The sequence below is a fragment of the Manacus candei genome, unplaced genomic scaffold (assembly GCF_025592945.1).
Source record: "Manacus candei isolate 608988 ecotype Guabito, Panama unplaced genomic scaffold, ASM2559294v1 h1tg000028l, whole genome shotgun sequence".
NCBI lineage: Eukaryota > Metazoa > Chordata > Aves > Passeriformes > Pipridae > Manacus > Manacus candei.
The window spans coordinates 33,785,958-33,928,158 of record NW_026138076.1 but is presented as its reverse complement, the minus strand read 5'-3'; the positions used below and the strand labels follow the sequence as shown (position 1 = coordinate 33,928,158).

Genomic DNA, 142,201 nt, shown 5'->3' with positions numbered 1-142,201 from the left:
ACACATGGAGGAGCACCATATTACCAGATTTTTTTCTGGTGACCTTTTGTGATGTTATCTGCTGGGTCCAGCTAGACTCAAGCCCAGAGCTCTGGTTTTATATGTAGAAAGTGAGGAACCCAGTTCTTGGGTCTGCAAGGCACTCAGCACTCCGGGCCGAGTTCAGCAAAGCATTGCATTGGTGGGAGAAGGGAAAAAAAAGGTTTGCGCTTCCACTGAAGTCCCCAGCAATCTGCTCAGATATTTCAAGTTAGAGATGCACATGAAGGCTTTGCTGGACTGGGTCTGCAAAGCGAAGCACCTTCCAAAACTGACCCCTTGATGCAAACACAAAGTCGCTTTAGTAACAGACAAAATTAAGTAAACACGGTTTGACATTATGACTGACACATTCAATCGAATCTCCCCTGAGAAAAAAAATAGCTGTTGGTATTCCCTCATTTCATTGCTTTCGTCTCTACGGGTAGTAAAAGAAAAATGCTGCAAAATTTTCCTCCAACAAATACATGTTGAAATCCTGGGCACTTGTTTTCTACGCATTTATTTTTTTCCCCTTTCAAGTACACCGGGTGAAACTGTAAACCTGAGTTTGTGTGTGCAAACCTATATCTTGTAAACCGCAATGTGAAACTTCACTCCGAGCACCGATATAGGAAAAGATAGGACAGAAACACTTTTAAACACGGATGCTAGTATTATAGTGTGCGTACTGTACACGTGTGTGTCACAGTCGACGACCTACGCTGGTACCTGCACTGTCCTGCAGTCCCAAGTACTGTTTCATTTAACACTGATAACCTAGTCACAACAGACTTATCAGTCATGAAAACGGGGAGGAGGCATTCATTTCCTTTAAGAGGCACTCAGCTTGCATCCCAATAGGAAGTTAAAGCTTGTAACTGCAGACTGTACAACTGAGGAGCACAGGGATTAAGCCTACACGTTATATGCTCTAGCTGGGCACACCAAGCTCTTTAAAAAGGGTTAGAATAGTATTTTTCATTGGATTTCCACAATTATGAAGATACATATGAGAAGACATATGAGAAATCACTCACTATCTGTATACTTGCAGTGCATTTCATCCTGAGGGCAATTTCAATTTGTGCCCGTAAATCAGTAAATCGCATTGAAATACAATCTTACACATGTGGTCAAAGACAGATCTAGCTGAGTTTTCTGTATCTTGAGAGTTACTCAAGAAAATGAAAATTTGGGGCTTATTTTAAAAATGGAAAACACTGAAGCATCCTTAGCTTCAAGAAACCTCAAAAACAGGCGTGGGAAAATTCTGCCTTCTGCCTTCTGCAAATGCTTAAGTATAGACTTTTGGGGTTTGCATTTAGACTTTAAAATTACAATCTGTTACCTCAGGGAAGCTTTATGCTAAATAATTTAGGCTTGCTCATACATTTATTTGCTTCCCAAAGTGCTTCACTGAACTGACATTTTGGACAGGGAGCAGACTGCTGTAGTTTAGTTTTAATGTCATGATAACAATTGTCTTTTGCTGAGATAGATCAGTTGCCAGTAACAAAACAATCTCTTTAAGTAGAGTTCAACATAAATGTCACTGCATTTTGAGTAATCTTATTTTATATTTTCTAGTTCAAAAGATAAATATTTTCTTAGCAAGTACAGATAGTGTAATTGTAGGCCTCAGATAAACCTGTCAAACAACAGCTAAAGAAACAACTGTGCCGTATTGGGGCTGTAACATTAAAAAATTCCTTTCCCAGGGAAATGACTAGGATTATGTTTTTAGCAATGTTGCAAATTAAGGAAGAATGGGCTGCAGTCTTAAAGAAAAATAAATGCTGTCCTCTCCTTTAGAACCAGGATTTTAAAATATTACATTCAATTTCTGGTTTCCCAGCATTTAAACACTGTCATAATTAAGGCAACTTGTGATGTTCAACACAGTACAGAGGAGCAAACAAAAAACAAAACCAATCAAATGTCTTTTCTGACATTTACACAATTTGTTTTGAACCATGCCAAAAAATAAACACTAAAGATATTTTTACCACTACAGCTCTCTCGGTTTGCAATTCCAAGTAAGAAGTACAGAGTACAAAACCCCATTTGATCACAAATTGTCACCAAAACCTATAGGGAAGACCCTCATTACTGCAATGGGAGAGAGCTGAGGGCTTTGTTTTTTTTCTTTTAAAGAGCTGCAGGGCTGCACTGGATCATCACAACACAATTGAGGGACCTGAATGAATCTGTGTGTCGATCCACACTGAAACACTGCTACTTTACACCCTGCATTTCATAAACCAGTAGCTACCAGCACAGAGGCAATGCTTAAAGCCTGCAGATTGGCTTCAATACAAAACCAACTTTGCACAAAATAATGCAGTAATTTAGCATTGCTCACATAATTAAATGCAGGCATACTCCAAAACTGAGGGGCACTTAGGAGAAAACAAGAAACTTACACACTTGGTTCATATGATGAAGCAAAAAAATTGAGAAAACTGTAGAAGCAGTTTTTAGGATGAATGTTTAAGAGTTACCAACTGTATTTCAAATTAAAGAAGCGTAATTCTTCTTCCTTATCCCTGTGAAAAAACCCAAAGAAAAACAGAAAAGCATCATTAATATAAAGTAGATTGTTAGAGAGATGCCACAACCATCTGAACAATCTTTACTATTCTAAAGAAGTGAATAATACCTTCTTTGTTTTCAATAATATTCTTGCTACTCATTCCTCATTCTTGGCTACTGCCAAGAATCAGACAATAGCACCCAACTTTTTAAACTGAGCCAGTGGTCAGGCACTCTTATTTTTCGAGCAGAACCCATCCTTGCTGCCCAAGGTGTGCAAACATGCGGTGCCTCACAAACCCCGGTTCCCCATGGACCGGTACTGAGGAACCCCACATAGAGCATAGGTAGAAAAAGGGCAATGTGATCTATCCAGGATTTAAATGATCCATCCACTCAGTTAAAGACATGGGCACTTTACTTACCAGCACAGCACCCAGCATGGCATACATAAGCAAAAGGGCAACAACCCACAACCATGTGCTCCAAGATTTGTGGAGTTAAGACTTAAATGCTGGCTCAGGAAATCAGACTGTTCGAGAAGAGTCATTAAGCTCACCATTAACTTTTACTGGTGTCAAGGTTAAGCACTATTTAAACCATTCCTAAGGAGCTATGGTTTTGAACACAAGCTCATGCTTATTTCCATTCATAGAGTGATTTACTAAATCAAATGTTGGAGCCTTTTTGGTTCTTGGAATATTCCTGTACTTCCCACTAAAATTAGGTAAATGCTTTACTGAATGCTCAGCAAAGGCCTCAGCATAAGTAAATCCTATGTACTGCATATTTCACTGTAAGTTGACATCTTGATAATGTAGAACATACATTCTGCTGAATGGGGAACAACTAAAACAAAGTTTAAAATATCAATTTATGAGCCTTTAAAAATCATTCACATATGCTATCCAAACAAAATTAATTTTTAAAGGCAGGCATAGATTTTCTGATGGTAGTTAGGAAGAAAACACAACTAATAAGTATAATTGCATACATATTCCTGTAACTGTAAGGTGGTTATGCATGTTTGAACGGAACAGTGGAAAATATCCTTCTAATATTGGCACTACAATTTACTACAGTTGCTTTCTACTTTGTTACCTGTTATTTTCTCATTTATTTACCTAACACAAGGCAGTAACTCTACAGAGTATAATGTGAGGATAGATACTAAAATTCAAACTACATTTTCAGTTATTCAGGCTGGGAATGAGTAAGGCAGTCTGCACACTGCAGGATGGTGCTGTCTAAGTTTGGATGCGAGCAGATTGGCAAGTTTACTTGAACTGAAAATTAGCAAAATTTTTCCCCCAGATGAAGAAAGAAGCAAGTACTGTGTTGCTACAGCAAGCAAGTACTATGTTGCTAAAGGTCCCCACCTACTGTGAGTGAAGAAGAGGGGGAAGAAAAATGGTCTTACAATATCTCTAAGAAACGCTCACATATTCTCTAATATTTGCCATATAAAAACTATTTAAGAATAGTTCAGAAATGGCACCTTGGATTTTGCCAGAATACAAATTGATGGGATCCATTTTATCCCATTGATTATGCAGAAAAGAGCACCATATAAAGAAAGTCTTGGAAGTGAAGCAGGTGTGCAGATGACTCGGTGACAATATGGCCACAGGCCACAGGCATCACACTACCACCAAAGCCACAAGTCACACTGGTCTTCAAAAGGTGACAGAGATCAAGATGGAGCAGTCCTTGACCCAGTGGTACAGTTTGTGAATGAAGATGTGAAAAAAATAGGGCAAAGACGGGAAGAAGATATTATGTGCAGTGCAGAAAGGAACACAAGAGTGAAAAGAAAGCATTCATTCTGCTTATTTTGGCTAGTAAAGAAAAGGGACCTGAAAGGACAGTACTTTATTCAACCTCCACACTCACTGATGAAATCTGGCTGGTCTAAAATCTATTTTAGGATCTGCACAGCATTGTTGCAATCAAAAAAACCTGTTCTGATGTGAAAGCATCTAGAATGAAAAAATTATCAACAGTTCACCCTCTGATTCATACAAAATTACACTGTTCTTCTCGTTAGGGGAAAAATATTACCCCAAGCAAACAAATGGTTTTAATTAGGAAGGGAACAACAAAAGAGAGAGAGGAAAATAATGGAAAACAAAAGAAAGAGTAGATAATAAAGGAGAGAAGAGGAAAAATTATCCACAGGGACACAAAAGTTATGTAGGTGAATGAAAATAATGGGAAGAAGGTATAGATGCAATTCCCCTCTGGCATATACCCTATTTTCCGCTGAGAGTTATATGAATAACCAAAGTCTAATGCCAAGCTAGATGTGTCTTGCAGCACACAGGTAAAATTATTTCTTTTACTGACTTTCAGAACAGGTCAAGAAATAAAACCTGTACACCTTATCCGTCACACACTAGCAGGACACCTACCTCAGGAGGTCTGAGACAGCCTGGAGGGGGCATCCCTCTCTGTATTAGACAACATGCACCTTGGCATGTTAAAAGATTAAAAAAATGGTAAAATCAACTTAAAGTCTTCATACTGCTGAATGACTTTCTGTAATGAGTATGAAAAGATTTTGCATCACCAGTCTTTTGGGGCAGCTTTCACACTTGTGTTGCAATGGTAGAGCTCTGAGGTAACACAATTAAGCAGAGTATCGATGCAGTTATTAACTTCACCACTGAGAAACAGCAATTTGCCAAGAGCATCACCCACCTCACCAGGTACGGTAGGCAAGCTTGCTACATGACATGGCAGGATAACCCCTGGGAATCGAGGGGTGGGTCACACTGGGAAATATATTGGGTTTCACTTTCAAAGAGTGATATAAGAAAAGCTAGAGGTTTTTGTTTAAATGGGTGCTGTTAGAAATATGGGTGCTATATACCACACCTTTTCAAAAACGTCAAGCCTCTAAACTGAAATCTAACAAATTCCTTCTGCTAGCAGTCTCAATTCAGCCAGTAGATCAAATGGAAAAAAAAATCAATTACTTTTTGCCATTTTTTCTAGATATGCTATGGAGACTTTACTGACAAGATGAAGCTGAGTAGAACAGTAGAGTTCAAGTTAAATTGGCACTTTGACTATCCCGAGTGACTCATAAGGGCAATGAAAACAACTTAACTTATAGCCAGGATAAATGAATGGAACTTTCAAGATAAAATATTTAGAAGCAGAGAAAAAATAAGTGTATAAATCACATCAGTAAGGTTTCATTCAACAAATAATCTACAATGCAGTAGTAGATGATGCAAACTAAAAGAACTGTTAAAACAAAAAAGATAACCCAGGTGCTGGAAGAAACCCTCAAGCATCCAACTGGACAAAGCTCAACATAAACTGGTGACAAATCCAAACCTCTGACTGTCTGTTGCTGCTCTTTTTCTTTACCTTTTCATATACAACAAAAACCAGCTCTGTGAGTTTTTTGATAAACCACAGAAGATTTTGGTAGCTCTGCCCAATACTGCATTTGATAAAGATGAGCCATACATTCTAATGCAAGAGACAAAAGGTCCTGAAGGCAGTTATGTAATTTTTTCAGATCTTTTAAAATGAAATGTCACTGTTCCTTGGGTATGTTGTACAAGACATCCTGCACCATCCTGAGCCCTGGTTTCAATGCATGCTGTATGCCCAGTCCAATGCTCCTTGCTCCAGGACAGGTATTCAATGCCCTTGCACATGCATCCCTGAATTTGGAGGCTGGCCCTGGGTTACAGCCTAGGTAACTGGACACTGTTAGCACTGTGGTAGGCCAAGCTCCAAGTAGCTATGCAAAACTGTGCTTAGCAACGGTGCCTGTGGGCTCTTCTGGAGCTCTCCTGCACCACAGGCCCCTGCCAGCAGCTCCATGGCACTGGGAGAGCACACCAGGGTCCACCCCATGCATCCTGCTCCCTCATCCCACTAATGAGAAGGACATGAAATAAGGGTTTGCTTCCATGAGACCCCTCTCCCGCTCTTCTTGAGGCTAGGGAGAAACAGGGGCTCAAGGGCAAAGCGAGAGGTGCTCAACTCCTTGGGAGGAAGAGGCAAGAGGTGAGAAAAGGGGAGGATGTGTTGCCAAGGCGAAGGGACTCTTTCGTGGCTTGGAAGATGATTCCAGAGGAGATGCCCAAACACACTTCCATCCCCAGGAGCAAAGGGAGGTGCCTCAGCCCCAAGGCTGCAAAAATGCAGGCTGTGTGACAAGCAGCTCCGGTGTGCTTCTCCTGAAACTGCCTCCGGTCTGAAGAAAGACAACATTTACTGCTGCAAGGGATACTGAACTGCACCAGTGGGTGTGTGTAACCTTTGTGTTTCTATCTTATGCCTACATTTTAAGCCCTGGTAAGAGCCCGTCTGCGGACCCTCTCCTCCTTGAGAAGCTGTGGCACAGCTGTCACTTGGAATTAACCAGGTCTGCCCTTAACCATCACTGGTGACTGTCGTGCCTGACAGCCAGCACTCTCACCTGCGCCCTTCACCGGTGCTCTACCACAAAGCGCATGGTGGTGCCGTCGAAGGAGGGCGGCGCGACGATCCTCGGGCCGGTGGCTGGCGCTGTTATGCTGATGACCGGCTTCGCCTCGGCTGCCCCGTGCCGTGGCGGCGGCGGGCCTTTGCTGGTAGCCACGTAGTAGGGACTCTCGGCAAAAGCTGCCTCTGCTGCTGCTGGGCTGCCAGGCTCTGCCGGAGCACTGGCATCGCTTCCCGAGTGAGACAGCGGGCGCTGCAGAGCGCCGGCGGGCAGCACGGTGGCGGTGGGCAAGAGCCCGGGGTAAAGCATGTACGTGGCGCCGTAGGCACCGGCATTGAGGGCCAGGGGCGAGAGGGGCAGCGGGACGGGGGCGACGGCCGGCTGCTGGGGCACCGGCACCTCCACGTACTGCCCGGTCTCGGGGTCGAAGAGGCGCCGCTTGAGGGGCTGCTGCACCGGCGTGTCCACCAGGTAGTACTGCCCGGTGCTCACGTCCAGCAGCACCTTGCGCTGCGTCTGTGGGAAGGGCTCGGTCGCTGCGGCCGCGGCGGGCACGGAGGGCGAGAAGCAGAGCAGCGGCGGGGCGGCGCCGGGCAGCGCGGCGAAGGGCAGCGGCGGGCGGTACAGGGTGGCGGGAGTGCCCTCGGCGGGCGGTGGGGCGGCGGTGGGGGGCTCCTCGGCGGCCGGGGGTCCGGGCGGGGGTCTGGGGCTGCCGGGGGGCTTGGCGGTGCCGAAGGGCTGCAGGCTGCACAGCGTCGCCGCCGCCGCCGCCGATGACACCGGGCTGGGGCGGACGCCGCCGCCCGCCCCTGACACCGGCACCGGGGAGGGCGGGGAGCCGGGCTCGGCGGGCGCCTTCAGCGGCAGGGCCAGGTAGTTCCCGCAGTCCGGGCCGCGCTCCGCATCGCCGGCGCCCCCGCTCCCGGGCAGGCGGGGCGAGCGCGGCGGTGCCTGGCTTGCCGCGGAGGAGGGCTTGCCCGGCCCGGGGGCTCCCGCTCCTCCGGCTCCGCGGAGGGTGAGGAGGGCGCGGGGAGGGGCAGGGGGCTCTGCGCGGGGGGGCGGCGGGCCGCGCTGCCGCTGCCGGGCTAGACTCTCGAAGGCGGCCGCCTTGGCCGAGACCTTATCGGCCGTGTTGTTGGAGGGCCGGCGGGGCAGCCGCTCGCTGCCTGGCCCCTTGCTCGACGGCTCCTCCGCCTTATCCGCCGGCGGCGGCGGGGGGGGAGCGGCAGCGGCGGCGGCGGGCCGGGACCCGGCGCCCCGCTCCTGGCTGGCGATAAGGGAGAGGACGTGGCTGTCGGTGATGGGCAGAGGGTCGCTTTTGCGCTTCCACTCGCGCTTGTTGAAGCTGTACAGCTCCTCCATGCTCCTCACCGCCGCCGTCAGCTTCTCCAGCGCGTTTTGCACGGGCGCCGCCTTGCTCTCCTCCCGAGGGTCCTCCTCCGACCCCCGGCCCCTCTCGGCGGGCGGCGGCGGGGGCTGGTGCCGCCAGGGCGCGGAGGATTTAGAGACGATCTTCAGCACGGCCGGCTGGCGAGCATCGCTCTTGTTGGGGGCGATGGTGGCCACCGGCAGCCTGCCCGAGGTGCGGTGCACCAGGACGGTGCCTTCCGGGGGACAGGCCGGCGCCTTGCTCGTCGCCTTGGCCCCCGCCTCAGTGGGCTTGGTTCCAGCGTGGCCGACTGCCTGACAGGTGATAACCACGGGGGAGAGGGACCGGGGGACACCGGCGATGACCAGTTGCTGCCGGGACTTCTGCTCAGGGCCGCCTTGCTCGGAGGCGCCGCTGCCCTTGTCGCTGCTGTTATCCCCCGAGTCAGCGCTGTAGGAGCTTTTGATGAGCTTCCGCACGTCCCGCACCTGGTGGAGGATCCCCTGGGCTCTGTACTTGCTGTCCCTCACGTCGCGCACCAGGAACTGCGGCACCTTGTCGTGGCCGTCGCCGGCCTTGAGCGGCTTGATGTGCTGCCCCCTGCCCTCCTCCAGCGGCCGGCCTGCAATCTGCGGCGTCAGCAGCTGGGCGATGCTGAAGGCGGCGTCCCGGGGCTGCTGCACGCTGCCCAGGCTGATCTTGATCTCGGGTGCTTTGGGCTTGGCGGCGGGGGACGAGGTGGTGGTGGCGGTGGGCGAAGTGGTGGCGGCGGCGGGCGAAGAGGTGGCGGCGGCGGCGGAGCACTTGGTTGCCCGCTTGCCGGGCTCCTTCTCCCGGGGGGTGTGCTGAATTGCGGGGACGAACAGACGGGACATCTTGGTGGACTTGCCGGCGGAGATCTCGCCCAAGTCGGCTCGCCAGTCCTGCTTGTGCGGGAGTTTCAGCTTGCCGACGGGCGCCCTCTCCTCCTTCCTTTCTGCCTCCCGCTCCTTCCAGGACCTGAATGCGCTGTTCTGGCTGCGGAGGAAGGTGGCCTTGATGGCCTCCGAGGCGCTGCGCTTCACCTCGCACAGCTCATCCGACAGTGCCCTATCCAGGCTGCGGTTCCCCTCGCGGGGCGTTGATGCCTTGGAGGCCGGCGATCGACCACCGCCGCCCTCGCCCGCATCCTCCGCCGCCGCCGCGGTGCAGTCCGAGCCGCCCTCAGAGTGCCGGGAGCTCTGTCGCTGCACGCCAACCTCCCGCTGCCGCTCCCGGCCGGCGCCACCGGCGGGGTCCGGCTCCCGGCCGGCGCCCGGCCCGGTGTAGGAGGTGTCGGTGATTTCACCCCGCTCCATCTTGAACTCGTGCTCCAGCTGCATCTTCTTGGAGATGACGTTTTTGAGGAGGCTGGAGGCGAACTTGGACTTCTTGCTGGATCCCTTCCCGCCGCTCTCTGCCGCTGGCGGCTCCCCGGCCTCGGCGGCATCGCCGAGGTCCAGTAGGGTCACCACCCGGGAGCCCGCCCGCAGCCGCCGCGGCGACTCGACGTGGGCGATCTCCCCGTCGAGCTTGCTGACCACGAACTCGAGGGCTTTGGTCTGCGAGCGGCCGGAGCGCAGCAAGCTGGGTTCGGCTCTCGGTCCCAGACTGCCACACTTGAGGTCCAGGTAGGTGGACCAGCGGTTGATGCCCAGGGCATTGTCGGGCAGGGAGGCAGAGGAGGCGCGGGAGCCGGGGCGCAGGGTGTCGAAATAGGGGTACGCCAGGCTGCGGAAAGCCCTGGCTGTAAGGTTTCGCACCTCTTTGTCGGCATCGTCCAGCTCGCTGACGGCGCTGGAGGCGCCGCTCGAGTGCTCCCCTGCCCTGGCGGCCCCGCACCGGGTCTGCAGCCGCGCGGGGACCGCGATGAACTTTTTCGTGTGGTCGCGGACCGCGTCCTGTTTTAAACTCGCATTGCGGTCGGGAGCCGCGGCGACACGGAGGCTCATGTCGCCTTCATGCTTGGCAGCGTAAACAGTGTTTTGCTTTCCACGCACGTTGCTAGACTCATTTATAGCCCGGGAAGCGGCTTTGATTGATAGGAGAAGCTGGGCGGCCGGGCTCCCGCCGGGGCGGCCGGACTGCTTGGACCGGCTTTCCCCCGAGCTGGCGCGCTTGTCCCCACCGGGGGTGTCGTGTTCGGAGGTAAGGCTGACGATCTCGGTGCTGCTGGTGTTGTCGATGCTGTCCGTCTGGTTGTTGGGGTCGCTGGTGGTCGTGCTTAGGTAGCAGCTATTCTCCTCCTCCTCCGTCAGCGTGTCCCCCGGGGTCTCGTCGCTCCCGAAGGAGGCGTAGTCCACGAAGGAGTAAATCACGTTGTTATCCTCGAAGTCCCAGCGGGCGGCCAGCCCCGCGTCGAAGTCCATGTCGTGGTCCACCTCGCTCAGCTGGATCTCCTGTGTGCTGATATAGTGCGCCTCGTCGCGGCCGCCGCCGGGGGGGGTGCCCGGGGGAGGTCCGGGGGGGGTCGCCTTGCGCCCCGCGACCTCGTCCTCCTCCTCGCTTTCGTATCCGAAGGAGGACGAGGAGGTTTTGCCCTCCGTTGACACTGGGTCGCCCATTGCGGGAAAGCCGTCCGCCTTAGTCACCGGCGAAGGGCAGGAGGAGGAGGAGGACTCCGGGCAGCCCCCCAGCTCCGGCGGCCCGCCGCTGCCTGACGCTCCCCCGGAGCCGGGGCCGGGGCCGGTGTCAGCTCCGCATCCCGCCGCCGCCGCCACCTCCGCCGGGGAAGGCGGTCGATCCCTCCCGCTGTCCGAGGATGCTGGCCCCGTCGCCTCCCCCGGGGATCCACCTTTCGCCGAGCCGCCATCCTCAGTGCCGCCGTCTCCGCTGTCCCGTGCGGGACCGGCCGCTCGCTCCACGCCGCCGGCCGGGGCCAGCTCGGGGTTCTGGTGGCTCTCCTCTGGCCCCCGCGGCGAGCCGCGGATCTCCACATACGCCGTCTCCTCCTCCTCCTCGATGGCCGACTCCGGCCTGGGCTTCGGGCTCGGGCTCGGCTTTGGGCTTGGGCTTGGGCTCGGGTTCGGAGCCCGTCCCGCCGCCGCGACCTCAGGGCCCGCTCGGGGGCTGGCGGGCTGCTGGCCGGGCGCGTCCATGCCGGGGCCGTCGGGGCGCGGCAGTGGCCCGAGGGGGCGGGCAGGCACGTGCCGGCGGGGACGGGGGGGCAGCGGGCCGCCCACCCCCTGCCCTCCCCTCCCCTTTCCTCCCCTCCTCCGCCCGGCGCGTCGGCTCCCGGGCCGGGCGGACATCGCCGCCGGGGGGCGGAGGGGTCGGGCCGGGCCGGCCGGGCTCGGCTCCCCCCGCAGCTCCGAGGGACAGGGGTGGGCCTCTTGGTCACCGCAGGAGGGTGGCCCTGCGGATCCCGGGACGGGCCCAGGTCGCTCCCGGTTTTTCGAGATGGACTTCTCTTGCTCGGCCCCAGGCACCGAATATACATAGAGCCAGCGTCGTTAGGATGGATGAACAAAATCTTATTTTAAACGTCTGTGTTTGCCGGAATCAAGGAGCCCGGACACCCTTTGGAAGGGAAGAGCTGCCCGTGCCTCCAAAGATGCTGCCGCTGCCCGGCTCCCCCGGGAGCCGGCGGTACCGGCTGGAAGAGACAGCTCCCAGGACACCGGCTTGCAGTAGGCTCGTCTACAGCAAGTGCACCCTCGTCCCACACGCAGCAGTGACTAAACAGCTTTTATCTTCCTTTAACTACCCCCTTGCACCCTGTGTCCCCACTCGCAGGAGGTGTGTTTCAGAGGGACACCCCACGGATGCTGGTCTGGCCTTTCACCTTCACAATAGTCGAGAGAGCCATCGGTCAGGGGACCCAAGCTACCTTTTTCCAAGAAATTCAGGTTTAGACATAACCAGCACTAAAGACCTATTAATAGTCATTTCTATGGCATGCCTGACCTTTCGTGGCTGAGAGCTTTACTGAGCAGTCCCCAAGATGACACACCAAAAATCACTCCAGCTCCACGGAAGGAAAAGGCAAGCTGTTAAACACCGAGGAGAAATGAAGGAAAGCAAGCAACTGAGGAGCAGCCCTCAGGTATACAACGAAGATAATGTCCTAAATTTACAGCTTAAAAAACGAATAAGCACCTGAATGCTTGGGTGAGCAAGTTGTCATTTTGCTAGTAACACTGAACTGAGTTAGGGGAGGGTTGTGGAAATCCCTAAAGCAAGTACCAGGATCTATGACCCTATTGCTGCATGCACTGGCGTGGTGTGCAGCTCTGCCAGGGATGCCACAGGGATACAGGGACCAAGAGGCAAAGCAGATGCCATCCCAGACCTTTTCCTGGAACTGTCTATGTTGGAACAAGGTTTTCCCAGTGCTTCCAGCTCCTCATTCTACCCCATAGCCAGGGTGCTCTGCTGCCATCCTCCCCATGGGGCGCCGGGGTTCTCCAAATTCAGAAAGTTTGGAGCAAGTCAGGTGACGTGCAGTGAGGCTCTTCACATGCAGCAGGAATAACTGATTGCCATCCTTGCTGACGCTGTCCTGCCTCCAGTGTTCTGTTAATGAGAAGCTGGGCACCAGCTGTCAGGAGCACTAGGCTTACCCAGCCTTAGTCTTAGCCCAGATTTATGTAGCTTCAACTCCCCTTGTACACACAACTGCAGTTCTCCACAGAGCTGTGGTAAATGGCATCATCATCCCTAAACACAACTTCACTGGGTTTCGTGTCCCATCCACACACATTTTAGACTTGCTGCTCTGTCCCAAGCACCCATAATAAAAACATGGCATAACTAGAGAAAGACAGTATTTTAGCACATTATTAGAGAGACATCTTGGTTTTAATTGATGATGGGACAAAAGTAGATCCTTGAATTCAGTCCTTTCCACATGCTTGGGGTGCAGAGGAACATTGTGTTTTAAACCCTAGTCATTCACTGTACTTGGGTGAGCCCTGGCAGCTGTAGCAGCCCAGCCTTCTGCTCTGCCTCTGCCTTCTACCAGATGCCTCCTCTCAAGCAAGGTCTCTACCCCGTGTTCTCAGTGCCCCCACCCTCTGATCCCCCAAACCAAGGTCTCAGGTGTCAGTCTCTCACACCTTACTCTCCTCTCCTGCGTTAAGAATACATAGTGAATCAGATCTGTGCTCCCACAACCTGCACAATTAAAAGTGGTGGTGTTTTTTTGAGTTGTAACAGTTGTTCATATTCTCCTGCCAAGATCTCCAGACAAAATCCCCACCAAAATGAGCATTGAAACTTGACTCTTTATTTATCTATTTTTACAGTCTACTTTCCAACTATGATTCAGAGATGGGGTTTTTTTTGCTATTTCCTTTGGTAATATCTTGAACTTAACCTACCCAATCTTACAAAACCAGGCAATGACTCTCCCAACTGAGGCTGAGACCGTGACGGAGCACTCATACGTGTATGTTTATAACATATTTGTGTCTCCAGCACAGGGAATTCATGCCACTAATGACAAAAATACATACATAAAATCCACACCTGTTCTTCTCCACTTTCAGTTATGGCTAGCCCTGGAGGCCTGCATGCCTTAGGCAGTCAGATCAGGGTATTTCCCGTGGCACTAAGACAGTGCTACAGTGTACAGAGCCACACAAATCCAAATGCCCTTTGTAAAAAGTGAATCGGTAACATCCAGCTTAAGTGCTCTGATCACTGTATGGTGTTAGGGGAGGGAGAGAAAATGAGAAGGATTTCCTCCTCACTTTTTTGTATCAGAAATTACTGCACTGACATGGCGCCAGCTCCTGAGAGATACTTTGCGTTGAGTCTGGCCCCGAGCAAAGTGTAACATTCCATGGGAGTTTAGGCTTAATTCCTTCTCCTCAGCCTTTCCTCTTAGCTACCTTAGTGTCGGCTTTTGTAAAGCCTGTTTTGGAGGTGTCTAATGGCCTCCACGCATCGTTTCCAAAGCTTGGGTGCACAGCTTGAACCCGGGGCCTGACTGCACGACTGATCCCCTGTAGCGGTGCCATACAAAGGGTTTGCAAAGGTGTGAATGGTTTTGTTTTCAGTTTTTTTCTATACCTATTACTGTTGCCAGAAAAATCCTACAGCAAGGAAAGTAAAGCAATAGACATGTTTGGTCCCAGTGGAAAGTACACAGGAAAACTCTGGCTCCATCACACCTTCTCGCAAATAGCAATTTCTCGCTCTGTGCTGGCAAGGTTTCTCCACTGATTAGTAATCAGATCAATGTGATTTGATTAATAATATTCTATATCAGTAACTAACGTCATCCTTATGATCCTAACAGCACTCAGTTGAGGCATTCATTAGCACCAATTACTCTCTTGTGGTTTCCACCTGTAAATCTCATTCACTAGAGCTACCAATGTCTAAGATTTCCATGTCTAAATCTGTCATGATTTTACTGGAGCTGTCCTCACAATCACAGAAAATCTGTATGTTTAATCCTTTCATAATGTGGTAGGTACTCTACTTTTAAGCTCTTTCTGGTAAAAATAACAGAACACCCTGTTTAGCCACATTCTTCACTTTGGGGATGTAGGTTAGGTCAGGTACAGGTGATGGGAAAAATGCAAATAGGCTGAATTATCTGTGCACCTTAAAATACATCACTTGTGAAAGTAACATGGAAGTGGGATTTAAAAGGGATTTGAGAAGAGGCACTTAAAAGCAGAATCAAGACATTAAGGATGAGGTTAGAGAGCCTGTAAATATACCCTGCATGGGAGACCATGCAGAAGGCAGCATAGGGGTTTTTTCCCTCTGTGACAGACAGAAAGGTGAACAACTGAAGAAGAAGGATTTAGTTGAGCTTTCTCTGACTAGGGAAAGGTAAAATATTATCCTCTTAATTTAACCTTAGGAAATGTTGATACGATGTTACGTATTTTAGTTCTTACAGTGTTGAGCCACAGATTTTAAAAACTGAAGTAGGAATAAAAATCACAAAGGAGTTATTAAGATCGGGCTCATACAGAAGGAAAATCAAAATATTATTTTCATGAAGAAGACAAACACATCCAGCAACTAGGATGGTCTGCAGGAGAGGTTAAGCTTCTCACATGGAAAGAAATGATGGCTTTCACAGAAAATAAGGAAACCACACAAGGATTCTGATGTATTCTGTGCACACAGCAAAACGTGTTTGCTGTAGGTTCAGAGGGAGGGGAAGAATGATAGCCATAGGAAGAAGCTTTAATTTTGGCTGATTATTCTCTTCAGTGGTATTTGAATACTGCTGGATTCAATTTTTCTCTCAGTAGTTTTCTGACAATGTTGCACATTGTCAAAATGAGCTCTGTGGTAGATATCATCTTTGAAATCAAAGCAAATAAATACTTGACCGGAGCTTAGATGTGTGTGTGTGTTAAGGAGAAGGGAAAATTGAGAGCAGCACCTTGATATTCTCTCAGAAGTACCTGGGAAGGAGGGAGAAGAAAGAAGTGTACTTGTAGTTTAGCAATAAACAGTGAAGCCCAGCACACATTATAAATCTCCAAGTGCTACCAGATATACTGAAGGGAAATACAATACTGACACACACATGTGTAATTATGGAAGATTTCTAGCAAATCCCAGTGGAAATAAAATGAGATTTTTTTAGCTTGCACTAAAATGGTGTCTCTTCTGGGATTTAGGAAGGGACTGCTGAAAAAGTACTGAGTCCTGAGAGAAAACTAACACCTGGACAGCTCAATTATCTCACAGAGACCAGTCAAAGGGATCTTTCCTTTTCCATCCTGAGCCTTCTGGAGAGACTGGGGAGCTCTTCTAAACACTCAACCAGCAAATGTAAACCATATGTGGGCTCCTTCCTGGCAGACCTCTCCTTTTCAGTGAAAGTCAGACCTTTCAAAAGAAATAGACTCCAGAGCTGGGCGGATTTCTAGACCCCAACCTGAATGTTTGAGCTTGCCGGATTTGAAGACCTTGGCATGGCCCTGCAAACGGGGGGCCACTTTTCCTTCCAGCATGAGATGGGATTGGGTTCTGGCTGTGGCCTTACACTCCACAGTGCATTCCCATGTAACTGAGCCCCTGTGAGAACCAGTGGCTGCAGTGCTTGCTGAACGACAACCCCACCGCCCTCCCTGCAGCCCTCACTGGCCCTTGCTATAAGCAGCTCCTGATGGACGCCTTACAAGGTCTGAAAAAGATACATATGTTTTTCAAACAGATCCTCCCCCTTGCTACCCATCCTTCTTTTCCAGACCCCAAAATCTCATGCCAAAATAAACAGGCAGGAACATAATCGCAGAACGAGCTTATATTTCTTCTGTACTTCTCTGTCATGCTGCAAATACAGTCTAAATATGAGTTCGTGTATTTATATGGGGAGTTGGCTACTCAGACGAAATAAATTAAATACTTGCTGGATTTTGCACATGTCAGGTTAAACCGTGTCTACAATGTCATTGATACAAGAGAATATTCTGGTGGCTGTTACACGTAGACAGCAATAGCACATGCAAACTGCAGGAACATATTGAATAAGACTAATTATAAACACTTTATTGCCTTCCTGAATATCCTGGCATGTGCCTGTCCAGCCTGTCCTGAGAAATTTCTGCTTGCAGAGACTTCATGGCTTCCCCAGGCCATCTCCCCTAGTGCCTAATTATCCATATACAATCAGAAAGACAGTTCTTATGTGTATCTGGCTTCTTGATGTAAAGCCATTATTTCTGCCACTCTACGTTGCAGCTTTTTTCATAAGCTGGGGTGACCGGTGTGTTTCCTTCAATCTTCATCTTTCACTAGGCTTAACAGCCCTAATTCAGCTACCCTTTACTTATGGGTCACACCAGCTAGATCTCCCATCGCTGCTCTTTGGATGTTCTTTAGCCAGTCTCTGCATGCAGTGTGAAGAAGTGCCCACAGGATGCCAGGTGGAGCCTTCCCCCTGGTGAGAAGAGGGAAGGGATAACTTTGTGTCCCTCTCCTCATACACCTCAGAGTAACATCCATTGTTTTCACATTGGCACTACTGTGTCCTTCAGCTCAGGCCCTACTGTAAGCACATTTTCCATTCTTCCTCCACTTACAAATGAAAATACTGAACATGCAATTGTGTTGAGCCCCATAAGTTCACTACTAACACAAATAGTGCAGTATTTGTCACTGACCTTCAAAAGCATGATCCAGACAGTCATTTCTCATCTCTTAATTTCACCTGCACAGTGCTTCCCTAGCTGGCTAATAGAAGAGTGTCATGTCATATGAAAGGTAAATGCCATTTCTGCTGTCTCTGCAAAGCCCATTGCTGTGTTTTAGGACATTAGAGGGACTCATAAAAAGCAAATCCTATCAAACTCGCACTAGCTGTTATTTATCTTTTCTCTGTCTTTTAAGGGCCTACAGATTGCAAGTTTATGCCAATATTTCTCCAGGAACTGAAGTTAAACTGACTGATTTAAACTTTACTGCTCCTTTCCCCAGGTGTCTCAAAGTCCCTCTTCTGCAGGACCACCTCTTCCAGGTGGCTGGGTCTGCTCAAGTCTCCCACCATGGACTTGCCTTTGGAAATGAACTTTCTGCAGTGAATGTGTTATTTGTACAGTATTATTGGGTAACCTGAGAACTGCAGATGTATCTGATTATTGGAACTGTGGAGACCATTGCCACAAAATCCCAAACTGTGACCTTTCCTTGAGCTGTTATCAGCCAAGCTGGTGGGGGGAAAGAGAGCTGATTTATGACCATTCATTAAAACGACACAAAACTTGTTGTAAGAGTAGACTTCAGCTGAAAAGTTCAGGCTTAAAACCTGTCTTCTTCATAATTCAGGGTGTTTGGACATGGGAAAACAACGAATGATCTCTTGAAGCAATGTGAGTGTATCTGGATTATATTTTATTATATTTTTATTATATTTTGTATTATATTTTAAAATATATCTCTTTATAGTCAAGATTTTTATTAATTTTTCTCACAGCTTTTTCATTTATTATTTTATTAATACATTTTGTTAAATCTAGTTTTATTATTTTAATTTCTTTAATGAATTTTTAACTGGCCAGGGGCCATCACATGAAAACATAAAGCGGTACCATTTTTTTCCCCCCACTTACTTTAGAATTCAAAATGCAAGCAGTCAGTCTGGGTTTTATATAGAATAGCACCATCCCTTTATGCAATCAACTGCTTTGCAGAAGGGTTTTGAATTCTGGCAACAAGTCGTTCGCATAGAAGAGCTCCTAGAGATGAATGTGCACTCCAGCAGTACCTCGTGAATCTGGTATGAGAGTGTAACATGAAATTGCCATGCTTTGGAGAGTAGCCAGCGTTGGATTTGGATTAATTTGCTCACAGCGTTCAATAAATAATGTTGGGAGGGCCACGTGAAAAGCGATCCCTGTTGGCTATGCACACCTCCCTGCCACAGGGCCTATCTTTGGTCACCCAGCCGAGATTCGTGCAGCCAATGTCTTGGAGGTATTTCTCACTGGGCTTACAGTAAAAGCCAGATAAAGTGCCTCCCACCACCTGGCAATGGAAAAGGAGGATCAAGCAGCCCTTGGACTGAAGCCTCTCTTGGGATGGAGTTTCTATATATAGGGGAGCTCAATAAACACCATTATGAACCCCATGCGATCCGCCTGTCCGGAATTAAGGTCACATACAGACTTTTGTGTACGTTTCACCCCTGGCTCACTTAGCTTACAAATAAAAGAATTACAAGTGAGAAGCTGGCTACATAATAAGGAGTTATAAATCCAGCCAGTTTCCATGTGAAAAAAACCTTCAGTCAGTACATGAGGCAGCTGCAAGGGAAAGTAAGAATAAGATTTTTAAATCCATGTGTAAAATCCATTGTAAAGGTCAGGTTTATAAGAAGACTGTCCCAAAACGCTAATGACATGACAGTTTTATGAGGCTGGAAAGTGATAGCTTGGCAGAAGCTGAGTAATACTAGAGCAAGGGATTTATTTAAATTGGACTACCTTTTTTTTTTATTTTATTTTTTATTTTGTCCTTGATCCTTCCAGATCTCACTGAGATGAAAAATGTGTAAGTAGTTCTCCATGTTCGGCTGACAAGTGAGGTAAAGAAAAGGTTATTTATGTAAGTGAGGCATTATTCTGTAATTTTATCTTCCAAAGGTTTTACATATTTTTCTGCAGAATATATACTATTGGAAGTTATAAAATTTTTAATGCCTATATTTTGCAAAAAATACATAAAAATCAACTCTTAACAGCCAGTCTCACAAACAAAAATAGTAAGAGTTTTTACACAAACTTTAACACAGTTTTAAATTAGAGAAGCTGCATTTCTCTGTAGTAGTACAGGAGGACAATCTGTCCAAAAGAGTTTGTAGTCAAATGTATATATTTAACAGAGTTGCATGTGTATCCTAAGAATAGGCCCTTGTGTATCTAACCAGAGTAAAAGTACTTTTTCATTTGCAATCTAAAAATCTCTCTCATCTTAATACTGTTTCTTCAAAAAGCAGTGTCAACACCAAGTCTGGGTTTGGTTTTCTGGGTTTTTTTTTGACTGTGTCCTAATCCTTATGCAATGAGTTAATTCATCCTCTAGAGCGTAAAGCCTTGGACACATCCTTTGTCAACTGAGCAGTTCTTGTTATGCTGAAGCTTAATGCAATTTTCATTAAACTGCAATTTCAAGTTTGGCCTCAAAACATACAATATCTGTCTATTAAATCATAGCTATATATATGCTATAACAGATTATCTATCTATAGTTATACAAAACATACAATATCTATCTGTAGCTATGCTAGATTATTGCTTATATACTTCTATGTTTCCCACAATTCCTTTAATCAACAGTGATTTGGGAAAAATAGGAGTATTTTAAACATAAAAATTGTCTATTCTCTTTTCTCCAAGCAGGCCAAGGTTCTCTGACTCCCTTTACCACAGCATTTTGAAAACGCGGCTGATGTCTCAGCACCAGGGGGTGAGGGGTTTAGTAGGGTGCTCTGCACCCAGCATGCAGGCCTGATCCTGGGAGGTGTTGAGTGCTTCCCAGGAAGCGATGAGCTCTCTGAAATCCCTGTGATTCAGATCCCCAGGCCAGGCAGACACTGACCACATCTCCCCCGACACCCTCCTTAGAACTCTTTGCCCTGCAGCACACACCAACCTTGTCCTCAAGGGATGCCTTGTGGAAGTTCTCAGTTAATAAATTGCTCATCCTGGTAATGAGGCGGGGGGAGTTTTGGGCAAATGCTGACTACTGTGGAGATCACTCTGCCAAAATACTGAAGTATTTGTCCTCTTGGTGTCTGGAGTACCTTTGGATGTAGCTTCTCAGCAACGAGGGCTGGTGTGCAAACCCTCTGGGGTGGTCGGCTGTCTGTACATCCCAGCTGGACACTGCAGGTTGCTTCCCTTCTCTCAGCCTCAGAGCTCAAGGTCAAACAAAACCCATGAGGCAACACGCTTCCTCCAAACATGTCTCTTCTGCTCAGAGGCTCTTGCAATTGCCGGGTGGCTTCCTATCCCTCCACCCACACCGGCACACCATGGCTGGGGAATCATGCAACTGAGCATGGATCATATTCAGCTTTGGATAACTCTCAGAGTTGAGAGAAATAAGAGGAAAAGCCTTCCCCTCCTGTCTATGAGTGGTTTCCAAACCTCTGGGTGAACTGAAATTGGGAAAAGAAAACAAAATACCCCTCTCTGTTTCATAAAATTTAAACGCTAACAACCCTTTCTCCTCCTCTTATGAATTATTTGCTGAACTTAACACAAATTAACAAATAGGTCTGAAGTGTTCAGTAAATAAGTGATCAGCGGGGAATTTTATTTGACCACACTCTAGTAATTGTTTTCTATTACTATTAGTACCAGCCCAGACGACACAAAAGATTGCTACTCAGTGACACAAGTAACAACTATATTAGCTTCTGGTTGCAGGGCAGTATGTAGCCAAGAGATACTTGAAATAGCTTTCAATCAGCTAGCTGATGTGCTAGCCATTTGTTCACCTGCAAAAGCAGAGAAGTTGAGTTGGGATATCCCACCTTTTGGTATCTTCATATGAGTATTTTTTGTCTCATCTTCACATCACAGTCCCTTCTGCAACAGTAAAAACCTCAAGAGCCAATGTGAGAATGTGCTCCTTGACAGAGTTTGTTTCTTTGTTTTAGCATGTGTGATGTGAAAGAGATTTAAAAAAAAAAAAAAAAAGCCTAGATTTCTTGGGGTTTTTTCCACAAAAGCTGTTTCACACCTGCTATTCTGTGCTTTAGGAGAGTGAAAAATTGAAACTGTATCTGAGTTTTATCCCTTTACTTTACATATTTCCATTCCTGTTTCCTGAACCTGTCAGGACTAGGCCCAGAAGGAAGAAAATTCTCCTAGAGTATGACTTTTCCCCAAACCTTAAAGAACAGAAAACAAACCCAAAACCAACAGCAACCTCTCCACCACATAAATCCAAAATAATCTGATCCAAAGGAAACAGGAAACATGCTTCTAGAAATCTCCCAGCCTGAAGCTGAAAAGACTCCAGGGAGACTCTTTCACTTTAATGCCTCCTCTCAGGCCAAACATTGAGGTTCACCAATCTGTATTTCATCCCATTTTACACCAGAAACTTGGCTGGGCAGCTCAGACTGGCAGCACAGGCTCCTTATTTAGCCAGCAAAGGGGGATTTCAACCCACCTGAAGTCGCAGAGCTGGTCTGTCTTTAGCAGAAAGTAATTAGCTTCTTACTTTAGACAAGTCACTTTGGTGCATAAAGGCATGTATGTTATGCATGTGTATATGCATATATGTAAAGGTAAACTTCCCCATCTGGCCATAACATAACTGCTTTGCTTCCCTTTTATGTGGAAAAGCAAATGTTGTTTCCAGAGGCACTGCTGCCCTGAGTAATTTTTTGGGTCTCAGAGAGATATATGCTGTACTAGAAACCCACTGCTGTGCTTCAATAAAAACATCTGCCAGATGGGTAGCTCCACCTGAACTAGGATCAGTGGTCTTTTTGAGCCTGTATAGTTAAAGGGAAAGCAAATAAAAATTAGTTTGCACTTTGGGTTGTTTTCTTTAATCTTATTAAACCATTCAAGTGTGTTTGTATGGAAAAAAAAACAAGTAGTTATATATAAGCCTGATACCTTAGTGCCTGAACAGCACTGCAATGATATATTTAGCTTGAATGAACTCCTGAGCCTCGGTTCAAATGCTGTTCAAACTAGTGTATGTTCATCTCCATGCTGGAAAAAGATGAGTCCATGGAGGTCTTATTCTGTTGCACCAGCAGTCCAAGACAGTTAACTTTCCACGCAGCAAGTCACATGAATTGAATATATAAAGCAAGCAGAGAGCACAGAGTAATGATTTTCCATCCCTGGCTCATAAAAGGAATCACATGCTGATCTTTTTGGACAAATGACTGCTCTCAGCTGAAACCTCCATACCTCCTACTGTGAATGTGTTGAAGAGGATAGGCACTTAAAGTGATCAGACAAAAGTCCAGCATCACTTGATGATAAAGCCCCAGTTAACACATATCCTCTTGGGGCTGTACAGTTGTTTTAGTGACCAGAGACAGCAAAAAGAAGTTACAGGAATATGACGGCGACCTGAGAAGATCTGTGCAGTGATGGAGAGAGTATAGCCCATAGTTTGAGCCAACCAGACCAAAGCTGATCTCTACTGTACGTGGCCAGGCTCTTAAGTTACACAGTTTAGTCCGTTGCTTACCAGGAGGGATAGAACTAATCACGTATGTTTAGGGGGAAGGCACGGTTTATCAGATCCTAACCCAGAGGTTCATGTTCTCTCTCTTTACCTAGAAACGATGGTCATTCAAGGTTACAGGAGAAGTAGCTGAGAGATCAGCATACAACAGCTTTCATGGCAGCTGCCTTCATCTGTTAGGCAGCCTTTTCTACCCCAGAGCAGATGGCTTTGCACTTGGCACAAAAGCCAAATGGATAAAACAGAGATACATGTACAAAACCTTTTTTGCCCCCACATGCACTAATGCTTGCTGAAGACAAGTTACACTGGGCTTTCAAAGAGAGGTCTCTGGGTATCTGTGTAGAGGAAGGTCATTACATTCTTGTTTTTAACAAATTAGTTTGGTTCCCAAGCTTTGCTACTCAGGAAATGGTTGGGGAGCTCGAAATTCAACATTGTCACAGTATGCTGCTGGAAGACATGAAGACATGCTTGAACTTTACTGCATTCTGCACAGATTTTATTTTCAGATATCATGTTTATAAATTTAAGTACTAGAAGTAGTGAACAAATACCTAGTAAGAACACATCAAAAATACACCTCTGTTAACAAAGCATCCTCAAAAGCAAAACACTAAAAATTCAAGAAATAGCTTTTTCTTCTGTGCTTATCAGAGGATGATACAGCATATGACTGAAGCTGAATATTGTGGCTTTGTTTTGGGGGGACACCCCCCCCTTCTCCTTTAGCAATAGGGTACACTCCCCCTTCTCCTTTAGCAATAAGAGAAGTCAGCAGAGCTATTAGTATTCCTGATAATGCCCTGATTCAAGATTCACAGAATATTCTGGGTTGGAAGGGTCCCACAAGGATCATCAAGTCCAAAGTTTTCTGCAATTGTATAACCTTGCTGTTCTTCTTGTGCAGAGTGTTTCCCTGCTTATGAATATCAATAACTCCTGAGAAAATAAAGCCAGAATTTCCTGAGTGATCAGCTGACCTACTAGAATACAGGTTATCTGATCTTCTTAAAGGCAAAGTGGTTGTGAGTATTTTATGGCTATAATGGCTGACCAGTGAGGCAGAACGAAAGAACAGACTTGTTAAAAAATTAACACTTAAAATAATAGAAAATTGGCTGCATATAGAGAAGTAAAGCACGGCGAGACAAGGCAATGCCCTTTTAACAATAGGTTTGTCTGATTTCCTTATTTGCAAACTAGAGAAATAAAACTAGGTCCTGGGCTCATATCTGAGAACTTCACATTGATCAGATGCCCCTGAAGGGCAGCTGTCCTGTTGGTTTTAAAGCATATTTCCAGATTTACACCACCATGAAAGCAGAATCAAACACTCTTTCCACTTGCTGATTAATCTGCAGCGCTGCTTCAGCATTTTCACCAGGCACAAGATGGAGATTTCCACCCAGCTGGACATTATCTGACCTCCTTAGAGCAGAGGAAGATTTCAAGTTTCTAAACAAAATAGCATGGCAGTGTACCATGTTGGATTTGTATTGATCAGGCAGCATTTTAACAGCTCTCCTCAGCCTAATTTTAAATGCAGTGTACCACAGAAATAATCCCCATCATGTCTTGTGTGCTGAACAGGACCAAAATATGTCTCAGTAGAAGATAGGAAGGATAAATGAGACACAAGAAATTTTTTCCCTGAAGCACCTGGTATTGTCCACAGAAAATTATTTTCTTGGCCACATTAATGTGGTTTTGTCACATAAGTGCTAAGACGGGGATGCAATAGCTGCACTGGTTATTTATAGAGGCACTGTATAAAGATTGACAGATGTTTTCAGCACAGACATGTACTTTAATGGTTATTTGCAATACATTTCCATTAGAGAAGTCGAAGCGTTAGAAGAAACTGTAATTCAGAAACTCAAAAATAAATGCCCTAAATTACTGAGGATTTTTGGAGGATCCACCTGTTATCCGTTAGGCTAATTGCTGTTCTAGTCCGACTGTTGCAGGCTGCTTCCATCTTTGATCAATATCGATTTAAAACATGGAAGTGTGGAAAAAGGAAGCCAAAGGTTGTGATGCTGTCAATAAGTCACAGCAACACTTCAGGCAGGGTACGTGTTAAACTCTTGGCACTCGATTAGAAGTTAATCATATTGTCAATCCCAAACATTTAAAATTCAAAATTAATCAGATTTTTTAAAACAGTGTAGATAGGCAGGTTTGGAGCCTCCATTGGTCACCCTCAAATTCTATTATTAAATCACAGGTAATTTTTTAATAAATACTGACACTAAAAACCAACCTACATTCCAAAACACAATGCTGATTCTACCACTGTCATGGCAAAGTTGCAGTGCAGCTGTGGGTTTTGGCTAAAAAAAAAAAATACAGCAAGTCCAAAATATCCATTTCAAAACAAGACACCTTTTGGTGCCAGTCTGACTGCAAAATTCTCCCAAGGTAAGTTTCAACTAAGTCAGTACAAATGAATAATTATTTGTTTTATCTTTGAAGTTTGGTTTATTTACCCGGTCTTGTTTAGTGCTTACAGGTGCTAAAGACACTTGCCTAATTTTCAGGGTGAACTGTCTAAGCAGTAAGTTATTTCAGAGTGCTTTAATCTGCAGGGTAAGTATATGCTCCATGTTTGCACAAAAACATAAGTAGTGCAGGCTGAGCAGTCATCAGGCATCTCTACATGGTCAAGGCTTTTTTGTAGGGACTGGGAGCTAGGAGTGAAAATCAACATCATTATCACTGTTAGTGAAGGATGAAGAGCTCAAGCTAACCATGTGGTAGAGCCATCAGGAAGGATGTCAAAAATTGGCTAATAAAATTTAGTAAGTGTGAAGTTCATTTGACCTTTCTGTATGGAAAGCGAGCCCTCTATACAGAGCTCATGCTCAGAGCTGCCAGATGGGAGGAAATATCTGGTACAATACCTTCCCTGCGCTCAGTTTAGCACGTGGAGCAGAACAGAGTCTGTGCTCTTAATGAGAACCCGTGCTTTCATTAATCTCTCATTACATCTGATGAGCAGCATGGATAACCATCAGAGAATATTCTGACCTTCATTAGACATTCATAGAGCCCTGAGCCAGAAGTGGCTAACTTTACCAGCATCCTGACAAAATTCACCTCCTGCCCTTGAAGGCAGCCTAGAACAAGACACAGTTTCAGAATTTCAAGATTTAGTTTGAGGCACCTCCTAGGACCCAGGTCAGGAGTGGAATCTGAGAAGAGTTTTACTGTCAAACTGAATGAACACAACTGTAATCCTGGCTCCAAATAGTTCCAAGTTTTGTGATGCCTGAAATGCAGAGTTGGTATTTTGCAAAACATCAGATAGGACATTCTGTTCCTTTTTGTCCACACCTTTTTGTTCCACACCTATTGCGGGTTATTAACCTAAATGGCAGTACATCAGACTCATGTAGTACCTCTGCACATCGGATGAGCAATTGCCAAGTTAGCAGAACTCTGAAATTAAGCATCTTAGCTGTTTGAAGCAGAACAGGTGTCCTGCTGTCAATTGTCCTTGCCCATACTGTGGTCCCTGCCAAAGTGTCCATTCAGGACAGGGTCCCAGATGGTCTAGGTGCTGTAAAATCAGAGTCTAAACCTCACAGAAGAGCTCCAGCAAAAGCTCTGAGGGGCTGGAGATAGCCAGAAGAGAAAGTGAAGTGATCAGAGTAAACCTACACATGTCCTGCAGACTACAGGCATCAAACAGGCAGCTCTGACCACATTAAATTTTAAACTTGGCTTTGATCTATCTGACCCAGTTCCTCCCTTTGTAATTTTCAATTAAGCCTATAAGAAAAAAGAAACACAATTTTCTTTAAACCAGTCAAAGAAAATAAGCCTTTTCTGCTGCTTTGAGCAGCAGACCACAATAGTGTATGTTGTGTTCAGGAAAAATAGAATTTTCTCAGATTCTGAAGCTTCCTGTACATTTCCATCATGTTTCCATGATCAAGAAAAACCCATATTCATCTATAAACAGTATCAGGACCTGGTTCAGTATGAACACTATCAGACACAGAAGGAGGGGAGTTGCCTGTGCACCCTGGGCAGTGGGGCATTAGCACAATTATCCCCAGTTCTGGATTTCAGTGAACTCTGTGAGTGTGGCTGGTCTTGTTCTCTCACCTGAATGTGGCCAGGCTCTGCTTGGGTCCTTCATGTGGTCTATTTGTGCAGTGGCACATAGAAGAGGCAAAGGAAATGTTTCTAGCTAGAAGGTCCCATTGAGGCTTCAGTAGCCTTCATCAGCTGGTCGCTATCCTTCTGCTGTGCTGGTCCTAAACTACAGCCCTTGGTGCTTTAAAATTTTCCATACGCTACAAAGAGACAGAAGGCACAGTTTCCCACTGAGGGATTAGAAGTGACCTCTGCCCAAAAGCCTTGACTACTTTTGCCTAGGCTTTTGGCAAAGCTGAGCTGCCAATGAGGCAAAGCTGAGCTGCCTTTGCTTTTGAGGGGTAAGAATGGCAACTTGCTTTATTTGAACTTTTTCATACTGATTTGATAGCCCCACAGGAAGTCAGAGAGGAAATCAGGTTGTTGCAGATTTCTCCAATACCACCTTGTCTCCCACCTGTAATTTATGGCTTGCATTCAGTTTAGGTGTTTGCCTCTTACAGGCAAATTAGCACAATACTCATGATGAATGATGTAACCATGTGTTAAAAAAGCTATACGCTTGGCATTATCCAAAATGGGGCCAGTGTCTGCAGGGACCTTGCAGAGTCCCTTGTTAAATAGCAACAAGGGAGATGCACTTAGGGGCACCTAAGGGGCAGATTGGCACCTGTGGGACAGAAGAGACATCTGTTGTGCCCATATTTTAGCAGCGCTAATCCGTGTCAGGAAGAGCAGGTTTGAAGCCCTCAGGGTTTAAGTCAATCATATTGAAATGCTGCACACAAGAGGATCGGGGGCGGTAGATGGTCTAATCAAGGTCTGGATGGGTCATGTTCATTCAAGGCAGAAGACATCTGGGAATTTTAAGGAAAGCTAAACCCTTGCCAGCCGTGCCTCGCTGCCGTAGGTGGCAAAGGGAAAGAGAGATGAGGTGCAGCTGTCTTGTCTTAGTGCAGGAGCACAGGGTGCACGTACAGCTCTCAGGGAGCTATTGGAGAGGCTCCAGCTTTGGGAGCAGCGTGTATGATGAAAGGTATACAAGGACACCCAGAACTCGCCCATGCTGTGCAAGACAGTGCAGGATAGTGCCCCCCCCCATCCTTACAGATACCCCATGATCTGGATGTGCAGCAGCACAGACCCCAGAAGCAAGACTGTATTGCACTGTAACTACATGCATCTCAGCCAAGGCACCCTCCTGCACAGTGCTTTGGGGTGGTGTCTGCATTTCTTCTGATTTACCTCTTCACTCACAGGAAACTCTGAATTTATTGCCAATGCAAACAGCCACAGACAGGCACACAAACACATGGAGTTTATGCAGCTTTTCTCCCTACATCCTGAGAAACTATGTCACATCATGACTTGCCTTCCACTTCCTTTCCTAAGGAACTCATAGTACCAATATATTTCTTAACATGCCTGTCAGTGTTCAACAGGCCAGCCTAGTTGAGTAAATGCTACTATAATAACACTTAGTGTCCACTGTACAGCTTTGCTCATATCCAAGGGCATTTAAAAGTCTTGAGTTTCTGCAGTTCTGAGGTAGAGACATTTATGATTCTTATAGCTCTGTGTTGTAAATAATATTTGAATATGAGGAAATATATGCAGAAAGAATTAGATTATGACTGCAAAGTCACTGGCAGTTTAAGGAAGAATGTGACACGTACAAGTTCTCTGAAAGTAACAGACCAGCTTTCACCACATTTTTGATGAGAAAATTTTATATGTCTTTGTACAGAAATATCTTTTTCACTGCTCTTATAGTTCAGGGATGTGATCACATTTCATTAATTTCCTTTACAGACCACAGGGTGACAAAGATTGTTTAGTGCTTGGCTTCTGCACAGCAAGATGACAAGCTGGAAACCGAGGTCCTCAGCACCTGGATTGGCAGAGCAGTACGGAGCACCCACTGCCCTTGAGTGAACAGAAACTGCGACAGCAGCAACATGCGCTCCATTGTTTGGATATGCAGGTTAGAGTCCCTTCCCATGGGAGGAACACAGAAGACGAGGAACAAAAAAAAGATTCAGATCCTACAGCAGAAGATGGGCTTCCAGGTGGAGTCCATAAAAGGCCAAGTCTTTATGCGTTCCAGGTCTTCAGAGCCTAAAATGGACAGATGGCACTTCAAGGCCCCACTGATGATTCACGCTGCAAATAAACTTTAGAAGGCAGCAGGTGCCAGCACTCATCAGAGGATGAAGTGCAATTGTTTTCCAGTGAACTGAGTAATATGAAAAGTATTTGTGCCATCTTGCCAAAAACACAAACTGTGTCACGTTTATTTTTAGATGCAGATATCCATCCAGGAAGAAATCACAACCAGTTATGTCACACATAAATCAGAGCTACCTGCTGATACCGTCACAGAACTTACTACAGTGCTTTTATAAATGGTTAGCTACCCAGATCCAAAGCTACATCTTTCCTTGTCGTATGGCAAGGTATCCAAACTTTAACTTACATCTCAAACTGTCTGCTTTATCACAGAATAAAATACTCAATGGAGTGGAGGGAAGTGGAGGGCAGGGAAGACAGACAATGGGGAGCAGGGTTGTAGCTCTCTCCATCTTGACACCTTTCTATCCTGCACTTCTGTCTCCCCAAGAAATACTTTGTACTCCCTCTAGAGTTTGTTTTTTTTAAACATTTCTCCTGTTGGATGAATAGCACTGCGCAGAAGGAAAGGGAATTGATGTGTTTGCCTCAGGGCTATTGAAGCATGTAGTGTAGGGGTCATATTAGAGATTTGGGGGGATGGATGGTCAGTCTGGCTCTGGTGGATCTGGATAGTCATGTAGCAAACAAACAGGCAGCTCTCATTAGCCTCTGTAGTGGATTAGCCACTGCAGGGGGACAAAGGTCTGCACTGGGCTTATCTGAATTACCTCTTAGTTGTTGCTCAGGCTATTTTTTCTGAGGCTTTTTTTTTTTTTTTACAATCTGCTTTCAGCACCACTCTATGCTGAGCCCTCTTCTACTCCAGCTGCCAGGCTCTGGCTCCTCACTGCACTAATGTCTGCATTAAACCCTGAGACGTTATCCACCTCTGGATCCCCCACAGCCTTGTTGCTCTACACACAAAGGCAACATGCTCCTTCAGGGATCAGCATTCCAGTGAGATTAATAGGACTCATGATAGACAACAGAGTAAAAAATCATAAAAAGCCCCCAAACAATTCCTGTATCAGCAACAAAGCTTGTACTACACAGCAGACACAGGAGTCTTAGAAAAGGATGTGTGAGTATACTTGTATACAGGTGAGAAGGATTATGTCAAAAGAAAGAACTTTCTGGAAGGCTTCTTTAATATTTTCGTCTTCTTCTTGTGTCATATGCTATGGATAATACTGGTTGTCCGTTGTCTCACACTTCCTGTCTTAAAAGACAGTTTGACCCTTTCCCAAAAAAAACGTATCAGTCATGGTGCAAGTTTCTGCAATTATGTTTTCTCTTTTGTAAAAAAAAATAACATTTTTCCACACCCTCTTCACTATTTGGAAAATAAGGTCTGCAAATCCAGTGTTAATAAGAACTATTTGACTCATTAAGGCAGTATGCTTTCCGACTACATAAATAATTTTGAATATATAACATATTTTGAGTATTTAACCAGAAGACCAGATACAAGCCCACACATATCAGTGGGTAACATTAGGGATTCATAGTTCTGGTTTAACTCAAATGTTAATGCTGGGGATTAAGAGTTAAGAGCTCTGATGTCATTTTGTCTTCTGGAACCTCTGTTAAAAGTGACTGTTCCCCCCAGACAGGCCCTTCTGCAGCATGGCATGGAGAATGATGGGCACTATTTTCACATCATGTTAAGCTAATGCCATCCCTGTCCTGCTTCCCAAGAGTGCAAGAAATAAAGTTTTGTATTTTCCAATGTACAGCCCATCTTTGACATGTAAACTCCAAAAATAGCAAATTCTCATGTTTCAAATATCCACCAAGCTTATTGACTGACCAGCACCCAGGCAGCACTTTAGAGGTAGGCTGGTATGCCTGTACCTTCCTCAGAGAGCTTTCCACAACTCGTGCCTACAGGTGTAGGCACCTTCTCCTGGGTACATGCACATGAATGCACCCACTTCTTTGTTATACTTACACTTTATAAACTATAGATTGCACTGGAAGCCCAGTTTCTCTACCACAGATTACGTGATGCTCCAGAGACACTTAGTGTTAAGATTAAAGAGCTATATCATTTTAGTTAAGCCTAAGATTAAGATTTCAGCTCTCATTCTAATGGAAATACGTATTCCCTACCGCCATTCTGGAAATGATAATGCTGCTGCTTACTTCAAACCAGGAGCAAATCCTTTAGATATTCTTAACATATAGGTTGCACTAGGATCCCCCAGATTGACATGTGTTTACAAATTCCCTTTTTTTTTTTTTCCTCCTCGATGACATTATCTTTGAGGAGGACGAGCTGTTTATACCATGACCCACTGATACTGAAAGCTGCTTAAATAAATTCTGGAAAAAGTGCTTTCTAGGACTACAACTAGGCTCTGGGCTTACTCTTTTGCTATCTGCCTCTCAGCTCTCCACTCTAGGTTTTTAATTTCTTTCATCATTTTTTCTTCAGTACTTCTAGTTCTTGTCTACCCTGTAATTACACTTTTGATATCTTGTCAGGCTCCTGACCATTTACTTGCAATTTGATGGTGCATGTTCTATGCTGCAAGAAGACATCTGAGCCTTCCTTTGCCCTCATGGTCCCCACCAGTTCACAAACTGCTTCCAGCACCCAAGCCCCCCAAGTGAACTGGTGTGCTGCTTCAGGACCTGGGGTGGCTCTCATCCATCTTTGCTTTGCTGGCATTATGGAAACTCTTGTCCAGAACATCATTTCCACCCCTCACCTCAGAAAGCTTCAGTAATTTAAAGTCTCTTTCTTCATGGAGTATCTCAAAGGATTTTTTTTCCCCGGTGGTATCTCAAAGCATAAATCAAGTGCACATAATTTTCCTACTTAGCAGTTCCAGAATTAGATATATTTTATCTACTCTAAAGTAACAAAGGACAAAATACTATTCTGATGCTTAGTTTAAAAAAAGTATGCCATTGCCTGCATTTCTCTTTTGGTAGTAATTTTTTCTCCTTCACTACTGCTTCAGTGCAAGTGGTTAAAGCATTTAAAATACAGTGAAATTGTTGGGTGAGAAGTTAAAAAGGTAAGAAAAAGGAGTGTGTTTGTAGACTATTTTCTGCCCTCATAATTTCTGCCCTCCTTCACTTTCTCTCATCATATTATTCTTTTCTTACTGCCACAGAAATGCTCAAAGCCTTTGGTTTGGCTGGTTTATGCTGTGTGTTCACACAAGCCAGGGAGGACACCTTACTCTTGGTTTCAAAAGGCCTGGACTCTGCTAACAGTTCAAAATGCAGTTCTCCTTTAAAGTAGTGACACCACCTGCAAGCCAGCAAGGCTGCAAGTGTTTGCAAATTCTTGACAAAATGTGAGCCCACAGGGCAAGCCCAAGAACCAGTGAGAAGACATTGAGAAAATATTTTAATGCTAGAGGAATGTCTCAATTTTTCAGCTAGGGGAAAAGACTGATTATTTTAAAGCTAAAATTAGAAGCTATAAGAGGTAAAAATGTTACCACGTTCTTTTTTTTTTAATTAAAATATGTATTCTACTGTAAAACTGTGACTGAGCTGAAAGATCCTTTTGATTCCAGTGCCTCCTGTTCTTTCGTTTCAAACACGAGCCCCTTCAGCCAACTCAGCTCCACCAGACTAGGTGATGTGAAAAACTGGGAAATCCGTATCTGTCAGACAAAGCCCAGACAAATTGCCCAAGAAGGACAATTCCATTTTTCCACTCCTCTGGCTTCAGACATCATGTGCTAACCCCAACTGTAGGAATTTAAATCTGGTCTTTAAATTTAGGTGACAGGCCACCTGGACAGCTGCAAGGCTATCCCAAGTGAAAGGGAAGGGATTCAGAGAAATCGCTTAGTAAATGAACCTTTTGGTAGTGCCTTGAAGAGTTTCAAGACTTTCATACCCTTCACAGAAGTTACAAACTGTCATTGCTATCTCTACTCTTTGTCTGCTCCCTTTAGACTTAGTTTATTTCATATGACTATATTAAAATCATATTCAAGATCACTAGCAAAATAGCAAGGGCCTTCATTTGTGCATAACAGTATTTGCCTTTCTGATTAATGCTCCCCAAAAAGGAGCTCAGAGAGCTCCTGACCATTACCACAACCACCACCATCACACATCCAGAAGCCTATAACCACTCTCCTGGACTGACTGTCACTGTTCCCTGCTCAACCCCAGGTGTCCAATTGCAAAAACAGAGGCAGATGAAGCATGAATGCCTCAAGCCTACACTCTGCACAACCCACAGGGAGAGCAGTTCTGGACCGAGACTAAACAGCTATGTAAGCAGGCCCACAAAGCCCTGTGCTCTCCTTCAATGTAAAGATGCTATAGGAGCAGCAAGCCTTACAGTTCACACCTATCATGGCACAGCTCAAAACAATGCTGTCATTAACAAAAGAGGTTTGTCCCATGGTTTGTCCCAACTTCCCCCAATGTACATGCAGGCACTAAGTCCCAAGGTGAGAGTTCAGCAGTGGAAGAAGTCATGATGTCAGAAAGCAGCTCAAAATTCTCCCACCACAGAAACCCATTGCTAAATCATATTTGTGCCATACTGGGAGCTCTCAGTGACAGGAATGATATATAGCTGTCTAGCAGTATTTATACCACAGTGGGCGCTGCAGTATCTGGGGAGCGCGGTATAAATACAGACCGAGCAATAGCCAGGAAAGCCCAAAGAGTGGGCGAAGAGGGTGAGTGGCCAAAGCAGCTGAGAGACGTGCTGATTCAGTGCATCTCCTTCAGCTGTCCTCAGCAGCAGGTTGCCATGGATTAGAAGTTGGGAAGATTAAAGAACTGATTTTTCTTTTTTGCCCTCCCCTTTGACAGCTTGTTTCTCGCCCTTTGCTTGAGCTCATGAGGTCCTTTGACTTTCCAACTACTGCACTCTGTGTTACTACATAAAGTATAGTAAACACATAACAATTTCTTCTAAAGAGATGATCTGGCTCATGCCTGCCAGCCTGTAACACTCAGCAGATGAGCTTACAATTGTCATGCCTGCCTTACAAATGGGGAAATCCATGCAAGGGGAAATTACCTTGCTCCAGATCCCCTTGGCTGTTCCCAAAGCAGAGAGGTTCATGTTCTCACAAAAATTCAGTCACAGGGTTTTTAAGACACCAGGTTGAAACAGGTTTAAATGCAAGGGAAAAGGAAATGGTTGTTCAAGAAAAACTCCTGGATGTGCATCCCTCAGTCACATGTTTAATTTCTTCCCAACATGCATTAAAGGCAAGTATTTTCAACTATTTGAACAGCTGACTTTCAGCAGTAAAATCAGTGAGAATTTGAAATATGAGCTTTGCGTGTTGACTTCTTTCTTCTTGATAAATAAATCACAATTCTCTATTCCCAAATAAAACCTTTGAAATGAAATACATGCAAGGAAGAATCCATCACAATAAAAGGGGACTTGCAACAAGGTTTTGCAAGCACGTCAAGGGCTTAGGGGAGCTTCTTCCCATCTCTTCTGACAATGTTTGAGGATGCCTCCTCACTAGAGAAGGAAGGGCACTTTGCTCTACTTTTTCTATTCAGGATACCATATTTTTTTCTGAAGCAATATGACTGCTGCAGCAGCATACCTACTTGCTCCATTTCCCACAAACATGGTTTCTTTTTGAACTCTGCTGCTCTGCAGGGAGCTGGACTTCTCAGCAGCACCCCAGCTCACAGATTAAATACTTAGCAACTACCTTTCGTCACACCTTCAGAGCCTCTTGCACAGCTGGAAAGGATGGAGTGAACTGTTTTTGAGGGTAAGATTGGATTTGGGACAGTAAGATCGGATTTGGGAGCCCCTTTTTGCCTGCAGCAGTGGAAATAGAGGAGTGCATGGGATTGCACTTACAGAGCAAATCTTACCTAAAGTTTATGAAATTATTACCATCTGACTAATTTGAGCTATTTCTGCTCAAAAGAAATATTCTACTAATTATAGAGTAATGGTGCTGGAAAGCACTATAATTCCTACTCATCTCTTTGCATTCAGAAGGCCATATGGATATTACCTCTGGTGAACAGCATTTTTTCATCTGTCCTGGCTTGATTCACTTAACAGCCTGGCTAAGGACCCTCTCTCCCTGGTAATCTGGCAGTTCAAACTCTTTATTAGAAGATCACCAAGACAGTCAAAACCAAGTCCAGCTTTATGTGACATCCTTGCTTCTCAGTGTACAATCAGTGGGAGAGCTCTTTGGAGGAGCTCTCCGATAGATAGCTTCTTAGTCCACTTCTCTAAGATACCACAACACCAGCTTGCTTTGCCTTGGTTTGATTGCAAGGCATGCTCAATAATATTCTGCAAGTACAGGATAGCTTTCCAAAATATCTCAGTCCCAGCCATCTACTGCCTGTTTTTGCAGCAGGCATCAGAGGCAATTTTCACAGCGACTTTGCTGTGAAAGTCTGTGGATGCTACTTTTTTTGCAAGGAAAAAATCTTTGATATGAAAAATCTATTTATCAGCCTGGCAACACAAGGGCTCCCTGAAGCCATCGGGTTTGATAATGAAAGGTCTGATGCAGCCTTTATTTTCTTCACAGTGTACGCTCCTGTAGGTAACAATCCGCTCTGAATCACTCTGAAGGACCTGACAGACTCACAGTACTCATAACAGGAATGTTCCAGCTCCTCCTGGATAAGATTTACTCTTTCCTCCCCTGCTGCTGTTACTCACCAGGAGTGTACGTGTTTATGCTTGGACATCTCTGAGACAGCTCTGCTTTGATGTATTGTATTTCTATACATTTTTAATGTTTAAAAAAAAATGGAGCTTAAAAACAGGACAAAAAAATAAAGGGTTTTTTAGTGTCTGGCTGTTTAACTTGCAAGGAGGATAGTTTACATTCTCTGTCTTTAGATCCTAAAGGAATCTTTCAATACTTAACTACATGCTGGTAGCACAGAGCAGCCAGTCAAACCTTTCCGCAATGCGAAGCAGCCCAAAAATGTGAGCAGAACATACTGCTTATAAATCCCAAACCAGTTTTTACCTTGAATCCTAAACAAGCAGAAGCTTGTTTTTCAAAGTGTTAACAGAAGCTGCTGCTGCCTGGGTTATTTTGTGTAACCATGATAGCAGAGGAAGAATCAAAGTGACATTTTCCTTCTTGGCACCAACTAAACTACCCCCACCTTCACCCTCACATCTGACTCCACAGGTTTTTTTTTCTGGAGATGCTGAGTGAGATCCCTATTTGTGCACTGGTGAGACATCTCCAAGGTATGCTGGATGTGCATCTCTCCTTTGATGAACATGATTATGAGTGTGCAACTGTTATTAAAGCAGATTTTTATCACTTGCAAAATGTGCCACAGACTAACTGCTGTTCAGCTTCTTGGACCTTTGCTGCATCCAGCCGAATTGCTATAAATTCCTTGTCTGCAGCTTTTCCAGGAACACTCTGATATGACCTGCAACAAATACAAAAATCAAAATAATGTTCACTAACTCAAGCAGATAAGCATTTTGCCCTATTCTGAGATCTCTACATTGATTCTGCATTTTTTGTTCAGTGTTGTTTCGTTCAATGGACTTTTCTTTTACAGAGTTTCAGTTTATTTCTGTCACCTCAGGACTGCTATTAAACCTGCACTAACCTAACTGTGAATTTCAGCAGCATTTCCTAAACAACTGAACTTCATTTTAGCAGTTTAAAAATAGTTTTGACCTCATCAGTACTTTTCTTTGCAATACCATTTCCTTCCCTCAAATCAAAGACTGTCAAACTTTCATTAGTGATACAGAAAGGGATTTGATTGTAAAAGCACCTGGATTCTGCTCCCAGCTGTGGTAGGGGTTGCTTGGCCTTACCAAACCATGCAGATCATCTTCTGACTATGCACAGTTTCGAACTGTGCCACAAGTATAAAAACTCACAGATCTCTGTCTGGCCCTGTGAAACCATCAGTTGGCATATTTCTGGATCCAATAAGTAAAACAGCAACATGTATGTGGTGCATACATTTACTCTGCCATAAAGCCTCTTCACTTCAGTGTATGTTTATTGATTATATTAGAGTGTGACTTTCATCTTGTTCTCAAGACTGTGAGGATGATTCCCATGGGCAGAATCCTATAACACAGAAATACGGTTTTCTATATGAATGTCTTATGGTTTTTATAGTAACTTAAATGTGTGCAATATATAATTTTTACACCAGTCAGTAAAATGCTTTCTGTGGGTATAGCATGTTTACTTTGGCTGGCACCAGCTGAAGTGACAATCTACGTTTTTTTTTAGGGCTGCAAAGATCTGGGTTATTATAGACAAGAACTGTAGTTTAAATAACTAAAATTTCCTGGATATAAGTGGGGATTTTTTTGCCTTTGTGCACAATTCCATTTCTCAATAGATTTCAGACCAAAGGGGTTTTTTTTTATCCCATGTCTGGCAAACAGACTCCCAGACCATCAAATCCTTTCAAAGCACGGAAGAAGTTAATTCAATTTTAACATTCATAAAATAATTATGTAGAAGCTAGCATCTTATGAATTTCTTGTCTCAAACTTAGGATTTCCTGGGAGCTCACACATAGCTCACTCCCCCTCCAACCCATGTCATGACCTAAATGTAAAAATTGGAGAAATGCTAGGAAATGAAGGTGGCCAACAAGAGGTCCAAATTCTGGTTCCAGGTATTACAATTTACAGTCTGTCAGAACTGAGAAAGAAAGCAGACTCCTTGAGTGAATAAACATGCAAATTGAATTTCTGAGTTCAAAGAGGAGATTCTTAATTTCCTGAAACCAAATCAGGTCATAATAACAATAAACCACTCATGTTTCTAAGAATCTCCTCCATTTTCTTTTCAGCATTAAGGCTGTGTCTCAAATCTCAATTTCCTTAATTCTTCCTCTTTAACCAGGAAAAATCCTCACTGGTTCATTCTTGGGTCATACACAAATTGTCTCTTTGTTCAATTACAGCTTGTGTTTCAAGCACCTGTATGACAGGATACAACTGTCTTTTGATTAGTTTTGCCTATCTGCAATGAAATTAGATCAGTGGCAGTACTTGGAGCACATCCACAGCGTTGACAAGGTCTGAGCTATATCAGCTTTGCAGAGGTTAAACATGATTGAACCCTGCTCTGCTTTAAGGTAATACAACCAAAGAGCACTGCCTGAAAGCTGTATTTCATTCAAACCAGAGCCGGCCCACTGTGCCAAAGTCACAGTGACAAGGACACATCAAAACGAAACTCTCCAGCCCCTCACTACATTACTTGTTTGTGTCAGTCAGTTTGGAGATTTTTAACATTTGAGTTATGTTTATCTGCACTGGTTTTCAAGGTCTAATTATAACATGTGAAGTGGGGTGAGATTGCTGCTATGAAAGTCGCAGTATAAATAAGAGGACCTGACGGGCTGATATGTTGGCACAGACCAGACATGTATGTCACGTGGAAGCCCAGTGCAGCTGTTGTAGTCCGTGGTACAATAAATAGCTATAGGGAAGTGGTGCGGTCAGGCACGATTTTTTAATACCACCTACTGTGCTACTTGGACAAATGCACTCGCCCAGAAAAAAAAAAAACAAACAACAAAAAAGTCAGTTTAATCGCAGAAAAATGACTGTCCTGGTGCGTGCCAAAGGCTCTGTAGGAAAGCATGGCATGGTTGCCTGCCTGCTCTCCCCTCTCCTCTTTTCACACAATCCTTTCCACTAATCAAAACCAGCAGGGCACATGCTCTCGCCCTTCGAGCCAGGAGAGCGTGCCATGCACAATAACTTGCACAACCTCTGCCCTCCATTGCAGGAGAGATCCTCTGCAATCACCCTGTAATGCACATGCAAGGATCACGCCTGGCAGCACCAGCAGATGGATGTCTCAGGTAAGACCAGGCTTCTAGAGAGGATCTCTATTTATAACCTGGGCCCCGACAGGAGACTAGTCTTGGGTGTTAATGTGACAGAGTGCTGGTTTTTAAAGTCGCTGAAATACCTGAACATGGAATGGAAGATGAAACTGCTGCTGGCTTGCAGATGGTCATTCATGCCATGGGCTGGTAAGAGAAGAAGCCATCCACACTGGGCATTGGCAGCACACTGAACGCAATTAAACCAATTAGGGTCCACAAAATGTTAATTGTAAAGCACCTGCACCCTTTCTAAGGTTAGGTTCTTATTTATTTTAGAAAAAAAATTGACCTGACACAGGGCATATACATCTTTAAATTAGCAACTGGCAGTAAACTGTGCTTTTGAAAAGGCACTGGAAAATGCCCACCATAATTCCAGTAAGATGCCTTCTGATGTGAGCATAACATATTATGCTCACATTATGATAGCATATTAACCCATGCTTCCCCAGCAAGGAAAAAGCACTGTAATTTCAATCATTGTTGTCAAAAAGTAATTTGTATCCTCTTTTTGACCCAGATTCTCAATATCCTACTTATGCATCAGCAGTGCCATAAAATGCAAAATGATGCAACATTCAAATGTTTTCAGAGCTACTGATGCAACATAATTTTTTTTGGGTAAAATAATTTTTCTCCTTAGCTCCCTTCAACTCAGCTGTCAGTGTTACTCTTAAAGTTTCTCCCTGTATCCGCAAACAGTTGCATAAAGTGACAGGGCTATCAAGTTTGATAGTGCACGGATACATTTCATATGTCATTTGAATGCAAACTTTGAAGCTGCAAAAAGCCAAAATGAAATAAATAAAAAACTTACGAGACTCAGTAAGAAACAGTTTTACGAAACAGCAAGTAAAACTATTCCCAGCTTTTTTTCCCTAACCTCCTTTCTAGTTTAAACAGTTTCATTCTGTATTTTAAGACACTTTTACCTAAGCCTAAAAGCATGTGTTGTGCCTCCACCAGTTTTGTCATATATGGTTGGACACAGGTATTTGTGGTCAGTTATGCCTCTGGATGCACTGGCAGTCTCTAGCCAAGCTCATCAGATGGGTACTGTAATCCCACGTGCTGCAGGACAGAGTTATGGGCTGGCTTCACATGCAAGCAGGAGAGGAGCAGAAATCCCTGGAGGAACTCTGGATGTGAAGACATTCAGGTCTCCAATCCTGAAGCTGCTCCCCACCCCAGATCATTACAGCACAGATCCAGATTTGAGGGAGTCTGGAGAGGCCCTTCCTCTCTACAGCTTTGATTACTGGATAGTCACAGTGCACAGACATGCCAACCAGGTCTGATTCCTCTTGGCCACAGGCTTAACTGCCAGCAGGTCACTTGGCTCAAGGCTCTGCCTGGCCCACAAGAGGAGCTGCCTGTCTCCAACCATGCCTCTCACCCTGACCTTTGGCAACAAGACCTGCTCTCCTCCACCTCCCCATGTGTGCTGCCAGTAACAGCCTCTGAAACTCACATTTCCTAATTTAAAGATAATTTCTAGATGTTTGGGTTTATTTCTTGAGATTATCTCGGGGTTTGGCTGGACAGAAAAAGCATTTGCAACACACATAATCTACTCAGAGAGAACAACATTGCTCTAAAGGGAGGAGTTTTAAAGAGACTTTGTGTCTGAGGAGACCTGATAAACATGTTGAAGGCTTCAAGCACACATGTACGTTAAACAGAGTTCCTAGAAAGTTTTCCTCGTAGAATTGAAACTGGAAACAGATAATCTTCACATCATTATCCACATTATTGAAACTGTGAAAACCAAACCACGTGCAATAACACAGCTGTTCTAGCTAGAGGCATTTAATCTCCCACTATCTTCTCAAAATATACATGTTCCAGCTCCTGGTTATGCACACAGCAAGCAAGGACTAGGAAAAAACTTAACAAGCATTAAGAAAAACTTCCTGTACTTATTCCTGTGTCCCCATGTAAGTTCACAAATCAGGAAAAAAAATCCTCCTTTGCTTAGCTCTAGAGTGGGAGCTGAATTTTCTAGAGCAAACAAGAGGGGAAAGTGCATTTGGTTAGAAATGCTAACTATGTCACATCATTAAGAGTATGGAGGGTGCTAGCATTTTTACTAAGGACAGAGTTAAGAGATTTAAAAAGCTGAATTATTAAATAAATATCTCTGGGATCCTATATGTAATCATATTCATATGTGACATGGCTGTGCCCATCCTACTTGGCAGGAAACTCTACAAAGGCTTGGGAGGGCATGGCTGTTGCATCTCTTGCTGTGCCTAGGTGGAGACATGTTCCTAATCCACTTCTGGGGAATAAACCTTCACAGCAACACAATATGATCTTAGGTATAGAAGTGCTGGCCAGCCCAAACTATAGGAGAAAATGGGGCATGAACAGCCCTTCCTTTTGCACAATTGGTCTTCAAGCCATTTTCCCCTAGGAACCCAGGTGATTTTAAATCCCTTTTCTCACCTCTGTTCTGTGTTTCCTACCTGAATAGATTGCAGACAACATGAGGCTAGCTGGCATGTTTCAAAAATTTGTTGACCATGGAAATTAGAAACACATTAAATAAATGTGCCTAAAGTGCCTCAAACTCCACAAAGTAAACTTATCACTATGCTGATATCCAGTATATAAAATGTTCTCCAACAAAAAGATTGTTTTCAATAAACACTCCAAGACAATCTGTGACACATTCAGAAGGGAAGAATGAGATTAATTTCAGAAGATGATATTAGTGTGCATCCTGTGTGTGAACACAGTGGAAAGATTTCTGTAGTTGCTTCAGTGGATTTCACAGTATTCACAGTATGGGATCGTACCTGAGCATAATAGGGATTAGATGTCTTGGATGCTGCAACATTTCCAGATGCAATTACCTTAAAAGGAATAAATTAATTGGCATCTCAGTGTTGTATAGGAAACCTGTGCTCTGCAGGTGCCCGCTCTGCTCCATCCCAACCTGTCCCTCATCTCAATAGTGTTAATGATGGCTTTGTGATATTTCCATTCCTTTTAGTTTCACTTGGATGAAGCCATTTCCTTTAGGTTAAGGTTTGGATGGTTCACAGCTATCTATAATCTATTCAGGTTATCGGAAAGTGGAATGGTAAAAGGAAAGAACTTAAATTTTCAACTCTTTCCTGCCAAATTCCGTCAATTAACTGGAGTTGCTTATTATGCTTTGCAACGATCATGTCTATTTATTAGTCACATGGCTGTCTAAGCCTAATTCTCCTTTATCAATTTAATATATCTTAAAACTTAAGTACAAAATTACAGCCACCTGAAAAAATTTAAAACTTTCAAACACTTTTAATTAATTACTGCATAAAAAGTTGAAAATCTGCAAGAACTGTCATGATCCTGGGACCCGACCACTTGCAGGACACGTGATACAACCTAGCAAGCCTAGCAATCCCACAATTTCTGCCCAAACAGAACACATAATCTCCAAAACCACTATCATAAAAGCAAGCACCTGCTGCCCCGAGAGACCTGGTGGCTGCAATGTAAAGCATTTATTGGATTTTAAAATCTGATGGTAAATATGTCGTTCTGGAATAACCTAGTGTGGCACATAAGACAAGGAATAATGGCATATGTATCAATCATTATTGGCCTTCCCCTTTCCATTTTGATGGCCATAGTTTTCCTTCTGTTTCTTCATGATCTGAAATAAAAATGATTGGGTTTGGGGTGTGTGTGTTTGCTTGTTTTGTTTCCCATGAGATTCAATTACTCAAGCAAGACTTCAAGAGATCGTTTTTTTTAAATTAAATCGCACTGCCATGATAACTGACAGCTGTGAGGGGATGAGTAGAAAGCCCAAGTGCCCACTGATTTTCAAAAAGGCACCTTATCCTGCCATTTCTGTTGGGGGTGTTTTGTGCTCAGCAGCGCTCCGGGCTGAGCAGCAAGCACTAGAGCACTGCTGCTGCCTACAGGTCAGCTCGGCGCAGCGCTCAAATCGCATACGGAACCAAGTCTTCCGGCGGGGATGCTCCTGCTTGGGAAAGGGACCGAAACCCTGACACTAAAGTGCGTTGGCTCTGCCGAAATGCAAGCTGGTAATCTGTAGCCTCTCTTGCCCTGTGGCTAACCTGTGTTAAAGACCCCAAATAAGGCGGACTTCTTAAAGGGAAAGTTGCTCTGTGCTGCACAAGACTACAATTTCTGCTTTTTTTAAATTTTTTTTTTTTTTTCTGCAATGAAGGGGAAACGTTGCACTCTCAGGTGCAGAGTAAGAGGAAGCATCTGCTCCCAGATGGGAACCCCCTCCCTCCACAATGCACTGGTGCACAAAACATGATGGTGTACAGAAGGGTTGGAAACCACCTTTGAGCCTGCACTGGTGAACTTTTAGACCATTTATGGTGTAATTAGAATTTACTAAAATTTAGTCAGGGCTCTTAATTGCTTGGAATTTAATTAATTTTAATTTCTCTGCTTTTTCCTCTGTAACTCAGAAATTTTGATAACTGCTTTTCTGCCTCTATCAATAACACAGATAAGATAACCTTCAAGATAACCAAGTTCATCACTGCTGAAATCAAACACAGCAGCTTCCAGAACAGGAGAGCAACAAGAAATAAATTTATCCACCAAATAGGAGCAAACAGTGGAGACCTCCAAAGCATCTATTTAATCAAACGTTGTGGATTTCAGTGTCAGGTTACCAAAGACTTTTTCAAATCACAAGCTTTCAATAAACAATAGAGGAAGGAGCAAATTCAGAAAGAGGAAAAAATATTTTTCCCCATAAAAAAAATTTTTTTCCTAAGAAGGAAAAGTCTGCTTATTTGCAAACTCTTTATCTAAAAATGAATGTTTGGTTCTCAGGATGAACAATCAAATACAGGAGCACAGCACCTTGCAGCCACGATCAGAAGCTCAAACAACAGGATAGTCTGATCTGACACATGGAATCTCTCTGAAGCTTTTCCCATTTAAGAGGCAGCACGCCTGTTCCACGACTCTTGGCTCCACACTGAGTGTATGAGAGAAAATAAGTAGCTGTTTCATCCTCTTTAAATACCAGTTTTTCTGGAAAAACCATATTTTCTGTACTGGATACCTAGTGAAAACTTCAGTGTGACCGGAAAACAGTATTCTATTTTTTTTTTGGAGACTGTCCTTCTGTCAAAGAAATTCGTAAAAGAATTTGCCACACCTATAATAATTACTGCCCATGAAGTATTGGGGAATACAAATAACCTCTAGTATTGTGGGAAATCATTTTAATCATTGGAAAGGGCGGATGGCAGACAACACTCAGAAATATCCTTTTGATGCAACCTCATTCCCTCTTCAGAGGTATCTTTTCAGCAGTTGATGTTCCTATCACTGTTTCTGAGAGGCAGCATGACCTCTTCAAAGCCTGCACGGAGAGGGGTGACGATCAAAGAAATCAAGGTGCGCAGGGCAGGAAGAATCCCCCTTCCCAGGCAAGCCAGCGGCAGTACCACACCGCGGGAGCTGCTCTCGGCGGGGCAAGCTACAAACCCACCGGGATTCCGGGGGCTGGGTTGAACACCTGACACTTGCAGAATAAATACCGAGTGCACCTCCACAGGTTTCCTCGCTGATTGCTTTGTCGGACACAACAAGAGGTGAGGGGCAATCACTGATTGCAGGAAAAGGAACGTACAACGAAACACTTTGGAATATGCGTTTAGGGGTGGACAGATTAAGGCAGTTGCGAATACGAATTATCGTAGGGATAAAACAAAGCCTTAGCAGGATGGGAGGGCCATGGCGCACACCAGGCACCGCGGATGAGGCCGGGGGGGTCCGCAAAGCCTCGGGCGGGGGTCATTTCCTTGGGGACGGGGCTTCACGCGGCGGCGGGGCGGGACGGGACGGGACGAGACGGGACGGGACGGGACGGGACCGGACCCGCCCGGGGAGGTGCCACCTCGCACTTCCTCGGCGTCCCGCGGGGGCGGTCGCGGGCAGGAGTCGTTCCCCGGCGGGGCGGAGGCGGCGGAGAAGCGGCCGTGGGACGATGACCCAGCGCCGGGAGCCGCGCCCCGCCGCGCCGCTGGACCAGGAGCTGGCGGCGCTCGGGTAAGCGGCGCTCGTGGGGGGTCCCCGCACGAAGGACGCCCTAAATGACCGTCCTGGGGTGGTGTCGGGTGACCCGACGGGAGCCGAGGGAGTGGGAACTGCTGGTTCTTTGCTGCTGGGTTTTGGTGGTGCCGCGCCACCCGATGGGAGCTGACAAGGTGGGAGCTGCTGGTTCTTGCTGCTGGGTTTTGGTAATGAAGTGAGTGATAAGACAACATGGGGTCTGTCTCAACGAGCCCGCCAAAGGGCTCCGGGCGTGGTGTGCGGTCCCTCGGGGAAGCCTAGTGCCTCGTCCCTGCGGCAGGTGTGAAAGGTTGGAAGGCCACAGGTGAGTAGGAGGAACAAAAATAGTCAGGAAAGACTAGAGCGCAGGCAGGAGTTTCGAATGTAGTGGAGAGTTTGCGGCAGTTTCCCTCAGAGAATCTCTGTGATGTTGAAACCTCCTCTGCTGGGAAGAACCCAGATTTTGCCGTGCCGCTTTCCCTCATTTCAAGGGAGCGCCAAACCCAGAGCTTGGAATCAGAGCTGCTGTCCTCCCCGTGCCCTCCCTTTGGCTGCCTCTCTGTAGTTTGGTTTGGGCCCTGGAGCAGAGGGCTGCTATCCCAGCCACCATGCCGGCTGCTCCTCGCTGAGCCCTGGGAGGCAGCAGGCTTCCCAAAGGTGCTGTAATTCGCAGCCATTAGGAGGACATCACACTCATTGAAAAGCAAAAATCCCGGGAGCAAAAAGGAAGGCTGAAGGATGCCACAGACCTTCCCTGTCTGATGCGACACACCCATTTTGCAACAAAATTACTTGGAATTACTATCTAAACACTGCTGATATTTTCTCATATTTAGAAGAACCCTTAAAAGAAATGCCTGATAATGTAAGCATCTAACAGGTATGATATTAAGTCACTTTCAAGTGGTACCCGGCGTGGCCGTTATATACATTTTCTTTGCATCTGTAAGGTTATGCTCATCCTAAAATAATATCTTCAGGGAAGAAAGAAAAAAAAATAGTTGCAGCTGTTGTGGGTAGCATTATTCCCAATTACCAGACTTTTATTCATTTACACTATATGGTCTGAGCTGATATGTGCCAGTAACACCTGCCTAGTAACAGCCTCACTCGCTGGTGAGGAGTTCATCCTCATAGATGATCTTGTGGTACTGCAGCTTCATGTGGTACCTGATGTGGTGTCCATAAGAAGGAGAGAGTACAAATGAGAGTGATACAAATATGCATTTTTAAAGCTGTAGTTTCTTTATTTTATTTCCACTTCAATGGAAAACCTAAACTTTTCACCCTATCACAGAATACTAAACACCTCCTTCAGGGGAGCCTGTTGAGTTAAATGCACTAAAGGTGCACTGCCAGGCAAAGAATCCCTTCAAGTTATGAAACAAGGCCTTTTCTTTTCAGCTAGTACTAAGGTCGCTTTTTTTTTTGTCTTTTTATAAAGAGGAAAAAGAAGTCCTCACACAGCAAGCATTCTTGTAGCATAGTCTAAAAGGTCTCTTAATGCAAATACTTTTACAGCTGTGAGAAGTGGGTGTGTCACTTTCCAGACCATAAAATTAAGTTTTCAGTCATCACAAGGGTTTTCCGACCTAAACTTAGTTCCTGATACTATCACAATGCTGAGTTTCCCTGGCACCCAACATAGTATCTAGCACAACTGAGACACAGTTCTGGTGAGGAACGTGTGTCATTGCCATAGTAAAGATCAGCAGAGACAGCAGTCATTCAAATGAGGAGCAGCTTTGAAATTCAGGTGCCTTTGGGGGGGAATTTGAAGGATGTTATTTTAGAGCTTCTGCTTTATGGTGCAAAAATCAAAGAAGTTGGATAAGGTTTGAAGAAGTGTGAAATGAGAAGGACTTTTCCTTTCCTTTTACAAGAAAGGAGGCTGAGCACCGGAATATGCTCATAGTCTACCAGGTTAGCTGCTCATCAAAATGGAAAGTTGTCAGCAGTGTAGTGAAAATTCCGCTTACGTGCAGGTTCATTGTGAGGATGTGCATATAGGTGGACCTAATGGCTAATGAAAAGGGAGATCAAAATCAAAACACATTATTAAGAACTTGTTGTCTCATTCATTAACTTTGTCCCTAAATATACTAAAATGTTTAAAAGGGAACACTGAAGTTTGTCAAAAGAGACATAAACATCTTGGCTTAAAGGAAAGGGAAACTGACATTGGGATTCTTCTTTGAAGGTCTCCGGTTATTCCTGGAGTCAACCCTTTCTTCACTTGCAGTTATTGCTGTTCCAGCTGAAAGGACAGCCCATATACTGCAGTGTGAAGCTCCTGTAACTGGTCACGTCCTATGTGAGTCTGGGGAATTCCACATTGCAGTTCACGTTATTTGCGCAAGAGATGAGAATGTGGAATATCTTGTCATCCAAGTAATTCCAGGCTGATCTGGTAGTGCAGTTTCTGTCCCAGCACAGCATAGTTTGGGCGACACTGTTTGCCTGTTGGAGGTGAAAGGAACAGGGCAAGAGGAAACAAGTTTTTGTAGCCTTTTTCCTTTTGTAGTCTGAGCTTTCTTTGTCACCCCTTGCAGCACAGCTTTTATGCTTCTCCAGGTTTGACAGTCCCATGACAGATGGTATTTATAAGTCTGAACAATACACCTCATGCTTAGTTTTCAGAAGAGAAATTGGGCCTCAGGCCTAGATCAGGTGATAATAAAATTGGGGAATTGAGGAGCACGTATGACTGGAACAGGGTATATGGTCATAAGAATTTTTTTCTTCATCTATATTTCAAATTTTAACAAAGAAAAAATTAAAACAGCTAGAAAGTGGGTTGAAAGACCAGGTGAAAATCAGAATGAAGGCAGCTGAAAGAAGGGGGAGAGAAAATGGAAGTGAAAAACAGAAGCTGAACTAGTGAAAGTCTACAGTTAGAAGACAGGAGCTTTAAGGCTGGATACACTGATGTTATTTCCTTTTATTTCTATTTTAAAATTATTTTTCCCATGTAATGGCATCCTTGTATTTGAACAAAGTGCCTTACATAGGTGTGTGATTAAATGTTTTGGTGTGACACATTGAAAGGATGTCTAATAAATACCAGTTTTGGTTGCATGCCACCTATAACTTCTGTCTTAGCATCCTTGCGCCTTTGTAGGTTCTCTAGAGCTCTGTCAACTCATGTGCCATTAAAAACCTTGCCAAAATTTTACTTTTAGTGACATGAGGTACCCTTTTGCAACTTTCAGATGGCAGGCAATGCTTCTAGAGTTTGATATTAGGAAAATAAATTTAAAAAAAAACCAAAACAACTTGACAGATAAGATCTGGAAGTTGCTGAAATCCAGAATGCCAAAAATAGAGAACTAGTGAGTCAGTTTTCTAGAGTCATTTTTGGACTACAGGTATGTGAAGAGCATTGAATCCAGTCAGAGGAGATAAGTCAGTGCACTCCATCAAGCAGTACTGTGTACCACTCCTTTAACCTAAGAATGGGAATACATTTTGAACCTAGTGTATAGTTATAAAATGTAAGCAAATTCAGCTTCTTGCTGAAGAAGATATTTTTTAATACAAAAATAAGGTGCAAAACTTGTCATCATCTACCACCACAAAAAACCCCCCACCCCGAACAAACAACAAGAAACCCCAACCAACCAACTCAGGGTGAATAACTGCTATGAATAATACTGGAGTGAGGTCCTACTGCAAGCACATCTGGACCATCTTCCCACTAATGGGGATTCTTGTTACTCTTCAGAAGTGTCTGAGAGATGAATTCGATTTGCAGTGTTTCTGCTTGGGTCCTACAAGGTGCTTTCCTCAGGGATGGTCACCCACTGAGGAGCATCACCTGCAGTATGGGAGGGAGCTTCTGGGAAGGGAGCAGAGAATTCACTCAGCTGAATACCCAGAATCTCCTTCTTGCTTCAGAGAAGGAACTTTGAATTGCCTGACTTTTTACGACAGCAAGCCTAACATGCACACACTTTCTAACTCTATCCAGGCTGTAACCATCTGAGAACATAATCTGATAAGGACACAAAAACTAAGTGTGACCTCTGCCTACTGCATTTATCTGATAGCTGGGCATACCTCAGAGTTATCACTCCAGGTACTAAAACCAAATCGCAGTCAGAACTTCTGGCTGTTCTTTCTTCTGGTGCTACTGTCTTTCATTTTTATGAGGAAGAAAAGCAAGTGTTTGTACTGGGTGTTACTCAGTTTGCACATAGAAATGGCTGAGAAGAGAGTTACCCAAGTCACTCAACATTCATTCTTGCATGAATGAGTGTTTGTGCTCCTTGTGTATTATGTTACTGTTAAAAAGTTAATCCACCTAATGCCAGCTACAAGTTTATTCACTAGCCCCTATTTACACAGGCAGTAATGTTTTGCAAGATATCTGTATGGTTTCTTCAAAAACAGCATTACCAGAAACAGCAGATGCCATACCTAGAGGGCTCTCTGATCTGCGGGGACATAGGAATAAAGTTTCATTAACATTTTTCATTGAAACAACTTGGGTTGTTAAAGAACAAATGAACATTTTGAAGATGATGTTCTAACCTAAAGAGGGAGTTTCCCACCTCAAACATTGCTGTAACATATTTGTGATCATCACCTCAGTGTAGGTACCTCTAGTCTCTGCATTAACTACACAGAGATCTTAATGCAAGAGGAGATTTTAACATGAATGCATCCTATTCTGGAGCTGTGAGGACCAGCATAGCTGCAGTGATATGGCTGCCAGCATAGACATGGCTTGCACTGCAGCAGCCACCAGCTCACTCCGTAGCTCCACAGGGGAACCCCACTGCTGACTGGGTGGGCAGATCTTTGGGGCAAGGCTGTGTGCTCTGATGAGTTTGGGCTCTCTGGAGCACTGAGTGTCTCATTTCTTTCTCCTTCTCTTATCAGCCATCTTGGTAAGGTCCTTTCTATGCTGTCACCAATGCGCTTGGAACTAAAGAATAGTCTAATTTTTGAAAAAAATTTTTTCCCAAAGATTAACAAAGGTAATCTCAACTAGGTGTGCATGCCCATCCTAAGATGTGCTTTCATTGGCCTAGCAGACTCTTCTGTTTCGAAGAGCAGGAAGAATAGTATGGTCATTCAACAACATACACTGATAACACAAACATGCTTACGTGTATGGGTTTAAGAGATTTAACGTCATTTGGGACAAAGTTAAAGCAACCAGAATGGATAAATGACAGCAGTTATAAACTCTGAGACTGAGACTGCTAGTCAAATCATGGAGAAGTAACCCCAAAAAGGTGAGGATGTAGATTTTTTTAATAGGAGAAATGAAATTATTAGAAAGAAAAACCTCTATATATCGGACAGGATGGTGTGCAAGGCCAAGGGTAGCCAGCAGAAGTGGCTTTAAAGCAGGGAAGGACTTTCATCTATCTTTCTTCTTGTGTTTCTTCTGAGAAATCTGAATCAGGAACCCCACACAGTTGTTACACTACTGATGATTTTCAGTCTGAGTGTCCAAGTACAGAGCTTATTTCTGAAATTTTTTTGTAGTGAATACAGGAATTTATAAAAAAGACTTTTGGAAAGAGCTTCAGAAATAGCCCAGTATGCAGGATACGCACCATCAAAGACCGAAGCCAAGCTTTTTGAAGGTCTTTCTAGGGGCTTCAAAGAGATGGGTGTTTATAAAGTGTTTTAATTTCCTTAATGTCTCATTTTAAGAAGGCAAGAAGGTAGATTTAGTATTGTGTTTTCTATCCAACAGTTTCCTGTCCCAGGTATCACTCGGAAAACAACCAAAATTTAAGCTAAATGTGACTGCCTCTTACAGTGTTTTGCCAAATGATCCATGTCTCCCATCTTGATTTGCCTGCAAATTTCAAAGAACTGTTTAAATGATTTTTTCTGAAACAGATAAAAAGAAGGATTCCCCTCTGACAAATACTTAAATTTACCTCAAGTATACCTAGTAGTGTTTCACCACAGAACTGTTTGGATTTATTTTTAGTCTCGTTTATTTCTATTTGTTTCATCAGGCAGGCTTGATTGGGAGAGCAGACTATTTGCACAGGTGTGTATTTGTTTACCTTCCTAGTTGTCTGTGGTGCAAATTCTAAATTTTCCACAGCATTTTAAAATATTACCTATGCTTGTGCAAGTGCACAAGTGCATTACCTATGCTTGCAACAAGTTTTGTGTGACCATTTTCACAGTGGAATATCCAAGTAACCCAATTGAACCATCTGTGACAAAATATGTATAACATATTAGTGTCCCTTTGATACTAAGATCTGCAGTACTGCCTCATATCCACTTCTACTTTTTAAGATGAGCAAGAGGAACACAGTAACATTTGAGGGATTTTTGTCTGAGACAGCATATTTAGGCAAGATGACTGGTGCAACCTTGTTAGCAAAACTGCACTTTCAAACAAAATTATATTCCCATTTAAGTGGGTGGGGTTTCGTTGTTGGCTTTTGGTTAGTTTATTTATTTTTTTTTTGCATAGTGGTAAAATTTTGTTAGTCACTGACCTTTTATGTTTAAAGAGAGCATGGATTTAAACATAGCACTTTTTAAACCCTAATTAAAATCTTAGAAAAGGGCATTTCTGGAAATAAGGGAACAGCACACTTATGAGAAATGTCAAACTAAATTCACCTCCTTCATGCAAATGACCGGTTACAGATTTTGTCAACGTATGCTTCTTTTGCACAGAAGTAGGAGAAGTGGTGTTATGAAATCCCACCCAAAACACAGTGTTACCTTCCCAGCTGCAGGTCCAGCCAAATGTGCATGCTGATATAATCCTCTTCACATCAGGACAGATCTGACCTTTGACTGTTACTTACTTGGGCAGTTAATACCAAAGTGGATTTTGGCTGACAGGTGTTTCAGAAGATGACACTTTGATCTTTAAATATTCATTATATTATTCCACTGTGTAGATGCCCCACAAACCACAAACTAGAGCCAAAGCAGCAATACCCTGTCGGTATTGAGTTTCACATGGATCTTGTCTTCCGCTGGGTTAACAGTCTGGAGTCTCTTATAAAGCAATTTATCAGCCAGCTGGCTTTTCAACTGGGCAGCTGTCCAAATTCAGAGTTAGAGCTTTGTGTGAGATGACAAGTTTAGTGGCAACTTGTGAACAACAGCTAAGGAGAAAGAGTATACAATTGCACCTGGGTTCAGTTTAAAGACTGCCATGATACAAATTCTGGAAAGTGCTATGATGACACTTCTGCTTTCAGTGAAACTGTATTTCTCTGTCTGAAACAGTGATAGACTTTGAGCCCAGGGCTACAGGCGCACACAATTTAAAGGAAGGGAAAGGAGACCTGTCACCACTTCACTCACAGACATAGGAAGCTTGTTCCCTGCAGAACCGTGCTTTGGATGTAGTATCCCTCCCTCCTGCACCAGAGGCTCTAGTGGGTGTATATAGCTATTGTTAATATCTGCACACACGTCTTACAGGATTGGAACTCCAACATTTTATAGCTGCAGCGTTTTTTGTGTTCAGTCTCAGGTTCATTGCTAAGGAGATCCTTGACTGTTGAAAGAAGTTGGGTGTTTCTACCGTGGAACGTTAAGATGAAATGGAATGGAAATGATTGGAAAGAAAGCTATAAACTACATTTCCTGGACTTCTTTGTAGGACTTTTTTTTCCCTCTGAATTCCTTGCAAAATTTTTCACATAGAAAAATGAAGTTAATTTTCACTGAAGTTAAATTGAAGCAGGTGTTTAGATGTTTTCCTCCATTTCTCAGACCTTGTGTGGCCAAGTGGCAACAACGATGAGATTTCTTAATTTTCACTGAAATTTCGTCAGTTAATTTTGATCCCTGTAATTCTAAGCTTAGGCAAGCATGTTTAATTGCAGATCTTAGTACTGTAGATTTGTTGTGGGAAATACAGAGTTTGTGAGGAGTTCAAGTGCTGCCTGTTTGCCCCAGAAGAGGAAGTGTACCAAAGCATATACATATGTCAGGAAGTACAGATTCTGAAAATAGACAGAGGATTCTGTATACCCCCCAAAATTGCTTTCACCTTATCAGCACAGACCTGGGTAACTTGTTGCTCAGACAAGTAGAATTTGCAGGGTTCTTTAGGTTCAGACCTAAAGCTGTTTGTACACAACTTTGCATTGACAAAAAATGGTTTTCTGAGCATGTCAAAAGGTGGCTGCTGAAAGGGGCATGGATCTGTGCAACCTGTGAGTAGGATGGTAACTCAAAATTGTAGCAGTGTTGTTGCAGTCCTTCCTCTTTCTGTAACCCTGCTCCAAAAAGAAGCAGCAGCAGCTGTCAATTAAGAGCTGAGAGAATGATGCTTTAACCCTTTGTGTCTTCCCAGGTGGTACCATGATAATCTCACCCGACATGCAGCAGAAGCGCTGCTGCTTTCCAACGGGCGGGATGGCAGCTATCTTTTGAGGAAGAGTAATGAAAGGGAAGATTTGTACTCCCTCTCTGTAAGGTAGGGTATGGGCAGAGTGAATTAATATAATGCTGCACTTACTCACATGTTTGTTTGTATGTCTCATGCGTTGAGATGACCTACTGATTTTTTCCTAGGGTTTGGACTATTTTGAAGTATATTCCTAATGGTGTAATCCCATTGAACGACATTTTGTTAGAGGAAAAAAAAATTCATTGGATTTGACAGTTGCTCTCATTTTTCCAAATTATAAATTAATTTTATTGGTAGAAAACATCATTCTATGGATTGGCTGTAGATTTTCAGTCTGCATGATAAAAATCTGTATGGCAATTACAAGAGCTTAAGAAGCAGCTGATGGGAGTAGAGAGGTTTTATGATGAGGATAGTGGCAAACATACAATTTAATAGGTGCTAGCTTCACTAGTTTCTGAATTGCTGAATAGGAACCACCATCTCTGAAGGATGTTCCAGTGTTTGACTTGATGGTTTTACTCCTCTGTTGTGGGCTAGGGTTCAGCCTCAGCCAGTTATGCATGACTGATTTAGACAGTATTTTGCAGGTGACAGATGTCAGGCCCTTGAAGTCAACTACAGCAGTTTATGTGAGTTTAGGACACAACCAATACAGAGCACAGGTAGCCTGGCCTGGGTACTTCACTACGAATCACATTTAAAGACTCTCCCAAGAAGTAGAGAAGCCACAGTATTTTAGCAAGACAACATAAAGGACATGTGCATTAGACACAGAAGATGGTCCCTGCATGTCAGCTGAGAGAGGTAACCAACCCTAAATACATTCTTAGGCTTTGGCAATTGTATAAGCAGCCTTAGAGTGAAATTTTAAGCTACTGCATTCAAGCTCATTTCTGCCTCAGACTGAGCCTCTGAACAATTGGTGGCCCCAGCTCAGCTGAATCGCAGTAACTTTTTGAACTAAAGTCACTTTGAACATTGTAATAATGCTGATTATTTACAACTTGGACAGGAACACAGCATATGCCCTTGAGATTGTGACTTTCTGCATATGCAGTACCACGAGCTGTTACAATTTGGAAGTGCAATTTGCACATACCCTGTTCCCCGGAAAAGGCAACTATGAGCTGTTTCACCCTTTTCTGACAGAAGGTCAGGAGCAAGTGTGCCTATACATACACTGTTAAAATTATTACCACTATAGACAGCTATTTATACAAAGAGCTTTGGGGGCGCCCAACACATCTGGAGGTGATGTTACAAAACGAGTGTTCAGAGTAGCAACGACTGAATTGAGTGCAAGTGTTAGGAAAAAAAATAGTGGCATTTGTAAGTAATAGCTTTCCTTAAAAAAAGTAATTTTAAATGAATCATTGTTTCTCTTGTTAATATTTTTTGACTTTAAAATGTAACTAAGCATTATTTGAGATAGTCTACCTCAGACAATTAAAAATACACATTTCAGCTAGTTTTAAAGGGCACTCAGGAATCAACTTATTGTAATAAAAGGAAATTTAAATAGTTGCTCTTTTAATAGGAAACAAAAGTGTTAGTTGATGAAAATAAATTTGCTGCTTTAAGAAATTCTAGCCTCAGAAGACCTAGAAAAGTCTACTTCAGGCCTATTCCAATCTCTTGTTCAGCTCTTCTTGTAGTTTCAAGAATTACTTGTTGCATTACCATGTGAACTGAATAGCCTAATCTGGAGTTTGATCTTTTATTGTGTTACATCAGTTTTTGGTGGTACTGTTCCCTTAATACTGATTTTGATTTTAAAATGTTTATTTTCTATGTTTGTTTAATTTTACATTTTCCTTTCAATTTTTTGACTAATATTAAAACTTAATTTTAGAATAAGTAAGTCAGTTTTGTTCTGATACATTTTTGTGGAAAGGATAAATTTAGCAATTCTGGCTGTCATTTTCTTTCTCTCCTAAAATGTCTTCTGTAGCTTTTACTTTACTTTTTGCCTCTGCCTCACAAGGAACTTCAGTCATTATTATAGTTTTGGATTTTCTTAAAGGAAAAACTGCTTAGACATCCCTTGAGGGTTTTATTGACAGCTGTAGGAAGAGAGATCACGTATTGCCTGCTCCCCCACTGAAATTAGCCAATTTGAAAAGGAAGTAGGAAACAGAGTAGAAGTTGCTCTCATTGCAACATTATATTTCTTATGAAATTAGAGGAATAGACGGAAAATCCTGTCATTGCAGCAGAGTTACAGCAGCTCTGCGCTAGTGAGGAACATTTGCACTTGGCTTGTTGCAGGCATTGTGCCCCAGCTGACTGTAGCATAAAAATGTTGGAGGCCAATAGAGGCACGTTCTACAATATCACAAATACTGTTCAGAGATGAACATTTAAGTACCTACTGATTGAAATCATAATCTTCAGTGGAAGTGTCAGTAAACAATGGAAAAGATGCTATAAATCCCTTTCTTCACTCTATTTTCAATATATTTCCTATATAAGTTTTGGCTCAAACAAAGTTTACTCTGAACTATTTTAAGTGCCAGTAACATTTACAAAAGTAACTTTTTCACTGGATAAATACTTTCATTAAGTGCGTCACTTTCTTTTGAGTCAAAATAATTGCCCATCAAGGAAGTGAGGCCTTGCACACTTCTCTAATACCATCAGGTTTCACAAATAAATGCTGTTACTTCCCCTACAGGACCCTGGTTCATTTTTAGTAGTGCCCATCACAGAGGAACCATTCATCCAAATAGAGACAAAGCAGACAAATTGTAAAGCCTTAGGTATTTAAAAGTAGGTTATTAAACCCCTGTTTGGGTGCAAAAAGAAGGAGCTTATTTTTGAAAGAGAAATAGAAGACATTTTAAATGAGATTATGATGCTTTCTGAAAAGTAAGACACGTCCCAAGCAATATCAAGACTAAAGCCAGTAAGTGAAGGGATATCATCGTTTTTAGGCAGAAGGCTTGAAATCTCTTTTATGAGTATTTTTACTGATGCAAGAGTTAAATTAAGGGTTAAGTCACTTGGCCTTTCTAGGCTTTCATCACCTCATATCTGTAAAGCAGCAATTCAAATCCAATTCTTGGATGTGTTGAATATTAGTGGGGACAGTAATGGCAGTGGTATTACTGCTAGGACAGCGAATGTCAGCCTGTGCTCTGGGCCAGATTTCCTGTAGTGAAAGCTGCTATTTAAGGATTGTATATCCCAAAAGCCTCTGGCGTTTATGCCTTGACAAATTTTCCTTTTTTATTTTAGGGGAAAAGATTCTGTGAAACACTTCCATGTTGAATACACAGGAACTTCATTTAAATTTGGGTTTAATGAATTTTCTAGCTTGAAGGAATTGGTCATGCATTTTGCCAATCAGCCTTTAATTGGAAGTGAAACAGGTAAGGAGAGCCATATGTTTGTATGAATACATTTGTAGTGATGCTTCAAACAGATTTAAGTAAAAGGAGCTTCCAATGTGTTAGCAAGTAGATCTACTGCTGAAGTGTTCCTCTTCATAAATTAACATTCTTATTACCCTCAGGTATCTAAAAAGTTCCACTTCAAAAAAATCTTTCAAGTACTCTGAAGATAAACCACATGTAAGTTTACTGAGTTTTTGCTAACCAGGGACATGAGCTCCTTTTGATTTCTCAGAGGATGATTGTTTCAAAATGTGCCTGTAGTGGAAGGAATGGAACATTCTCAAAAAGGGCATTTAGTGAGCATATAAATATTCATCTATGAAGTTGAAATTCTCCTATAAGAATAAATGGAAAAGGGACTTGAAATTGTTTACCTTCACTACTCTTCATCTAAGGAAAGAGTCTGCAGTGTTATGTTCCTCTTTCCTGTAGGGAATGTGGTCTGAACCATCTCTCCTGTTCTGTCTACAGTGCATCAGCCTGCTGATGCCATCTGCCATCACAGTGATTTGTCTTGCTTTTAAGAGAGAAAAAGCATAGGCTTCTTTAACAGACAATGTGCTGCCTAAATTAAAGCTCAAAAGATTAAACTTGATTCCTACAAGTGAGTTGAACATGACCAGACTAGAACCCCTGGAGAAACAGACTCGTAATATCATAATAATGCCAGTTTTAGGGTTTTTTTTAAACGTAAGAGATGAAGATGTGTCAGTACAAGATAGTACCAAAAACTCCGGTATCCTCTGTAGAAAGTGTATGCAAATAACTCAGAGTAGTACTAGTTATATATGCAAGAGACCAGTTAAATGGTAGTTGGCACATGCCATTAACTGTAATATGTCACCAGTGCTCTTTTAATGCAAACATTAAATTCAAGGGTTGCTTTGCAAATTTCTTCCCCCCAAGAAAAATGCAGTTGTACACTCAATGTGGCACTAGTATCTTTCAAAGCATTGTCTTTTTAAATTGCTTTGAAGAGTGGTTTGAACACAGAGTTCCTACTTGTGTAGCTATTTTTCCTGTGCAATCAGATGTGCATCAACAGGCCTAACTCTGTAAAGATTTCAGATGACATACAGAACTTGTATTGACCCATTCTTCATTCCTTCACTGCACGTTACACACATTAGTAAGCAAGGCGTTGGTGATATGTGATCTCTGTGGATGGGATCAACACTGCTCACTTATCACTTCAAGGCTTCCTGCTCAGATTCTGCTGGCTCTGTGAAACCTCCATGTTGGATGTGCTACAGAATAAAAAAAAAACAGATAAACTTGAACATCACATTAAGAAACATTCCACTTTACCTTACCATGGATAACAGTAGAGAAGAAGAGAGTGTTAGCACTCAGGCAATGTTCCTTCAGATATGGGTGTCAGAGTTCTCCTGGATGGTAACCAATTTCTGTCAAAAATGGGGTAGGGGCTCATCGGTGTCAACTCTAAGCCATGTGTCAGTGTGGCAGAATGTCTGTCCCAACACAGGGTCACACAGCAGGTTGGCAGAAGGGCCAGGAAGAGAGTCTGATTTCGTAGGGAACACTTTCTTTCAGTGAAAAGCAGCAAGTGACCTTTAGCTCAGACATTAGTAGAAAGTAGTTGGACCAGTTTTTCTTATTCCCTGTTGTACTTGCAAACAATTTTCTATAGAAACACTTTGAGATCAGGAATGAAGGAGTAAAGAAAGACAGCATTTTTCTTCTCCTTGCTTTTGAACAGGATTTTATAAGACAGACACATGAAATAGGATGTGTGATGGTTTCTACTATCTTCCACTTAAGTTTGTCTCACAGGAGCTAGTTTTGTGTCTGAAGAGGCTCACCAGACTCTCTTTGATCAATACTTAAACACAGAGGCCTACACCCATGCAAACTGATCCATGGAGTGCTGTGGTTCTTTTGTACTGGGACAGCTGCAGGTTTGTGCTTCAAGCCCAACCAATCTTGTCTGTATTACAGCTTAATTTGCCATCATCTACTCTGAAGTGCAATGTGTAGACTTTGTTCTAAACTACAGATAACTGTAAGGAATGTGGGGCTACTGTGTTTTTTGAGATGGTTTATTGAACAGGCAAGATGGATCTTCTTTCAAAGTAACAAGGTCAACATGTTATTCTTACCTGTTTGCTTTGTTTATCAGTTTTTAACTAAATGATTTTGGAAACATGTAAAAATTAGCCAGACCAAAAAGCCAGTCATTTAAAGCTAGCATTTCTAACAATGGGACTAATTTCATTCTTCTGTAGAAACAGACACCATACACAAACACGAAAGAGGAATCTTGCTCCAGTGCAGCTTTTACTAGTTCTTGTGTATAGTCATTTGATGATTCTGTACAAGTATCTTTTGTGGAGAAAAAAAAAGCCACAGAGAACTTACTAAAAAATAAATACTGTATAAAATGTTAAATTAGACCTTCCAGTTCTGCAATGGGGCTCTTTATCCATGGTGTACTGATGATGGTACTCTGATTCTATGCAACAGCTTAAGAGTAGTTTCTGTTGAATGGTGATGGGTGTGTTCTCAATTTCATTTTAAATGATAAAGCATTATTTTTCTGCAAGACCAGAGAGACATAAACTAATTTTGACTTTTCACTTATGGCAAGTTGCATATATCACATTTGCATACACCCCCTGTGCCTCTGAATAGATTTCAGTTGGTTACTTCAAATACAAGTTTTCCACTTCACTTTTTAGCCTTTCCCATTACAAAATTACTAAATTACTCATTCACTCGTAGGTTTCAAGTCCAAGTTCTTACCAATTCTAGCATCTTTCCTCTTTAAGACCTGCAATATCAGCATAAATGCAAATGGAGTAGCACTTGGTATGCTGCAACATTATTTTTAAAGAATGAAGTGAGATCGCATAGCAGTTACTATTTTAAGCAAGTTCTTCACTATTTTGAATAGTGTATTATTGTATTAAATTCACTATTGAGAATGCAGCTTTTTTTTTTTTTCAGGGAAAGTGCAATAAATGTGACCTTATTTGGAGAACTAAGACTGGCCATAATCAAAACATTTAACTGGAAAGAGTTACAGTAAAAACAGTTAAAGGCAATGGTAACATGGGCTTCTTGGTAGGAAGTCTGTATTTGAAGCTCTGACAGATTAAGTGGTTTAACCAGCAAGTAGTGGGTTGTTTGGCAAAACCAATGACTGTTATGGCCTCCTATCCTGTTTAGCATCCTTCCTACCCAGCCAGCCAGCCTCCTTTGCAGGAAGGGAATTTAATGGGTCAAGTGATCCCTGCAAGCATTAGTAAGTTCAAAAGTTTTGAAAAGGGACCATATATTTACAGTTTTCACAGTTGCATTTATAATTTTAGGAAAAGGTAAAGTTAATCATTCCACAAACAGGTAGCTACTGACAATTATTTTTTGGAATGGTCCCGCCAGAGGAATTACTCCTGCTCTTTTTCTCTCCAGGAACCTTAATTGTATTAAAGCATCCCTACCCACGGCAAGTGGAAGAACCTTCCATTTATGAGTCCGTCCGAGTTCACACTGCAATGCAGACGGGAAGGACAGAAAGTGATCTTGTTCCAAATGCTCCCTCAGTAAGTTGTGTTCTGGTAGGAGGGGTGCTTCTGGCCTGAGTGTAGCATGATTGCTGGAGGGAGCTGTGGAGTAAGACAAGTAATTAATCCCTTTATGGGTTTGTAGATGCAGGAAGTCTTTGCCAACCAAGGCAAAACAAACACAGACTTGCTAAGTAAGGTCCCATGACAAATAAACCCTTTTATAATGTTGTCACTGAAACCTTCAATGTCACTGGGAAAACATTATCTGCAGCTGACCTAACCGAGTCTGACCATCCAAACAAAGAATATGTGAAAAATTGTCATTGTCCTGTTATCTTCCTTTTAGAATGCCATCTTAGCAGTAACATCATCATGAATTAAAAAACACAAAAAATATCATCATATCCATTTGGGCCACCCATTCTGACATCTGAGACTCACTTGGCCAGTAATTAGAGGTTCTAAATCCTCTGTAACTCATATCTAAGTGAGACAGGTGGTTTCTTGAGAACAGTTTCCTCAGAAGAGAGAGGAAGGTATTTTAATTATATACTATATTGTTTGAGAAAAAGTTGATAGAAGAACCACTTCTGATGTGTCTCACAACTAACCCTTCACGGCCAAGTTACACTTTAATCTCCAAAGAAGCTTGACTTCCACATACCACAAATAAAAAGACAATATTTTTTCAAGAACAAGTAGTGACTTGGCAAGAATTTGATTTTCAGAGGTCTGCAGTCTCGCAGGTCCCTACACAGAGTTTCAGGATCTGAGAAGCCATAAGGTCCAAGTGCTACTCATGATACCAGAGAAACAGCTCAAAAATCAATTTTTCAAAAAGCACATTGAACATAACAGGTTTTTCCTCTCAAGCATGTGGTTGTTTGAGAGAAGAGAATGCCACAGTAAAACAGTACTTTCCCCTGTTTGCATTTGAGGAGCAATTTCTGTGGATAATTTCACTGTCAGTTAAACCCTATGTGCTTTGGGTTACAACATGTACTGACTCAGAAACATCTAACTTTACTACATAAACTATAAGTGCAACTATTTTGCTGTGCTTGGTTCAGAAGATGCAGGCTAGTGTGTCACTGAGAGAGGCACGGTCTGGTTGCCTTCTGGTTGCCTCCTGGTTGCCTTCAGAGCCAGCACAGGTCCATGTTTACCCTAGTGGTGTCCAGCTGTCTGAGTGGAGCATTGAAGTGAGGACAAGGCAAGTGGCTACAGGGAGTTTCCCTAAGAACAGGCTGCTCTTCCTTCTTCTGGATGTAGGCAAAGAGGGGAATGTGGGAAATAGAAGCAGAGCTCAATCTCTAACCCTGATCCCTTTCCTTATTACTTCACAGCTTGGTACAAAAGAAGGATATTTGGTAAAACAAGGCAAAATAGTTAAGGTAAGGAAAACTCTTACTGCTGTCTTCCACTCTGATTACCAACAGAATCTACAGACAACGTGGAGCTGAAATAGCTCTACCTGCATTGCCTTGCAGAGAGGAACAATTTGTGTTTTGACCAACAACAGAGCATGACTGTAAAACAGAGCAAGTCAACAGCTTTAAAATGTTTTTCTTTCCTAAGAAACATTAGACTAAATTCACCCAAGACAGTTACCATCCATTCTTGATCTTTCAGAACTGGAAGACAAGGTGGTTTACACTTCATAGGAATGAACTTAAGTATTTCAAAGACCAGACAGTAAGTAGCAAACACCAATTTTGCTCTTTAAACCTCTACAGATGCAGCTGCAGCCTCCTTGTATCTCTTGCTTCTTGCATCTGTATCACAGCTTCCCAGGCTAAAGATTCTCATACTGTCAGAGGGGTCAAACTTTTCAAGTAAAGTCAGAGTTTTGTTGATGACTTCAACAAGAGAAAATAAGTTTTATGGCTGGAAAACATTTATTGTGTTCTGTCAGTCTTAGCTACTAGATAGGGTTGTTGTTCACAGTGGTTTTTTCCATAGAATCACAGAATGGTTTGGCTCAGAAGAGACCTCAAAGATCATCTCCTTCCAGCCCCTCACCGTAGGCAGGGACACCTTCCACTAGACTAAGTTGCTCAGAGCCCCATCCAGCCTGGCCTTGAACATATTGTTGAGTTGCTTTCTTAAGAGGATTTTAAGTTACCAGCACTACACAGCTTTTATTGGTAGCTTAGACATGCAACCTAACAGATAGCGTGCTATCCAAATAGTTCTAAAAATACTAGTAGTATATTTTGCATTTTTTTTATTTCGTCCTATTATTTCAAGTGGTCTTACGTAGAAAAAGTATACATAGAAAACCATTCATTAAAAAATTTCATCTGACAAAGATTAACCTGCAGCATCTGGGAAAAGCGTCCTGTCCTTACAGTTGCTGCTCCCTTTCTATCTTAATCTGAGTAAAGATAAGAAACACCTCTAGAGTTTCTTTGCCCTTACAGTGCCTCCAGTTCAGGTTCCTTCATTAACACAGCCAAACTGTTTACCTCTGCACCTCAGCCAAGACTTGTTTCAAGTCTCTTAACAGATTTTTATGCAAAAGCAGACACAACTGCCTTCTCTCACCAAGCATTACAATTTATAAACAGTTATGTTTTTGCTTTGCTTTCCATCAGTTTTCATTACAGTTCAAGCCAACTTGAATTAAGTTTACAGGATAACGTTTCAAGAGGCAGCACTCTATTAGTGACTTAGCAGGCAAGAAGGTGTCTTTGTCAGGAATATGGCCTCCTTCCCGGCAGCAGGTCTGGTGTCTCCTGGCACTCCTGTTGTTGCTGTGGAGTTGCAGATATCTACAGGTGAGCAGCTTGCAGCTAGTCCTAGGATAACATTTGGTAGCACACCATAGCACAAGTGGCTTCCCTCTAGTGAAGCTTATAACTACTAGCCACTGAGCCAACAAAAAATGTAAGGAAAGAAGAGAAAGGAACGGACACCTCCGTACACCTGATGAAGGACCATGGGAACAGCTAAGGGTGTTTAGGCAGAAAGCAAGATGGTTTTCTGCTTAAGCTGCCTCTTCCAAGGTCTTAACACTGTGAGGCTGAAACAAATCAAGGAAGAACTCTCACACCTAGGGAGAATGAAACTCTTAAGGGAGATGGATTGCAGTTAGACAGTCTGTGTCCCTGCATCTGTACACTCCTGGTCTTGCCCAAAGAAACTAATGTGTGTGTATATATATATATATATATATGTATATATGTGTATACACACACACCGCTCAGGCAGCCAGACTCATCACTTCTGTTGCAAACACTACTTTAGCTCTGCTTCTGCATTTTTCCTTACCCAGCTACATCCTTTTAAGGCACTTAGGAATTAATTAAATCTCCAACAGCTGGCTAGGTCTGGTAAGACCTATACCCATCCCTTTGTCTCTGTAAACCTCAGTTGGAAGTGATACCAGATTTGCTGCTGTGTCAGTTGCATTATAAGGCATCAGCCAAATCTTCAGCAGTCTGCATCTAGCTCAAGCATTCCTGAACTAGAGATCTCCTCTAGTTTTTTGTCCAGATCTGAACTGTCCTGGATTTTTTATATTTAGATCAATTCATATGATAATACTGATGTTACATTTGCTAGTTTGGATTTATGGTGTTACAACTATTGTATCTATGCCTGGAAAAATCTAGTAAAGGTCTAAATGCACTGAAGATGAACTGAGATAGCCTTATCTTCTGTTTTCATGTGTTCCCATTTTAAAAACATTTTATTTTCAAGGCCACAGAACCGATTCGGGCACTTGACTTAACTGAATGCTCAGCTGTGCAATTTGACTATTCCCAGGAAAGAGTCAATTGTTTCTGGTAAGCAGCAGTACTTTGTTCATCTTGCTGGGAAGGTCAAAATAGAAAGGGAAGTTAGAAATGTAAACACTGAGTGCTTCTGAAAGGTCCCTTGTTGGTTGTGACCCTGCTGATCCTCTACATCATGAGTCTCTTTCTGGCAGCCAACCTCAGTCCTGCATGGTTTGCCAAATTACTGCTGGCAAAAGGTGGGCCTACGTGTAGTGGGTATTTCTTTTTCTAATTCTGTAAGCCTGTATAACCATCTCCTAGACCCATGGATCTTGGGTTCAGACATTACTACAGGTCACATGGTAATCACTTTGTGCCCAGACAAGGGTCTTTTATCCCCATGGACCTGGGACAGCATCTCCCTGAGCTGTAAATGACTGTCTGCCATTCCTGGTTAACCTCCCTCCTGATGACTAAGTGGGAGCGCAGCCTTCCTGCCCGGCTCTGTCTGACCAACTGTTGGTGCAGGCCAGCTGGGCTCAGTTTTAGGAAAAACTCCCAGTTGTTCTAGCAATCTAAGAAAGTTCTGTTTACTTACAGTTTAGTGTTCCCACTAAGGACATACTACCTGTGTGCAAAAACTGGAATAGAAGCTGATGAGTGGATTAAAATACTGCGATGGAAACTGGTAAGGGATGTGCAGTTACATGGCAGGACAGCTCAGGCAGCAGCACCCTTGGTACTGCCAATCATAAACCCCCCCAGTACTGTAGCACCCAAATATTACAGTTCTCAGCACCTGCAAGAGGGGAATATTTGTTCTGGCTTCCAGGCCAGCTAGGCTGGAATACATAGTTTTCACATAATCACAAAATCAATTAGGTTGGAAAAGATCTCTGAGATCATTGAGTCCAACCTTTGACAGATGGCCACCTTGTCAGCTAGACCTTGGCAGCGAGTACCACATCCAGTCTCTTCTTAAATACCTCCAGGGATGGTGCCTCCACCACCTCCTTGGGCAGCCCATTCCAATATCTTATCAACCTTTCTGTGAATTCCTCCTAATGTCCAACCTAAACCTCCTCTGGTGCAGCTTGAGGCCATTTCTTCTTGTCCATCACTAGTTGCCTGGGAGAAGAGGCCGACCCCCACCTTTCTACAACCTCCTTTCAGGTATTTATTTAGAGAGCAGTAAGGTCTCCCCTGAGCCTCTTCTTCTCCAGGCTGAACACGCCCAGCTCCCTCAGCAGCTCCTCATAAGCCTTGTGCTCCAGACCCTTCACGAGCTCCGTTGCCCTTCTCTGATGGACTCACTCCAGCACCTCAATGATCTCCCTGAATAGAGGGGCCCAGAACAGGACACAGCACTTGAGGTGTGGCCTCACCAGTGCTGAGTACAGGGGGAAGCACCAAGTACAGGGGCACAATGTATATGCTTGCAAACCCAGGGTCACATTTTTGGGATGCAACTTTTAATATGCATGCTCATTAGGAAGAAAAAATTACTTCCATCTTTAAGGATTGTCATGATGTGGTTGGTAAACATTATGGATCATCAGCACAGACCACACATGTTGGGTCATGAGAAGAAAATGTAAAGGCTTGAAAGCACTACTTCCTAAGAAATATCAGTAATCGTGTTGGTCATACTGACCCACATCCGCACGCGTGCCGACAAACAGTAATGGATTGTCTTTCTGTTCCAGTCACAAATACGGAAGCAGCTGGAGGAACGCAACGCCACCCTCAGTTCCTAGCTGTGCCGCCAGCACTGCTCCGTTGGCAGGAATTGCCTCTCTGCCAAGGGAAGGCAGTGCTTGCTAGAAGACAGTTTCACATCTCAGTGTGCCTGCCTGTGCACCGCACACAGACCTTTACCCAGCTCTGCACACAAAGGATCCCCACAGCCGAGTGCTCCCCGGAATCACGCATGGAGACTGCTGCAAAACCAGGGTTGGTTTGATATGGTGTATGCCTGTAATGCACTTAATTCAAACACCTGTTAACTCATCACAGAAGTAGTCGCTGTTGACAACTTTTGTGGTTATTCAGAGCACTCTTGATAATTTATTGCAAGCTCCATCACAACTAACCATCAGTATCACATTCTGTAAACTTGAGCCTGTTATTTATAACGAGTCATTCCTGGAAACATTAAATATCTCTTTTTATTACCTATTTAGGCTTTAAGCCAAAAGAAAAATGACAGAGGTAATTACATTTTTGTGAATAGTATCTATGTTGTAATCCAGAGAATATTTCACGGCCCTTTTCAAAGTGATGGATGACTTAGTTCTGGTCAGATATGTTTTTATATGGTTTAGATTTATACCACAGTGATGGCTACAAGTGAATGCTTTTTTCAAATAGGTAATGGTGAGCAGCATCATGTAGGCACGCTTGTTTACAAACCAGGGTTACAAGAAACAGGAAGCTGTTTCCAGGCAGTCACAGGACAGAGGTGCCACAGGACCCCAAGGCTGGGTGACAGGGCTCTGCAGAAGAGCTTTGCCTGTAGCAGCCACCAGCGTTGTTAGCAGCATTACGAGTCAGGTTCATTACAGTCCCCCTTGAAAATGCACCAGGCTTTGTATTTTTTTCATCACAACAAAATGCACCAGATTTTGTTGGTTTTTTTCCTCACACAGAGAACTCAAAACACGATTTTGACCATAACTGTGTTTAGAATTAAGCACTGCTTGCTTTATATTGAACAAGGAGCACCATGTATGCTAAAAATACAAATTTAACAGAATACATCTTCTACATAACCTGATATAAATTTACATCTGTATTGTGCAAGACTCATATGCATTTAACAGTGTGGCTCACTACAGGGACAAAAAGTGGAAGCCCAGGACTTTGGTGCTGTAGTCAAAATAGATGTTACATTTTTGAAGAAAAGCTTGACACACTGGAGAGGCCCAAGACCACTTGGCCTGACCTCACTGGCTGACCCACCTGCAAGATACCCTGAGCAATCCTGAGTCTCCTGGAGGGGTAGGGAAAGAGCAGGGAGGCCCTGTCTCCCTGCATAACAGTCAAATTTATGCTGAAACAGCACACACAAACCTCCCACTGTGCAAACACTGCAGTCTGTGTTGAGCATTGCTCACACAGCAGGTCAGTGTTACGTAACTGCCTTTACTGTGAGAAGACTGCAGAAGAGGAAGATTAAAACACACTGGAAGAAAGAAAATCTAGATTTGGACATAGGAATAGCATTTTATTGCAACTTAGAAATTCAAAATACTTGTAAATATTTTTATACAGACTGTTTTCTGAATAAAATGTCATTATAAAACTAGCACGGGTATTTGTCTTCCTGTACTGTATTGTTAAAGCTTTGTCCTCCTTTTTCCTTTAAAGAAGTGGTTTAACAATCTGGCACCTTCCATTTAGCTTGAAAACCTTTGCTGAGTCTGTGTGAGAGAGAGGCAGCGTAAGGGGAAGAGAGAGATGATTTTCTCCAGCAGCATCACTGTTCTGGGAAAATGGCTTGGAAATGGAGTTTGACGTGTAACCACGAAACCAACCTTCCCTTTTTCACACGGACAGCTGCTTTACAAAACATTAGAAACACGTTCAGCACATGGGTGTCACAAACTGAAGCCAGTAAAAGAAACAGCACTCAGCTGGCCTTGGAAGCCATCACAGGCAGACAAACAGCAGGAGAAGGCCTTCAATGGAACACAAATGCACTTTGCCAGAAATACAGAGACACCCTGGGGCTCAATTTCCAGCTGCTGGCAAAGGGTTGACTGACAATCTGTAGTCTCTGGGAGAGCTTCTGAGCCAAGAGTTCCCAGTGCTCATTTCCAGCTCCACCATTTCCCCCTATCATGCCTGATGCTGCAGGTCCACAAGGTGTAAACAAGGGGCTGTGGCACCCCCTGTTCCCAGCCTGAGGCAGAGACTTGTCCAGAGCTCTCCCTCAGACCTGCAGTGCTTGGCAGTTATCACAAGGGGAATGGGGGAGGGAACAAGGGGGTGGCAAAGAGCACAGGATTGATCCCCACCAACAGGATCTCTGCACTGGCACAGGACTGTGTATCCTTGCTGCCCAAGTGAGAGACACACGGGTTAGTTTTCAACCTGTAAACTTCTAGATTTTGTGCATTTACAATCAAGAGACCTGTTCTCAGCACAGGAAAGCTGATGTGCTGTGGGCTATTATGGTGCAACAGAAGAGTGGACCAGGCTCTGTCATTTAAAAATACTGTATTTTATTTATATTTATTTACTTATGAAAACCTAAGAGTAAATGAGCTGAGAGTGTCACCAGTGATGAAGCCACACAAAGACTGAGACATGAGATCTTCACAACCATATTACACAAAAAACCCCTATGAAGAAGTGAGACATGGTTTGGGTGCTTTCAGCTGGGCATCAGGAAACCTCCTAAAGCGACAGCTTCCATAGAAACAACTTTCTTCTTAGTGGAAGCAGGATGCAGTTAGCATCCAGATTAGTAGCACACCCTTGCCAAAGCATCACCCATGTAAGAAAGCCGGGATATTTATTGATTGTACCGACACATCACTGCTAATAAACCTTCTCTCCCAATATGCTTTCAACCATGTCCTTGATCACACTACACAACTGATCTGCTCTCCACCATGTAGCAGTGGCCGGCCTGAGGATACACCCTGCTGTGTGCCTGGTTCCCTGTATAGCAAAGGATCTGTGGGTTGCTCGTCTGAGCCAGCAGCGTTGTGCCGATCTGGCTCAGCTAAACTCCATGGGAGCTATTTTGGTGGTCTCTCCAGTACTGCACAATACAAGAAGCACGGCCTAAAGTAACATCCACCTACAACACACTAGTAGATCATTTCAGATTCAGTACTATGTACAATTTACTCTTACTTAGTATACTAAGGAGCTGTGATATTTCTTCTGAGACATGTTATTTGACTGACGATTATTGAATCCTTCTGTCCACTGGGCTGCAGAGGAATGCTGCACTCTGGCTACACCATCAAGTTAAGAAACTTCAACAACCTGCCTCAGTTCTTCAAACAGGGGTGTGAGCTCCTTCTCTAAACTTACAATCAGCCCTGGAAAGAGAAAAGAGACAGAACATTCCATCAGACAACATCACTGAGAAGCCTCTCTCTAAAGCCTGCAGCTCCCTCCCCCTCCCAAGTCAAGGCAGCATTTTTCAAAACATGAAATGTTTTACTTGAGCTGCTCACTCTCCATGGGAACAGTGTGCAGCACCCCCAGGCAGCAGGCCTGCAGCCCCCACCACTAGCAGAGGCACACCCCACACAGTGCAGCTCTCCCCCACTATCGCCTTGCTGCTTCCCACAGCTACCGGGGCCCAAACAGCTGTGCCAAAATCCAGTGCCTTCTGCTCATATTCATCAGCCATCATGAGCAAGGCCAGGTGCCTGGCTGAAGGAATTCCCCACCCCACAGAGCTGAGAAGACACAGCTGCACATTACTGCAAAATGTTAACCTGGAACTGACAGAAAGAGACCGAACAACTGGTTTGTACAGCACAGTAATTGCCAGGATAGCAAACACTCTCAGGTAGCAAGAGTAAGGTTAGTCACAGGAGAAACATGCTTCTAGAAGAATAACTTCAGCAAGTCACCTAAAATCTCTGAATTTTTACTCACACCTTTCCCTTCTCACCTTTACAATATGCCGACAAAATTCACAGCAGGAGCAAAGTTAATACAGTTAGAAGTGAATTCAGGTAATTTATTTTCAATTACTTAAATACCTGGGCCTTAAAAGACTGCAGTATTTAAAATGCATGTGAAGACATACCGGTATTGGCATTGCTGCTAGCAATGAAACTCACTACCAAAGGCAAGCGATTGAACTGCACCACCTGCAAGGAGAGAGAACAGTGCTCAGACAGAAGCTAATGCATGTTGGACGTTGGAGCTCTGACACAAATTCTTTTGGAAAAAAGCAGCCTTCTCAGTTTAAAGGACAAGCAGGAGCAAGAGCCACAGGGATGACTTTTCAGTTTATCCGTTTCTCAAGATTAATGGTTAAAAATGCCAACAGAACTTACACCACAGTACAAGGAGCTGCATGGGAAAAGCCTGGTACTTCCCTCCCCCTCCATGTTCTACAGTGTGTTGTCCACCAGAAACCCAATTCAGCTGCAAATGCTGAAGAGTACACCATGGAGGCCACACTCTCCAGAGGAAACAAGAGGGCAGGCAGGTTTATAATTTTAAAATACTGTTCCCTACACAGAAGTATCTCTTCTTCCATTAATAGGGAACTGGAACTTTGGGCATAACAATAAGCTACAGCATCAAGAGAATCAAAGCATGTACTCCATGTGTGTAAAATAACTCACTGACCCATTTATTATCCAAACAAAGCTTGATACACTGTAGGCTAAACTGTTTGTCAGTTTACTGCAGTCATAACAAAAAGCTCTCGGGACCACTAGAATTTGAGAAGGAGCAGAAACAAAGCAGGTGATGGATTACACAAATATCAGTTTGTGAACAATGTGAGTGGTATTTCAAAACTTTCTCACCTCAAGGTCACACTACGTGAAGTAGGCTGCATGTGCTTAATTAACTTTAGATGTCACTAACTATAAACAAATATTGTTTATAAAAGAGAACATAAACCCTTCATAGCAGATTCTGAAGGCCATATGAGCAGTATCTGTTGCAAATTCATGATTACTACCTGTACAGAAAACCTTCCCAATTTCAGTGAGTAAATCTCAGTTTTGAGACATATAAGGGAAGTTTAATAAACAATGTGAAAGTTTGGCTTAGCCATTTAAGCAAAATAAGAAATAAACCACAATTACTTCAACAGCAGCCAAGTGGATACGAAAGTTTAAACCACTCTCTCTCTCTTGCTCAATGTAATACAGAAACAGCTCAGGTCACTGAAGACAAAGCACACTCAGGTTACTCACCTGGTATGTATTGTAGTAGCAGATGATACTTTTGTTTTTAGAAAGTCCTAATTTACTGCCCTGATCTGTGGCAAGGGCAAAGGTGGACAGGAAGCCAGGTCGCAGTGCATGTTCTGGAGCATTATCATTGGCAACTGGAACAAAACGAGAAAATTCTTATCTTTACATGGCATCTCTGACTGCATCCCAAGCCCTTATCCAGTGTAGTGCTCTGCCAAAAGCAGATCTGCTGTTGGGGAACACACAGCACATCCTAGGTGCTTCCACAATTAGCACAAGACAATCTTCATGAGCAATACATCCTTTAATGCTCTGTATGTGATGAAAGCTCATTATACCAAGCGTCCTTCCTGGCGTACCTAAGAAACAGTCTTTTCTTTTAGGATGTAGAGCCTGTGCTGATGCCCCTTGGGTTCCATATCCCTCACTGTCTGCAACCATTCCAGCCTTTGAATTGATTACTGCAACACAGTCACTTGACTGTGAACAGGTGAAGATGTGCGAGTTCTGCTGGGTGTTTCACTGCTTTTCCGGATTAAAAAAAATAAATCTGCAGTATTTGAACCTCTGTATCTTTAAACTAGCGTACTCACAACATTAAAGCATCTTGAACAAGAAATGCAGAAGATAAAAACTACAGTACCAAAAAGCAAACTAAACATATGGAACAGCTGGATGCAACTGTTTCTGAGCACAGACCAGCCCAGTCAACAAAATACTGCTAAGCTCTCTCTAGTACTCAGTATCAATCAGCCTGTGAGTGACTTGAAGATATAAGGACCTTACAGCACTGAAACCCCTTTCACCAAGGAAAACTTCCATGGACTGCAATTACTGAGGACACAAACGAACAGATGCATTTAAAGGGGTACATAATCAATTACTGAACTTGAAATAAAAGTCCATTTGGTATATTCAGGTATTTGGCATAACCAGAGAAGATTTTGCTGTATTTCTCCACCCCCTGCTGTTCAATCACGATTTCAGCTGTAGGGTACAGCAAGAAGCTGAAGTTACCTTTGATAACAGGCACACCGTCTCTGTCTGAGACAACAATAGCATGAAGACCTTCAACACTGCAAAAAAAAGAGAAGAAGGATGACGAAGAGACACCATTTTAAAACCACAGTAATTAGTAGCAAAGATTTTTTTTTCTGAACAAATGTGCAAGGAAGGGGGAAAACATGTTAAAAATTGATGCCTTCAGTAATTTAATACTTGTTCTGTGTAGTTCAGACAGTACAGTTCTGGTGCCTCCCAATAATATGCAGGACATATAACTGCTGGAGCAAGCCCAGAGGAAGGCCACAAAGTTGATAAGGGGACTGAAGGAAGTTGGGGCTGTTCAGCCTGGAAAAGATAAGGTTGCGTGGAGACCTCACAGCAGCCCTCCAGTGTCTGAAGGGGGCCTACAGGGAAGCCAGAGAGCGACTTTTTGTCAAGAACTGTAGTGACAAGACAAGGAGTAATGGGTACAACTTGGAAGAGGGAAGATTTTGGTTAGATATTAGTAAGAAATTCTTTACTGGGAAGGTGGTGAGGCACTGGAACAGGTTGCTCAAGGAGGTTGTGGATGCCCCAGCCCTGGCAGTGTTCAAGGCTAGGTTGGATGAGGCTTTGAGCAGCCTGGTCTGGTGGGAGGTGTCCCTGCCCATAGCAGGGGGGGTTGAGATTAGATGGCCTTGGTCCCTCGCCCCGCAGAGACCCAGAGTTACCTCGGCAGCTTCTTGTACAGGAACCGCTTCAAGTCCTGCGGGCAGAGACGGGCACCGCGTTACTCACCCGCTCGGAGAGGGCGGGGGAGCCCCCGAGCTGCCTCCCCGCCCGGCCCCAACACCCCTTCTCCCCGGCGCTGCCTCCCCGCCCGGACCCGGCCCGCACCCGCCCCGGACGGACCCGGCCCGATCCCCCCGACTCCCGGCCCCCGCTAAAAGCCGCCGCCCGCGTCCCGCCCGCCCCGAGGAGCCACACTCACGTCGGCCATGGCTGGGGCCCGCCCGGCGCTGCTGCCGCCGCCACCTCTGCGGGCCTGAGAGACGAGACGAGAGGGCGCCCGGTCAGCAGAGGCGCGGCCGCCGCCCCGAAGGAGGGGAACGGCGAGAGAGAGGGAGGGCGCGCTCCCTCCCCGAGGCCTGGTCGGCCGCTCCCCCCGCCCCGCCGCCGTGGTACAGGCCGCTCCCACCCGCCCCAGGAGGGGAGCGCGGTTGGGCCGAGACCACCGCGCACCGGGGAAGGGTGTGTATGCGGGGGGGGGGCAGGGGGGAGAGGCGCGGCGCGGCGCGGCGCGGCGCGGCGCGGCGCTGCGCTGCGCTGCCCTGCCCTGCCCTGCCTTGCCTTGCCTTGCCTTGCCTTGCCCTGTCCTGTCCTGCCCTGCCCGCCCGGCCATACCTGTCGGCGCCCCCGGCGCGCCCCGCACGGCCCCGCCGCCGCTTCCCCTCGGAGCCGCTGTCACATGATGGGCGGTGCCGCCCTCCCAACCCCGGAACCGCTTCCCCGCCGCCTCCGCCCCGCCCCGGCAGCAAAACAAACGAAACCAAAATCAAACCCTAGGACTGCAGTTAAAGGAAAACAACAAAAAAGAAAAGTCCATTTCTGCCGAGTAGAGCCACTCCCAGTTTTACTCTTCATTTCCCCTACTTTTGGATCTAGTCTATCAAGCCTAGTCTTCTATCTGATCTTCAAAACCTGAAGGCTGATAATTTTAACAGCTAATGTGAAGAATTAAAATAGATGAATCCAGTAGATGCCCACAGTGTATCAATAGTAATGGCATATTTGTTTTTAAAGTCTTGTATCAGAATCCAGGACCCTTTGTGGTATGTCAAAAAAAAAAAAAACCCAACCCTGCTCAGCCTGTAACAATGCTTTTTCTCTAAACAAAGAGCTGCTACAGGCCAAGCACAGTCACAGAATCAATTAGGTTGGAAAAGACCTGTGAGATCACTGAGTCCAACCTATGACCCAACACCACCCTGTCAACTAGACCATGGCACTGAGTGCCAGATCCAGTCTTCCCTTAGAACACCTCCAGGGATGGTGACTCCACCACCACCTTGGGCAGCTCATTCCAATGTTTAATCATCCTTTCTAAGAGGAAAATCCTCCTAATACCGAAACTAAATCTTCCCTGATGCAGCTTGAGCCTGTGTCCTCTTGTCCTGTCACTAGTTACCTGGGAGAAGAGGCTGACCCCACCTGGCTACAACCCCCTTTCAGGCAGCTGTAGAGAGTGATAAGGTCACCCCTGCACTTCCTTTTCCCAGCTCCCTCAGCCGCTCCTCATAGGACTTGTGCTCCAGATCCTTCACCAGTTTCATTGCCCTTCTCTGGACTCGCTCCAGCACCTCAATGTCCTTTCTGAATTGAGGGGCTCAGAACTGGATACAGTACTTGACGTGTGGCCTCACCAGCGCTGAGTCCAGAGGGACAATCACTTCCCTGGTCCTGCTGGCCACACTATTTCCTATATGAACCAGGATGCCATTGGCCTTCTTGGCCACCTGGGCACACTGCTGGCTCATGTTCAGCTGCTGTTGCCCAGCACTCCCAGGTCCTTTTCTGCTGGGCAGCTTTCCAGGCACTCTGCCCCCAGCCTGCAGCACTGCATAGGGTTGTCGTTACCCAAGAGCAGCACCCAGCACTTGGCCTTGTAGAACCTCATCTGTTTGGCCCTGGCCCAGCAGTCCAGCCTGTCCAGATCCCTCTGCAGAGCCCTCCTATCCTCCAGCAGACTGACACACCCAACCAATTTGGTGTCATCTGTGAATCTACTGAGGGTACACTCAATCCCCTCATCCAGATCATCAGTGAAGACATTGGACAGGATGGGCCCAATACTGAGCCATGGGGGACACCACTAGTGACTAGAGCACTTAACTGAAGATTTTGTTTAGATGCCAGTACTGAAGCATGAAACAAAATGAAAAAAAAGGTGCTCACATGGGAATTGCTGATGTTTCCTAAGGTACAGGTCCAGTGAAGTTTTTAAATCTCTTTTTAAGAAGCCCAAAACAGATAAGCCACTTTTTCATAAGTAAGAGAGGAAAAGCTCATTCAAAAAGACAAATTTATTTGAATACTGAGAATCCATACCTCCTTCTTAATCCAAGCCATGCAGACACAGCAATTTGATAAGGACTTGGTCATATTAGAGAGATACTTAAAAGAGAACCCCATAAAATTATCTTGTGTGAGCTTCTGGTAGTATTTTGAAAATGCTACCTGGGACAACCTTGGTCCCCTTGTTTATTAAAATATGCCCTACTATACACTAAAAATGTCTAAAAATGCAACTGGCTTTCTATGATTTGTAAGTATCATGCTCAGTGATGAATTTTACTTGGTTCTCTGTCACATTATGAATAAAAGCTATGCAAAAGCATCTGCGAGGTGGCTCCTGTATTGCTATTAATGGGAATTCAGTCTCCCATCCCAATGACAGCTTTTCTATACATGGAACAAACAAGTACTTAAGGAAAATGTATATTCGGCATGAAGGATAACATTGTAACTAAACACTGCATTTTAATATTATTTCTAAAAATGGGGAGATATCCAATACTCAAACCTAATTCCTGCTAGACTGAGAAGTCTCACAATTATCCTGGAGAAGTATGCATTACTATCTATTATTGATATTTTATTTCAAGTATTAAACCGATCTCATCTCAACCCACAGGTTTTACCTTCTTTCTGATTCTCCTCCCTGTCCCACTCTGGGGGGTGTGAGCCGGTGGCTATGTGGTGCTTATTTGATGGCTGAGGCCAAACCACAACAAATGGCCTATTTCTTTCCTATATGTATTGCATTATATTACATGTTAAGTTATAGCTTCATGAATTCATATGTTACCTGTTTCTTTAAAACCCAAATGTCTGCTTTTACAATTACACTTTCCTTCTGGTTTCTTTGACAGAGCTACAAGAGAGAATAACAATTTCTTAAGGAATTACTGAAACTTATGGAACATACAACCTTAAAAAAATGTTCCTGCCCTCTCATTTTAATCTTTTTACAGCATTCATTACAAAATTATATTGAAAATTTTTATCATTTAAAGTTGTCTCTGCTATGTATTTAAATGCATCTGTTGCGTTTTAGTGCTGTAATGTTCTATGTTTTCTTGGAAACTTATTAAAGAATCAAGACTCTTTTTAAAAAAGTAAAAAATTCCAATTTAGACTTCTTATACCTAAACAGGGAACTTGTAGGGAAATGTTGATCCGATGTGAACACTGAACTCGCTTGTGACTCATGATGCTCCATAAATAGAACACGTACTGATGTTATATTTCAGCAGAAGCAAATCATCTCCCTTTCTCATTGTGCTGTGTCAAAGATTCATGCCAAGATTTTTCACTTTTTGCAGGACTTTCCTGCTTGCCCTTTTAAAAGAAAAAGTCAAGAACCCATGCTCGTGTTATCTTTAATAAAGAGTAAGGAATCGGTAGCTAAAAAAGTTGAGGGATTTTTAGCCAGGCTGTTCAAATACAGTTTTGTTTTTTCTGAAGAAAGGTCATCAGAAAAGATTCGAGTACTCCGCCCTCTTCAATTTCAACCATGAGAAAATTAGTTCTGAACTTTTCAGCAGATTCCTTTAACAAAACCAGGGAAGATAATGACATTTCCGAAGAAAAAAAACCTTCAGACTTGAGGAAAAAAGTAACAATCAAGAGAAAAACACCACTTGGAATATTAAAAGAACGTCTGCAGGTCATATTTAGAGCAGCTTAATCTTTATATTATCATAGCATCCTTTTGCACATTAGTGCATATTTCAAAGTGTGCAGCTATTCGGTATGTTCGATACTGAGTAGCATTTTCCTACCAGTGTAAACATATCGTTTCCTTCTTTGAAAATGCCAACTGCAATAGACAGTCAAATGAAATGTAGCACTTTTAAACTACTGGGATGTCTGTGTTGCCATAGGACACAGCCACTGCATTATTGCAGTTTGCTGAGGTACCGACAGCAATCTAACCAACCTCACACAGCTCAGCGTCTGTCCATTTACCTACTTCTCACCTGCAGCAGAAGAGGCTGCAGGGCAGACATAGCCCATAGTATTATTAGAGGCAGCTTTGCTAAGACCATCTCTTCACTCTGACTTCACTGTTCTGATATTTGACAAGTGTGTTATATATCCATTTTCCTATTAACTAAAATATCAACTGCAAGCTCAGACTCATTTGTGAATGGGAAGGCCCAAGTACTCGTTAAAGCCTTCCGAACAATTTTCTTCTATTAAGAAGACACAGGAGTACCAGTATGTACTTTGATAGTTTGTTTTCATTAGTATAATTACAATACATTCTGGACAGTTACAAAATCCAGGGAATCATGTTTTCTCCATAAATTTCTATTGCATATTTCAAACATTTGGATGCCTTTGCATTACTTCTGCACCCTTTTACTATAGTCTTAGAAAGGGCATCCAGTACAGCAACTTTTCTTTTTTTTTGTTGTTGTTTCTGCAACTTTTAGTTCTGCTTTGTGCCTCAAGCTATGATGTCCACCTTGAATGCTGGTTTAGCTGCTTAGTTAAAAGCCTGCAGCTAGTCTCATGTTATACCAACTCAATAGAAGACATTTCTGCTGGGACAGTTTAGAAAAGGGATATATGCAAAATGATTTCTGGGTCCCTTAGAGCAATCACATTTAGCATATCTGCAAAGTCATATCATGCTCTAGATCAGGAGGAGTTGCAATGAAATCAGTCAAAGTATTTAAACTTCCAGTTTTGGAGGAAAATTTGGCTCCACGTAAATTTACAGCATTGTTCAAAGATAGCAGTTTTCTCAAACAAAAAACACTGCCCATATTATGAGCTATCTGGCATTCTCAAATACAAGAAACATTCCCCTGCATAACACTGTTAAAATGTAAAAAACATCAGCTACTGAACCTAAAAACATTTTCAACACGCTTTGATAAACTTTAAGTACATTGTACTCAGCTGCTTCAGAACACCTCTTTGCATCAGCAGGTGTGGCAACATGTAGTTTCCACTTACACGCCACTGAGTTACATGATCTTGTGTGTAGGAGCCAAACAGTAGGTTTGCTCATTTCTAGGAAGTCAGTCCAGCAACATTCTGGTCCCAAAAAATGCATTCCCTGGTAGGCCTCTTCTGCCTCGGGACCAGTGACAGAGCTCTGGCCATAGGGGCACACTGCAAAGCAGCAAAGCATTTAAATAGTTGGCAAAAGGGTTGAAAGGCACATACCTTGTCCTTAGCAAAATTTCCCTGTTCCACTTGCAGTGCCCATTGAGGAATTAGTGCTGGGACCTAGCTTGAAATAAAAATGCAGTAAAAAAATGGAAGCCTGCCAGGAAAAAAAAATAGGTTTTTTTTAATATAGTTTTAACTGTTGCATGTTTTTCTCTGCCTTTCCAGTGAAAATTAAGGAAGCTACGGATGCATGTTAACCATACGTATGGATTTACTACTACTGGAATACCAAATGGTAGAGCAGCTGTAAACTGTTGCAAGTACTAAAAGCAATGTTTACAATGGTCTGTACAGCATTTGCAAATATTTACTTTGAAAAGAGATTAGTGTCATTCTGAAGTTTTCTCAGCATTGCTTAGAAATGCTAAAAAACTACAACAGCTAGACTGCTACTCTACACCAGATCAATATACCCCAACAGATATTTAGGAATATATGCCGTTATATTTAAAAATACCAAGTTCCTCTAAGCTGGCAAACCTAGAAGATTTTACATAGAGTTAGAGATAAAATATTAAAAATTATTGTTTCAACTCCACACACTTGACATCTGAATAGGAGTAATGTAATCATACTATTTATTCCATCAGTGAGACAAAATGTAGTATGGAACTAAATTTCTGAGATTTTAAATAGAAAGTCATTTAACTCGTATATACACAAAGTGTTCTTTCCACAGATATTTACATGGCAAATATGTTAGAGGAGAACCACTATGACTAAGTCTCTACAAGTACAGCATCCTTTCTGAGCTATTCTCTCTGCTGAAAGAATTCACAGAAGCTTTGAAGTAAAATCTAGACAATTAAAGTTACCTATATTTCACAGTAGGTAAAGAAGCCATTAAATAATATTTCAGCATAAGGTTTCTGGAAACAGCTACACAGTAGAGTTTTACATCCACCCTTCTTTTCCAGCAGCATTCATGGTGAAACTAAATCTCTTCTTAATTTACAAGAGAGATAACAGCATACGTAAAGATGTAGTGTACAACTGTAGCTCATCCTCCTCGATAGAGGCTGGTCAGCCGTTCTAGTTCTTTGCAGTTCTCCATGGACATGGACTCCGCCTTCTTCCGGAGACGGTCGTCTCGATATACTTTTGCTGCATAAAGTAAGTCTGTTTCTTTAAGGGAAAAAAGAGAAAAGATTTTTTTGGTTAAAAACTGGACACTTGGCACATGACATATTCCTGCTTAGAGTTGTACAAAACACCTCAGGTTTAATCCTTGCCCTTTTTTCTTTCTGTCTATTCTAACTTCTCTCAGACATCACGTAAACAGCACTGCTACACTTTGCTGGATCTTGATAAGCATTGCATCTTTTTGAGCAGATAAAGCCATAACAGCCTTTGAGCTCCCTCACAGTTCATACAGAAGCATCTGATTAAATGAAAAACCCAAACCAGAAAAACCCAACAAGAACAAAGCAACAAAAAGTCCCCTACACCTACTGTCAGACCTAATTAAACAATAAAAATATAGGCCACACTCAGTGATCTTGTATATTATTGACAGCTGTAACATCTTGTCTATGCCCAAAAAAATCCATTCTGAATGTTAAGCCCTTTACTTCAACTGATACTGCTTCAGTGATTCAGAGGTATTAATAATTAAGAACTCTCTGTATTATACTGGTGTTCAGCAGCTTGACATTGTCAAGCATTTTAATTCTGTAAAATCTTTTTCATCACTTCAAACAAAAATCGATTAGCAAAGCATTCTTAAATGTCAATCAGTGCTGGATAGATTTTTAATGTCAAGGAGATCCAACGCACAACAGGTATTTTAAATCCATAAGCCCACAAAATCAGCTATTTTCTATCAATAGAGAAAATCCATTAGGGGCCTCTTACACAAAATCAATTTTATCAAGTTGTTTTCACAACTTGATAAATTACAAGACAGTCACCACCTTCAGACTATTTTTGTTCTTTTTACTGGGGTCAGATGTCTCTGTAGCAATCACATTTTTCCCAGTAAATATGTACATACAGAAGCATAAGCCTCCTTGCATTGTCCAGGACTCAGATCATGCTTAAAAAAGTAAGCACGTCAAGAATAACTGCTGAAATATGAGAAAGGTAATCTTTCTCCTTCTTTCCTCCTCAGGCGGAACTGCCTATCAATGAAGCCTTTTCAAAGATATTTATATAGTAAATATATTACAGAAGACACAAATGTAACATGCTACTAAATTTAAGTGTAATGACTAGGTCAATAAAAGCAAATTATCCTTCCAGATCTATATACTCTGATGAAAAAAATGTATAAATAATAAATCTTCTTTTTATTGTGCTGGATTATATCTTGTCTTTAATTTTCGTTAAAAAGCACCTCTCATTTTTGTAAACTATTTTTTACAGCTGGCAAAAACTGAGTGGCCATCTCAGCTGAAAGGCCTGGCAGCACTGGACTGCAGAGAGTAAAGCTGTGCAGGAACATGTGATTTCATGTGATTTTACACAGCAAAGAGCATTCTGTTTGCCTCTGGTCAGTTCACTGATAGTTCATGAATTAATTATTCTTCCAGTAAGCCATTACTGAAGTTTACCACCTGAAAAGTTAAAACCATCTGGTTTCAACACTGATGTCTTTTTAGCAGCACTGTTCTCATAGAGCATGAAAGGCTCACAAAATGGTCACAAATAATAGAATAACAGGCTAAAATTGATGTTGATTTGGAGATGGCTGATGCTATTCAGTATTCTAATGCTTTAAAACTGAATTCTAGGCTTTTGAAAGAAAATAGCTCATTGTATAATATGGGATTGGAGAAACAGATGGTAAACTGAAAACACCCTTGTTTATAGGGTCTGATATAGCCATGGTACCAAGTCCAGGGAGAAAAATAATTCAGCGCTGGCAAAAGATGAAGCACTGATTTAGAGCTTATGATATTTTACAGGACATGCTGCCTGTCCTTGGTTGCCTGGAAGAGCAGTGTTTGTATGTACTGTGGTCCAAGGCAGATTATTTTTTTCCCCTCTCTGGAAACACCTATGCAAGCTTTCGGTTTATTTATTTATAGGAAAATGAGATATTGCCATGATGAAATAATGTGGAAGACATCAGAATTCTTAGAAACTGCCGTAAGTTAAGGACAAAAGCTTTGTCATTATCAATTCAGTGTAGTCTTTAATTTTCTGAGAAATGGTCACAGATAATAAAGCAACAGGTTGAAATTGCTGATGATTTGCAGATGGTTGTTAGGGCACGGCGTAAAACTCAGAAATTAAGTGACACTGGAGACACCTTTGAAGTGAGAAACAGTAGAGAACCTTACACCTGCTTTTGCATTGAGACATTTTAGTAATACAAGCATTTCATTCTTGCCTACGGTAATGTATTTTTAAAGTAATGCATGATTTCATGGAATTACATATATTACCAAACTTACTTTGTTGTCTCTCCTTCCAACAGTTATTACGAATGTTGGACACATAATCCTCTTCCACACTTTTTTCCACTTTCTGTAATGACACTCCTTTGTATTCATTTCTGAAGTCCTTGTTGACATAGTAAATGACACCCAAGTTTTCTGTCTGCATTTTTATGACCTGCCCTGTACTTCTGCAAGAAAGGAGGCAGGGGGAAGAGAGAGACTAAATATTAATTTGATTTTTTTTTTACACCAAAAAGAGACTTTTAAGAGATATTGCTATTATATAATAATACCAACATATTACTGAATTTGCCATTTCAAGACAAGTAATGAAAGGAATGGCCACATAATCTGTTATGGAATAGAATTACTGCATTCACCTGAACTTCTGCTGCTTTAACACTTGAACTCAAAAAACCCCCCACTTCACTAAGACATTTGTTTCATACCTCTTTAGCCAAATGTAAGCTTTGGTAATAGAAAATGACATTCAAACTCAACAGAAAGGAAATCAGGTCACTTTTCTGTAGCAACCCAGTATATACAGGCATCTCCATTCTAAAGTGTTTGCTGCCAGCCCTGATAAATCCATTCTCCTGCTGGCATTCTGCAGATTAAAAACCAAAGATTGGATGCAAACATTCTGGCAGAGAAGCGTTTCTAAGCATCACAACAGCTTAACTGCAGAAGGGAAAAACACCACAGTCCAGAAGTGAAGAACTATGAAAATCAGGAGAAAAGAAACCTTTCTGTTGTGGGGCTGAGAGCTCTGCAAGGAAGTAAGGACCTTTAAAACCATTGTGGCGAGTGGGTTAAGTCTACTAGCTAGCTGCAAGCTTGATTCAAGTTATTTATTTTTTGCAAGGAAAAAAGGCTTATATACCCTACTGTACAAAACAGGTAAGTCCCACTAGTGGAATTCTTCACAAGAAGATGAAGATAAACTACTTTGCCATCACCTAAAATGAAGTAAAAGAACAGACAGTTTTCCCAGCCCTCATCTAGTTTAGCACTTAAGTAAGGCTGAGAAAGTTGCTTTCAAGTACTTCGCTTGCTGCAAACACAGATCACCCCTAAAAGAACAATGAGCCTTAGCAGGTTTCAGTATTTGATTAAATGTGTTGGAGATGCAACCACCTTTGCAACATGCCATGTTGCATGGACCCACTGCCTTGTATTGGACCTCCCAAACTCCAGGTGTTGATGACCTCTGTTCTCCATTGTGTTCTCAGCATGTTCTTAGTACCTAAATTTTAAGTTTTGTTCTGCTCTGTCTACATGTTCTCTCCTTTTCCTCACAGTGGGAAATCAAGGACAAACTAATGGTAGGCTCATTAAAATGCTTCTAAGTGGGAGAGGGTGATTACATCACCTTCCCCTCTGTTTTAAGGTAATGTAATTAAGCACTACTTACGATCTTGGGTATAAGGCGTAAGGAGGGTTAGATACCATCAACTGGCTCAACAAGGAGACAAAGATCAACACAATAATAGGCATCAGCTGGATGACCATAGAGAAACCTCCCTAAGGAACAAAACAGTGCAGGTATTTCATAAATAAGCATCAAGTAAGCAGATAAATTTGACAAGATTTAATGCTAAGTGTGACTTTCTGCTTTAAGCCTCAAAGGCTGCTAGAAAAACTGTAATTGCAATCACTGTGGTATTATCTGAACTTTCTAATGAATACACAATATTCACAGAGTGCGAGAGAGAGTTCATGGGTTAGCAGGTACCCATGAGCAACTACCAAATAAAAGCTGGATTCAGTTACATTGTATGCCATGATTTGGTCTCATCTATACAGTGATATGTAATTATACAGGACTATAGATAATTCATGTAGGTGAATATTGAGTTCAATTCTTACCTCAGCCCAAATACATTTTTAAATGCAGCAAGGGTTAGTGGCCAGAATTAGTGGCATATTTAGGCTAATAACACCAGTCACCAGAAAGACAGTGACATTCAACAACAGATTTACAAAAGCTTCTCAAATTTGCAGGTCTATTTGCCAATCAGTAAGATTACCACCCAGTGAAGTTTTAAAATACCTAATTGGCAAGTACAAACCCTCCTCTACAGTACAGAGCTCCTGTACAATCACATCACTGACAGTGACTACCAGCAAATTTCACAATCCAAAGTTTAAAGCCAATAATGATTAAACATACATCACCCCTCTCTTCCTCCCTCTCATGTCCACTCTGACGGTGCTGATTAGGATGACTGTAGCCAGCACGACCATTAGAAAATGAATGTACACTACCTGAGGAAAGAAATATCCACATTTAAATAATGGAAAAAAAGTACTATTTAGAGGTCAGGACCAAAGTACTTAACATTACTGCACAATGGCACATAAAATAACATTAAGTATCTTACAAAGTCGAAGTTGTTTAAAATAAACATTTTAAGCTCTAAGATAGTAACCCCAAAGAAGTGAACTGACATTTTTGGGATTTAGCAACACTTGGGGGAAAAATAAACTGTGATGCAGATTGAAAAGCTAGGGTTGGAGGTAGGTTGGAATAATTCTACTGTTTTATAATGTCACAAACTCTAATGCCACTCTGTGCAGTACATACCAAAAATTATACTGATGTATACAAATACCTGTTGGAAAGGCCCCTCCAAAAAACATGTTGAACAGATCCTCTGGAGTAATATCTGCCTCACAGCCTCTATGGAAGTTGAATCTACCGTTGCTAGGGTGATTGCATGTTTGCTCCTCACTTCCTGTAAAGTCATACTGCTTTCGTTTTTCTGGATTACTCAGCACAGCATATGCATTTCCGATTTCTGAAGCAAGGAATAAAAGACAACTCCCATAAATTAATGATAAAAGTTATTCCAGCATGAGAATTGCAATTTCAAAGTCAAAAAACAGGCAGCAAACGATGTCCTTTATTGCATGTTACAAAACAACTGCAGTAGAAGAAGGTCCAGAAACATCTCTACTGTTCTCAGAATAGTTTCCACAAGGTTTCCCACCAACGCTATTCAAAGGCCTTTTATCCTGTTGAAGGAGGCAGAAGGCAGGAGAGCTTTGTTTCTTTTTCTAGGGGAACACCTACACCTGTGGAAATGTTCTCTCACTGCAATTACAAAAAAAGCATCAGGCATTTCAATGAAAGCTCTGCAGCTGGGTACTTGCAAAGTGCAGTTTTCCCTAGCAGCCTAGCTTTAAAAAAAAAATCATAGACTAGGTTTTCTTTAGTTTCATTTCATAAATGGTCAGTTCTTTGAATGCATCAAATTCGTTGTCTACAAGAGTGTGAGTGTATTTTTCTCAATGCTTCTGAAGATATTTTATGAATTAGATTAATAACAGAGGTTTGTATGACATAAGATGAAGAATAGAACATGTGAGCACAAGAGGAACACATGTGTTCCTAAGGCTGTCAGTATGACCTCAATGTTTGGAGTGCCTGGCCTGGATGCTTGTCCTCATTTATGCTAAGTTATCACAAATGAACAACTTCAATTCTGACAGTAGAAAGAAAAAAAAAACTGAGTTAGGTGACCACGGAAAAAATCAGCGAGAAACCCCACATATTCTGCTGACTTTACAACCTTTTTTCTTGCTGTGCACAGACATACAGCTCTTGCAGACTGAAGAAAAAATTTCTGTTGCCACTGGGTGAACCATCTTCACTCAGTCATTACTTCATTAAACCCTTTCTGCCTTCCTTTCTTCTCTCTCCTCCAAGCCTCTCCAACAAAAGGTTTCTTTTGCAGCCAACCAACCCAAGACACAGGGATTATGTTTTTTCAGTGTTGAAAAGCCATCAGTCATCAAAAGTTCATAAAAGGTGCAACATTATAATCTCAACACAGGAAAGTAAGACTACAGCTTATAATTAATATTTTAAACATTATCCAATCTAGGAAAAAGTTAATGAGTTTTAGCTATGTGTCTTTTAAGATGCCCTTAGGAAAAAATCATTAGTAATTCCTTTAAGTGGAGAAAACCCAAAGAAATGAAGCCTGGTAATTTGCACTGAGATCACAATATACACTGATACCAAGTATTGCTCTGTTGCTCAGTACAAGGATAAAATTGGTCGTAAAAATTTAGATTTTCTCAAGAATTAAGAATCTGGGGAGACCAATCAGGTGACTACACATAAAGTGAAGACACCATACTGTCACCACACTGTATGCCTATTTGTTAATTGCTTTTCATTATCTGATCCTAATTCACAACAGATTTGATTCTAATATGATTTTCTTTAATAAAAGGACATAAAAAGCACTACTCAGAAGTTTCAAAGAAAGATTTCTGATGAAGTGTGTAAAAGAGATGCCAAGAGAATAAAAGTCATTATATTTGCACAAACGTTTTAATCTAAAATTCAACCTCAGTGAGACTGCTCAATACAACAGAAGAGCAGTAGGCAGCTCAAGATCTAAGTACCTTGCCTATCATGAAACTCAATTCTGTTTTCTAATGTGACCTTTCCTTAAAATAAAGCATCATTATGAAATAAAAACTATTATTATTAATTCCCTTTCTCAGACAGATGTCAGAAATTCATCAGACACCCTTAAAGGAAAACTAAACCATAAATTTACTCAGCCATACAAAAAAATCACAATAATTTCAAGGCAAGAAAATGCTAGTTTTCAATAAATAACTTTTAGTCAACAAGATTTCCCTACAAAATTTTCTGTTCATTTATTTATCTAGTTAAGAACCAGAAAATGAAATTAAACTGAAGAAATCAGACTTGTACGAAGTGCTAATGTTAAATAAAATATTAAATATTAAGAAACTGATTTTTAACATTTTAAAGATTATTTAAAATGCTATTAACAAGGAAGAACTTTTATTCCTAGGGCCTGAGACAATTTTATAAGAATAATACCTCTTTTTAAGATAAAGACATGACATACCTGTATTAAATTAATCATTAGCAATCAACTTTCCTGTTAAGCTGTATCTACTTTTTCATTTGGAATTGTTAATATATTATTATAATTACCTCTTCAAGTCTGTATCAGAAGTCTTGCTCAGGACTTTTTTTTTTCTTTTTTTCCCTCCCCAATTTAAGTGTTTTATCCGAATGATTTTTTCAAATGTCTGCATGTAAACCTCACACAAGAAAAAAATAAAAAAGATGTACCACAATCAGACTGTTTATTTATGCATGATCATTTCCTATAGATTCACATTTTTCTTCATCTGAGATGAAGGTGTAGTTTTCTTTAGAAAGCTTTTCCTCAACAATTTCCCTTATGGAGGGCTAAGCTTGACAGCCTTAGATAAGACCAAGTCAGACTAAATTTTACCTAAAAAATAGTCCAAGGTAACTATTAATAAGGCCATATTTGAACTCATGAGTTTTTGTGTGGAAAACATAGTAAAACTACACTAATACAAGAAATTTTAAGGAAAAGGTAACAGTGTGGCACATGACTCACTAAAAACTGCTTTTTCCTATCAAGAATAGCTTTGGTTTTTTTTGAAGCTCCAGTACAGCAAAAATTCAAGGTAGTAGAATTCAATTGACTACATTAAGTCAACAACAGTAAAAAAGTGCAATTGGGTTTCACAGATCAAGTATTTGCTCCCTGTACCTGAACATTACAGTCAGTCCTCTGAAACAGAACTCTACTGCAAAAGTCCACACTTATCTAAACTTCTAATATAATAAAGGTCAAATATTTTCTTGAATAAAAATGCCAGTCTAATATTAGCTACTAAACACATGGACAATTTTGTAGAAGACAAGTGACTAATGCAGATAAATTTCTTTTAATTGGACAAAGTTTAATAATTTTAAAAAAATTAATTAAAAATGGTATTTTACTTTTAAAAGCCTCTGTTGCTCCAGGTGCATGGTTTTTGTCTGGGTGGAATTTCAAAGCAAGTTTTCTATAAGCCTTCTTTAGGTCTTCTTCACCTGCATCCTTTGACACCCCAAGGACTTCATAGTAATTTTTACATTTCTTTATACTGCAAAAGAAAATGAAGCAAAATGTTGCAAACAAAAAGATGTAAAAGCAGTATGTTAGAACACAGATGCAAATGAGGTAATACATTGCACTTTTGCATTACATTACATCTCTCGCTTTCAATTTAAAATATTTTGAAGTATCTACTCTAGAAACAAAGAATGCCATTTTTCATAATAGACTCATTACTAAGCAAAATAAACTACTGTACTCAAAATTACTTACTATATACATTTCTTTTACCTATTCTGCTGTAGAACTACCACAGCTGTAAGAAAGGATTTCAGTCTGCAATTCCTGTAGCACTCCTCATCTCCAATTATATTAATATTGGTGTTAATAATGCATAAAAAGAAGATTCTAAATTTTCCTTGCAGAGCTAGCAGGTAGGAAGGTCTGTTTCGACTGTAAACAGCAAACGCACTTCAGTACACACATAAAACAAACCAAACAATACCTCCCTTTCTCCAAACAAAAGTCAAGTCATAACACCATTCAAGCATTCACTTTTCAGGGAAATAAGACGTGAAAATACTTCTGCTGCTGGGAATGCACCTAGATTTTTAACAATCTTTCTGTAAGTGTTTATGTAAATTCAAAGAAACATTTATACATTTGGCTCATCCCACACATTCAAGTGTAGCTTTTTTTTAAAACTCTGAAAACTTGGAAATATTCTTGTAGGCTGTCTCACCCAGACAGGAAAAGCAAAATCTGGAAATGATGTAATCATTTGGTATACTTTACAATACCCAGAAGAAAGAAAAAACAGTTACGGGGGAAGGGAGAACATTGATTCTATGTGGGCAGGAAGAACTGACCAAACCAGTAAATACACCTTAAAAATCAAACCAAGTTACTTGGGTAAGAATTCAGAAACCTAGAAAAATAAGGCTGAATCATAAACTTGCACTGCAGAAATGAGGCATGCTGACATTGGGTGCATACCAAAAAAATAAGGGGCTGATTTGAGCAAGAAATAGAAATTACATCCATAAATATTTTAAAAGCTTCATGTGAGTGTCTTCACATGGCTGTAACTGTACCTGTATTCTTTTAAACACATAAATTTCTACAAAAATATGGATTTAATGTTGCCAAGACTACACACAGGGTAGCCAAGTGGAAAAAAAGGTGGCAAGCAAGCCTTTGGCATTCTCATGAAAGAAGTATGGGTAGCCTGTAATTAAGGGAATGAGAGCATCAGAAGTACAACCACGCCGTCATGTGTGGTCCTTCCTAGTTCACAAATTGATCAAATCAAGTTTCATATGAGGGATCCTGTTTCCTGTGTTCAAATAATACAAGCTTTTATGGAAGTCTCGGTGTAATGCTCGCAAGAGCACTGAATTGAATGTACGCAAGCATCTGCCAACACTAACATCCTGTGAAATAAATATAGCTCATTATATTGAAGTAACATTTAATAAGCTCCAGTTAGGAAGCCGATAAAACTAACTAAAAAGAACACAGTGAATCCATCAAGAAAGAATGGAAAGAAAATACATTAAATTATACTCTGAGTACTGGTAACTTTTGTTTCGTAATTTGTACAAGCAGAAAAAAATGTGGTAGTATACAAATCCCTTAATCCTTAGCCTCCGTACCTGGATGACTTATGAACTCTGTCAAGAACAGGTAGCTTTACTTAAGCATGCAACAGTATCAAATTAAGCTTTTATTTAATGAAATTGCTATCTCGGCATCAAATCTAAGTTCTCTTCAGTAACTCAGTTTCTGAACTACTTGTTTATGGACCAGACTCTTCAGAACTTCAGTTGATATAAAATTACATAGCAAGTCACCAGGGCATCCTTGACAACTTTCTCCCTCAAGAGCATATAGGAATTTCTCATGAAAGGAACAGACATGAAAAAATAAACCCATGAAAGTTTACTTATTTGCAGACTTGATATGCATTATTTCACAACTCTAGGAAGCCAAGAGGAGAAAAAACCCAAAACAAGAGATGCTAACTTGTTCTTCTAACCCCCCCAAAATTCACTTGAGAGTTCCCTCCCATTTACAACCAATGAAAGATCCACAGTGGGCAATCCTCAAGGGAGAAGCAGGAATGGTATCAAACAGAGGATGTTTAGGTCAGCATGTGACCCACCAGCTTCAGACACCATGATCTGCTCAGAGCCAGCGCATCAAACCAGAACTGCTCCCTGATGAGAAAGTGCAGGGAGAAACCTGTGTTGTGGGTCGTATCCAAAGGATTAATACAATCTCCTCCATACAACAACTATCCTGAACCTGGTCCACAAATGTGGTATTTTTATTATCAAGAAACAAGTGTGCAGCCAAGGTATATCACATTTCTATTTTCTCTTTGCAAGTCTTTCCTAATGATCGCTTTGTTAAATGAAAAATTCTGCACACATAGATGTGGAACATGCATATCCACACGGCAATTTTTCAGAATTTAGCATGACTTTGCATTAGGCAGGTCAAGCTTTAAAGATAAAAAACATTACATGACTGTACAAATGCACAAGGGCCAAAAACCGTATCTAAGCCTGGAAATCTCAGCGATGACCTTATGCTATGAAGCCCTTGCTATATTAGCCAACAGTTTTATACCACTGCTTGGCCACTTCAAGGCAAAAAGCATCTGGACTGCAAGTAGCTAGCACCTAGTTAATGCAGTTTTGTACTGGAAGGGAGTCAGTGACTTCAGCCAGGAGGTCCCTGACAGAGCATCATTCAAGGCAATCATTACAGGATAAGACTTCAGTTTTCTCCCCCTCAGCAAAATCTATGAGAGCTTTAGACCAAAACTTGTACTGCAGCTGCTTTGTATGAAGGATGTTGGGAAAAGCAAAGATGATTAAAAGGTGTTTTCCAATTAAACAAAGTTATCAGTGTTTGTGATGCTCTCCTGAGAGGGAAAACTTCAGTGCATCCCTAACTCAACCTGGTAAGGCAGTTTATCAGAGGACAAACTGTAGGGGATCACCAGGACAACTCACCAGATCCTCAGGTCACACATGTGCTGTGCAGTCATGAGGCTTCTCAAACACTGGAGCCCCACCAGGGCCTGGCACACCCATCCCTCCCCATCCTTAAAGAGATGTTGTTCACAGGCTTTGCACAGATTCACCAAGTCTTCTTCCCCCATACTCCACTATCCCAATGAAAAATTTTTCTCCATCTGCTGGAAGCTGTTGAAGGCCATGGTCAATTTGACCTTTGTCCTTCAGCAAATGCAGACCTTTTTGGACATATTCCTCATCCCGTCTCTCTAGTAGGCTGACGACTGATGATGCTCAGTCAGCCAGAATCCCTCACCTGCACCACTGAACTGTCCTGTGGAGATTTGTCACAGGAGGGCAGATGGATGGTAGGATCCATCCTTTTCCCACTTCTCTATTATTGCAGGGCACACAACATCAGCCAGCAGACGCAGGTTAAAATAAAGAGTAAAATCAGGGGAGATCTTGGAAAAGCCCAATCACAGATGTTACTTCTGGTTTTTAACTGCACCTGAAATACCTATCCTGCAACACTCTCAGTATGAACAACTAACTTCCTGAATGCTGTATTTCAAATTGTTGTTTGTCTTGCTGCCCCTTAAGGCACTGTAGTTCCTACTGCTAATTTTCTTGCATATGTAAGTTCGACACGGAGGTTTCTTTTTAAAATTCTGGTGGACACATCACTTGTTCATTGCCTGCTCATTTCGCATTGAATGGTGTTTTTACTCATACTTTGTTTGGGGTTTTGTTTTTTGTGAAGTGCTTATCTTGTGCTTTTCATTCCTGGTTGGATCATTTTTGTATCTAAATGACTATAAAATTATTTCTGTCGTTTTGCTAATTTCTGTCTTTGTTGAATTGTTAGTCCCCTGCCAACACCTTGGCACTGTCCTTCTGGTTAACAGATTTGCTGACTGTTTTAAGAGGACACATTGCTGGATGTTCCTGAAATAATACCTGACTTTTAGAGAATAGATTTCTCAAACAGCATGAGAGCAAGCAATGGCCTACATACATGCCCAGTCTGGTGACAGAGGTAACTTGCCATGACTTGCAAAGCTCCACTATCCCAGCACCTACAGCAGAACTCGTCAGCCAGCTTGAAACTGGAGTAACTACCAATTCTGCTTGATACTGGGCTCCTCTCCATGCTCTGATAGCCGGCAGTAGAGGAAGCCCCTCAGGTCCTGAAAAGTCTGTTCTCACCTGCAGAAATTCTGGGGTTACTACCACTGGTTCTCCTGTGACTACAGAATGACATGATCCTACAGCTGTGCTTCTTGGTTCACTTTTCAAATCTACAATTCAGATTAGGTCAGCATTGACAGCTTTTATCAGATTAACAAAACCTACTGGAGACATTTGCATTTCTGTATCAAATAGCCACAGTAATCCACAATCACGAAGTTTTGAGCATCACTAGGTATTCCAAAGGGCATTCCAAAGCCTCTGTCTACATATACAGGGACAGCCCTAAAGACAAATACTTTGACCACAATCTCCAACAGTTGTGAGGGCAGTCACAATTATTTCTCCCAATGATAAACTGAACTGAGCAGCACAGTGAGCAGCAGTGTGAATGGTATGACAAAGAACTGAGCAAGAGGAGGCTACACTTACTTCCAATCCTAGAGCTGAGCAGAAAAACACAGTAAAATGCAGACCAATTTCTATACAGGTCAAATTTCCAGTGATGCCAGAGGGCCTGATACAAATTCCCTTGCAGCTGAATTAGGAATGTGCCAGTCACAGTTTGGGTGACATAAGCGTGGTCTGCAAAAAATGCTCTAGATTGGGAAGAGAAGGTTGCAGCATTGTTGAGGAACTCAAGCTGGTACCAGCATATCCCTAGTTTCTGGAACAAATGCACCAGAAATTTCAGATCTCTGTTGTACTAGTAGATTCAATACCATATCTGGGTGCTTGTCTTAGTACCTTGCTCTGGCATGTACCTGATCAGTTTGTTTCTACTGTGTGAATTATATGAAATACTCAAGGCTGTGTTTACATCAGCATACTTTCCTCTAGATTTGATTTAAGCTTTTAGTCATAAAAAGTGTAAATTAAAGGCAGGAGCTTTCTGACAAAGTCCATCATATCTTCTGTGCCACTTTTCCATGACAGGCTCTCTGAATATGATTTTCACCTTAATTTCGCAACCATTCAACCAGTTATTTCAACAGTTCATAGTAGTTCTACAGCCTAATTAAAGGCATGCCCTGATTTCTTTGCTCTGATGGTTTGGGTTTTTTTTTTCCATTTCAGCAGATGTTGATTGCTTTTATTAATCCACTTTCAGTGAATTATCTTCTTGACCCCATGTTAGAAAAGAACCAATATATCTCTTTTTGCTGAATTTGCAGAAGCCTCAGTAGAATGCCTGGAAAGTCAGTCACACAACTTACACTCCTTCTAGTCTGATTCATGAAATGTGTAGAGGCAATTTTTTGGTTTACTACGCGAATTCAAAATCAAACTACTGACTATTCTTAACCACTACTGGATGACACTTAATCTTGCCTTGCAAGGTTTCTATAGAACTCATGCCTCTTTTGATTTGTTTTGGTTCTATCTCAAAGATATAGATACAAAATTTCATTCTTGTATTTTCTTCCAAGAAGCAGGCACTGGCAAGGGTAGAAAAAGCAGTATTCCACCACAGTTTTCATAACACAGAAACCCAACTCTAGCATACTACTTATCATGGCAGTTATCTTTCAGATGTGAAAAAGGTAATATGGAATGTATGCTATGGCTTATTCACTAAAAAGAGACCAAAGAGATCAAACACCATATGAATTTTAAGGTCATTTAAAGAGAGCCTGTACGTATCATAGAACGTGTCAGAAACTATTTTTTTAAATCATGTAGTAGACAACAGATAATACACACTTTGAAGCATAAAAAGAAATGGAAAAGATTAATACACAGCAGGCAAATGATCCTTTTTTATTTAATTTCATGCTAGTCCACAAAAGGGGTCTGCACACTTGGTACATGTGGGCAGATATTATGAACAGAATTTTTTTTAGAGTAATTAAGAACTTCAATAACTAATCCCAATCAGTACTTCTTCAGTTAAGTGAACTACAAGAAAAGGAAAAGTTTAAATTTTCTTTTTTTTACAAAAATGTTTCATTTCTTTATCTCAGCAAAAAATGCTCCATGAAAGAGTGAAGGAATTGCTTTAAAGCAAAGATCACAAAATCCAAAAGCAAATTAAATTCTCCCTTTTTTTTGTTGTGCACACGATTCTCACACATTTGTCTTAAGATGACATTGCTCGGGTAGCTTTTAATTGCCAAGAGACTTCTAGGGCACTTGCTCTAACAAGATGTTAAGTCTGCTGTGGGTCCTAAGATATTTCTGTCAGTCTCTTGTCAACATCTCCGACATGCAGATCACCTAAAGGTGTTAAGGCAACTTCATCCAGTTCTCAGTGACAAAATAAGAATCATTAAGAGAAAGATGCATGCACTACAGATGGTATTTTCAAAGCATTTCAATTTAAAAGCAACAAAGTGCTTTGGTACATCTCAGGCTTCAAACCATCACACAAACAGTGAGCAAGGTTCCCACAAGGAACAAAGCATTTCCCAGCACTTATGCAATCAGTGGAAATATATTACATCTTACGCTTCTCCCTGTTGAGCAACTTGCAAGCTCATGTAACACTCCACAGAACTGTTATGGTAGCTTGCTAGTGAGCAGTGTCCCCTGTGTATGTGGAAAAAATAAAACCAACACAGAGGTCCTTGTCTGTACTTATACCTACTCACATTAGTAGAGTAACCCTGATGAAAATTATTACAGTTAAATGAGTTATACTGCTCTCAGCATGTCTTCACTGTGCTTCTTAAATCACAGTGAATTGTCACAAGCAAATTCAAGATAGCTGGACAACACCAGGAACTCTAACCAGTGATCCAAGCCAGAGAGCCCAGTCAGTCCCCCCATCCAACTGCTCACTGAAGTTTACAACAAAAGTGTTGGAAATGGCATGTGTAGTTAAAGCAGGAATGCTTTCTCTCCACCTACATTCAATTACTTATAAGAACCAAAAACTCCTAGAGGGAAGAATACTTGAGGATAATCACCATCTTTCAAATCATACAAATGCAAACCAACTTTGTCAAGAGTCAAATTCATGGTGGGAGTCAGAATTTATTAAAGTTTGAAGATTTTGCTACCCTGCTATCTAAAAATTTCTTTTCTTACAGGAAGAAAAGACAAAAATCAGACTTGAAAAACTATTTAAAGCCACCTCTTTTCACACAGTATTTCTTTAACCAATTCAAAAGTCTGAAAACCATTCCACTGTGGTATGGCAGAAACATATGGTGGTGACAAGCTCTACTCTCTGAAGAATACCCTCCCCTGAGGGGCAAATTTCATTTAACTGGAAAAGTCTGGGGCCTGATTGAAGCAATAGCATATGCAGCCTGTCATGTTTCCAGCTAGGAACCTTGTTCTCACTGTGGTTTAAACATGAACTTTCTCTCAGCTATCACCACTGAATGTGTTATATTTTTCCATTAAGTTTTAGCCCATTTAGTCATACTTAACTCTGTTCTCATTAGCAAGGAACATATGCTTTTTAATTCCTAACCACAAATATTTTAAGTGGTTTGTTGATGTCCCCAAATGAAAACACGACAAACTTTTCAAAACTTGCAGTGTGAACTGGAGACTTGTTCTGTTGATCGTTGCACATCTAAATCAAAATTCAGTCTCTCTCCAGAGGTTTATAAACTGCTATATAACTCCATGATTTTAAGTGTTATGTAAAATACAAACAAACAGGGGTTGTTTTGTAAGCTATTACAATTTCTTATTTTGTAAAGATATTGGTAGGTTTTAAAAACCCGTATTTAATATTTAATATTCTTGAGGCGATGTTGCATCAAGATTATCCTCAATGTGCAACTTGTGTGAATACCCTTAACTCTGGTTCTGATCTTAACAAACTGGATTAAGTTTATCTGGCATCTAGGGAATCCCTTCAAGGAAGCAATACTGAATTACGCAAAAGCCTACCAGAGAGAAAAACTGGCTCTACTTCATCATTTCAGTCAAGACAAAGTAGGCAACATACCTTCTGGTAAAAACAAAAAGGCAGATCTTGCAGAGAGCCTGATGTCAAAGCAGACTGCAGCTCAGAATGGCACGTCACAGGTGAGTGAATACTGGCAGTAACAGAGCCCTCCTTGTAGCAGCTTTCTAGAAGTATGTTACATGTCTTAATTTGATCTAAGCCTCACTTTACAGAGGACTTCTGGGTATTTTGTCTCCCACACGTGTGTACACACACATTCTACACTCATTTTAACAGGTTGTACAAGGTGGCTAAAGATGTACATCCTTATTTGTGTTTCACTTCAGATGCATTATGAAGGGCAATAATATTAATTAAGCAGAGAATGATGGCAAATGAAAAGCTATAGTAAATAACAACACCATGTCAGAGATGCTGCTGTCAACCTGTCTGAATGCAAACCTTCTGTATCAACAAATAAAAGCTACTTTCTCCTCACTGTTAGCACAGCTGAACAGATTATTGAACTTCAGGAAAAGATCCCAAGATAATATCAACAGCAACATGTATTTCACACATGCACACACAAAAAAATCCCTCACAAATTTCTGTTTTGCATGACAGTTCATCCAATCTACACAAACTAGGAGATGGGCACCTCTTGATTTCCCTTCAAGCTCCCTTGAAAATATTTGGGCTAGGCTTATCTGAAAATACAGGTGGGTTTTGAGGTGTGCAATTTTAGAATGGTTACATCCATACTCCTTTACCAGAAATCAGGGCACATATCAAACAATATTTTTCTTGCTCCTACAGCCAGCAAGTATATAGTGATGACTTAACAGTTCCTTGCCTCAAAAGGACATTTTCATTGACTTCTGTTTCTTTTTGCACATCCTCCTTTTGTGATGCCACCCCATCTTAATACTATCAAACTGCACTCAAGCACAGAGTTTATGATGAAGCTCAGACTCTGTGCTTCAGTGCTTCTCAGACTCCTTTACTTTCAGAACAAAATCATTTTAATGCTTATCTAAGACAAGCCTGTACAAGAAGATTAGCTTGAAAATAAACTTCAGGAGCGAGCATGTATCTTCAGTATAAAAATATTTATTAGAAACACCGTCCTGCAAGTTGTACTACAGAATTTTCATCACTTCTTCCATTTACCATGAGATCTACTTCATAACTATTTTAAGTATAATCATTACATAAAGTAACACTGACGGTTTAAAGAAAGGAGTATCATCTTTCTTGCAGACAGTGACAGCATCTCATACAGTGTTTAAAAACAGCAAAACTCTCCTATTCCTTTCAACTACCCTTCAGTAGAAGTAACTCTTTTAACTGACCTTATTTTTTCCGTGGCTTCTTTAGATGCTAAGTACATAATACACAAAATGAAAAGCAGTGACATATTTAAGCAAGGCCATACCTTAAAACTCCTTCCATTTGGTCTTTGGTGTAGCCTTTTCCACTTTCACCTGTAGCAGATGCATTGCTCTCCTTCGTGCTATTGGGCTTACTTTGATCACTGCTACTGGCTGGTTTTCGGCAGTAAGCGCCTCCCCCAGCAGTACTTCCATTCTTCATAATAGCTTCCAACAAAACTATAAAAACAACAGTATATCATGGTATCATTACAGGTATTAGTGATGAAGTCAGGGCTCTCAAGTATCTTACGTGAGAGCACCACATTATTAAAGACCAGCTGCTACATCCTCCTTTCTTGTTGATCATCACTTTGCACCACAAATGTTTCTGAAGCTGGTCTAGCAATGCCTTTTCATGGCAAAACTATGGAAAAGTGTTTCACAATTACTGACCAGACTCCCCTCCTTCTCTGCCAAGGTACTGTAATACTGGAGAGATAATTTGTCCAGGTCCTTCATTCCTAGATTTTTTTTTTAGAGGTACTGAACCTGTGCCTTGGGATGAAAACATCAGAATACCTGACTAAGCCACTGTAAATCGAAGAGGAACTAACCTAATACTAAAGAAACCGCCAATGATTCAACACAGAGACCAAGTTCCTCTCCAGCACATTTCAGTTGCTATAGTATGTACCTACTTGTAACCTGAGCCATTACTGGCCACAAACCGATGCTCCACTCCTTCCAGGCAATACTAGCTGAAATTCAAACCACTGTTAAAATGCCACAAATAACTCAGGACCAGCCAACCACACCCAACTCAAGCCATAAATCTTGAAAACCAGTAAGCTTTTGCTAGATCTTGAAATCCTCTTTCCTTCCACGTTCCAAGAGATGTCAAATTCAGCAGTTTTAATAAAAATACACTGTCTGCTTTTTCTTCCAGGATATAAGCCCGTATTTTGGGGGTAATCTGTCTTACCTATGAATCAGAAACAATACCATTCTAACACAAGGGACTGCACACAAAGCATAATATAGATTGAAGATTATTAAATAGTCCAGCTTTCCTGAAAAGAGATCCCTTCAGAGCAAGATGGCAAACTACATAGGCCACATTTGTTTCATAAAAAATGAGAGTTACTATCTGCATAGAAAAATGCTCTAATAAAAACTGCAAAGGAAAAATGTCCCATTCACTGTGAAAGCATATTACAGTTTTACTGCTAAAACCAATTTTTTCTAGAAACTAGTGGAAGATTCCTGAAGAATTTTCTCCTAAATTAAAAAAAAATTCTCTTCTACCTAGCATGTCTCTCTTAGAGCAGCAGAAAACTGGGATCCTACACACCATAGCTTGTTATCTCACCGAAGCACAGGAAAGAAAAGAAAGTGGTGCATTGTTTAAAAGGAGAATCATCACTTTCCTAAGATGTGCTTCTTAAATACTCCCCCATATTTACTTTTAAATTCACTTATTATCCAGTCCTCGCAGCAGACTGAAGCCCTGAATAGTTACACTCAGCCTGAACAAAAAAGTCAGCTGACTTCAGTGCTGGTCCTGCACTCGTGCCTGCCTCAGCAAGACTCATCAATTGATCAGACTGGGCTTTTTACTGCAGAAATGAAGAAACAACTACGATTTAGATGTATAGTTGTAACTGAGGCCATGTTTTCGCTACAAATGAAATCAAGTTCTTGAAAACAGGAGAGCTATAGTTGCATTGTGGATTATAACTGGAGTAGATATTCGGTATTTGCAATACTTGGTTCTAATATCATCCATTGTGACGTTTGAAGTTCTGAGGCAATAACAACTCCAACGAGGTGACCAGGTCTGCAGGTTAAGAACTAATGAAGAACACAGTTTTGAACAGACAGTGCGCTCAGAATTAAGCATTTTCAGTCCTAATGCACTCCAAACAAGTGCTAACAGGAAAAAAAAAAAGTCTTCTATCCAGTGAGTATGACATTTAGTAACAGAATTGTGCGGAATCCTACTGAACATGTAACCCGGACTTCTCCTCTCAAACTAATGCTCAAAGTTTTGCAATTCCTGCTTTTATATTGGCACTGCTCTAGAAATTTCCCATCCCTGCACCAATGCTTGTGCAGAATCAGTGCGAGCAATAATGGCAGAAACGCAGGCACAGGCGATGGTTTGCATTTTTAACATCCAGTGTCTCTTCACGGCGAGTGTAGCTTTAAGTCTCTTAATGAACTGGTTTGGCTGCAGTATACTTTCTTTCAACATTGCTATTTCACCTTTTAATACCTCGCAATGGAGCTGCATTGCTGAGAAGACAATGCAGGGTGGTTAAAAAAAATAAAATTCAAATACATAAGTGTGAACTTCTTAAAATAGCAGGACAGCATAAACAAACACGCTATTGTTTTATGTTGAAAAAGAAAACCGTACAAAGGGTACGGGGCCATTGTTTTCTTCACAGAAGAGATACGGTTCAGATATTCAGAAACAACTTTGACTTTTCCGTGAACTGCCAGTGATAAAACCAGCTGTTAGAACTGTAGAACTAACAGCGTATTAAAGACAGCTTTCACTATGCATCTAGGTATTTTAAAATAGGACATACAAAGAACCAAAGACTTATTTTGTTAGCAGGTAAGACAACGAATCTTATCTCTGAATGTGTCTGAAGCCTCTCTTGTGTGTACTATTACCTGCTGTTGAATGAAAGATCCTTGAACTGCATTTGGTTCCATTATGCATTGAACATGACCCCCCCCTCCCTTTCACTAATGGAAGAATTGTTTAATTCAGAATTTGTCCTATTGCAACAGCCTAAAAACTAAGGTGACATGCTCCTGAAAAATTTGTTTTTAAGGGCAACATCAGAAATAGGGCAAGAAAATCTTAAGAAGCACTGAAAAATAAAGTTTCCCTTAACGTCATTTTGTCTTCAACTCCAAACTGAATGGTACCTATGTTTGGAAAGGACATCTTGACCTTTATTATCTGTAAATCCACTCTTACAAATCTTTTCCAGACAAGCAATTAGTTTCCGCTCAGTTGTAAGATGAAACATTACCAAAAATCAAAATCAAACAATTTTTTGAACAGCTGAACTGTAAAACAGTTTTCTAACAAAGAGTGACGTCAACATGAAAACTGCTACTATGAACTCATTAGCTAAGTATCAGTAAATAAGCACTGACCTTACATTTCAGACTAGTAAAGCCTTAAAATAGCACTGCTGCAGTCAGCGTATTTCAGGCAGAGGCTTTGTTTAGCAAAACTAAACTTCACTGATGACTGAACTAGTGCTGAACACCCTTTAAATGCAAATGTTGCCAAAAGCAAATCACACATAGTATTGTTTTAGAGACAATAGTTAAAACCTATTCTCTGTCCTTTTATAATCCACTACAACATCGGGAGGAGGAAGTTCCCACCAGTAAAAGATTCAGCACTACCATTCTCGTTGGTTTTATGACTGACAGGACATCATTTGTGAAATGGTGGGCAATTGTTCTCAGAATGATACTGAAGATACAACATATGAAGGATCTGTGACTTCAGTGAGAAATTGGTACAAACCACCTTCTAATTCATACCCCAAAGAGAAAGTAAGTGAGCACAGAGACAACTGGGGCTGCACCATATTGTCCTATCACTGTATGAACCCAACACACTTTGACTGTAAAATAAGAGTTTGTGTTCAAACTAAGTGGGCTCACAAAAACCGTATCTGTTCTTTCTCTCTGGTATGGGCTATGGCATATTTTTAATTACCTGAATTATGAATTACAGGGTTTTTTTCTTCAAGTGGTCCCTCCACTTAATTTATCTAGATGTCAATCAGAATAATTTCATTTGTTTTTAGTCATTGTAAAATGCCAGTTCTAATGTATTGCACACCTTCCAGTTCCTGTCCTGAAAAAAAGGACATTCTGTGTCCTTGCAGCTTACTACACTTTTAGCAGGGCCATTCAAGTGCCTCAAAAACTTTAAAACCAAAATAAATTCAATGAGTTGGTACTGTTTTGGGAGGAAATCAGATGAGTGTAAAAGAATTAACAACCTCCATGGCTAGAAAACTGAAGCACAGAGATATTACAAGTTTACAGAGTTCCCTAATTTCTAAGTACCTAGTTCAAATCAGGCCTAGGGTACCACTGAATATTTTGTTATTAGGGCATCTACAATTCTCATTATCTTCAGATGAAGCTTTAACTGCCCACCAGTTCCACAAATCAGGCCCTTGTTTCAAGCCAAATACCTGAAAAATGAAGCACAAACAACTAACCAGTCACTAAAGGAAATGGAGTGACTTATTTAACATCACAGACAAATTCTGTGAAGCATTTAGTTTCAGGACACAATTTCCCAGATTACAGTCCACTATCATAACCACAAAACTATCTTCTTTCCTCCAGGTCTGTACTCCATTTGTGACTCACTTTGCTAATTTCCACAGTGAATAAAACAAGTGTCCTACAGACAATAGCCTAATTAGCCATCTATTTCTTGCACTGAATACTTTTTAATGGTGGTTATGTAGCGGCAGTCCTACTTAAAAAAAACCCAAATGCTCAAAACAAACCAGATGGAGACTTTCTTCCCTGAAAGCTACTGTAACCAGTATCTGGGAGATACAAGAGGGTAATGAGCTATATGAAGCAGACAAGCTTTCTCCTTGGTGAAAGCTGAATTGAAACCCTCTGCCTTCCTGCCTCCTGACCCACACAGCTTCCAAAAAGCTGAAAGTATGTTCACACACGTCATCTTCTCAAGCCACAGACATTTAGGGGAGTATGGCAACATCTATGCTGTCTTGTAGGAGAAAAAAACAAACACTTGAAAAATTAAACATTGTTAAAAAAAAAAAAAAAAAAGCACCAGTGAGACCTTCACTTATTGTTTGCATATACAAAGTAGCCAGGAGAAAAAAGAGGCCCAAAAATGTTCACTGAATCTGCTCACCTGACTTAAAAGGCTTCACTACAGAATAAAATGCAGCAAAGAACACTTCCAGTCAGGATTTTGCCCCAAAGTTGTGTTCCAGAAATGGCAAATGCTGAGGCCTTTAAGTCAGTACAGAGAACTGGAGTTGTTCCTACTAATTCCAGAGCACAGACCACATAAGTGAGAACCAGAGGAACGCAACAAGTCACTGCTACGTCCAACGGTGTTTCCAGCTGACTTCTGGCACAGTGTAACAGAAACACTCCAAGACGGGTGACAGTTCCAACACACACTGAAACCTCATTATTGTTCCTTTAAAAAAAATATTTCCAAACACCTTTTTCTAGAAAGATGCTATTTTTTTTTTCAGTTTTTAGTACAGAATCAATTGTCAGATGAGTCAATGAAGTCCTAGGGGGAGCCACCTATCCCATTTTCTCTAGGAAAGGTAAACCCATGTGCAATTCTTACGTAGCTATACACAACCAAAAGGGAACCGAGAAAACCCAAACTGCAATTAGAGAATGAAGACAGGGTCCACTCCGGAGCTGCAGCTCTTACTGCAAGCTGTTATCGAGGGGTAATTCACATTGACAGAAGAAAGGCCAACCCAGCCTGTCTCGGCCTGGGGCCTGAAATGTCCTGCTGTTAATCGGGGCTAAGCCTAGTCTGTATGGCTGCGTTTATACTGACGGCTGAAGGGAGGAGGGGAAATGCAGGCAAGGCGCTGGGCTGGCCCTGGGGGATACCCTCTGGCGCGGGGGGAACCAAGCCCACTCCTCCGCACCGCCTGACGCCGGAGGCAGGCACTGGCGGTGGGAATCCACCTGCCCTGAGCGCTGCTCCGGGGCACATCCTTTGGCCTCCTTTCCCCGCCAGAGCCCAGACGGGCTGGCTTTGGGGGCCAGGTCGCGCTCGCCTCGGCCTGCGGGGCCCCCCCGTGGTGCGGGGCCCCCCCTCGCCGCCCGCCCTCCTGCGGGCCCCGCGGTCGCTCCGGGCTCGTCCCGACAGCGCCGGGTTGCGGGGAGGGTGCCGGGCTTCACCTCGGGCCGTCTCGGTCGGGTAGAGTTTCTGCGCCTTGCCGAGGAAGCGGAGGGCGCGGTCGCGGTTCCCGGCCTCCAGCGCCTCCCGCGCGATCCCGATGCACTTCTCGGCCTCGTCCCGGTTCCCCTCCATGGGCTTTTCCTTCCGCCGCCTCCGCCCGCCGCAGCGCAGAGAGAAGGGGCCCGAAGCCAGAGCGGAGGCGGGCGGGGCGGAGGGCCCGCGAGCGGAGCGGGGCGTCGGGCGGGGCTGCCTCACTCCGCGGGGCTCCCTGGCTCCGCAGGGCTCATCCCGCCGCTGCCGCAGCCCCGGCGCCGCTCGCACCGGCACCACCGCGGGCCGCTTCCGGGCCCCGCCGCGCATGCGCCGCCCCGCCCGCCCGGGGCGCCGCCGCTCACCCGCCGGGAGGGGCGGGGACGGGACGGGAGCATCGGGATCGTCCCGGACGGGAGGGGCGGGAAGGGGGACGGGAGCGCCCCCGCCGGGAGCGCCGCTGTCCGCCCGCACGGCCTCGGGAAGGAGTCGTCACGATGGAAAAGTACCATGCACGCTCCTGCACCGATGTGAGAGCAGCCCGAGCGCTGTCGGTGCTTACAGGGCCTGAGGGTACTTGTTAGCACCTCGTAACTGCTCCCTATAGTGACATCAATTACATCCCGGCAAGGACGGCGTCGCCGCGAAGGAAGCGCTCGGGCGCTGCTCCAGGGAAGCACCGCAGCGCCAGGAGGAACGCAGTTAATACAGGTCTAGCCAGCATCTCCGATCTAGGTCACCGCCTCCCAGCTACAGTGCTGCGGCAGATTATTGCCTGGAAGAGCTTATAGAAACAGAAGAGCCTGGTCACAGCAAAAGCATCTCCATTTGAAGTGTTTCACTGCTGGATGCAGTTCTGGGAGGCCACTGCCCCCAGCCACACACACAACCATCCCCCTTTTGCTTCATCACAAGGTTTCCCTGACCGCAGCAATAAGCAGGGCTTTGCTGTGAAAAATGAACTTGCAGAGAGCTGGAGAAGAACAGCTGACGACGTGACCAGAACCCCCTGTAATCCACTATTCAGGATGCTGCTGCATGGCAGGAGTTAAGGGCTTCTGCAGTACAGCCCCTGCTCACACACAGCTCTCCCCAGAGCTTCTTTTACAAGCTGAAACAGTAGAGGGGCCAGAGGCTAACCAAAAAAAAAAAAAAAAAAAAAAAAAAAAAAAAAAAAAAAAAAATCAAGTGAAGCACAGTTTCAACATCCCTTCACCTTATCTTACCACCTCCTCTTCCCTGCCCCTTTCCCCCTATGAAGAGACAAATCAGTCTTGCCATAACATTTATTGAGTATTTCCACTCTAGTGGATGAAACGTCTGTACAAAACCAAACATTTCCTTAACTTACTCAAACCAATCTAGAAACAGTCAACTCAATTAAAACCCACTACAAACACAATAGCTTCTTTGAAGCCATGGTAACACTTAAATACAGTTAAGACTTCAATGCAGAAATTTGGTTTGTTAGAAAGCTCAAGGGAGCTTTAGCTTCTCAAAGTTAAAAAAAGGCAAAATTGTGTTTCACAGATACAGTCCACTGGAATCACCAACACTGGACAAGTTAAGTACTTCGAGTCCTGAGATAACAAGGAATCCTGGTATCCTTTAGACAGTCTTCTGTTGTCCTTTCTTGCCAATGAGAGACTTGTGGATGTGCGGTATTACACCTAAGAAAGAGTAACAATTAAGACCACATGATTTCTCAACAGTTTTCCTAAACTTTGTACTTCAAATGAAAGTGACAGCACTAAGCAACCTGTAGTCTGAGACAGTTCCTCCACCCAACCAACCACAAACAGCAAACAACTGACATACCACCACCAGCAATTGTTGCCTTGATCAGAGAATCCAACTCTTCATCTCCTCTAATGGCAAGCTGCAAGTGACGGGGAGTGATACGTTTCACCTTCAAGTCTTTGGATGCATTTCCTGCCAGCTCAAGGACCTGGGACAAGACCATTTTTGAACAGTTACACAGTCAAGTGAGACCAACAGCACAGTCTCAGCTGTTTCAAATACTGTGTCACCGTTAGTGACACTGAGATAGCAAACAATGCCTCTTCCAAAAGGGTTCCTCCTTTGGAGCTCTACGTTTAGTTTTCCCAATAAGAAGAGTATTTACAGGAGATATGACATGCTGTAATGGCCCGTTTTATAAGTTACTTCACACTTGCATTTTTGCTGCAAGTCACAGCACCAAATTTGTGTGAAATGCAGAGCACGCGTATTTCACAGTCTTCTGATAATGTACGCACTTGAAAATGGCTCAAAGCAAGTGAAGAGCTCATAACCCAGTCCAAACTGGCAAAATACAGCAGGCTCTGGTCATTATGGCATTTGGGAGTTGACCACCCCCTGCAGGTTTTACCTCAGCTGTCAAGTACTCCAGGATTGCAGCACTATACACAGCAGCTGTGGCTCCCACACGTCCATGGCTGGTTGTCCTAGACTTCAGGTGCCTGTGGATGCGGCCAACAGGGAACTGGAAAAAAAACCAGAACCATGAACAGGCTGTGACAGCAGAAAGCCACTGCACAAAACCACATCCTGGGCTGCAAAGTTCCAGTGGCAGATGCACAGGCTGTATTTCACTTCAGAAACCAGTTAAGGACACCACGTTTCACACTCACATCAGCAACTTCACAATTTGCAGCACAAGCAGCAGCAACAGCCACATGGTTATTATTTTGCCTCCTGCACGGATATGCAAAAAGGTCTAAAGCCATGTCTGGCTAAAGATCCTTACACCACTTGGGACAACTGGCAGACACAGAGTGCAAAGGTTCCACGAAGTGCAATCAATCAACAGATGGAAGACCTGCCTGACTTCACCCACGCCCCAGCCCCTGTTCACCTGCAATCCAGCCCGCTGGGAACGGGACACTGCTTTGGTCTTGGTCTTCCCGGAGTCCTTGCCAGCTTTCCCGCCAGCCTGGCAATGCCAAGAGAAGATCAGGAGTTGATGTCACCACCAAACCCCGCCCTCCGCGCATGCGCCCCGCTTCCCCCCCCCTCACGCGCAGAGGGGCACGCGCGGCGCCGGGGCGCGTGCGCGTCGGCCACTGCACAGGCCGCTCCCCGCGCGCATGCGCGGCGGCTGCTCCCCGTCCTGTCCCCTTCGGCACCAGTGCGCGTGCGAACGCCCCCCCCCACCCCCTGCTCCCGCCGCGCGCCGCCCGCGCCCTCATCCGCCGCTCCGGCCCGCCCGCGCTCCCCCGCCACCCACAGCGGCGGCAGCGCCTCAGCCCCGATAACCCCCGGCGGCAGCGCCACCGCCACCCACCCGAGCGGCCCCCGCGGCTCCTCACCATGGCGAACTGGAGCGCAGCGCCGCGAAGGTGGGTGGCAGACTGAGGCAGAGAGCGTCCCGCACGCAATGAGCTCGGGCGACAGCACCAACCTACCCCGACCCGCCGCGATTCAAACTGCAGCCGCTCCCGCCTTCCCCCGGCCCTTTATAACCGCCGAGCGCGCCCGCATCCGGGAACCCCGGCCCAGCCGCCAGCCAATGGCCGCGCGCGGGACGGCCGCTCTGCCCCAGCGACAACCAATGGCGGAGCGGGGCGGGGCCGGCCCGCGGCGCGGGGCAAGGCAGAGGCCCCGCCCCCCTTTAAAGCGACAGGCGCGGGTCGGGGGAGGGGTGGAGGGGGTTGTCTGATCCCGCCGGACCCCGTCTGTGCTGGGGATGGGGCCCGGGGAGATCCCCGGCAGGAGGGGCGCTGCCCAGACTCATCCCGCTCCGTTACCCGGGGTTCTTTATCATCAGGTCCCGTGCCTGCACCGAGTCGCGCTCCGGAGCCGCCGCAGTGCCGTCGAAGCCTCCCTCCCACAGGGGGAGTTAATTGGTTTAGTGTGCTAAGCGCCTCAGGAGCAACCTGAGGGAGATTAGGTCCCGGGTTTGGGATGAGGGGCTGTTAGCGGGGAACACGAGGCTGCCCAGTGGCGTCGAATACAGACGAAGTCACACCAGCTCCTCAGGATTCCAGGGGTGGGGGAATGCCGGCAAGGCTGACAGCTCTGCACACGTGCACTGGTTTTCATTTCTACCTCCATCACAAAGGACCATCCTGCCTCAGACCCATTTGTCTCACTGGGTGTTTCACAAACTATGGCTGAAATTCATCATGAGTTCTGTTCCAAGTCTAACGTTTAATTAATGCAGTGTTTCCTCAGCTTTGGCACTTCAAATCCCTGCCTGTATTTTCCTGAAATGAAGCTTTAACCCTTATTTTCTTTTTTTTTTTGGTGCCATTTTCAGTAAATTATCAGTCAAACCTCGGAGCTCAGTGAGGGTATTCTCTGTTAATCCAATTCTTTCAGCTTCAAAAAAGTAACAATTCCTTGTGCTCTTCCAGAACACTGTAAGTCTCTGTTGAGAGAGATGCCACTCATCTGTGAGCATGCAGTGAGCTCAGGGGGAAACCCTGGCCTTTCCCCGGCCAATTAGCTCTTTAGGCGGAAGACTGGCAGGATCTGTCATACACTTTACCAATCTAATCACTAAACCACCACACATTAACACAAGTATTTCCTCTGCCTTGATATCAAAGGGTCCCAAGCATGATGAATACTCTTACAGACAGACCTGTAATGGGAGGTAGAGCTAAGGGCATAACGTTCTCATGAGGATACTCTGCTTGCCATAACTTTTCCACTTTCTTCAGGTCTTCAACAGTTGAAATACTCAGAACACTAAGACAGGAGGATATGTGCTGATCTGTAGAGCTTCACTTCAAGATCTTTCGAGCTGTTCACTGGAATAGTAAAGATATAAAACTTTGTACCTCTCCTGCTCAAACGTCTGACCCCAAATACTTGGTCCCCTGGTTACAAAGGACCCTTTAGTTGGACCTCCAGACAGCCTGAGGCCACATCATCAGTGCCTTCAACACTTTCAGTTTGGGCATCTAGTTTCAGTTTGGGCATCTAGTCCTAGCTGCTACCACCTCAGGATGGGGAGACCTACTTCCAAGCACATGCACAGAGAGGCAGGACTGAATTGAGAGCAGATAACGCCTACATGCAGGGATCTGGCAGTTTGTTTTTATGTAACTGTCTGGTGCTTCTGTCTATTTGAAGCTTCATTTGTTTATATTCTCCTTCAGCAAGAAAGAAGATAAGAGGGTTTGAAGGGGGTTAGAATTTTTTTTTAAGTTTAAAAACAAGCCTCAAGGTTTTACAGAAGCCTGCAGAAGTTTTCACTCAACAAGCACAACCTGAACTCCCCCCTCTGCTATTTAAAGACATAAATGGAAACTAGTTTAGGTACACTAGGAACAATGGGAACAATTCCAAAGCAACTTCAGACCCAGTTGTGAGCACAAATAACCTCAATCCCACATGAACAAAGGGAGCACTTACCACCTGCGTCTTCCTGATGATATTTGTACCCCAAGCCTGGCCCCAGGTGTCTTATCCAGTGGGAAGAAGGAAGATATGCTTCAAGGGGGACAAAGCAGAATAATAGGCTTTTATTGACCTAATTAACATTAAGAAAGTGGAAAATCTCTCTAAAAGGATATATTATGGGGAACCTGGTGAGAAAAGATGCAGTCCGCCTGGTGTGTACCTTGTGTAATGGTGTTCAATATGCCTTAGGAGAACTGGGATGTAGTGCTGCTTTCTTTTCTACTCTACTACTTAGTATGATTTCCTTGGAGAAAAACGATTATTTTTACTTGCCTCCAAAATATGAACACACTGTACAAAGCAGGTACCAATTCTCACCCTCACTAAGTACTGGACTATGATCATGGTATTATTTGGACTATCTTGAATTAATTTCTTTCAGGATTTTAGTTTCTGCAGAAGTGGTGGAGATCATCTTCATTAGCAGACTGATGAAGCATTCCCAGAAAGCTCTTTGTATCACATCCCTCAGAACTTTACAGTTTCTGAATCCTGAACAAGTTTAAGTAGGAGATACATACCTAGGTGCTCAGCTTTGCCATGGCATTGCTGGGATACAATATCTGTGGAACTTCAAAAGCCAGGTGTCAGAAAGCATTTGAGAAATTATTTTTTAGGTGACAGCTAAGCCGAGTCAGCTCATTTTTCAGTATACAGGTTTTAGTCAGAGGTTTTAGTATGCTGTACTTTGACCTAACTCCCCTTAAGTGAGTAATATAGTTTGTCAGGGTTTTTTTTAGCCTGTAGCCACTGCTTACTTTCATTTAGGCTGTAGTTTTTTGTGGTGAGATCAATTACAGTATGACTTGTATTTGCCCCTGGAGCCATTCCCCCTTGCAGAGGGCTTCCCTGCTGCCCTTTTGCAGGATCTCTAGCAAATGAAAGGGTTCTGCTGAGCTGGGTCTCTCTATTGGCTGCTGTATTTGGGTTCAGGAAATTCACATCCTCTCCTGTTGCACGGTTGTGTTGTGCATAGTGATGAATAGATTCAACTGTTCGGTTTAACAGATACATTTATTAATCTGGTATCTCTAAACAGCTCCACACATTGAAAGAATGAGATAGCTGTGAGATATGTGGTGAAGGGATTACTGTGGGTGTGGTGGCCTGCTGATGGGGTGATAAGCTATCTATCTAGGTTGTAGATGATCCTCATCACTGCAATTCATGTGGAAGAGGGAGTGATCTAGGGTGTCACAGTTCTATTCTGCCCTTGGCCATTACACACAGCCTTTATAATCACTGTATTTGTAACTTTTCATATTCTTCATTTACATATAAAATGTCTGCCCCCCCATCAATGACGGCAGCTAACAGAATATTTGACAACATTCTCACCTCCACTTCTCCATAAGAGTATAATTTGGCATTTGAAATCCTCCATGGCAGAAGATGAGAATACAACCACCTTGCAGACAAGTCTTGCTCTCCTTCCCCAAAGTATGGATGCCTCTTTGGTAAGAACTGTGCCTCTGGAGCATACTTGGAAACACTTGTACATGGTGGTATACATTTATATTTTGCAGGTCTAGTGAATCACCACCAATCTAAAAGAATCTAAAATCTGTTACTGCACTGTACTGTTTGTGAGTCTGTGTTCATGCAAGTTCTTTTAAACTTGACCAGACTGTTGCATTGATAAACTGCACTCTTTGTGAATATCTAATCATGAATGAGACCAGACTTACAGTGTAACCCGCTGTATTGGTGCATCTGGGATCTTACTGAATGCAACCAAACTTACAGTGCTGAATTGCTTATAATAAAAAATTAAGCCTAGTTGCACCCAGCCTCCCTGAGGGCTAGCTGGAAAGCAGGAGGGTTTATTTTCTGCCAAATTTCTATTCTCTTAACTCAATACAGGGCTCTGTAATAGCTCTGCAGATAACGCTTGCATACTGATTTCAGAGAGACTTGAACTACCCTTATATCTACACTGTTCATTATACTCCTTTGTATCAGCTATTAATAGTCATAATGACTAGCCTGAATAGATTTTTATCTCGTTCTTGTTTAGCCAGCTCTGAAAGGAAGCTACAGCTAGTTAGGCAAAGTGAAATGACAGTCTGTTAGAGACAGTGGCAGCCAGAACTCCTTACCCTCATCCTTCCATTGTCTTACACAGAAACTTGTCCCTCAAAATTCTCTTGTTGCTGCGTGCCTTGGTCCTCACCCTTACCCATATTTGAGCTCCATTCAAAATAATTATATTTACATGATCTTTTGTGCTGGCTACAAAGCCATATGCAAGGACCTACTCCAACTGTGTTCAAGTTAGGCAACTCTCAAGTGGCTCTAATTTGCCACGTGATACCTGTGCCCAGAGGACATTGCAATTAAATAGGCTTTTACCAGACATAACAATTTGGTTATACCAATTTCTTTTCCTAAGAAAGCAACCTGGAAAAATGTGAAAAAGAATGTGTTTTCCTGAAGGTGCCTTGTTCCAGAATTTCAATCAAAATGTTCCTTTGCAGGAGCTGGAAATGGTTCTTCAAAACTTGTTCTGTGAAAATGAAAGGGAAAAAGAAGAAATGCCACCTGCCCTTTGGAAGAGCAGAGAGAAAATTCATGGCAGACTTGCCCTTTCCTTGCCAAAGTCATTGCAAGTAGAGGGGATCCAATTCTTCTTTATTGGTAGGAGACAGCTAGTACAGCCATCTTTTGTTTCTAGTGTGACAACCTGGTTTATTTCTTCCTCATGGTGTAGATTGGATTTTGTAGAGAAGTAACTGAAGCTCACAACTGGAATGAGATCCTGTACTGCACCTGGCTTGTGACACAGACAGCATGGCTCTCACTGAACAATGCATAATTAATAATATGTTCTCATTTTTAGTCATCTGCAACAAAGAACTGCAAGCCCCAGGGTCTGTTTTATACCGAGAAAAGTACTGATTTCCCAGAGCTAGCTGAGGTGTCAGTACAAATATAACTGTTACCCATACACCTTTACAAATAGTAATAAGATTAACTCTGGAGTTCACTTCTGCCAAAGTTGGAAATTGTAGCTAAGGCTGTATCATTCCTAGGAAGGATAACTCCCAGAGGGGTGTTATGTTTTTGGTTTTGTTTTTTTTTCTTCATCTTTAAATTCTAGCAATTGAAGCTGAGAAAAGAAAAAAAGGTTAAGTAGGTATTACCTTCTTTCGTCTCTTCTTTGCTGCAGTGAAGGGCCTTCTGCTCTGGTCTTGTTTTGGAAATTTCTGAGTTTCCTTAATGCAGAGGTTTGCACTTGGGAACAGTTGATCTTGCACTATGACTATTACTGTCCAGTTAAATTTGATATACTGTGAAACTGGTTCACACTTTGATCAGGAACATAAAGATGAATCTCTTCAACTGTAGTGGGGCTGTGACTGACCAAATGAAATTGTCCCAATGGTGGCAGCATAACACAAGAAATAAAATATGAAACTATGAAGGGTTTCCTCTTCAGTAAGGTTTTTAGGCTGAGTCATCACAACCAAAGAGATATCCTTGTTCTTTGGGGGTGGGGTTTTCTTTAAAACCAAAGCACAGCACTTATCTTACTGTAAAACTGGAAAGGAAAATATTTTTTATGGTCAGACAGCCAGACAAGGTCAGCATTTCACATGAGATGGACCTTGTCTGCCAGGCATCTGGTTAAAATCCTCTGCTAGGACTTCATAATAGGAAGGTAACATGCATTAGGGATCTTGCATTAAAAAGAGGTGTTTTTTAGATGCAAAAGCAAAACAAAATTTATCATCTGAAATTTACTAGGTGTAGTTACTGCAAATGAATAGAGGCATAATTATGCAGCTATAAAATATCTGACTTTAACAAGTAAGCTCTTTTCTAGCTTAAAAAAATAAAAATCCTATCCTGTCAAATTTTGTGTGGGGATTTGTACGTTCTGATAATTTCCTAATTATATATCATTGCACGTTTTCTAATTTTCTCACCTGGGGCTAGGCCTGCATGTTCTTGCATTTGTCCAAAATCCATACATGTAAAAAGCAGAAAAAAAAAATGTAATCAAATTTGTCAAATATAACAATTTACTGGTGAGGGCTTGCAACACCTGGGACCAGTCTGAAGAAACAGAAATATTCGGCACAGGGAGAGTTAAACATTGGTGATTTGCAAGGTTTTCGTCAGAAGCATCTTCCTTTTCTATGACTCTTCAAGGGGATGTGTACCCATCCCTCTTATCTTAGTGAAGCAGCTGGGCTACTGCTGCCATAAATCAGGAGTGAAACCGAGGGATGGTGATGGGTAAGACTTATGGCAGGGCGGTGGTGGTGCCTGGTGAGAGGGAGCAGACCAGGTTAAAATGAGGTGCTCGGACTCCCTGCGGGAAGGAGAGATGGGGGACATGAAGCCTGCAGTGCGGCTCCGACGGAAGGGATGGGGCAGTGCTGATCCCTGTGGGGCAAATCCTTGTCCTGGGGGTGGGAACCCTCACCCCAACAGCTCAACATGGAGCAGCTGGGAGGTAAGTGTGGGGATGAGTTCAGGGTGGGAATGCTGGCACTGGGTGTTATGTTACACTCTGCCCCTGAAAGCCACTGGTGCTAGAGCGGGTCAAAGCCACAGGAGCTGCTTGCACACAACAGCCTCTCAAATGCAAGTCTTGGGATGCCTTTCTCTGCCACTCTTGGAGTGGAGGCTTTTGCTAGCACACAGTAAGGTGGCATCTTCAAGTGCAGTCATTATAGGCGGAGTTTTTAGGCGTTTCTCTTGATCATATTTTCGATCCTGTACAGTGGGCTTGGGCACATGGGTGATGGCACAGGCAAGATGCTTGATTTGTGTCCCTCACTGCCTGTTTCCCCGGCATAGCCCCACCAACACTACTGGGCTTCCCCCATGCAGCCCCAACTATGCAAGGTTTGAAAAATGCAAAGTAGTTTCTAATGAGTCACCACAGAAGAAAAGGGTGGGATGAGCAACTGAGAGCTCCCCCCAAGCCTACAAAGGTGGTTTCAGGCCAGTGATCTGCTTCACACCCCTGCATGGGGCAATGCAACAAGCTCCCCATGTTCCTTCCTGCGTTTGAGGTAGACTAGCACTTGTTGCCTGGCTGAGGTCCCTGAGGAGCTCTCATTTCAGTGACTATTGGTACACTGTGCCTTTAGTCCCCCGTGCTGACTGTGAGGGTGAGGGCTACAGACAACCAACGTGGAAGAAGCCCGTGGGACTTACACCTCACTGATTCATCCCTTCTATAAGGAGATCTCACTTCAGGTGCCCCCCTCCATCAGCAGCTGCTTTTTGAGAAAGGTCACTCAGCTTCCCTCTCTTTTGGTCTTGGAGACACTTAAAATAGCAGATGTAGCCACAGCCACAGCAGAGGGCAAAGGAGTATTTTTGCTCATGTCTCTGCTTGTGTGGGACTAGCTGTGTGCTTGTAGGTGCATTTTCAAGCTGGTAGGCAGCCAAGGAACCAGTGTTGGTGTTGCCATCTTCCAGAGCTGGGATCAGTGTGCTCCAGCACCTCGTGCACCTGCCTTTTGTCATGCATAGGTCTTGGTTTTTCTCACCCTTTAGGAAGGTTTAGGAAAAGAAAATAGAAAAAAAACCCAACCCACCACCAAAAAAAAAAAAATCAGATTAGGGATGCTCAGTGGGCCATTTCTAAAGGAACTGCCTGTGACATGTCTTGCTTGCCATACCTGACAGTGCCTACACAACTGCAAAAAGTTGAAAGCCTCCCCTTAAAAAACAGCTTGGGACAAAAAGTGGACATCCAGTGGTTCCTGAGCTATCTGCCTCAAAGGAGCCAGGCACAGTGTCTCTGCAATAGTGAGATGGAAGCTGCCAGCAGTGGATGGCTGATCATCATGGACATTGTCATGGAGAGGTGGTGTCCTGCAGGGAGCATTCACTCAAGGATGTACCCCAATGGCAGTGGTGCATGATCACAGAGGTTTCCGCTGTGATCCGCAGCACCTTGCCCTCCACATCCTTTTCCCTTTAGTTTACTAGGCTGGTTGTTTGCTGTTACATATATTGGATATACCAGACTTGCAATAGAAGCAGCTCCTCTCAAATGCCACATTTCCCACTCTTTGCATTTCCTTTTGGACTTGCCTTGGCTTTCAGGGACCTACATACCCTTCAGCACATACACAGTGCTGCATAGTTCACACAGCATCACACAGGCTGAATGGGTATGATGGTGTGTGTGTGTATCAAAATTTCCTACGTCCCTAAGTTTATCAGTCAGAAAATCAAATGTTGGGGCATTTGCGTGTCATTATCGCTTACCTATTTTATTTGCTTAGCTTTATTAGCTAACTAGGCTCATTTAATCCTCAGCATTCACTAATCCAAATTAGAGATGGGCCCAAACTCGGATCTGGGTGCCAATTAGGAGCCACCAGGTTCTTACCAACATGCTACCTCCAGCAGTCACCACAGCTGATCATGGTGCATGGGAGTGCAGGAGCCCCCATGAAACATCGAGGAAGTGCCACACCCACATCACCTCTGTCCTTATGCCCTACAGGCAACTGAGAAGCAGATCAGTATCTAAATGCATCATTTGCTTTGCAATGGTCTACGTATACCTGAAGTGCTATACCGTGCCCCCCCAAAAAAGAGAGGGAGTTGTTTTTTGCATCTTTCTCTGGGGGTTGCGTCAAACCATCCATAATGGCCAGAAGAGCCCCTGACAATTACAGCTCTTGCATCTTGTCGTCCTTTGCAGCTGCTTCTTGTCCCTTTGGCTCATTCTGAACATGGCGTGGTGACAAACCCACATGCTGTAGCCATTAATCACAAGTACTTGTAGCAAGAAATTATGCCCAGATGAAAAAGTGAGCTTGTTCTGCAACAGCCGTGGTCAGGCCCTGGACAGGCCCTCGTACTTGTTTCTGACTTGGCTGTTAAAATGGGCTTCTCGTATCTGTTCTGCTTCCGCATCCACGGGAGAGGAACAGTGGTATGCAGAGAGTCTGCAGGTGCTTTGGCATGTCCCCAGGAACATCAGGTCCAAGAATCCATTGTTGCTTTCACCAAAGCTACAGGGCTGAAGGCTGAGGTATTAGTGGTCTCCTCTGGATCCCATACCATCAGTGTTGCATCTCAGCACAGGGTTGCACTGAGGGACCTGATCAGCACTTGCCTCCTTGTTGTTCTCAAAGACACGTCTTCCACTCAGGACTCTACCTGGTCTCCATCTTCCCATGTAGTAGGAAAGGGTTTTACCTTCTACAGGGCTGACACCATTGGCGAGACATCCTGCACTCCCCTGCAGGGAGGCAATGGGCTCCTGGTAACCTGTGCAGGCAGGAGGCTCCACATGGGCCTCCTATAGCGGTTTCCTAATCCTGCTTTTCTGTTCCTAGCCAGGCATCCCTGACTCTGCCAAGATGTGGATGCTTAAGGTGCCAGCTCCTCTCACTGGAAGCTAATAGCTAGCTCCCTGAACAAAGAAAATCCAATTTGGCATCAAAAAGGAAACAGCCTAATTCTAGTCTCTCATCTTTTTCCCTGCTGATTCAGTTCATCAGACTTTTTGCTGATTTATACCTTGGATGAAAGAAGAGTTTCAGACCAAAGGTCATTCTCCTGTCAGGTGTGGATGTAGGCATGTCCTTACTGTAACACAGAATGAAAGGCTTTATGAGCCAAGGATGTTCACAAAGGGAGGGAGACGTGGAACTCCTGGAGCAGGTCCAGCAAAGGGTAACAAGGATGATTAAGGGATAAGGATAGGCTGAAGGAGCCAGGCCTGTTCAGCCTTGAGAGGAGGCAACTGATAGGGGACTTCGTCAGTGTCTATCAGTATCTAAAGGGAGGGTGTCAAGTGGAAGGATCCAGGCTCTTCTCAGTCGTGCCAAGCAACAGGACAAGAGGCAGAAACTGATGCACAGGCAGTTTCATCTGAATGTGAGGAAGAACTTTACTGTGTGGGTGACTGAGCACTGGAACAGATTGCCCAGGGAGGTTGTGGAGTCTCCCTCACTGGAGATATTCAAGATCTGTCTGGACACAATCCTGTTTGATGTGCTCTAGGATGACCCTGCTTGAGCAGGGAGGTTAGACCAGATGACCCACTGTGGTACCTTCCAACCTGATCCATTCTGTGATTTTGTGAGTGCTCACATCCATATGCAATGCTGTGGGCAGTGGTGGGCCAAGGACCTAGCTGCCTGGGGAATGAGACTACTTCTGGCAAGCCTCTTTGATAGAATGTTTGTAAAAGCCTGATGGCACCTTATGATTTTTTTCCCCTTTTTCTTCAATAGGACCACTAGAAAATAAAAGTATTGTAGTTTCCTTTGCTGTAGCAGACCTTAAAGGGGAAATTAACTCAGGAGCTGATGCACTGCTCACTGAATTCAGTGGGGCTTTTTCTGCCAGCTTCAGTGGAAACTCTGGAACTGGCTCTCTATCGAAGGTGACTTTGGTTTTCTGTGGTTATGTGAGACTTTCCTCCCATTTATCTGTGGGGAATAGCTTTGGGAGGCTTCAGAGCTCAGATGAAATATTTGCTGTAGCTGGTCCTCAGTTTATTTTCTTCCTTGCATCATGACTGTTCCTCTTTTACAGTTGGCAGCTGTAATCATCGCTGGCCTCCTCCTGCTCTACATCCCACTGTGCTATGAGAATTTCCATTTCCACGTGGCTCATTTGTATGCTCGCCTGGGGTACCCCAATGCCCAGCACATCCTGGGACAGAGGTATTTACAAGGTAATGTTTCTCCAATCCATGGCTAACTTGCTGCCAGAGTAGGTATGCTCATAAGCCAGAACTACAAACATGGCTCTGTGGTATGTGGTACCACCACACTGCTGGATTTTGGATGCTGTATTCTATAACCTATCTGTGACTTTGATACCTTGTCTCACACCCAGGAACCGGAGTGGAAAAAAATGAGGACATGGCTACGCACTGGTTCAGGTGAGGCACGATTCTTGCCGTCGGAAATTGGCTTCTTCTGGCAAAAGGCTACTGTGGCATGGGAGAAGGAAGAAGAGCTGGCAGTGCTTTGGGGGACAGCTGCACTGAGCTGTCCTGTGGCAGTGGGAGGGAGGTTCACAGGTGGCAGCAGGGAGATCTGGAGCTCCCAACTTCTCCCTGTGGGTCATACGCTTTGCTCCACTTTCTTCACCTACTATTGCTATTTTTTTAAATCAGTGAAAGAAAGAAAGTGTCTCAGCATCAAGAGTGCAGAGAATGCTGGTTTTGCTGAATAGCCTTTTGGGAAGGTTTGAGCTGCAGGTGGGCAGCAGGGAAAATGCACAGGCACAGGAGGGTAGTGAGCCAGGAACTGCTGAGGCAATGGAAAATCAAGGTACAGCAACGTATTAATTTCCTGCTCTCAGCACACCCTCCCAAGAGGTTTCTGCCACATAAGTGAGGCAGCCATGCCTGTGTGTGCATTTGCTGTGGTACCCACAGTGGTCACACCTGTGGTAGGAGCCTGAGCTGCATCCCCTGAAATCCTAACACTCTTGGTGAGAAATGGAAAGAATGAGAGATGGGGGAAGTTACTGTGCTACCCAAAAAGTGAGGGGAGAGGAGGGAGGCACGTTAGATGTTTCCTCTGTGTCTGCTCAGGACATAGAACAGCATCAAGCTACAGGAAGGGCTGAAATAACTATGCCTGTAACAGCAGGAGTTGTAATCAAAGAAGGCATCATTAAGGATATCCCTACCTAGAGAAATGCTGAAGCCTTTGTGCCTTTCTGAATAAAGATGTTTTCCAAATCAGGGCCTGAACATTTCAAAGGAGTCACATTTCAGAACAGTGAATTATACATACCTTCTTCCTTATTTGCTCTGTCGTGGTTTAACCTCATCTAAGCAACTAAGTACCACACCACCGCTCACTGATTTCCCCACTCCCCTCCCAGCCCTGTGGGATGGGGAGGAGAATTGGAAAAAGGTAGAACGTGTGGGTTGAGAAAAGAGCAGTTTAATAATTGAAATAAAGTATAACAATAATAATAATAATAAAAGAGAGGAATAAACCCCAAGAAACACAAGTGATGCCCAATACAGTTGCTTACCACTCACTGACCAATGCCCAGCCTGTCCCCAACAAGTGATGGGCAGCTCCTGGCCAACTCCCCCCCAGTTTACATATTGAGCATGACACTATGGTGTGGAATATCCCTTTGGCCAGTTCGAGTCAGTTGTCCTGGCCATGCTCCCTCCCAGCTTCTTGTACACCTCCCCACTGCCAGAACATGGAAAACTGAAAAATCATGGATTTAGGGTAAGCTCTGCTCAGCAACAATCAATGTGTTGTCTACATTAATGTCTCTTACCATTGACTTTGCTTGTCTCTTCCCCCCTGTAGGCAGGCTGCGGGGCAGGGCCATCCCCACTCCTCCTTCAACCTGGCAGTGGGGGCACTCAGAAACATGACCATGGCACTTGAAGAAGGGTAACCTGAGTTAATCCTCTTCCTTCCCATTACAGCTGCATTCCCAGCTCCTCCTGGGGAGGTGGGGGGGAAACTGGTGCTGTAAGTACTCCACGCATGAAGCTACTCCAGCATTTCTAATGCCCTCTTCTTGTAATGTCAGTAATGCAGCCCCACCTGCAGAGGAAAACCAAAAACTCCAGTTAGTCCAATGAGATTTTAAAAATTAAGTGCCACAGTACACAAAATTCCTGTGGTCTGAATGCATATGTATTTCCATCATGATTTCCCAATCAAGGCAAGGGACAAGACCCATACTGGTATAGAAAGAGCTATTGAAGTGACATGTGAATTTTCTGCTATAAAGACCTGTCTTTCTTTTTGGGGGAACTCCCTTTTTGCTCTTATTCCCATCCAGTGAAGTCAATGAGAAGTTTCTTGTTGCCTGCCTGGGGGTTGGGTTGAAACCACTCAGGACACATTTTTCTCCCTAATGTGCCTGTGCACACTTCACACCAGTGTTCCCAGCAAGGCCCACAGCCAAAGAAAACTTGCCTTGTGCTTTGTACATTTGCTGTGGCGACTAGTCCTGGGGCTAAGTGAAGCTAAAATGACCGATGAGTTCCCAAAACAGTGATTGATAGATTTTGTGTATTGTTTAGTTTTGATTTTTTTGCGTTTACTCCAAGTCTGAAAATTGAAACTGAGGTTGGAGAGAGCAGTTTTGAACTAAATGAAGCTAAAATAGCATTGTTTGGGCAAACCTTGTGACCAGCACGTTTTGTTTCAATTTTCACTGCATGTCGCATGATGAGGCAGATTCATGTTTTGAATGGGATTTCAAGACCTCCAAATCCATCTCTACTTCAACTAAGATGAGAAAATCACCAAACCCAAAACACATGTGCTCAGACCACAGGGAAAAGCAGAAGGAAAATCAGATAATTTTCTGAATAGTGGAGAGTAAACTTTGCAGACATTTTCAGTAGCTGTGTTCCACTTATAAAAGCCTGGGTAATTGAAATTTAGCTATGAATGAATCAAACATCCTCCTAAATTTTCTTGATGAAAGTTTCATGTCCTTCAGGGAAGTGGAGAAACTTCTCAGTGTGGCAGCAGCCCATGGGCTCCAGGAAGCTCAGCAACTTTTGGAAAACATCCTCAAGAGCAGAAACCTTCCCTGATTGACTGCTGCAATACCAGCGCTCGTCCAACCTTGCCAACTTAGCAACCCCACTTTCTCCTTGCTGAGTGTCTTTAGGCATTTGAGTCATTCATTGGACATTGCACTTGCTTTGTACTGGATCTCCATGGTCAGATCTATGGCAGTCATGTGTTGCTGCACCTTCTCTTTTTGCTTCCTGGCTCGCCACTTCTGAAGAGCGTGGAAAAGGTGGGGTGGAGGAGACAAATAGCCTTCAGGGTTACACTGGCAATGGGCATATGAATGTTTTCGAAAAAACACCACTATGTTTGTACCAACTTATCTGCTAATACTAAGTTCAGTTTAGATCCCAGCGTTCACCTGGACTTGGTGTGAGGTTGCTGCACATTTGTGCTACCTGTATTTCATGCTCTGCTTAGGCATTGTGATAACTAATCATGACTAAGCCTTTATCACTTTAAATCAGCATGGCATGCATGCATGATGCCATTTGTAATAGAAATGACAGTGATTTAATAGAAAATATAAATGATGCTCTCACTTAATGCTATCATTCCTTATTGGCATTACCATTGTCATGCCAGTTTTGGGGAAAAGTAATTCAGTTTAATGGAAACTGCCTTCATTTTCAGGTTTAAAACCACAGTGAGCAATTGCATTTCATGGGAAGTGCACTCACTAAACAAAGACCCGCAGCATTTTGCTGGCAATAAAATTGTTTCCCAGGGCTGCCTTTGTTGGTGTGCAATCTTTCCCTTCTTGCTACCGTAATTATCCAGCTCACTTGTTGCACACATGAGGTCCTGCGCTCCCCTTGGGTGCCTGAGGCCTCGCTGGTGGGCCTGAGACCCAGGGGTTGCCACTGAGGGAGCAAATGGGACAGCAAGCCCGTGGTGGGGGGCCAGGCTTTGGTTTCTGAGAACTGCGTTTGTGCTATGACTTCTAGGCAAAGATGTGAAGTACTTTGGGCAGGCTCCTATTTCCCTGTCCCATCTTGGGTGTCAGCCTCAATATCTTTCTAGAGTGATGCTGGCAACAACTGGGGTGTGTCCCACAGGCACAACGTGCCAACACTCAGCGCAGTGGAGGGAGGCAGGGGCTGATGGCCACACATTAAGCAAGGGATAGCCAGACTTTGTCTCTTCACCTGACTGTCCCCAGTCTGGGCTCCTCAGGGCCAGTTCTGCATCTTGCTCCCAAGAGGAGAGCACAGAGGGGAGGAGACCTGGGGCCTGGCTATCCTTCTGCCTCCCTCAGCCCTGGCACCATGTGCTGCAGACCAGTGCTCTCTGATGCAGTGCAGCTGCCTGCTCCCCCTGCTTGTCTCCTTTCTCTTTCCCTTCTGTGCTCCCTCCCACGCATCCCTTTATTAAATCTGGTACTACAAACTGCACGGCAGAGCAGAGCACCAGGAGATTTTCTCTCTTCCTCAAGTAGAAAAGCAAGACACCATTTTCCAAATATTAAAGGAGCTCATATATGTAGTGGCTGTGGACTGGTGCCCCGAGACAGGACCCTTTATAGACAGGGGAATATTTCCCTTGGCATGAGGCTTGTGCTGCATTACGTCTCAGACCTGCTTTTTTTTTTTTCTCATGAACGCGCATGAGCTGTAGCTCCTGATTTGGAAACTAGACCTATGCTATACATCTCATATAGAGAGAGACACACCAGTTAAGTGTACTAGGCATCCTACCCAGGCCTGTGCTACCCTCCTTTTTGTGCCTGTGAGCAGAAAAATGCAGGTTTTTTCCCCATAATGCAGCATCCACTGAGAAAATAATGTGAAGAGCTGTCTCAAAATCCCCACTGAAACTCAAACCATAGTGTCTTCTGCCACTCCTCCACCCCCGAAATCATCCTCGTTTTCTTCATCCTCCCTAACCACAGCAGCCAATATCAGAGGGACATTCAAGCATGGCTGGGGAGAGCCATATCCCGTAGTACACCTCCACCAACCAGTGATGCCCAATTCACCCCCCTTTCTTATTGCCACTGGGTTCAGGATGAAGCTGTAAGTGGCCCAGATATGACATAAGGCACTGCCTCGGTGAGCTAAGGTGTACTGACCTGGGTATTTGAGGAGCAAATATGTTGAGAGCCTGGTGGGCAGGGTCATTGTATTTTGCAGTGTGAGTTGACCCTGGTTGGGTGCCAGGTACCTACCAAAGCTGCTCTCTTACTCCCCTCTGCAACTGGACTGGAGAGAGAAAATAGAACGAAAGCCTCATGAGTTGAGATAAGGAGTGGGAGAGATCACTCACTGATTACAGGCAAAACAGACTGAACTTGGGCATATTAAGTGAATTTATTACTAAGAAAATCAGAGCAAGAAAATGAGAAACAAAATGAATCTTAAAAACACCTACCCCCCAGCAGTGCAGGTAGACAGGGATGGGTGCTGAGGTCAGTTCATCACAGGTTGTTTCTGATGCTGCTTCCTCCTCAGGGAAAGGAGTCCTTCTCCTGCTCCAGTGTGAGGTCCATCCCATAGGAGACAGTTCTTCACAAACTTCTCCAACATGAGTCCTTCCCACAGGCTGCAGTTCTTCACAAACTGCTCCAACATGAGTCACTTTTTGCAGGGTGTAGTCCTTCAGACACAGGCTGCTCCAGTGCAAGTCTCCCATGAGGACAAATCCTACCGGGAAAACTACTCTAGTGTAGGCTCCTCTCTCCATGGGCCTGCAGGTGCCTGCCAGGACCCTACTCCAGCATGGATTTTCCATGAGTTCGCTGTCTCTTTCAGGCATCCACCTGCTACAGCATGGGTCTCCTCCACAGGCTGCAGATGGATCTCTGCATCCCTGTTGACCTCCATGGGCTACAGAGGCACAGCTGCTTCACCATGGTCTGCACCAGAGGCTGCAGGGGAATCTCCACTCCAGCGTCTGGAGCATCTCCTCCCCCTCCTTCTCCACTGACCTTGCTTTTGTGTAGTTTTTCCTATCAGATATTCTCACTCCTTTCTTCTCTAGCTGCAATTAGATCTGCACAATAACTTTTTTCCTTCTTAAATATGTCATCACAGAGGCATTACGACCATCTCTGTTTGGCTCAGCCTTGACCAGCAGCAGGTCTGTCCTGGAGCCAGCTGGAACTGGCTTCTTGAGGAAGCTTCTAGCAGTTTCTCAAGAAGCCAACCCCATAGCCCCCTCACTATCAAAACCTGACCATGCAAACCCAATACACATGGAACTTAAGAAATCACCATTTTCTGTCCCTGAGTCAAAATGAGTGAGTAGGCTTTTGTATGCTGATCAGTTTTCCTACCTGGAGTGTCACTGCCCAGCACTAAAATGGGCATTAACACTGACCATGAGATTCTGCAGCTACCAGGCAACAAGTTAGCCTCAAGGTTCATGCTGCCTTCACTTCAGTGACAAGCTGTAATTACTATGTTCATTATCTCAAAAAGAGCTGTTTTGGAATATAACATTTTTCCTTTATCTCAGCTGTAGCTTCCTTGCTGATATACATAGTCTTGTACAACAGGCAAGTGACCTGTCATCCAGTGCTGTCCAGGTGGCCTGTTTTTTAATAAAGAGTAGTAAGAGCTTGACAATAAATCACGAGCAACCTCGCCATGTTCCAGCAGAAAAAAATTACTGTTGGTTTAGTAAAGCCAGTTATCAAACAGCTGGAAGAAAAGGCCATTGCAACTCAGTATAGTGCCGAGAATTCACCAGAAAAAGATGTTCACTGGTTTCCTGCAATTTGCAGGTTTAACACTTGTACTTTTACCTTCACACCATCTCCCCTGAGACACGTGTGTTTTCCACCCTAATTGCTGCCCCTACAATTTCACCCTGGATTTTCTTTCAGTTTTGAGTTTTGCAGTCGATGGCTGAGAGTCTGCACCCTCACATTCCTCCTGCTTTTTCCTTTTTTCTCCACAGATCTGCCTCGCTCTGGCTGTGCTGGCTGCTGGTAGGTGTGGGCACCCTATCCCCCCTGCAGGGAATAGTCCCTGGTTGTGGAGTGCTTGTCCCGCACAGGACCTCCCTGGCAGCTGCCAGCCCTCTTCTCCTTGGCACTGCCTGTACTCAGGCAATTAGAAGGATTTTCTTTCCCAAAACACAGCTCTAATTATAATCTAATTCAGCTTATTTGAAGTACAGTTTGGTAGTATTTCCATTATGCAAATATCAATTTATTATCGTCACATTATGTTTTGACTACAGTTGTGTTCCTAATTAGAGGCAATTTAACTGCTTTTAAAAACCCCATCCTTTCCTCTCCATGAACCCTTACTTCCTTGCAAACCACACAGTACAGACATTTAGCATGGAGTCAGTGATGAAAACCTGCAGTTATCAGCTCCGTTTGCATCACTCTAATTGACTTTCATTATGTTAGAAGCCACTCAAAAAGCATGATTTTTTCTGATTTACTTGGGATTGGAGGCATGAAAGAGAGCAGGGAACTTACTCCAGCTGCATTTCTAACATTTTTCTGCCCAAACTTTCAGGTGGATTTGGTGTGGCTACCCACTCCCAGTAACTGACCACTCTGTTGCCTTTGGCTGGGGGGGGAAGTTATAATGATATTAATGCTGGTCTGTGAAACACAACAGATTTCTACCATAAGAGAGAGAAAAGCTGATCTCATGAATTCGACATAAAAAAACCCTAAACCAGGCTGCAATGGATGTATTTGTCTGTCCTGCTTGGTCCCATCGGAAGAGGCACTAGGAAACCAGGACAAAAGGCTATGATAACAGTAATTCCCATCTGCCCTGGTTGAGGGCAATGAGGGGACTGTAGGTTTTGGTCATGGAGGCTGCCCAGCTCGGTGCAGGCCTTAGAATGTGGGCAGAGGAGATTTTCTATGGAGAGAAGTGAGGCAGCCATGGGGACATGTGTGGGTTTAGGGACTAGGCAGTAGGAGTTTATGGAGAGCTGAGCATCTGCCAATTTGTCACCGACATCCTTAGAAATCCCCAGAGTTATTCCTCCCAATGCCTTTTGCAATAACTGTGACTTCTAAGCACTTTTCTGCTGCCACGGCTCAGGGCAGGAAAGGGTCCTACCTGCTATGCAGGTGGCACGAGGGTTTCTGCCTCTCAAAGCATCTCCAGGGCCTACCCTGTTTAATATGGCTGGCATGTTTTATGACAACAGAAATGTTGTTTTACCAAACATTTTGAGGAGCTCTCAGAACTTTCCAGAAAGATGACTTTTAGCAGGGGAAAGGGAGCATTACTGCCTGCAATGAAAACCCACCAGAACGATCAAACCCATAGGTGGCTAAAGAAGTGTGCAGTTCTGGCTTTGAAGTGTGTGCTTCAGCAGCAGCTGAACGTTAGGGGTCCCCAGTGGACTTTCAAAAGCTTTGTAAGGGGTGGGGGGGGAGGAAGAAAAAAGAAAAAAGACTGAAGTGTTCCTGAATTTGTCTACACATAAATCCCAATACCCCACCCACCTACCAGGCAAGCTCTGTTGATACCAGGGGCAAAACCACAGCATTAATGCTCTCAGAGAGGGCCTTCTCTTTCTGCCCAAAGTCAAGCTTCAGAGCTTTCTGCTCCATTTTGTTCTTAATTGCAAGTGCTATTGAAGTGGGAAGGGTTGTTTTTGTTTTGCCAATCCCCCGACCCCCTTTCAGTTTATTTTCCTCAGGAGACATTATCTTTCATTTGTGGATTTAATTCTGTGTCTGGTAATGGAGATTTACTGTTTGTGGGCAGGTGTGAGAGAAGCTCTGCCATGGCACTGCCACATTGCACCTAACCTCCTCCAGCTGGCAAGGAGCTGGGCTTTCTCCCCATCACACAAGGAGCTGACCAGCTTTCTCCCCATCACACTCTCCCACCCTATGAAACTCTGTGGGTCCCTCACTATCACTTTGATGAGAGCACGGGTCAGCTTCCTCATGAAGGAGGTATGGGGAGAAGGAGAAACCAAACATTGGTGCTCGTGTCCAGATGGGAGCAGCAAGGCTCTTCCCAGCCCAGCTCAGCACTGGTGCCCCTCTTTCCTTATCACTCAAATGAATATTCCAGGCCAGCACATTGCCAAACTCAAGGAGATCTCACTGCTGCATTATGCTGTTCAGCTGAGGGAAGTTTTCTTCTACCCTCTGTAACAGCAGGTTACCTGCTATTCCTCAGGATGATTGATGACTTCACATATAGCCTCACACACAGCATAGAGTCTGCTAGCTCCAAGAGTCAAATTGTCTTTATATTGAATTAGGCTATAGTCATGCCTCACCAGAAGAAAGATATGGACCTACACCTAAGGGAGCAGAGTTTATCACTGGACAGTAAAATATATGATGAATATTAGTGCTAAATGCAATTATCCTTAGGGTATTCCCAAAGGCAGTAAAGCATCTGTGGTTCTCTAGCTCAGTGAACTTTACCACTATTGGGTATGTCAATACCCAATAGTGGTAAATACTGTGTCAATACTCCTGAGCAAAAACCTGTTTGGGAAAAGACTTAAGTGCAGGCAGAATAAGCACCTTTCCATGCTGCACATCTTAACTATGACTTACTGAAAATACAGCATCATCAAGCTGGATGTTTTGAACCAGGCACCACCACCCTTTCAAACCCATTCCTGAGTGGCTGCTTCCCTTGGTCACAAGCTGGACAAAAGGGCACCCTCGCTAGCTGTGAGCTTTGCCTCATCCCAGTAAACAAGGATTCACTACCTTTTTTTCACACTTGAGGCATTGAGAAGAAAAGGTACCACACTGTCTCACTCGAGCCTTCCTTAGTGCTGCAGATAATTGCCATCTGCTTTCCAGTTTGAAGCTCACTTTGGGCACATGCTGTGGCCAGGGAACACCGGGGAAAATGGACAGCTGTGGCTGTAAAATATTGGAGATAGCCTCAGCTTGGAAGGAATGCAGTGGTGATCAGTGCAGCAGTTTGTACAGGCAGAAGCCCCTTAAAAATAGGCAATGCTAGTGCTTATTTTGCCATTAGCTGCCAACCAAATACCCATACATCCCTGCCCAGAAATGGTGATCCAGCCTCAAGGCTGCCAAGAAGGTGGGATAGACAGGAGGGAATAGGAAGAAGTGGAAGGATCCCTGGCAGGATCCATACAGTAGAGAGGCAGAACTGCAGCCCCAGCCTCTGTGTGGCACCACAGCCCTTTACCTGTCTATCTCTGTGGAAGAGCTCGGCATGACTCAGGCAGAAGAACCCGGGGGAAAGCTTTGTCAGGCCACAAAGGTGGGATGCAAGCAAGTTACTAGATGTGGGAGCAAGGCACAAATTAGATGCTGAGAAAGGTGATGGGTTGCAGTCATAGCAGTGACTTCTTGAGAGTGTCATGCCATTGAGTCTTTCTCCAGTTTTATAAGCATAAAAGATCTGAATGTTGTAATGACACAATCAGAATAAAGCTAGAACCCTAAATTTCTGGCTGTTTTCATCAGTGTTAATTTTCCATACTTCAGTCAATTTGAACTTACTATGTAAAACAGGGTACTGTACTGGCTTCTAATTCTTGTGAAAATGTCCCCAATTATCCAAAACCATAATCAGGAAAATATTCCATGCACACACAGCTCATTACCCAAATACATCTGCTCTTGGTCCTCCACTGAAATGTAGTCAAAACTCCACTGATTTCACTGATCAGGGAAGAACCAAGGAGATGCAACATGCACTGTATTAAGAAGTGACCTACAACATGGGAAGTGCATCATAGATTGATCCAAACATATCTCAAACCTGCTTTTCATGGAATAAAAATGTAAATCCTTACAGAAAGCTACATTCCTTATAAATTTTCTTAAGCCTACCTAAGAAAAGAGGTGGGAACAGCTATGAAAATAAGAGACCCTATGAGATCCATATAGCAGCAAGGCGTGACCATAAAAGCAAGACCATGCTGCATCCTGCAGCTGGAGCCTCTGTTCTGTTGTGTGAGACTCCAGGGAGTTGGAACAGAGGTGAAACAAGCATGGAAAATAAGAGCGATATAAAGCACACAACAGCCATAAGAAGTGAGCTGCTTCCTGCACCGTATCAATCATTGCTTTGGAAGGATGAAGCACCTTTGGAAGCAAGAGCACCTTTTATTATCAGTAACAGCACAGAAGGTGAATGATATTTGCAATATCTCATTGCACCAAGGGTTAACAACACAGTGAAACATCAATGCACCATTATTACCTCCTAGACATAAGCATGTGTCATGTTGCGTGGCACCTGCTGAGGATTAAGCATCTCAATAAAGTCCTTCCCAGACACCAATTTGCTACAGCAGCCAGTACTGCCAGTGCCATCTCAAAGCAGAATGAAATACAGCATTGCTAATGCAGCAGCACTGCGGCCGGCCCGGGGCAGAAGGATTTCCCCACCAGCAGCACCAGGCTCCTCGCTGCAAGGATCTTTTGCTTTATTTGAGCTGTCCCAACAGCTCAAGATCAGAGTCTGCAGTACTTTATAAACCCCCAAGACAACCCTGATAAATCAGACAGTGCTATGTATGGGGTGAGGGCCAGCAGTGCTAGTCTTAAGCAGTAAGGTGGCAGCTAGCAGGGAAGGACTTGGTGGTATTTGAGGTGCTTGAAGCCAGTCACCCTCTTGCAGATCAGCCATCAGCACTGGCTGGAAAGAAGTCTCTCCAAACCAACCAAAAAAAAAAAAAGAGAGCCAACTGTGCAGGGGTCAATAACAAACAAAGAGATAATACTTTATTCATCTTGCTGCATGCAGTACCTGCCACATATTACATCAGGTATTCTGGTCCACAGTGATGTGCGCCATGGAGCTAGGGCTGAGGAGATCCCATTTAGAAAAACCACAAATCTCCTCTGCTGGCCCTGGATAACTTGGCTGAGGGCAGATGATGCTTTAGCTCAGAGGCCTTAGAAATAACAAGTCCAGTTCTTCCAGTCTCGGACAATTTTTCTTTCCCTGCCCACAGTGTGCTGAACAAAACAAGCTGTGTACAAGGAACACAGGTTGTCCTGAGGAACATTGTGACTGAGCCATCCTTGGCCAAGTGCCAGTCACGATGAAAAGATATTTAATTTATTTTAAGACAGAAGCCAAATGTGATATCCTGAATAGCTCTGAGTGCTGTCTGTGTATTCACATGTTGCTGCCAGCCCACCAATTTCACAGGTACCCTCATGGCTCCAGCACTGGCTAGATTTGCCACAGACCTTGAAAATCTGGTTTTTCTTCCCCGAAAATCACTGTCCATCATCCAGACATCAATGATAGGCACCAATTATGCACATCAGTGATCACATCAGCCACGGTGACAGGGCAAACTGCTGAATTCACTGCCTGCATGTCTATCACACATATGCAGGTGGATGCACACACTTAGTGTTTGAAGTTTCACCTGGTTGCAGATGCTTTTTCCTGGTGAGGGATGATGTGCATGAGAAGCCTTAGGTTCCCATCAGTGCCCTGCATGAGCTGATCAAAACCCTGTACTAGGAATCTGAAAAATCCAAACTGTGCAGGAAACCACCTCTGCTGCCAGCAACTCTGTGCTTGCTGTATGTCATTAAGGAGGTCAGCTTCAAGGTTTTCCAGTTTACCATTTTGCCTGAAAACCCCATCTGTAGGGGAAATCCTAGTCCTGCCTGGTCAATCGTATTTTCACTGCCAACCATAGAGATGACTTTCCAAAACTTTGCCTTTAAGTTATGTAGACCCAACACTACATCTTAGCAATGCAAAGACACAACCAACCATATTTCTTGTATAGCTGAGGTTTATATCAATCCTTTTAGAAGAGAACTGTGAGATGGAGGGGCTGCTGGGTTGAGACCCAGAGAAAGTCCTGGGCATGGGGAGAGGGAAACAAGACCTTAAGCAAGGAAAAAAAATAAACTGTAGTTCTTTTCCCCCATCTTTATTATGCTTGCCTTCAATATTGGGTTAATAAGAGGCATGGAACTACAGTCACATTATAACCCAAAATGAGTTCACAAGAGGAATTAAATTGTCCCTTAGGAAAAGACAAATGCTTGTGTGCTGTTTGGAAACTGAAATCAAAATTGTCCTCTATAGCTGGAGTACAGCAGCAAATGGCTACAGGAAAAAGAACGGGCCACCCCTCCACACACAGCTTTTGTCTTGTCTACTCAGGGAGGGGTTGGTAGATTTTGGGAGAAGAACCTCTCAGAGGTGGAAAATGTTTTCTCGGCATTAAGAAAAAATAAGTGAATTCAGATGACAGCCTCCACCTGTCACTAGTGCACATCCAATACTTCTCCAACTCTCCATAAAGTAACTGTTTAATTAAGGAGTCAGCTTGACAGAATTAGAATAAATGCTGCTGGAGCTTAATGATGACCAGATTCCTTTTACCGCCAGTTTTCCACTGAAATGAATAGCAGGCCATCATGGACTCCACCATGGCTGACTTTCACTTGGCTCTCCTCTGTTGACCACTCACATCAACATGGCTGACTGCCTTAAAAATAGCAAAATCAGCCAATTTCCTGCCTTTCCTGTATGACTTATCCAGAACAACACTGGTTGAGACTCATCTGTTTCCCAAAATGCCTCTGTGATTGTGAATAAGTTATCACCAACAGCATCTTTATGAAATACTTTTAACAAAATGTCAGTGGCTTTGTCCAAACTCTGATGAATATCTGCTCAAGATGAACTGAATCCAGCAGGGACTTTACCCAAAAGTCTCAATTCAGCAATGTGATTAAGTCCACTCTTACACTATTTTCTACTAAATTATTTTATAAATTGGGATGAACAATTGAGTCAGAGCCTTGGGTTTCTGACATGCTCAGTTTTTCCCAGGCTGTTTGCCCAAAGCTTGTTCACAAAACAGCAGTAACAACTGTAATAGAACTCACTTTTTCAGAGATGTGGTAAAACACAGTTACACACATATTCCTTCTTACATGAGGTGGGAACCAGACTGGTAAGTAGTTTCCTGTAGCCACCGGCAAGATATGATTTAGGATAACTTTTTTCCCTATATAATGGCTGAAAATCTGTAAAATGAAAAGCCTCTTGTGGATGCTCCAACATTCAGAAAAAGCCAACTAAAATGTATTCACATGATCCAAAGGTTGAGTGCTTGGTTTAGGGAAGGTGCAGAGGGAAGAAGACAGGCTCCACTGCCACTGAGGACCAGCACAGCATTTCCAATGCCAGCAGAGTCAGCCCAGCTGGTCCATTCCTGACTGCCTTTACACCTGGCTGTACAAGGGGAACAAGTTTTGTAAACAAAACCCATTACAACCTGTCAGATGTGCAGTCTGATAGTCCATAAGTCCCATTTAATAGCTAGTAAAATTCAAATCAAAGAACAGACTGCTGTTGGATAAGTAAATGCAAAGCTGCTGTGACGTGTTTCCTTGCAAACTTTGCTGGAGTGGTGACAAGTTGTTGCTCAGACATGAGTAAAAAGATCCTGAAAATCCCTTGGTTTCTTACCCATATATAATGATAGCACCTGCCTTTGCTGTCCTCATATTCAAATATAGAAATAGCCTGCCTGGAAGATGGCAAGTACTCAACCACACAGCAATATCAGCCTATCACTCACCTTATAAATGGGCAGCTGAGATTGTGCATAATTTCTTTTCAGATATTTCTTCTTCATTCATCTTGGCTCCTGAGGATGAACATTTTTATATGTTTCTCTGTCTGTCTCACCATCACTGCTGTAGTACCCAGGTCACCTGGCCAAATAAGAGGAGCACGCGGCAGCAGATAAGCAGAGCTAAATCCATCACCCACTGTAGCATTTGGCCTATTGCTTGCTAGAAACTCCTCTCAAAGCTTTCTCTATCTAACTTGATGAGTCAAAACAACCAAGGCAACCCCCCCCTCCCCGCAACACCAACTGAGCTGGGCCAGTCCTTACAGGCAGGAGGCCTGAGCAGTGACTCTGCCCCATTTAACCAGACAAAATCAAGTAGCTGTGATGGGCTTTAAATGCCTTGAAAACAGCACCGACACTGTGCTCACCAAAAAGCAAAGCTCACCGAAACATCCACTGTTTCCTCCTCCTAGATAAGAGAAAGGGCAATTTTCAACATAAAGGGAGCACAGCGTGAATCAGGGGTGGCAATCTGTGAGTGAGACACACACCCTACACCATATTACAGGAACTACTATTGTATTTCCTAATTCCCAGCTGCATACAGCCTTGTGCTCCAGGAGACCAGGTGGGCTAAACATCAGCCACTGGTGCAACAGCCCTTGCAATAGCTGACACACAATTTTCTGGTTTGCTCTGATTACCGTTTGCATCCCCAGGGCAACAGGTTTGTTTTGTTGTTGTTGTTTGGGGTTTTTTTGGTTTTTTTGCTGGGTGCCGCAAAACACACTCCTGAAGAAACCCTTCAGGGTTCCATTTCCTGTTGCATTTGTTCAGCAGAGAGGCAGAGGATACTTGTGTTGGTGAGAGCAGGGGAAAGTAGATTTGGGCAGAGGTAAAGACAGCAAGAGTCCATAAATTTTTTAAGCCTCAGCAGAAGCATCACTAAGGTGATTACAATGATTATTTCCCTCACTAAAAGCAAGTGGGAAAAGACTTTTGACTGTGTGCATTTGAATAAAGATGCTGCAAGAGGCCTGTACGTGTGACTGATCTCTAAATAAACCGACCTGAATGTGTCATTTACATTACAGGGTCACAGAGAATGGGCTTTCCCAGATGAGAGAACTATATCAGCTAAAGAAATGCAATGAGACCAACTGGTGATCCATCCAGGATTTCTGGTGCAAATCCTCCATTTGAAAATGAGCAAGTTACAGGTGCATTAATGACCACAGCCATAGAGACAGTACCCAGCTGCCCATGGCCTAGACTTTCTGGCACCAGAAATCCGGGATTTGTCTGTAAAGCTGATACAGTGATGGATGAAACTGCAAACAGGCTTTGAGCATAGACAGAGGAGAGGGTACCAAAACGTGTCCCACCCGAAAACTAAACTTGCAAAGGGAACCATAAATGGTTGTTCTGGTCATTCAGAAGTGCAACTTTCAGTGCAAGAAATCTGTTTGCACATAACAGCTATTGGAGGCATCAGGAACTGACACATCCATACCTCCTTTCTCACCCATGAGTACATCTGGTTGAAGGACCTCTGCTAGGAGGTGCTGACCTTACTGATGTTGCACTTCATTACTTAGATCTCCTGGTCACCTCTTTCAGCCTGGTTTTCTTCTCCTCCAACCCCCTTAACCAGCCCGCTGGCACGTCCAGGGGAAGTCTCCAAAGAGTCACACCGTGGCAGGATGCTGCTTCGAGAAGAAAAAGCAGCGTGAAGGCGCAGTCCCTTGAGGTGCTCCATCAGCAAGTTGCAGAATAGGAGCTTCTGCACAGGGAAGTCCTTTAAAAACATTATCTCAGCTTTAGAGTGATGAGTAGAGGATGAGTGCAGTTAGACTGAATGTTAGACTTTCAGAAGAGTTTTTGTCTGCTTGATGTTTTGTTTGCTGGAAGAGAGATCATGGGCTGGTCCTACCTTGGCAAGGTGCTATTTGTGTCTTGTGAGCAAATGTCTCTGCTTTCCTTCTTTCTGATACCCCGTGGGCAATGACCATCATGTCCTACTCTCTGCAAAGGATGAGGAAATGAATTCAGGCTGAGGAAGTAGATGGAGGGCCGCTTCATCCTGGTAGCCAGCTTGAACAGCAGGATTTGTTTCTCACTTCATGGCATGAGGGTGTGTCATGCTGGTTTCTGCTCTCCAGTACTGGGCATGCGAACGCACTTCAGACTGAAGTAGGCTCCTCCAAGCTTAGCATGGCTCTGATTGCATAGCCTCCACTATCTTGAGTAATTATGATTGCCAAGAGCTCCTCAGAGTTCAGCATGAGGACTGCCAAAGCTGCACTGCTACAGAGCAGTCCTCCTCCCCCAAATCTCCTTCTGATGGGCTCTTGTGTTTCTGATCCCAAGTGCTGCTGGGAGAGTGGGGAAGGGGAGGTTGGCTCTCAGTAAGTTGGAAGGGTAAAGAGCTTCGGCCTCCTTTTTTTCTGTTTTGAGGCTGCAGCACTAAGACACCATTTTGTCCTGCTCATCACAGCATATCTCAACTCTACTGTCCATGGAGCAGCTTGTTAAGGGAGGAGTTGTGGTCCTTCCTGGCTATGAAGCACATCCTTGGTGGTAAGCAGGATTTCACACTGCAAACACCCAGCTTTGAAAACTAAAAATGTAGACCTGAGTCTCAACACAGATAAGCTCATTTCTTGAATCTAAGGGTAGGGCTATGCCAGCAAGAAACTGCCTTCATGAAACTAGAAAGATAAGGGTGGTGGAGGAGGCTAACAATTCATGGCAGTGCAGGAGATCCAGCCTCTGCAAGTGATATCCCACTTGAAGGCACTGCTTGACATTAAAACCATCATGAATGCAAACCCTGCTTGCACTGGGAGATGGGATGGCATGCTGGGAGTAGGATATTTTCCCATAGCTTGAGCCACAGCTCAGCTGGGACACTTTCACAGCAGCTCTAAAGAAAAGGGGAATTGCTGCATACTTTAAAAACTGAAGAGAGAAGAAAAAAAAGCATCCACCAGCCTGGGTTTTGGAGACAAAGCCATTAGTGTGAGCTGCCAAAGAAGAATAAAGAAACCAGAAGGGATGCTCTGGGAAAAGCCTACAGAGGAAAGGCCAAATTACTGCTGCTACCCAATGGAGCTAAGGGATTGATGCCCAGGCCAAAGCCACAGACATGCCTCAAGGCCAGAATGCTTAGTTCCCCTGCTACAGGAGCTGCCTTTCACTTAGTCCTGTCCCTGAGCTGTTCCAGGGCAAGCTGGAACAGGGGGTCAGGAAACCCCCACTCTCCGAGGGCATTCCTCTGATGCTATCCCCCACCAAGGACATCTCTCTGATGCTTCCCCTCCAGCACTCTATCCCTCCATGCCTGGGAAGCACCACAGCAGGGGTCCTCAGAGCCCTCCCACTGTCAGCACCCTCCCTTGCCCTCAGCATGGCATGCTAGAGCTGACTCATCCCTGAACTGCACTTTGTTGAGCTGTGCTTCAGCTAATTAAGCTATTTATTAGCCCAGGCTTAACGAAGTCATTCACCACTCGGCTTTATTAATAGCCATTATTAAGTATTTAGCTTATCAAGGTGGCAACAGATTCACCTGGAAAGCCCACAGTGTTAGCCAGTGTGGTGGGAAGGCTGAGATGCTGAGAATATCCCTGTGCCAGAACCAAAATGAGGGCAGCAGCTGTGCCGCTGCAGGCAGGACTGCCCGTGTCCTGGGTGCAGTGCTCAGGCTCCAACGATGTATTTGGGCTCTTCTAGGGGACTGTGGTTTGGGGTTTTTACAGGGTCCTTTCCCAAAAGTCTTCAGGCAACTTGATGATTTGTATCTCTTCCTCCGCTGAGAGCTCTGGGGTGGATGGGTGGCCAGAAAGCTCTGAAAGTATAAAAATTATTAGTTCATGGCTCAGTAAGCTAACATTACTGCTCATCTGGAGTGCAGGAGTCTGCTTCTCCAGACCAGGAAGGGCAAACTTCTCATTTTAGTCACCAAAAAGGCTTTCTATATGTCGTGATATAATAACTGCAGTCACTGAGCAGTAAATCCACTTCCAGGAGAAAACCCTCAAGAGTCCACAGGGATTCACAACTGTACTATGGAGAAACAAGTGCCTCAAAAATTTAGAGGAAAATAAATGTTTGTCCTGCCTTCCTCTTGGAAAGAGAGAATAAAAAGAGAAATATTTAGGCAAACAGTTCTCTTACTATTTACATAGAACATAGGTGAATATTTACTCCAAAAAGAACAAACAAACTCCAGGTCTCCCCCAAAAAGAATTATTGGGGTGAGTGCCAAAAAATCCTACTAAAAGTCTCCTGACCTGGTGCAGACCCTGGACAATGAGAAAGGAATGGGACCACCCTTCTGCTACCCCTTTGGAAATGGTTCCTATTAGCACTGGGAGCTTCTCTCCTTCCTGTGGACAACTCCCATCAGAGCCAGCTACTGCAGCTCACCTAATCACAAGGATGGGTTTGCTCCCCTTGATTTGAAAATCAACTTTTGTCTTGATTGAGGCCATGTGGAGCATTATACTCCTGTTACTCATGTTATAGTTTTTAAAGGCAGTCACAGTGATTTACCTATAAATGTTGACAGTATCTCAGCAGTCTACCAAAATTTCCATGAATGACCTTGGTCCTGGGAACAGAAGTGATATGCAAAAGTACCCAAGGAAGGTACTTCTTCTTCTTCTTTTTTTTTTTTTTTTTAATTTCTTCATTTTTTCTTCTTTTTTTTTTCTTTTTTTTTTTTTTCTAAATAAAGCTTCTCCTTAAGCCAAAGGAAAATCTGAATTTGTGGCCCACCCACCTGCATACAGCAGCAAACCTGGGCCCCTCTCTGTGCACCACTGGGCTCAGGATACATGTCTAGCTGTGACAAAATGCAAGTTTCAGAAGACCTTGTTTATCTTCTACTTTCCACAAAAAATGTTACTGATGTTTTGCTGGAGTCTGTTGAACTATTTAAGAGACTGAAGTCAAAAGTCATTGACTGCAATTTCTGGTAGTAGATTCAACGTAGGTTATAGTCTCTATAAAGTTTTGCATTGCTGAATTATAACAAATCCTGATGCCTTTGGGGGCAATAAAAATAACTCCAGCATGTGACAGAAAATGAATTATAATTCAGAATTATTCTTCATAGAAATCATATATTGTTTAATTACAACTATAGCGGCTATTTGATTCTGAGATAAGAACGGTTACCATAGTGACCCAATCCTTAAAGGTAATTTTTGCCTAACATTATATAAAACACTATATGATACCTACCTTCACAGAAAGCAGTTTACAAAGATGAGTTTTCCAAGTGTTAGGTCTTGAGTATGAAAAAGCAATAGAAGCTATATGGAAAAACGTTATCCATTCAGTTACTGCCTGAAGAGCCTTATATGCACATTTTCCTTCAAGCACACTCATAGATGTTGTCTCAGATTCAAAGCAAGGTATAAATCTTACTCAGCTTTCCAGCCCATGTAGACTCTACAGAAGAATTTCAAACATCTGTGGAGAATTAGAAAAAACTGAGAGAAGGAAATCAGAGACATGTTTGTTCTGTAGAACAAGCCACCCACTAATGCCTACCATCAGAGGAGTTAAAGAATGTATTTACTTACTTTGAACAGTCTTAATAGGTATTTCTCTAATAGACCTGCACCCCCCTGTGAAGATTTTGGGAAACATATTCTGAAGTCATAGCCATTGCTAGAGTCAAGCAAAGGCACATTTTGACACATGAAGTGAAATGCAATCCTCAGTGAGACTAGTACAAATTATTATTTGTCAATAATAACATCTTTCTGGGGGTTCTTTTGGTAATTCTTGCCTATTTCCCTGCATCCCTATAGTGGATTTAGAGGGACTGGTCTGCCGAGTTGCTCTGGGGAGTGCAACTCTGTTCCTGTGCTGAGCCGTGTGGAGAGCTGGGTGTCTCGCACCCCCCATCAATAACCAGCCACACATCCTTGGTGGCCCATGAGGACAATCAGAACCTCTTTCACTTGTGTGGGTCCCTATGGTAGAGAAACCAACTTGCTTGTTGGTAGGAGCCCTGTGGGCAACCATGGCCATGGTGATGGGGCTGAAGGACTGGTCTGGTTACTGGACCTCTGCTACCTTGTGGAGTGCAGTTGTTTGTCTACCCACAGCTCAAAACCATTATGGTTATTAAAGATAGTCAGTCAGAGAGAGAGGCAGCACCGACCCAACTAGGGTGACAAGTTGGTTTTCTCATGTCATTGTAGATTTTCTTGTGATTGCCATGCAGCAGGTTACTTTGGTAATGACATCCTATACTACAGCCACTCTTCTTAAATTACTTTATGGTCCTTGCTCTGACACCCAGGGTAGCCCTGATCTGGGAGAGTACAGAGCTGACAACCCCTGTCCAGGGAACTGTGGGTTTCTCACTTCCTGAGGTGACTTTTCCTTCTGAACATTCCTGGCAAACTGTAGCCAATCACGTGAAAATGCTGATGCTGTACCTCCAGGTGATTAATACACCAAGCCAGCTGAATGTGGGCTTAGTTTAGGCTGTTTGCCATAATTAACCTTTTATTTTTGAAAGTTGAAAGATGTAAACTTCTTCCTTCCCACAATGGAAAGGCAGGGGTTGTTTCAGTGGTCTTACACCTTGCTTCAAAGCTGGCCCGCATGGGACGAGATAAAACAGGTATGTGGCCTTTACAGCTTCCCTAGGATGTGCAGAGAAGGGATGAAAGTTTCTCTCTGTCCCACCATTGAGTGATGAATATTTTCAATAGCAGGTTTAATTAAAAAATGTTGGACCTTACAGTAAAGGCCTACCAGCCTCCTGCTGCAATTGTCTAGCAACGATGAGGGAGATCAAGCCTAATAGCCTTCAAATGTTTGACTTACTAAAATGTGCCCCTCCTTTTCCTCAGTGTTCCCTCTTGCCTTACCCCGAAGACACATTCCTGCTAAAAGCCATCCAGTCCTTCCCTGAAACACAAGTGGTGCCGAGTCCACTCAGCCAACCTCAGCTGTGCCTGGAGCGTGAGTGGACAGGCTCCTTGTTTTAACATGTGGGATGTGTCATATCCACTTGTGCTTCATCTCAACTTAAACATTTTTGCTTTCCAAAAATGTTGGGTCCAAAGGGCAGAGGTTTAGATAAAAGAAATCATAAAGGAGATTTAATGCTTGATAAAAAAATTACTAGGGTGCTAGAGCAATTCCAAATGTATATTTTATAGATGAATTATTAAGTACCTCGTGTCAGTTTCCAGGCACTGAATATGAGAAATGAAGGATGCAAATACGGTGACAGAAACAAGCCTATGTGTTATTTCCCAGACACAGGACTGAGAAAAATGGAAGGTCATCCTCACCCATCCTTAAACAATCAGCACTTTGCCAATTACCTAAAAGCAACAGTTGTAATAACAGAGAAATTTTTGTAAGAAATTATCCTCCTCATGTAGAGCATAAGCTAAAAATATCCTTATGCTATCCGCAGCATTGGATGACTTTCCACCATCCTCCCCACACCTGAGAACACCCATGGGACCAGAGGCTGAGGAGCATTCCTGTATCCAGCAGGGCTGAGAGAGGCCTGCTGCCTTAGCTGATCCCTCTGAATGCAGGTCCAGTGGCAGACTGGCTAGAAGGCAAACGGAATTTTAATTTGACTTTTTTTCAAAGCAGAGCAGGGTCTTGGGAGGAAGATGCTGTCCCCAGGAGCAGAACAAACCTTCTCCCAGCCCTGTTGTGAAATGCTGGCAGAGGAATAGTTGAACACCTGAAAACATCAAGACTTCAAAGACTTTAAATAAGGATCTAAATTGTTAGATTTTCAGCAGTTTGAAAAAAAATCTTTTGATTTAATTTTAATTGCTATTTACTAGGGTTAAATTTAAAACAGTCTCATAAGAGTTTTCAGTAACAGAAGAATAAACATGGAGGACGAAGGCTAAGGAAGGGTTTAAGTTTCTTTTTTTTTGCAGGGCATTTGGTGGGGTTTCTTTAGCCATGGAAAGGCTACAGTGTTACTCAGGCTGGAGGTGGAGGGAGGTGAATGTTTCCTTCTGATCTGCCCTCGGAAGGCCCCATCTGGAGTGCTGCATCCAGGCAGGATGTGGATGTTAGAGCGGGGCTGGAGGAGGCCGCAGAGATGCTCAGAGGGCTGGAGCAGCTCTCCTCTGCAGCCAGGCTGGGAGAGCCGGGGCTGTCCAGCCTGGAGAGGAGCAGGCTTTGGGGAGGCCTCATTGCAACCTTCCAGTGTCTAAAGGAGTCAGAGAGTCATAGGAGAAAGGGGAACGGGTTTCAACTGGAAGAGGGGAGATTTGGGTCGGGTGTTAGGAAGAACTGTGAGGGTGGTGAAACACTGGAACAGGCTGCCCAGAGAAGCTGTGGATGTCCCGTCCTTGGAAGGCCCCATTCCAGGCCAAGGTGGACAGGGCCCTGAGCACCCTGATCCAGCCGGTGTCATCCCTGCCCATGGCAGGGTTGGAACTAGGTGATCTTCAAGGTGCCTTCCAAGGCAGGGCATTCTGGGACTCTATGAGGGTGCAAAGTGGATTCCTGCTGCCTGGGCATGGAATGTTACCAAGCGGTTGACATGGAGAGTCCTGCTTCGAGGACTCCGGTTACCAGGAGTCTGTTAAGTCAGTTGATGGATTCTCTGCTGGGCATCAGATGCAGAGCATCTGTCTTCTCCATCCCAGGTGGGATCAGAAGGCGATTTGCTGACATTTGTGAGAAAAACTCTGGACTGAGTGTACAGGTGAGAGCAGATGATTTTTGAAGAGATTTCTGAGGCTGAGGGACTATTCTGGGCTTCAGGTCCAGCTGCAGGTGGGATCAAGTACCAAACTCATGGACTTCCCCTCTAGCTTTGGGCAGAACCCGGTGACTTGGGAATGGGAATCTTGGAGCAGGAGAGTGTCCCAGAGAACAGGCATTCTAGATAGATAATCTCTCTGCTTTTCTGGTAGGTTTGGAAGAACATCATTCTCTGACCCTGAGAAATCAGAGCTTTGTAGCAGTGTGCTACCTAAAGGAACCCAAGGGATTGATTGCTGTAGCTTCCCTGACATTCTTTTTTCGGTGTCTGCTTGCTTTTCCAGTGGTTTTAGATCACGAAACACCATGAGCACAGTAAGTATTTCACTGCTGAATGCAAATCTGATTCTTGAAACATGTTTTCCAGGGTACTTCTAGAAGGGATTTCAAGAGTTTGTAGCAAATGCATGGGAACAGAAGCCTATTAAAACTTCATGTAACTTCAGGTTCTGGGATATAGAAGATTTTGAATCTCTCTGGGTGCTTGTAATAGTTCAGAAATGCTTACAGTGTGAGCAACAGTCTGATATAATTGTGAACTACTCTCCTCATTTGCAAGCTATCAGGACAGGCTTTTTCTTTTTGAGGCAACTGGTAAGAGATCGGGGGAATGCCCTTTCCTTGATGTCACGTGCTCTGGTTGGAATGGCCCACAGCACCATTTGATGCATATTCCAACCCTTGTGGGAGTGTTTTCTGTGTCCTCACATGCTTTCACTGTTGTTGCAAAAATGAGGGCCATGTTAATAGTACTCCCACAGAAAATGCTAAGGCTTTGTTCTCTCTCAGAGGAAGCAGAAGTGCTGTGGGGAACCAGTTGATTCCAGACAAGCTCGGAAACGAAGAAGGCTGGTGGCTTCTAACACAGGTAGAGCCTCAGAAGCAGAACCAGTAGACCCCAGAGAAAGTGATACACTTTCTTCTGAGCTTTGTAAGAACAAAAACTGTTTCTGAAGGGTTGGGGTCCAGTTGAATGTGAGCTGTTGCCCATTTCTAGGCCCTTTACTGGGAAAGAAGGGAAATTTGGATTTTAGGAAGTGCTTAGTATGACATCTCTGAACAACAAGCCTTCTGACAACTGTTTTGGTTTGTTACTGAGCTGTAATACATTCACCACTAGTGGGAGATGAGCTGTGTAGCAAAGGTCCTCAAATGCTGCTCAGTCTGAATGTCTACTCTGAGATACTGCAGCTGCCACTACAGAGGGTGGCAAATTGAATCTGGGATCTCCCAAGTTGGAAGAAGATAAGAAAAAGTGTCATTAGCTGTGCCCCATCCCTGAAGGGAACATGTACAGAATGGCACTGTAAAATTAGGGTACCCTCCATGATTACAGTTTTGGTGTGGGTCTTTTTTTCTGTATGCTAAACATTAAAATATGTTAGATGAATCATCTTTTGGTGTGTACCTCCTGTGAGCTGTTGTCATCCAACAGAACTGTGTGAGGAGCTCAGCTTGCACTGCCCCTTGCAGGAAACAGAGCTGATGATGCTCTCTGTGGACTCTTGAGGGCAAAGCTTTGAATGAAATGTTGGACACATTCCTGAAAAGACCCAGGGAAAAGTTGAATCCAACCTCAGCCTGTTCCACAGTGGCAACTCATTTCATTCTGCTGCAGTCTCTGATCTTGATTTTAACATTCCGTTTTTCAGCTGTTGAAGAAGTCACAGATCTCACAGATAGATCTTCTGAGCCTGAGGTCAGTGACCTAACTGATGATAATTCAGTTGTGGAAAGCAGTGAATGACACACTTCTCTCCATCTTGCACTGAAATTAGTTTTTTATTGTGCTCCTGGGCCTGTCTTCTGGCATCTAACTGGGTATCTCTCTGAGCATCACTTCGACTTGAGTTGAAGAGTAATCTAAAAGAGCTTGTTGCTCCAGTGATTTAAAGAAAAAGCAAAGG

At 43.5% G+C, this 142,201-nt stretch overlaps 6 protein-coding genes and 2 long non-coding RNA genes across 10 annotated transcripts in view; 3 read left to right on the top strand and 5 right to left on the bottom strand.

Moving 5' to 3' along the window:
• The window catches only part of CUNH4orf54 (chromosome unknown C4orf54 homolog), a 12,638-nt gene extending 1,150 nt beyond the window's left edge, over positions 1-11,488 (bottom strand). Inside the window, exons 1-2 of the mRNA XM_051790133.1 lie at positions 6,998-11,488; positions 1-2,567 (exon numbers count right to left, since the gene is read on the bottom strand). The exon at positions 1-2,567 is cut by the window's left edge and continues 1,150 nt beyond it. Coding sequence (XP_051646093.1) covers positions 7,007-11,488 — 4,482 coding nt within the window. The 3' untranslated portion in view covers positions 1-2,567; positions 6,998-7,006. The remainder of the gene's footprint in view (positions 2,568-6,997) is intronic.
• A 33,350-nt stretch (positions 11,489-44,838) lies between these two features.
• On the top strand, positions 44,839-67,562 carry DAPP1 (dual adaptor of phosphotyrosine and 3-phosphoinositides 1). Of its 2 annotated transcripts, XM_051790513.1 has the most exons (9): positions 44,839-45,197; positions 53,509-53,631; positions 56,806-56,939; positions 60,396-60,526; positions 61,837-61,884; positions 62,123-62,185; positions 64,196-64,281; positions 64,813-64,900; positions 65,919-67,562. In XM_051790513.1, the coding sequence occupies exons 1-9, from the start codon at positions 44,872-44,874 to the stop codon at positions 65,967-65,969; spliced, it is 1,050 nt and encodes a 349-aa protein (XP_051646473.1). In that variant the 5' UTR covers positions 44,839-44,871; the 3' UTR covers positions 65,970-67,562. The 2 variants fall into 2 exon arrangements, with proteins under 2 accessions (XP_051646473.1, XP_051646472.1); XM_051790512.1 differs by lacking the exon at positions 65,919-67,562 and having other exon boundaries at positions 64,813-65,279.
• Positions 67,563-68,416: 854 nt separating this feature from the next.
• LAMTOR3 (late endosomal/lysosomal adaptor, MAPK and MTOR activator 3) lies at positions 68,417-73,582 on the bottom strand. The gene is made up of 7 exons (XM_051790514.1): positions 73,509-73,582; positions 73,096-73,149; positions 72,836-72,870; positions 72,138-72,196; positions 71,121-71,254; positions 69,992-70,055; positions 68,417-69,269 (listed from the first exon to the last, which is right to left on the bottom strand). The coding sequence occupies exons 2-7, from the start codon at positions 73,102-73,104 to the stop codon at positions 69,196-69,198; spliced, it is 375 nt and encodes a 124-aa protein (XP_051646474.1). The 5' UTR covers positions 73,105-73,149; positions 73,509-73,582; the 3' UTR covers positions 68,417-69,195.
• Positions 73,583-75,171: 1,589 nt separating this feature from the next.
• DNAJB14 (DnaJ heat shock protein family (Hsp40) member B14) lies at positions 75,172-103,421 on the bottom strand. 2 transcript variants are annotated; one of them, XM_051790502.1, is made up of 8 exons: positions 103,056-103,412; positions 97,148-97,322; positions 87,552-87,697; positions 84,352-84,537; positions 83,910-84,004; positions 83,151-83,260; positions 81,752-81,924; positions 75,172-79,478 (listed from the first exon to the last, which is right to left on the bottom strand). In XM_051790502.1, the coding sequence occupies exons 1-8, from the start codon at positions 103,186-103,188 to the stop codon at positions 79,354-79,356; spliced, it is 1,143 nt and encodes a 380-aa protein (XP_051646462.1). In that variant the 5' UTR covers positions 103,189-103,412; the 3' UTR covers positions 75,172-79,353. The 2 variants fall into 2 exon arrangements, 1 of the variants encoding a protein (XP_051646462.1); XR_007904980.1 differs by lacking the exons at positions 75,172-79,478; positions 81,752-81,924; positions 83,151-83,260; positions 83,910-84,004 and adding an exon at positions 86,724-86,833 and having other exon boundaries at positions 84,409-84,537; positions 103,056-103,421.
• Positions 103,422-104,357: 936 nt separating this feature from the next.
• On the bottom strand, positions 104,358-106,572 carry LOC127472372 (histone H2A.Z). The gene is made up of 5 exons (XM_051790510.1): positions 106,398-106,572; positions 105,944-106,021; positions 105,458-105,571; positions 104,905-105,034; positions 104,358-104,756 (listed from the first exon to the last, which is right to left on the bottom strand). The coding sequence occupies exons 1-5, from the start codon at positions 106,398-106,400 to the stop codon at positions 104,695-104,697; spliced, it is 387 nt and encodes a 128-aa protein (XP_051646470.1). The 5' UTR covers positions 106,401-106,572; the 3' UTR covers positions 104,358-104,694.
• A 5,973-nt stretch (positions 106,573-112,545) lies between these two features.
• On the top strand, positions 112,546-120,511 carry LOC127472370 (secretory immunoglobulin A-binding protein EsiB-like). Its single transcript, XM_051790509.1, has 5 exons — positions 112,546-112,960; positions 117,025-117,166; positions 117,331-117,376; positions 118,782-118,868; positions 119,935-120,511. The coding sequence occupies exons 1-5, from the start codon at positions 112,799-112,801 to the stop codon at positions 120,029-120,031; spliced, it is 534 nt and encodes a 177-aa protein (XP_051646469.1). The 5' UTR covers positions 112,546-112,798; the 3' UTR covers positions 120,032-120,511.
• Positions 118,859-122,658, bottom strand: LOC127472377 (uncharacterized). Its single transcript, XR_007904992.1, has 3 exons — positions 122,382-122,658; positions 122,083-122,212; positions 118,859-119,024 (listed from the first exon to the last, which is right to left on the bottom strand). It is a non-coding gene; the product is annotated as an uncharacterized LOC127472377 (long non-coding RNA).
• A 16,706-nt stretch (positions 122,659-139,364) lies between these two features.
• On the top strand, positions 139,365-141,198 carry LOC127472374 (uncharacterized). The gene is made up of 3 exons (XR_007904988.1): positions 139,365-140,235; positions 140,447-140,609; positions 141,084-141,198. It is a non-coding gene; the product is annotated as an uncharacterized LOC127472374 (long non-coding RNA).
• Positions 141,199-142,201: the final 1,003 nt, after the last annotated feature.

Excerpts from the sequence above, each read along its gene's own strand:
- DAPP1 (XM_051790512.1), top strand. The coding sequence starts at position 44,872 with ATGGGAGGGCCATGGCGCACACCAGGCACCGCGGATGAGGCCGGGGGG. Across the intron at positions 60,527-61,836 it reads TTGTTCCAAATGCTCCCTCA|CTTGGTACAAAAGAAGGATA; the intron begins GTAAGTTGTGTT and ends ATTACTTCACAG. Across the intron at positions 64,282-64,812 it reads GAAAGAGTCAATTGTTTCTG|TTTAGTGTTCCCACTAAGGA; the intron begins GTAAGCAGCAGT and ends GTTTACTTACAG.
- LAMTOR3 (XM_051790514.1), bottom strand. Across the intron at positions 70,056-71,120 it reads GCTACTACAATACATACCAG|GTGGTGCAGTTCAATCGCTT; the intron begins GTGAGTAACCTG and ends CTCTCCTTGCAG. Across the intron at positions 69,270-69,991 it reads TAGCAGCAATGCCAATACCG|GGCTGATTGTAAGTTTAGAG; the intron begins GTATGTCTTCAC and ends TTCTCTTTCCAG.
- DNAJB14 (XM_051790502.1), bottom strand. The coding sequence starts at position 103,188 with ATGGAGGGGAACCGGGACGAGGCCGAGAAGTGCATCGGGATCGCGCGG. Across the intron at positions 87,698-97,147 it reads CAAATGGAAGGAGTTTTAAG|TATAAAGAAATGTAAAAATT; the intron begins GTATGGCCTTGC and ends TTTCTTTTGCAG. Across the intron at positions 81,925-83,150 it reads TACGCCTTATACCCAAGATC|AAGTACAGGGCAGGTCATAA; the intron begins GTAAGTAGTGCT and ends CCTTTCTTGCAG.
- LOC127472372 (XM_051790510.1), bottom strand. Across the intron at positions 105,572-105,943 it reads CCCAGCGGGCTGGATTGCAG|TTCCCTGTTGGCCGCATCCA; the intron begins GTGAACAGGGGC and ends TTTTTTTTCCAG. Across the intron at positions 104,757-104,904 it reads GGCAACAATTGCTGGTGGTG|GTGTAATACCGCACATCCAC; the intron begins GTATGTCAGTTG and ends ACTCTTTCTTAG.
- LOC127472370 (XM_051790509.1), top strand. The coding sequence starts at position 112,799 with ATGAGGTGCTCGGACTCCCTGCGGGAAGGAGAGATGGGGGACATGAAG. Across the intron at positions 117,377-118,781 it reads ATGGCTACGCACTGGTTCAG|GCAGGCTGCGGGGCAGGGCC; the intron begins GTGAGGCACGAT and ends TCCCCCCTGTAG. Across the intron at positions 118,869-119,934 it reads ACCATGGCACTTGAAGAAGG|GGAAGTGGAGAAACTTCTCA; the intron begins GTAACCTGAGTT and ends CATGTCCTTCAG.